Source organism: Pleurodeles waltl, chromosome 5, assembly GCF_031143425.1.
Source record: "Pleurodeles waltl isolate 20211129_DDA chromosome 5, aPleWal1.hap1.20221129, whole genome shotgun sequence".
Lineage (NCBI taxonomy): Eukaryota > Metazoa > Chordata > Amphibia > Caudata > Salamandridae > Pleurodeles > Pleurodeles waltl.
The window spans coordinates 581,496,998-581,641,176 of NC_090444.1; positions in this window are offsets into that span (position 1 = coordinate 581,496,998).

Sequence of the window (144,179 nt, forward strand, 5' to 3'; positions counted from 1 at the left end):
GGATACTGCCGTATTGCCCCAGGTTTCAGTGTGATTTTCACAGGCTCAGCTCCTTTAATCAGTCCAACATCATGTGGCCCCTTTGTCCACAGATATTCTGGTACTATTGCCAAATCCTTTTCTTTTATTGTACTGTCCTGTGCATGTTTTGTCACTCTCCTGTATTGCAACTGTAGTCTAATGGTGAAATCCATTTCAAATACCACTGTCTTAATTGTTGGACTGTAATCAAACATTTCTTCATCTGATTTATCTCTCAATTTGACCTCTAGGTCTGTAAATACTATTGATTACAAACATTTCCTGTTTCCTTTCAAATGCAGTCAACAATGCATAACTTTGCCTTATTTCAAGGGCCGATATTTCAAATATCATATCAGGTTTTTCTATAGGATCCACAGGCCTGTCTGGTCTGAACAATAGTTCTTTTGGTATCTGCACTGTCTTCCTCAGCAGCACTGGTGTATGTGCTATCAAAGCATATATGCCACGTAAAAAGTCCTACGTGTCAATAGGAATTGCTGTGACCTGTTGTCACTTATCATGAGCTATGAGTGACAACTTCCTACCTGGTGTGATACCGGATGTGTGACATACCACTGACCCATCTTCCAAAAAGGAGATGGTCATATTCAACTTCTCTGAAGTTCACATGTTAGGTCTCCTCCGAGAAGGTTGACCGGTGCATCTGGAGAATTTAACAATGTACTTTAATTTGTGTGTCTCCTACAGTCATGCTTACTGATTCAGCAAAAGGAACCATCCTGACAGCCTCAGAGAGCCCCTGTGTGTCCGCTGACTTGTGGGAAAAAGGTAGTGTTCCTTCCTTTATAAACCATTTGGTGGCCCAAGGGCTGATTAGAAAACTATAGGGTTAACCTTCTATGGCTACCATCACAGTGGGTTACCAATAGTATTGGACACATAGTGGTTGTCTGTGTGCTCCCTCATTGAGTATAATTGTTGGTCAGTGTCCCTCTGGACATTTGGGGTTGTGCATAAAAGGGACTGCCACCTTGTAATATTACTCTTACCATCTGGACCTGTGTTGGTCCATCTGTGGTATTTCTGCCAACCTGGGATACACTTTGTAGTATTGACCCCTGTTGGGTGGTCCCTGAACTTAAGGGACCTGCAGGGTCCCTATGTTACTTGTTGTTGGGATGCTCATTGCATCTGTTGCAGCCTCATCTGCCTCATGGGGATGATTCATCCGTGCTCGCTTATTATTCTTGTTTGTTCTATATTCCCTTTCAAAATTACCAATATTGACACAATAATAACACTACCACCCTACCCTATATCCTCATTGTCTTCTTCACTGCTCTGGCCCTTGGCCTCCAGAAAACAAACCTTGTCCCATGTTACTTGGTGGCTGCCCTACTGATGCCTGCACCTGCATTGGCATTGCAAAAGTAATTAAAAAAACCTTGTCCTTTTCCCATGTTACTTGGTGGCTGCCCTCCTGATGCCTGCACCTGTACTCGCATTGCAAAAGTAATTTGTGGTGATGTCCAAGTGCCCCTTCTGTACTTGATTTTTACGTTTCTTTTGCACCAACTTAGCTATGGCCCTCTCTGCCTGCTCTGTTCTCTCCTTATCCTTTTATTGTTTCTGCTTGAAATAATGTATAAGATGGGCTTGTATTTCTGGCCATGGTTTATCCTCTATTCCCACTACTCCATCCAAGCATGCTTGTGTACCTATGGGCTGGCACCATTTCAATACAGTATAAAATAAAATTGCATTCCCTCCCATGTTTTCCCAGTTACATCCTACTTCCTGTATCCATTGTTCTTAAATTCTGGTAATGAATTCTGCAGTATCCTCAGCTGATTTTATGCTCCCTCCCATAAGGGCACCAATGTCTGGTCTCACTGGGTAGGTCTGTTGGAGTACATCCCAGACACATTGATGGACACTGTTAAAATTTGACATGTCAAACTGTGTATTTATCAATGTTATTTGTGGGAACTCTGCTCTGGTAAAAATAGTGTTTACTTCATCTCCCACTAGAAAACTTAGCAAGCTTGTAACACCATTCAAGGCGAGGGTCACTCCAGCAGTGTGTTTTTCAAAGGACCCTATCCATTTTCCCACTCTCTCTGACAGCGGGAGTGATGCCCTCTTTAAATTCTCTTTATCCATCTGTGGCCATGGTACGTATTGGAGTACTTGCCCACACTTGAAAATTAGGGATAACTGTGGTATTGGTTGAGGGTTTACTGGTCTTCTGCCTTACCTCGGATCTGGTCTATTACTTCAAACCACTTCATTTGGTTTCTCTATAGCGTACTGCTCCCAGACCGTGAGGCATTCTTGTATATTGGTGTAATTCCAGTCTGTGTTACTCTGTCTTTGCTGTATACAATCTTCAGCAGTTGCTAGGTCAAAGGGTTGAAATGGCCTTTGTTGAGGCCATGGCTTTTTTCTCTCTTTTTCACTCCTCCCTGCCAATGTATCCGAGAAGATTTGGCAGTAGTAACTACTGTTCTTTTGTTCTATTATCTCTATGGATATTGTAACAGGGTCGCGCAAACCCTTTGTGTAGGTACAAACATGGGGCCGACACCTCTGTACCGTGGGGGCACTTTTGAAATCGAAATAGGCTGGTCTCTCCTCGTGAACCCGGACACGAAAGGAGAAGAAGCGGAGGAACAAGAGGGGAGAAAGCAGACGGGAGAGGAGGACGACTTGAGGACGGGAACGCCGAGGAAGCCGAACATTGGAGAAGGAGACACATGCGACAGAGGAGGGCCGAGCAAGCCAAACAACACGACGGAAGAGACACCCTGCACAAGGGGAAACGAGAGAACCGGGCACGTCCCTGGAGGGACATGGCTCATGCAGGTACGTGCCTGCATACAAAATCCTAAAGAATACTTGTGGAGGTGGGGAGGAGGGGAGTAAAGACTGAGGGAGGGGGAGGGAGAGGAGTAAAACAAAGCAAGAAGGGAAGAGGTTACCGTTTTTTTAACCATTAGACAACATCATTTCTGAGCCCCACATTGTCACTTGTGTAAAGTAATAAATCACCACAATTTGAACAAAAGCAATATCACCAGAGGTGAATACTGTCCTCATGGTGCCAAGAAGAGACTCTACTTTCCTTCTCTGCACAGGTTCCTTTTTCCTTGGTCTTTCTTTTCCCCTTTTCCCCCCACGTCTTTAAAAACAAATAACAAAATATAAGAAAATGGAGTCCACTTACCTTTTCTTTCGGATCTGTTCTTTGTTCTTGTGACCCCGGCTGGTGGTGGAGGAAGTTATCGCTGAGGAAATCCCGGAGACAACATCTAGAAGCTGAAAAGGCAAGGATAACATCAGAAACAAAACCATGGACAAGAACAGAAACAAAATAAACCAACAACAAAAAGTAACAAACAAGGACAGTGAACCACGAAACAGGTTAATTAAAATTGACCTTTGCATACAAGACTCAAATAAATAATAACATCCACATATAATAAATGGTGGTCGAGTCCCTTCTTTATCCTTCTTGAGATAATACGAAGAGATAATAACCCAGTACAGGTGTTAAATGTAACCTCCTCCTGTCTGAGGTGTCTCTCGCTGCCATTAGTAACTCCTGCGTAGGACACGGGTGGAAACCATATGGTCTCTGGTTAGTTTCCTGTTCATCTGCACCCATGTTAGGCCTTTCTTTCTACTGCCCTTCTTCCTCTGCCCGATACATCTTGTAACTCAGTCGGAGTATATTGTATTGTAGGGCGTCTATATCCTTGTCCCTTCCTTCTTCTTCTCTTTTCCATTCCTCAGCTGTCTCTCTCAGAGACTCTGCAGAAGTACCTCCCAGCCTGTTGAAAAATGGGTTATTGGTAAGGGCAGGTAAGTACCTACACTTAGCAATAGGCCTCTAGCCTCTACTTAGGTCCAGTCAGGTCTTGGTAAATTAAACCTAGCTCAACCCTTGGTAGCTTGGCAACAAGCGACAAGGCTTAATTTAAGAGACAAAGCGTAAAGCATTCAAATATCACAAAACAGTAATTAAATACAACACAGGAAACAGTTTAAAAATTCAAAATCAATTTATTAAAATTAGAAATATTTATAGCTTTAAAATGGCACTAAAACTAATAAAATCGGATAAGGGGAACCGGAGACATGAATTTTAAAAGAATTATTGTTTTCTAGCTCATAGAAACAAAAAGCGCCAATCTGGTCATCTGGTCGCACCTCGACTGGGGCAAAGTCAAAGTTAAAGGCTGACCGCGATGGAGCCTGGCTCGGCTGCAGCCCGCGGGAGGCCTCGGTCAAAAGTTTGCCTTAGGACTTAGTTGTTTTTCTGGAGATTTTCTTCAGCGGGACAACCCTGCCAGTACAATCCAACCTCCTGGAACTCTTCCTCGAATATGCATCGCGGGAGCCGTCGGTGGAGATTTTTACTTTCGGAGTTAGCCGTTTTTTCGAGGTGAAAAACCTTCGACTGTGAATCGTGATCCAAAGTCCTTGGAGCCCTCTTCAGATATGCTGGGAGGTCCCGGTCAACTTCCTACGTTCAGACTTAGTGACTTTTGTGGAGATTTTCTTCACCGGGACGAACCTGCAAGTCAGGCTGGGTCGCGGTTGAGGCAAGCCAGCTAGAGTTGCCACGGCGGGTCGGTCCCTCTGTGGAGCTTTTTTCCAAAAGTTCTCCAAACTTCTCAAAACTTCTGGATCTTCTTCCAGATGTTCTTTTACAGTTCATTTGAAGTCCACAATTCAGCCCAGGGTTCCAGAAGCTCTGGGATGCTCCTTGAGGGTGTGGACTCCAACTCCCAGATTGCACCTGGCACAAACTCCTTTTTGGCCACTGGACAGTGGTCAGCTGGTTGGTTTCTCCAGGAGTTGGTGCAGGGGACTCTGGTTAGCAAGTTTTCACCTGTAGCAAACAGGGAGTCCCTCCTTGAACCAGTTGAAGCCAGGCAAAGTCCTTCTTGTGGTGAAGCCCAAGTGAGCAGCTGGTGTAGTCCTCCAGAGTGCAGTGTCCAGGTGAAGGCCAGGGGTCCAACAGGACAGTCCTTCTTCTCCTGTAGTTCTTCCTTGTTGGAATCTGATAAGGATCTGAGGCATGGGTGCAGGTTTTCCAGTTTTATCCTTGCTCCTGGGTGAAAAGCAGGGGGGTCCTGGTTCTCCAATCAAGGGCTGGGTCATTCCCCCTGTGATGACCACTTCCTAGGAGGTGTGGCAAAAATCAATCCCAGGGAGCAACATTCCTCAAAAATCCATCATGGCTGAAAGTGATTTTTGGATGTTACATCTGGCTGAGTCCACCCACTGGTGTCACTAAAAATCCTAAACACACCCCTCTCCTGCCCCCCCTAATCTAATTAAGGGGGCACCTAACTGGCTGGGTCTGCAGGATGTGTGGGTGTTGCTGGGTTGCTTCAAATGTCTGTCTTTGCCTTTGAAGACCAGTTTGGCAGCCCTCCCCCTTCCTGCTTCCCCATCTGCTGAGGGGAGATCTCCTCCCCAAGGCACATCTCTTCGTGTTGAGCCAGGTCACTTCACACCTCATCAAGGCAGCCTGGCCAGACTGCCAGAGGCTGGCCAATCAGAGCAAAGCAGCAAAAACACTGCAGGGATGACTTTGGCAACTTTTCATGTAAAGTTTAAATCTCTTTACCTGAACAAGTTATATTAAATCCCACAACTGGAAGTTGTGGGATTTATTATAACAATTAATATGGTTCCAAACTTGTAGTACCAGTTACATAAGGGGATTTTAAAAATTAAAATAAAGTCTCCCCATTCTAGCCTATGGAGGCCATTCACTACAATGAGGGAAAAAATAATTTGGCTGTTTTACCTCACCAGGACTTATAAAACTATTTTTTAAATGTCCCTGCTTATAGTTACATGGCACCCAACCCTAGGGGTAGATAGGGGTGACTTATATGTAAAAATAAGGTAGTTTAAGACTTTGGAACTACTTTTAATTCCAAAGTTGAATTTGCATGTAACTTTAATTTAAAAGCAGCCAGCAAGGCAGGCCTGCCTTTAAAAAGACACTGGACACCTCAGCAGTGCACCTATGGGGGCCCTACCTATGCTGGGGTCCCTAAACCTCCATGCCATACCATATACTAGGGACTTATAGGTAGGTTCATTTTGTCAATTATAATTAGCCAAATTTGCATATCCACTTTACAGAGAGCACTGGCCCTGGGACTGGTAAGCAGTACCCAAGGCACAGCCAAGAGTCAGTAACCACCAGTATCTATCCAAAAAGTTTGGGGGTGATCAGGGCAAAAAGGAGGACTTTCCTACACAGCCTAAGAACAACATATCCCATAGTCAATCGACCTTACAGGGGGGGGACTTTTAGATCGTTCTGCCTGTCTCACGGCATGCTGCAATTCATTTATGAGACTCTCTCTTCGGTCTGGTTCATGCCCTGCCCGAGGAGTTATAGGGGTGGTGTCCAAAGTTGCCTTGGTTCCCCCTGTTTCTTCTTTAAGTGTAACTCTAACGGGATCCTGGTACTCTATGGCTGGCAGAATGGGATAAAGACTGTAATGTGGGGGCTCCCCCTGAAGGCTTCTCTGGGGCTGTGTTATTGTCTCTTCAGTGCTGTTTGTTTCACATTTGTTTTTGTATCACAGAATAGCCACAATAATAACAGGATGTCTTCCCTTTTCTGTCTTTTTTTCCTTTTATACTTAGAGCAAATGTAAGGTAATGTATGTTCAGCTATGTCTTCGTCGAACGTCCCATTCTTTGGCCATGGCTGAGCGTGGCCCTTGGGACCTTTGTACCGTGTTTACTGTACTTTTGTATCCTCTTCTTGTCTGAAGGGAATGTTTTTATCATGTGTTCCAGAGGTGTCTCCATGGTCCCTTGAGGATGTACTTCTTATGTGTTGTCGAAATACCCATTGTCTTATGACCGTTTTGTTTATTTGTCTTTTCTACTTATATATTTGTCTTTATGAATATCGCTAACCTATGGCAGTGGTAACCACATGTTGATCTCATGCAGTGCTGCTTGACTTCACATATATTGTTGTGAGACCAAATCAGTGAATATCAGCCATACTTATTGCTAGTCTGTGTTACACTTTTTACATGGTTATATCTGGGGAGGGTGCATTAATGGGAGGTCTAAGTGGATTGGTTCCTGATGCAATACATGAATGTAAATAACAATTTGAGGTGCTCTGGGATATGGTCTCCAGTTCATGTTTTGAACCCCTGAATTATGAATGTCTGAGATAAATGCTTTAAAGAGGGCCTCTAATATGATGAGTGACTCTGCAAATTTTTCAAACTAAGGAGGTTTACGTGGACACAGGGTTTCTCCATGGGCCGATTGAAATATTCATTTTAATTCAATTTCCTGTTTCCTGCCACAGTGAATCATCAGTCACACTCATGGAGAATGGTTAATAATCTTTAGACTTGTCTTGGGATATTTTATTTTGATTCCCTGTGTTTTTATCTGAGATAATGCTTTCCCACTTTGAGGAAACTTTAGTGGTTTCTATTAGAATATCAAAAATATTGCAAAGATCATGCACCCTTTCTTTCTCGCTTACATCAGACTGTATGACAACTAGAGGGGACCCCTGCCACTACTCTATATTTTGCCCCTTATGATTATGAAATACTGTACTCTTTATGTCCCCCTTCTCATTGATGGATGGATATCTAGTTGCAACTACTGCACTTTTTGCGTTTGCAACCAAGGGTCTGACTGTGCTCAGGGCAAATTCAATTGACACCAACCATCCGGTTGTTCCCTTACCTAAATGTCAGACTCTCCAACTGATGCCTTAGCCTTAGTCCCTCTTCCTTAAAAACCCCTTCCAGATATCATAAATCTGGGGATTTGGGAGCTGGGTGTCTGACGTATTCAGAGTAAGGTCTGCCGGCACCGATCAAGTGACTGTCTCTTTACCACATCAGACGTCACACCTGTAACCCTCACTACTTCTACTCTAGCTCTCCAGATCTAAGCAGTATATATACTGGCCACTTCTTGAAGGAATGTCCCTTCCAGGAGCTGTCCCCTGGGTTAATACTATTGTCTGTTATTCCCTACTTCTATTTCAAAGGGGATTCACAATATCTAGTCTTCAGGTCTAACCGAAAAATCACCACATTTTATTCCACGAAGAATAAGATTGCATCCTGAAAAAAACCTATAAATCAAGAATGCATTTCCTCATTCCTCCATACTATGATTGCCAAAGAATAATGCAATTAGAATTTTAAGGTACAAAGTCAGACCTCTTCTCACTCTTTTGATGGCAACCTCTAGAAACCTGCCTGCCTGTTCCCATAAATGCAGACTTTAGTTTTAAAGCACGGTGTCTGCTGACCTGATTTCTTCACAGTACTCTATCCTCTATTCATCCTGGGCAAGCGGTGTTCCTTTCGGCAGAAGTCTGGGAATGGAACCCAAACTTCTGGCTGGCTGAGTCAAATGCTGTTGAAGAAATAAAGAAGCAACAAAGTTGGCAGTACAGTATAGGTTTTTATCAGATATCGCTGGAGGTCAGAACAGCTATGAAGAACTGAAACTGAACTCAGACTGCAACATAACAGGTAATGTCTTATATAGTTTTAAACCCACAATGGGTTTGTTATTCATCGCATATTATTAAATCAGGTATTTGCTCAAGCACATCATTATCTCTTAGAATTTCAGCAAGCAGCAATAGTTTCTGTAAAACCCTCTAACCACACTTTTCAGAATGTGACTGAATTCACATGTTAGTGTTACATTTTTTATATACTCTGAACCAGTGTCCTTCACGGTCTCATGCTTTGAAGCATATTGGTACATCCCTCCTTGTGTATCTAATGTTCTGCAAAGCCTAACCACATGCTTATCATATTCCCTTGTGTCTCCTTTCATCTACATTTTTTCCCAGACATGTGTTGTTGCACTGTGTGCCTGTGGTGCGTGCTGTGACCTTCCATTTCTGCTGCATTTGTTAATTATATTTCTCTATCTACTAGAACTCGTGTCTAACTTTCCTCCAGGCTCCCACTCTATTCTGTCTCTCTATCTGTGAATCATAAACAACTTGGGCTTGTGTTTTTTCTTCACCACATACATTTATATGATTCTTTCTACTTATGTTTGCATTAGCACAAGTTTGCCTTCTCTCTTTTCTACATTCACTATAAGATCACCGAGGAAATTAAACGGAGTAGCAGCAATAACATACGTATAATTGCAGAGGTTCACAAATTATATGACCAATAAGACTCCCAGATTGCCAGTAACTCCCCAACAAGCCAAGAGCTTTTTAGGCAGCATGAAACATGAAGAGGCTAGGAAGTTTCACCTCCCTGCAGCAAAAGAGCAACATGCTGAGGAACGCTGCCTAGGGGCTCAATTGCCTGATCTCAGCCAGCCCACACCAGTTCCAACACAGAATGCAAGGAGGCTATATCCAGTTTTTCATCAAGGAGAACACAAAGAGCTGATCACCAGAAATGAGGAGAAGCAGGCATATATTACAGATTCAAAGGTGGAAATCACAAGCAATGATTGAAGCCCAATGTACATCAAAAGAGGTATCTTCAATCAATTAAACACAGGGGCTCAAGTGAATTTTCACCAGAGGTACCGGTTGCTCCAGTGAGTGAAATTACTAAACATGTGGGCCTTAATGAGCCACCGTTACAGGTGGCAATAGAAACTCTGACCTCCAAAACCTAAACCAAGTAGGCAATGTCTGTACCATCCAGAGGGAGTAATGATTCAACTTACTTCTGAGTTTGGTGCCCAAATTTTGGATTCAAGCGAACGCTCAATAAAGCAATTGCAGGTGGCTTTGCTAAATTAAGATGATGGGTGTCTAACCCTGTCCCTCCACTGCTTGAAGGTTCTCCGCCTCATATTATAAGTAAATTCAATCTGCCCCCATGAGCCACACCATAATTAGGCATAAGCTTTTAGACAAACAAAAATACTATGGTATCCTCAATACAAAATAAGGGACTATGTCAATGTGCTAAATCACGCTAACACCCTCAGGCTGCTGGCTGATATTCCTCAGTTAGCAGACATCAAATCTGGAGATATAGCAGCCATACAGTGTATTTCACCCTGAAGTCCGCAACAAACCGAGTTCACCTTGATGACTTTTTCCACGCATGAACATGCCAAGCTGGTTTACGAGTACAAAACTATCTGTAGGAATTGGAGCATAAAAATCAGCTGGTATTTTGGGAATACATATCCTCCATCATTTTGCAAAACATATTTCCTCTTGGAAGGGAAGTTCAAAACCGGCCTCCATCCTGTGCTGTGGGGTCATCTGCAGCAACACTCTCCCGCCCCCAAAATGATATCATACCCTGTTTGCAAAAAGTAGTGTTTGGGAATAGGGCAGTAAAATTAAGTTAACGAATTCTGAACGGATCAGGCTTGCAGCCATATTTTCTACAATTTCTCAGGGTGATTGAATCATGTCATCAGCTCCCCAGTAACAAGAATTAAAGAATTTGACAATCTGTTCGTGAAATGTGGGTGGTTTGAGCAGTACAATTATTAATTATGATTTTATTACATATGTGCATCAATTCTATATCATGAATGTTTCACCAAATTTAGTTACAAACTTCAGTGCCACTTACAGGGTATATCGAATGTACTTGCATGCCTACAAAAGTTATGTAGCTTGGTCACTGTAGAGAAAGCCTTTTGATTTATATCATCTCTAGTCTAAAGTTACAGGCCTCGTCCTTCACCGTTACAGAGCATGGTTTTGTTGCAGTACTTCTGGAAGGTTGGAAGGGGGGAGGGAATCTAACCTTGACCCTTTTGAATATTTACCCAAATCCATGCCCAATAGAAAAAAGATTGGAAGTTGAAAAGTTATGCAAAATTATTATGGATCTGAAAGTGGTACATATTAATGCGGACATGTTGCAAACTGGTGACTTCAGCCTCAATCTGTTTTTCCTTCATGAATAAGAGATTAATTTATATAGGACAGGCCTTTAGATGTTCATTCCAAAGCATGCCCCCCTCCCAAAAGAACAGAGCCTGATCTCTTAGGAATAAGCTAGTGGATTTCTGCAGTTCACTAGACCATATGTTTCGAAACGGGCAATTCTCTGGTGACATCTGCCAGCATGGACGATAATAATGACCGCATTGCATACCTAGAATATACCATAGCAAATGTCTCCTTATTTAATCAGATTGAACAGATCAGTATCAATCAGACTCCAGAGAGCAACCATTTGCCTCAGGGCATTTCTTTGGCAGCACATACACAAGTTCCAATTGCATCAAAAACTATCCTATTCGATGGATATACAGTGAATGTAAAAATATTAAGATGGGATGAAAAAATTGCTGAAGATACTCTTAATAGATGTCTAAGCTTCATTTTTTAAAATATAGGTCTTAAAGATACTGTAAGTAGTTGGAAAGATTTAATAAAGTATATTATAGTGATATTCCATAGAAAGTATTTCACCCAAGGCTATGCTTTCGAGGCTCTGACAACACAGTGGCTCCTACATGAAGTGAGGTGCTCTAAGAAAAATTTAAACAGGCTCATGCAACAGTTCCAAGACAATCCTTTCTGTAAGGTTCTTAAAGCAGAAGTGATCCACCAGAGAAGTACATTGAGAAAGGTGCTCTGGGTGTGTAGAAAAGCAATTCATGATGATTTCTGGTTTAGGTCATTCACGCCAGGAAAAGTAAGGATGTAACAAATGTCTGGTAGATAGGAAAAGCAATGGAGTTTGGGCCGCAAGGAGCTAATAATTTAAACATCAACCAGCTGAACTGGGTGAGTTATCTAACAACTAATTTTTCTAACTCAGGATGTTCTGCTCATACTCCAATCTGCTGCCCAAATAGCATCCATCACACAGATGTTTCCAGGCATCATCTAGGGGTGCGGTATGCCGTGATGCACACTGTTTCACAAAATGGAAAATCAACAAGTACAACTTGTAGCAGATCTTTCAGCATTCAGAAACAGCCTGGGAAAGATCTGTTTGGTAACCCTGATAGAGCGTTCCGTCCTAATAAATTACCTGTATCTGGACGCTCTTGGGTCGATGAATCTTTTGACCAAGTGGGGCTCTCTTCACCCGAGAGTAATCAATTTAATCAAATCAATAATCAATAACGAACATAAGCAATGCCCTGATCAACATAACACTTCACAATTAATCCAGAAAACATTTCGGCGAACCATGACCTTTCGGCCATGAATAACCACACCAGTTTATTCAAAATTAATGAATTTATTTCCCTATATTAACAAAGCTAGCACGATATAAATGTGTCTCAACACCAAATGATATATGTAAATGAACATTAATAGCTGTCCATAACGGCGAAAAGATGCAATCTATGCAGCATTTGAATAACAATGCATTCGATGATAGCAACGCAAACCACTAAAATGATAATCTGTAATAGGCTAATTGCATACGTTAGTCAGCATAACAAGGTCTCAAATTGCATTGTGCAACAAATGAATCCTCATCTAACATCAAATTAGCATCTGCATGTGGGACTTCATGCAAAAAAACAATTTAGCAACATTAATTTGGAAAAACTCCTAACTAGGGCTCATATCAAAAATCAGCAGTTGGTTACCTAAAAAGAAAACACAATGCAATTGTACATTTTATCCTTTCATATTTACCAAATTCAATCAGCATTCAAAGAAGTCTTCATCTCACAGGTACCGGTTGATCAGCATGGGACGGGGGTAAAGGGGCAGGGTGGACGGGGCAATTGCCTCACAGCGGCAAGATAAAAGGACAAAACTACTTTTTATGCAAAGGGACGAATCAAAGTTAAAGTCTCTAGGGTGAGAATTTCGTAAAGTCTCTTTCTTTCGATTAGAGAAAGCATCAAAGTCTCATTCAAAATGGCGTCGAACATCAATTGGCATCGTAGAAGATGGCAAAATGACGAGGTCGGCAAGATGGGCCATAATGTCTGCAATGTCTAATGTCCTCAATGGGTGCAATGGGTAATGGCCGCTTTCTTCTTGTGCACCAGGTTTAAATAATCAACAGTTCAAATCCAGTAGGGTCTTCCATTGGAGGGTTCATAGGTTGGCTTCAAATTGTCCAATCAAAAACAACAATTTACAAGCTTCTACCTAGGCCTACATTATCCTTGGAGTCGGGAACGTAAGTTGCAACATATTTTACCAATTAATTCACTTTCAGAGCTTCCATTGTCTGCACCTGCAGATTGACCTTGGAGCAAAGAAGAAGATGCCAGGCTGGCACGAAACCTTAAAGATAAGCATGTGGACCGATCTCACTGGAAAAGTACAGCTTCAAGCAAGAATACACGTTTTATTAGCACATTAGAAAAATACGAGCATCTAAACCGTGAGACAAGGCAACTAGGCCGAAGCCTCCACTAAAGTTATGCTAAGTTAAAACATTTCAAACAAGCAAATCATGGCACACATTTACGGTTATGTCAGATTAGTACAATTCTAATACATCACGTTATATAAAGCACGCTTATAAATGTTGGCGAACTACTCTGAGGGCACATTTGTCCCCGTACAATCTTTATTAGTTCGGTTAAAGTCACACTTGATTATTGCAGCACTACGTTTTATGCGCTAATAAATGTAAAACCTTTGTTTCTGCGTCATCAATCCCTCCTCTGATGACTATTTGTCATCACACAAAACCATTCCCACAAATTTTATTCCATTAAAATTCTGTCAGTTCTCTTTGCCTTTTAGTTCCCCTTGTTCTTGCCTTGTATTCTTCTGCCATTCTTTCATTATTTTCTCTTCCTTCCTTCTTTTAATTTTTTTCCATGATCATTAGTATTCCCCTCTTTATTCCCCAAATCCCAAAGATGCAAATTAGTACTATTAGTATTCCCTGTATTATTTTTTGTAATATTCCATTCCAAATGCCACCAAGCCAATTTCCCACTGAAGCAACTCCCTTTCCAACCTTCTCCCAAACTCCTGGTTCTTTCAATTCCTTCAAGTCTGCACTCTCTTTTGTTAGATTTGCAAGCATTGTTTTAATCTTCACACTGTTGTCTGGTATATACGTGCAACAGTGACGCGCACCAAGCATTTTGCAAACGCCGCCATCCTTTGCTAAAAGAATGTCTAGGGCAAGCCTGTTTTGAAGAGTCATAGCTCTTTCCGCTGCAAGTTCAGCATCCATCAGGATTATAGCACCTGAAAACGTTGTCAACATGTTATCCACTATAGTAGACAACTTTCTTATTTTGATGGAATTCAACACAACTCCCAATGACGGAATTATGGCTCCAAATATATCTCCTACCACAGCAGCTGCGGTCTCTCTTTTCTGGATATGATGAGATACAGACGTCTTTGGAATCACCGATAGGTCATCCAGTTGATAAACCTTTGGGAACACTATACCCAAATAACATCTCCCCCACCATCCCTTTGGAAGACGATAATAGGCATTATGCCCACAAATGTAATATACACCAGGTATGACAGGGTCAAGTCCGTTCAGCATGAATGTCCATTTGGCCTTAAAGATAAACGTATGTTTACATTCACTCGCTCCCACGAAAATGTTATCATAATAAGACTCACCACGATATATACAAAATTTCCCTACATGCCAAGCGTCTAAAGCTATTTTTCCTTGTGTTTTTATTGCGGCAAAAGCATAATTATCTACTGAAGTCCTCTTACTTAGCTCTTTTTCTAATTTCGCATTCATTTGTGCCCTTCTATCATCTGTGCGATCTAAAAAGCTTATTTCTACTGCAGAGAGCGAGCAGGTAAGGTTTTCCCTATGAGCGTGAGCTGTTTCAAAAGGTTGCATTGGCTCGAAAAATTCCCTCATTATTTTAGCATCCCAATCTTTAGCAATCTGGCTTAGTTGCGTTATTATAGGAACATATGCAAAGGTAACATCATAATTTGAATAAAAATACTGTGGGCCATATTTATACTCCGTTTGCGCCGAAATTGCGTCGTTTTTTTTGACGCAATTTCGACGCAAAACTAACGCCAACTAACGCCATATTTATACTATGGCGTTAGAGGCGAATAGCGCCAAAGTTCCCGGAATGTGCGTCATTTTTTAGCGTGAACCCCTTCCTTGCGTTAATGATATGCAAGGGAGGCGTTCCCGTCTAAAAAATGACTCCCAGGCCTTTACGTGGTATTTATACTCCCGGGCAAAAGAGACGCCCGGGAGTTGGCGTGGCTAAAAACGGTGCATTTGCGCCACTTTTTAACGCCTGCTCAGGGCAGGCGTTAAGGGGCCTGTGGGCTCAAAATGAGCCCACAGGTGCCCTCCCATGCCCCCAGGGACCCCCCCTGCCACCCTTGCCCACCCCAGGAGGACCCCCAAGGATGGAGGGACCCACCCCAGGGACATTCAGGTAAGTTCAGGTAAGTATAATTTTTTTTTTTTTATATATTTTTTTGGTGGCATAGGGGGGCCTGATTTGTGCCCCCCTACATGCCACTATGCCCAATGACCATGCCCAGGGGACAGAAGTCCCCTGGGCATGGCCATTGGGCAAGGGGGCATGACTCCTATCTTTACAATGATAGGAGTCATGTTGATGGGGGATGGGCGTCGAAAATAAATGGCGCAAGTCGGGTTAAGACGATTTTTTCGACGTAACCTGACTTGCCCCATTTTAAGACGCCCATGCGCCATTTTCCCCCTACGCCGGCGCTGTCTGGTCTACGTGGTTTTTTCCCACGCAAACCAGGCAGCGCCGGTCTGATTGCGCCGTCTAACGCCATTCCATAAATACGGCGCCCGCATGGCGCTTCAGAATGGCGTTAGACGGCGCAAAACTTTTTGACGCTAAACTGCGTTAGCGCAGTTTAGCGTCAAAAAGTATAAATATGGGCCTGTATGTTAGTTTGATCATAAAATCTAGAAGTTACTAAACTACATGTAATCCCATATGTAAGAGGCATGTGGTGATAAGTCACCCCTTCCGTTACCGATGTCGGTATCTGTGTACACACATAACAATCTTTCGCATCCATAGTCTCAACATATTCTGTTAGTAGGCGATAGAAAACATTATACGAAAGTTCCTTCTTATCGTGCAAGTGTCTCTCATCTAATTCTAGACTTTTCAATGCGGTTAGTTCAGTGACAGTAACAGGAGCAGAAGTAGAAGCATCAATTTTCTCATTCTCACCCTTACCACACGTTGCAAGCACTATTGCCATTATTATTAGTACACATGCAGTTATCAAGCCTATACACGCATATTTACAATATTTCACTCTACTGTTTTGTGTAGCGTACTTAGTCATGATCTGTATAGAATCAGAGAGCTAGAAGCACTTATAAAAGAAACGATTTAGCAAATTGTTACAAAGCTGAACGAGCGCAATGTTCACACAGTTTTCTTCAGGAGCCCAGTCACTTATCGGTTAGCAGCATTTGTCTCAATTCGGCAATAACTCAGTCTTTTATCAGTTAGCAACGTTGTCTCAAATCGGGTTTAAGAGTCAATCAGGTTATCAAAGTCTTATCAAGTTAGCAAACGTCTCATCCGGTTTAGCAATGTCTCAGCTGGTTGTATCACGTTAGATTATAGCAAGCAATGTCATTTATCACCTTTTCAATCAATAGTGTCCATAAAACTTTTCTTTTCTATTGGTATCTCTTCTTCTTCGTTCTCGAGGCTAAGAGATACAAATTCGTCGGTCCAATCGTCATTGACTACATATGCCCATTCTGGACCGGAATATCTCCTGTTTGGTATCCTTTTCCTTTTCAATTTTGCATCTCTCTTTGATTCTGTCTCACTGGTACTTTCCTCTTTGGCCAAGTCTTTTCCTTCACTCGATGTTGGTACCACGACAGACACTTCCTTTTTTTTCTCTTTCACTCTTGGCCCTTCACTGTCGTTCAACGTTTCTCTAGTCCTTACTTTTACTGGTGATATACTTGGTCTTCTCTTTGCACTGTGTCCACTTGATGGACCTGCGATCTCTTCTGAAGAAGTTTGAACAGTTTCGTTCTGTTCTGCCTTGTCCCCTCCTTCTGGGGAGTCGATCAGGTTTTCCTTTTCTTTTTCTGTACCGTCTGCTTCTGGGAAAGCCCTCCTCTGATCAGGCTCTCCTGCTTCTTCACCTCTTTCAAGCCCTTTGTCACCGTTACTTTCTTCAGGCTCTTTGTCACTTTCAGCTGCTTCGTCGCTGTCTGAGGATCCTCCTTGGCCTTCCCCAAGTGAATCGGTTGCTTCGTCCTCAGAGAATATTTCTCCCTCCTCTATTTCTGCCTGTTCGCTTCTAGTTCTGTTTTGCTCTGCCTCAGCGCTCGGCACTTTGTTATCAGGTACTGGTAGTTTCAGCGCTTCAACTTCCTCATCTGTGGGACACAACACTTTCTTTGTATGACTGGCGTGGATCCAGTTGGGAACTCCCGCACACTTCACAGCGGTAGTGGTCGTCGGGATCACTTGGAAAGGGCCTTTCCATCGGGGTTCCAGACACGACTTCCTCACGTGCTTCTTTATCACGACCCAGTCACCTGCTTTCAGTGTGTGTCCTGGACCTTGGATCGGTGGCAAGGTGGTTGCTTCCACCTGGTGAGAGAAAGAGCGAACCACGTCAGCCAGACCCTTGCAGTAGTCTAACACCATATCATCTGTAATATTCAAAAGCGCGTTTGCGGGAACTGCAGGAAGTCTCATGGCCCTGCCCATGAGAATTTTGTGCGGGGACAATCCAGTCTCTGTCAGGGGTGTTTCTCATTGACATTAACACCAAAGGCAATGCGTCAGGCCATTTCAAATTTGTCGATGCACATATTTTCGCCATTCTTGATTTCAGTGTACCATTCATTTGTTCCACCAGTCCTGAGGCTTCAGGGCGATAGCTACAATGCAGTTTTTGCTCAATGTTCAGCGCTGCGCAAAGTAACTTTATCACCTCGTTATTGAAGTGACTTCCCCTATCTGACTCTAAAGAGATCGGGAATCCGAAACGTGGTATCAACTCCCTCAACAATAGTTTTGCAACTGTAAGGCTGTCATTTCTACGTGTGGGGTATGCTTCAATCCAGTGACTAAAAATGCACACAATCACCAACACATACTTCAGACCTCCATGCACAGGCATCTCAATAAAGTCCATCTGCATTCTGCTGAACGGGCCACCCGCCCTGCCAATGTGGCTCACGTTCACAACCGTTCCCTTTCCTGGGTTCATCTGCTGACAAATGACACAACGATGGCAAACTGCTTCTGCAACTTGACGGAATCTGGGGTTAAACCAATCAGTTTTGAACAATCTTATCATGGCATCTCTCCCTAGGTGAGCCTGTCCATGATAGAACCGCGCTAGCTGCGATAAGAGACTATTTGGTAAAACAAATTTTCCTTCATTTGAAACCCATAACTCATCTGGTCTCCTTGTACATTGTGACTTAATCCAGGAAACTCTTTCATCCTCCCTGACGCTATTCTGTAATGCTTTTAGCTCATCCATTGTATCCACGACCTTCAAGGCAAATGCTTCAGCTGGTTCGAGCTCTGGCTCACTTATCAAATTCCATTCATCCCTGAGCAATATACAGTTCAAGGCACAAAATCTTGCGACTTGATCCGCATATGCATTTCCCAGGGAAACATAGTCCTGTCCTTTTGTATGAGCACTACACTTTACCACTGCAATTTCAGCTGGCATCTGAATGGCGTGTAACAATTCCCTTATTCTCTCCCCGTTTTTCACTGGGGACCCTGAAGAGGTCAGGAAACCTCTCTGTGACCATAGTTGCCCAAAGTCATGCACAATTCCAAACCCGTACTGACTGTCAGTGTAAATGGTAACCTTCATCAATGTAGACAGTTGGCATGCTCTTGTAAGGGCTACAAGCTCTGCTACTTGTGCGGAATAGACTCCTTGAAGCCAGGACGCTTCCAAGACACCTGTTACAGTACATACAGCATATCCTGCTTTCAAAATTCCCAACCCATCTCTTAGACATGAACCATCAACAAAAATAATATGGTCATTTTCATCAAGCTTAGTATCCCTAATATCAGGTCGGGGTTTTGTGCAAAATTCAGTCACCTGAAGGCAGTCGTGCTCGACGTCTTCAGCGTTCTCAATTTCAGCATTTTCACTGGGAAGCAAGGTTGCTGGATTCAACGTAGTGCACCTTTTCAGCTGCACATTCGGTGAGCCCAGAATTATTGTTTCATACCTTGTGAGTCTTGCTCCAGTCATGTGTTGCGTTCGGGAGCGGGTCAAAAGTATCTCAACTGAGTGAGGGACCATGACTGTTAATGGGTGTCCCATCACTATTCCTTCACTCTGAGTGAGGCTGATACCAACTGCTGCTACGGCGCGCAAACACCCTGGCAGTGCTGCTGCAACCGGATCCAAAGTAGCTGAAAAATACGCTACTGGTCTGTTTATGCCACCATGGGCTTGGGTCAAGACAGACAAGGAACACGCATCACGTTCATGACAAAACAATGTGAAAGGCTTTGTATAATCAGGCATACCTAAAGCTGGAGCCCTGCACATGCATTCTTTCAATTCAATAAAAGCGCCCATCTCATCTCCTTTCAGCTCAATTTCATCCAATGCATCCTTCTGGGTCAGTTTCAGTAAAGGCTTTGCTAGAGTTGAGAAGTTGGGAATCCATTGGCGACAGTAGCTCACCATCCCCAAAAACTTCCTCACCTCCCTCCTCGTCTTTGGTGGACTCATTTGAAGTACACTTGTTATTCCTTCCTTCATTATTCTCCGTGACCCTTTCTCTATTTGATGACCCAAATATTTCACTTTCTTCTGACAGAACTGCAACTTTGAAGGAGACACCTTGTGTCCATTCCTTCCCAAATGGTTCAATAGGGCAATGGTGTCGGCTGTGCAGTCACTTTCTGTCTTAGATGCAATCAGTAAGTCATCAATGTACTGTACTAGGGTTGACTCGAATGGCAATTCTAACGCTTCCAAGTCTTTCTTTAGAATCTGATTGAAAATTGACGGTGACTCCGAAAACCCTTGAGGAATTCGACACCAACTGTAAACTCTGTCTAAGAATTTGAAACAAAAGAGAAATTGTCTGTCCTCATGAAGAGGCACCGAAAAGAATGCTTGTGACAAGTCGATGACTGAGAACCACTCGGCATCGCAAGGGACTTGAAACATTATCACAGCTGGATTCGGTACTACAGGGCAGCATTTAATTATGATGTCATTTATTTTCCTCAAGTCCTGCACAATTCGGACCTTTCCACTCGGCTTTATTAGTCCCATGATTGGTGAATTACATGGACTGCTTAACACTTCTTTCAGTACTCCCTGTTTTACAAACTCGTCAATGAGTTGGGCGACTTTCATGAGGGTGTCTTGTGCCATATGATAATGTGGGGTCTGGGGAAAGGTTACATTGGGTTTTATGGTCACTTTCACTGGTTCCACTCCTTTCACCAATCCCACCTCTTTTCCTGTCATATCCCACACTTCCTTTCCGACTGTTTCCCGTAATTCAGCTGGAATATCTGCTTCAGTTATCATCGGAAAAAGGGTAATCAGAGGATATTCTTCATCGACAGTTTCCATCTCATCCCCTTCTACACTGTCCCCTTCTTCCCCATCACTGCTCGTCTGAATTCTAATTCCATCGTTCGAACACATAATCGAACATCCCAATTTGCACAATAGGTCTCTCCCTAACAGTGATATCGGGCTTGAGTCACATACCACAAAATTATGTGACCCTTGATAGTTACCAATTCTGACTTGTACTGGATCTGTGATTGGGTTCGTCAGGTGCCTGTTTGCTACTCCCACTACTTGAACTGTTCTCCCTGAGAGTGGCAAATTTGGTACTTCAATGCTCCTAACAGTTGAGCGTGTGGCTCCTGTGTCAACCAAGAATGAAACACAATGACCCATAACTCTTCCCTCCACATACGGACCCTTTTGATCAACTTCCAAGGATGCTGCAAGCACACAATTTCCCTCCTCATCTGAACTTTCACTCTCCCATGCATTGTTTATTCCATTCTCACTGTGTAATGGGAACTGTTGTACTGTGCCATTTGTATTCATCACCTGACCCGAGACCTGTGGAGGAACCATCACTTGCTGCTGACTCATTGGTGCCAAAGGTATTTGCATTTGCTGATTAGGTACCATGGGAAACTGCTGTTGCATTGGCTGCATTTGCGTCATCTGCATACGGGGCATCTGCATCTGCTGCGGCTGCATGGGCTGTAATCCTTGCAGCTGATTTATGGTCTGGAAATTTGGGTTTGGACCTCTCATTTTCGGTCCCCTCATTGTCTGGAATGCATTGACATCATTTTTTTGCTGACCAACACCTGCACCTCCCTGCATCACCATCGGGCACTCGCGTTTCCAATGCCCGACGATTCCGCACACGTGACACAGCATCACCCTTTTCATGGCCTGCACACCATTCGGAATCGCAACAGTGTTCAAATCCGGACCATTACTCCCAAAGCCTCCTCTGCCTCTGCCTCTCGCCTGTGGCTGAAACACCATGTTTCCCTGCGGCTGCGGCATCTGCTGTTGGAACCCTTGCAACCCTTGCAAACCTGTCTGAGCTGCTTTAAGTTGCATCACCATCACTTTCTCTTTCAACCTTTTCTGTTTCACTTCAATTTCGTCGCTACAGTATTTCGCATAATTCAACACCTCATCAATCGGTTTCGACTGCCAACAAATCAAATGCGTCTTTATCATCTGACTTATCTCTGGTCTCAGCCCTTCCACAAATCTAAACACAAAATGGAGCATGTCCTTCGCCTCTATTGTTTCCGTGCCACTGTAGTTCTTGAACGCCTTCAACAACCTCTCATAGTAACCATGAATCGACTCTTTAGCCTCTTGGGCAGTCCGATCAATCTTCTGCCAATCCACATTTTTCGCGGCAACCTTCGTCTTCAAGTGCTCAATCACCTTATAGTACAAGCTCATTACCATAGGTGATGGTGCACCCGTATCCCTGTCTCTCTCTGGTTCACTTGTCGGCCAACCTACAGCCCTTTTGCAGTCTTCCCACAAATCTGCCGGAACCACAATCTCAAAGAGGGTGTTCAGGTCTTCCCAAAGACATTTTGCAAGCTTCACAAACCTATCAGTCTGTTGATACCATTCAATCGGTTTCTCTCTCAGTTTGGGAAAATCAACCTTAAAAGACTGAATGTCGCTCCTGTGCCACGGTACATGTATTAATTTTCCCCCTGCTGTCTCCCTCATTGGTAACATAGTTATTGCATCACTACTCTGTGGTCTTTTCTCCTTGTGCTCTGGGACACTGTCTTTCTTCTTTTCCTTTTTCCTTGCCCATCTGCTCTCCCATTTGTCTAAGCACCTCCACACTTGTGCACTCTGCAGCAATTCTCTAAGGTGCGTTTTCATGCCTGCTGACCTCATGTGTTCAAAGTCTGTGGTCCCGAAATCCAATCTATAGCTCCTGCTCAAGTGTTTTGTCTTGTCTGTCTCAACCCCGTTTTTGTCAGCTATTTCTTGCAACCTTCTATGTACCTTGTTCACTTCTCTCGTAATCCTGGGACATAGATACCTCAGCTCTTCTTCCGAGTAGGACTCTAACCTATTCAAACCCATAGTCCCTTCCACCAATTCTTCTGCTTCCATGTTCAACCTGACCTTATTCAGATAGTCTTCTCCCTTCCCACTGGCTGAGCTTTGTGTGGAATTCAGACTGTTGAACCACTGCGTCAGCTGTTGCGCATTCAACCCCATCAGTGTAGCATTCACATCGACTGCCTTTGATGGTTGCGGCAACTTTTCAGTGTTCGATGATAGCGGTATCATCAGTGGGGGACTCGACCTCACCACTGTTGACTGAGCACATATGGGACTAAACTCCATCAAGGACCCAGATCCAGTTGGCAGAGCCGCTATCGGAGTTGTCTCTGGAGTGTTTTCTATGCACCTCCTTTCCGTCCCACTCTGCACCATTGATCCTTGACCGCTCATACCTGAGTTAGGCTGAATGTACAAAGGTACCGGTGGACCTACAGTAATGGGTAGGGATATCGCATCTGGGTTCTGTCCATTCCCCAGGTTCTGAGGCATGTTCATTCCCACACTATGGGTCATCATTGCCGGCATGCCCGTCTGACTCCCCGTCATCTGAGCATGTGCGGTTCCCCCCTGCATCTGCTTTTGAGACATCAAAAGCTGGGTTGATTCAGCTTGTGCCAATGTTGGGTTGCGACCATTCTGTACTCCCATTACGGTTGGATCTAGAATCATTCCCGTACTGTTGTCACTGCTGTAGTACCTTGGGACCTGCGGCTGATAATTTTCTGCTGTTTTCAACATAGGCACATCTGGATATATTCTCCTAACCTGCGGTATCTGCGGGGTAAACAGTAAACTCGGGTCCTTAGATCCCGATGGCGTTTCTGAATTCGGAGTTTCATTATTCTGTACCGGTGTCGGAGGGGCAGAACTGGTACTTGGACCTTGTTCACTCTCTGCATAAGGTGGTGGACGGTCGTTCAGCAATTGCATGATGAACTCCTCATCCTCTGACTCGTCTTCTCTCCTTAACTTTTTCTCGTCCTCTCTATCTTTGGAACACCTCCTGTTTGTCTTACAGGTAGCTTTCTTGCCTGTCGCCTCTTCTTCCTTAGCAATTGCGGGAAACAATTTTATCCCCTGCAATATATCTGACCTCCACACCTTCTGTGCATTATCCCACCTAGCGTCCGCTAGTGTCTTTTCTACCTTTCTTATCCTGGTCTCGAACTTCTTTTGCTGTTGCTGTCTAGCCATTAGTTCCCAAATCGCTAGAGCCTCAAACTATGCTGGCCTTGGAGGTACCTTCATGTCGTACATCGCGAATCTCAAATTCTCTAGGATCCTTACATTGAATGTCCCATGGATCGGGAACGCTACGCTCCCATGTCTCTCTGTCAGCTTGTGCCATTGCTTTAGCCAAAGGCACGGAGCTACCCCCCTTTCCTCCATTACAATGTAAGCTGGTATACCTTCGGGTGGCGTCTCCTCTCCTACGCTCGCTTTAATGTAAGACTCCCCCTTCATCGCACTCTTTAATGCTTTAAAAAATTTCATTTTCTCATCTTTTATTTCACAAAGTTTGTAATCAATAAGTGACTTTAATTCCCGGAATACTCTTCGCTTGCCTTTCCCCTTCCAATCGAGCCCCACGGACTGCGTCCAATCCGTGCGCGGCCCTTCTCTGCAACCAACCTATCCCAGCGCGGCTCCTAGTGACGTCACACTCACACACACTGCGGCTGACAAAGCCTCGCGGCTTGTCCTCCTTCACTCAGCTCCTCTCGTAACAACTTCTGGCATGTATCGCGAGCAACCAAATAATAATAAAACAGATCTGTCGGTTTACTACAGGAAGGGTAACACAATCGCTTCAGGACCTTAGGGATTTTTCACTAGCCTCGGCAGTTATTCCATCTTTCTCGGTCCCCACTTTCGCAAGCAAATCCTGACCCGCAGACTCTGCTCTCAACTTGTCAATGATCTATCCTAGTGCACTTAGAATTTGTCAAAGCCCGAAGTCGAAATTTTCTTTCACTCCCTTAACACACGTACCGACTCGTTGACCACGCCCGGTCAACCTATTAAACCGACCAGACCACAACATAAAACAAGTGTCTCATACACTTTTCAACATACTCCGGAGTCTCTTGACCTCGCAGGGCCCGTCTCAACATCAACAACCACGTGGACATTTTTCTGCACAAAGCGCCACATGCACATGAAGTTCGACGACTTCCCTACCCTCACACTCGGAGTCGCACCTCCGCTATTCTGTAAAATCCTCGCAACCTTTTCAAACAATCTGCGGCAATAAGCTGTGCAAGCGCAAAACCCTGACTTCACTCATACCGTCACTAGTACCGCCAACGCCGATTTCACACCTCCATTCTCTCCATTCGCAAGCTCCGAGATCCCGGGAAAGTCGCGGGGGACTTAGGGCATCATCATTCTCTCAATCTGTTTTACCCAAGAAAAATCTAATTCAACACCATATACCTCTCGAGTGGGGTCTCAAAGAGCGCAACCGTTACCTCTGAAGCGGGGTCCCAAAGGGCGCAACCATTACCTCTCGAGTGGGGTCCCAAAGGGCGAAACCGTTACCTCTCGAGTGGGGTCCCAAAGGGCGAAACCATTACCTCTCGAGTGGGGTCCCAAAGGGCGAAACCGTCCTCTGCTACCATCTACTGATAGAGCGTTCCGTCCTAATAAATTACCTGTACCGGACGCTCTTGGGTCGATGAATCTTTTGACCAAGTGGGGCTCTCTTCACCCGAGAGTAATCAATTTAATCAAATCAATAATCAATAACGAACATAAGCAATGCCCTGATCAACATAACACTTCACAATTAATCCAGAAAACATTTCGGCGAACCATGACCTTTCGGCCATGAATAACCACACCAGTTTATTCAAAATTAATGAATTTATTTCCCTATATTAACAAAGCTAGCACGATATAAATGTGTCTCAACACCAAATGATATATGTAAATGAACATTAATAGCTGTCCATAACGGCGAAAAGATGCAATCTATGCAGCATTTGAATAACAATGCATTCGATGATAGCAATGCAAACCACTAAAATGATAATCTGTAATAGGCTAATTGCATACGTTAGTCAGCATAACAAGGTCTCAAATTGCATCGTGCAACAAATGAATCCTCATCTAACATCAAATTAGCATCTGCATGTGGGACTTCATGCAAAAAAACAATTTAGCAACATTAATGTGGAAAAACTCCTAACTAGGGCTCATATAAAAAATCAGCAGTTGGTTACCTAAAAAGAAAACACAATGCAATTGTACATTTTATCCTTTCATATTTACCAAATTCAATCAGCATTCAAAGAAGTCTTCGTCTCACAGGTACCGGTTGATCAGCATGGGACGGGGGTAAAGGGGCAGGGTGGACGGGGCAATTGCCTCACAGCGGCAAGATAAAAGGACAAAACTACTTTTTATGCAAAGGGACGAATCAAAGTTAAAGTCTCTAGGGTGAGAATTTCTTAAAGTCTCTTTCTCTCGATTAGAGAAAGCATCAAAGTCTCATTCAAAATGGCGTCGAACATCAATTGGCATCGTAGAAGATGGCAAAATGACGAGGTCAGCAAGATGGGCCATAATGTCTGCAATGTCTAATGTCCTCAATGGGTGCAATGGGTAATGGCCGCTTTCTTCTTGTGCACCAGGTTTAAATAATCAACAGTTCAAATCCAGTAGGGGCTTCCATTGGAGGGTTCATAGGTTGGCTTCAAATTATCCAATCAAAAACAACAATTTACAAGCTTCTACCTAGGCCTACATTATCCTTGGAGTCGGGAACGTAAGTTGCAACATATTTTACCAATTAATTCACTTTCAGAGCTTCCATTGTCTGCACCTGCAGATTGACCTTGGAGCAAAGAAGAAGATGCCAGGCTGGCACGAAACCTTAAAGATAAGCATGTGAACCGATCTCACTGGAAAAGTACAGCTTCAAGCAAGAATACACGTTTTATTAGCACATTAGAAAAATACGAGAATCTAAACCCTGAGACAAGGCAACTAGGCCGAAGCCTCCACTAAAGTTATGCTAAGTTAAAACATTTCAAACAAGCAAATCATGGCACACGTTTACGGTTATGTCAGATTAGTACAATTCTAATACATCACGTTATATAAAGCACGCTTATAAATGTTGACGAACTACTCTGAGGGCACATTTGTCCCCGTACAATCTTTATTAGTTCGGTTAAAGTCACACTTTATTATTGCAGCACTACGTTTTATGCGCTAATAAATGTAAAACCTTTGTTTCTGCGTCATCAACCCCAATCAACATCCTGCCTCTCTGATTACACCCCTGCTGATAGTAGAAAAATAATCAATAGCTCACAGTCTAACTGTGTACTGGGTCCAAATGGGCTACTGCAGGCTGTGTTTAAAAGGGTCTCTAATATGTGGGCAAATAGGATCTTATTCCAGTATAGTTCCATCCTACAGATGGAAGTTCTGCCTGAGACTTGGCGGGGCTCCATAATCCATTCAATACACAAATGAGGGTACCTCAGAAAGCCCAATAACGATTGACCCAATTGACATCAAGGGTAAATACTTTGCAGTACAACTGCTAAAAACCTTGGAGTTTTTATTAATTATTCTCCTGAATCAGACTGGCTTTCAACAAAAGCAGGGCTGCCTTTCAAATCGGATGGCCATCTCTATGCTAATACAATGTAGCACACAAGCACTCAATGCTGTGTGCATGTTTTGTAGATTTTAAGGCAGCCTTTGATCAGGTCTCAAGGAAGTTTCTCTGGGAAAAATTACAACCCTTGGCGAAAAAGAATAGAACGTCTATAATCAGATAGTTGGCTACTCATAAAAGTTGGTGATGGCAAAGTCCTTTCAAGGTATTTCAAGACTGTCAAAGTTTTAAAACAAGGCTGTGTGTAGGCTCTGCTGTTCAATCTGTTTATTTCTGATTTAACTGGATTGCTCAATAGAGTTAATTCCCACTCCGATATTGGGGGAAAAAAACATATCCGACCTTCTTCATGCAGGTGACCGGGTGATGTTGAGCTGAATGAGAGTAGGCTTGCAGAGACTGTTAACCACCCTCTCAGAATGCCTGGGGTTGAATAAGTTGGAAGTGATTCTAGAAAAAATTAAAAGAATCTTCTTTAGAAAAAGAGTGAATAAGCAGGGTTCATGGCAGATGAGTGACGCTGATAGTGAGAAAGTCATAGAATATACATATCTGGGGGTCTGCTTAGACTGTAGAGGGCTTTACTGGAAACAAAAAGCTGTCTTCAGAAACAAGGCCAATGCCTTTTAGGCGGCTTTTTTAGCTGCAAAGGTGTGGGGCACTCATATCCACCCCATCCTGCAGGTTATGCAGGCAACATAACTCCTTACTCTATTTTGTGAAAGTGAGATCATGCTGGGATCTGACAGAAACCTTGTAGATGCCTTGATAATAAGAGCCTATAAATTAATTTTCCAGTTACCAAAATCTACTTGGCCAACTCAAGTGTGCCTACAATTGGGTCTTCTTAAGCAATCGATGGCCAAGAAATCCGCGGTCTCACGCCTGGATGGTGCTACCATCTTATAATTCACCAAAAAGGCTTATCAATTTGGAATTGAACTGTTCATGGCAGACTAAGAGCTGCTTAATGGCCTTCCATAATGGGGCCTTACCAACACTGGATTATTAACTAAAGTGGCAAAATCGACCACCTGACACTCTGTTCAGGCTACGCCGGTAGGCAGTGAAAAGAGTTGATCATGTAATTTGCCTATGCACCTTGCTAGTAAAAGTGCTCAGGCAGGTTCTATGGTCAGAGTTTAACTCCTTGAAAGTTTGAACATGTAGGCAGGCTATTATTGTTGCACTGAACTCTCAAAATATCAGATTAAATGTTAAATTAGTAAAATGAATTTATTTATGTCCATGCCTAACCTGTTCTGTGCTGAGGATGGCGGTTTGAAGCCATCCTCAGTCATGGTGCTCATGTGTCACGGACACCTCTGAGCTGTCCTACCACATGAGGCAAGAAATTCCCATACCCATTACCACATCTGCTCCCAGGGGGAGGTGAGGGCAGAAAGCCCACTAGACACCAGAGATTACCTTTTTATTGTAGGGGTGGGGGATGCCCAGTACTTTTTTTATAATTTTAGGCGTGGGGCCATGTCCCCACCCCCTGAAAAAAGAGAAACAGTGTTTTTGTCACCCCGGGGGGCAGATGGGGACATTTACCCCCATCTGCCGTATGGGGAATAAAACGCCCACTAGATAGAACAGATTACATTTTTTTATTGTAGGGATGGGGGCCACCCAGTTTGGGCATGGCCATGCCCCCACCTTATAAACATGGGAACAGAGTCTATCTGCCCTCTCAGGGGCAGAAATCCCACTAGATACCACAGATTTATTTTTTAATTGTAGGGGTGGGGGCTGCCCGTCTTTGGCATGGCCCCCCAAAAAAGGGAAACATTCTTACTGACTTCTTTGGGGGGGCAGATGTGGGCCATTAGACTCATCTGCCTCCCTTGGGGGCAGAAAGAAGACTATATATGAGGGATTACTTTTTTTAATTGTAGGGGTGGGGCTGTTCAGCATAAGCATAGGCATGGGCATGCCCCCACCCCCTGAAAAATGGGGAATCAGTGTTTCTGACTCTCTTGGGGGCAGTTGGGAGCCCCAGCCCCATACAAACTGGGAAAAGAGTGTTTCTAACCCCCAAGGGGCAGATGGGGTAATTACTTCTGATCTGTCCTGCAATGGAGGTAGAGATCCTGCTGTATGGCAGCAGTTAACATTTTCAATAAAATAGTGGTGTGGGTCTTTCCCAGCCTAACATCACCCTCATCACCCCTAAAATCTCAACAGTCTTTTTGCTGCACTGCGAACTAAAGCATCTCATCCCAATTGGCAAGCAAGATGAAATTTGATTCTTTTGGGAGTTGTGTTTACAAATGGACCAGGAGAGTTAAGCTAACCCCCAGTATTATCCCATTTGCAATGGTGAAAAGCTGCACTTGTTTGGCTTGGTAGACTGCCAACTGGATAAACCTACCAGACCCAGACAGTTCTGAAAATTAGACATTTGGGGAGTCCAGTCTGGTGTGTTTTGCATAGATCCCACACCATTTTCTTGCACACAATGCTCTGCAAACCTCAAACATTTATATAAAACACATATTTTCCTCACATTTCTTTGATGGAAATCTCTGGAATCTGCAGGAATTCACAAAACTCCTACCACCCAGCATTGCCCCTCTTCTGCCAATAAACATGCTGCAACACTTGTGTGCATGGGCCTAGTGACAGTGACAGGAACAGATCCAACTGAGGTCATTTGAAGTCCCGATGCATGGGCTCCCATTTTCCTTGGTTTGATTAATTCCTGGCACTTGCACTTGGCCCACCTTTACAAGTGGTGCAGCATTGTTATTATCAGAAGGTGAGCAATGATGGGTGGTAGGGATTTTGTGGATTCTTATGGATTCTAAGAGTCTTATTTAGAGGTGAATAGTAACAGGGTATCTGATGAAAATCAGCAAATCCCCTGTCTACTTATCTTTCACCCCAACTTGTTGAGGGGTGGCAAACCACTGTTTCCACCATCAGAAATGCATCCATCGTCATATCCACGGTCGTAAATGGTGGCAAATGTATGGCTAAACATTCTACTATTAACTAGTAAAATAATGGAAGGAGTGCAAATGCATAGTACAATGGGCTAGGAACAAAGGAAGCAAACATCAAGTTTTTAGGGTTCACCAAATATCCAATTAATTACTGATGAATGTATGCATGTATGCATATATGTTGTATGTATGTGTGTGTGTCTATATGTTTGTTTGTATGTGGTATTTGTATATCACTAACCTGGCCAAAGAGAGCAGAGCACTGTACGTGATCAAATAAAAACACAGAGTCAGTAAGTAAGAAGGGAGAAAGCTGGGTTGTAGATGGTTAATTTGTTGTGAAATAGTGTTTTAAAGAGGTGACATTTCAACGCTTTCCTAAACTGGAGCAGCGTTGGAAGAGTCCTGATGAATATTGGGATAGTGTTCCCAATCGTGGGTGCATAGATGGAAAAGGCCTGATGTCTTAATAGATTATTGCAATGTTCCAGTCTCTTGACTAACCACATGAATATTCTCAACAACAAAAAATCTAGCAATCGTTAGTAAAGCTATAGGCCATGCCTTTTTTATTGAACTGAACATATAGGTGCATAATTTATTTTTTTACTGAAAGACTGCTAGGTGCAGTTGCAGTATTTTTTCAAGCACAATATTGTTTCAAAAGCGTTTATCATTTTTTTAGCATGCTAATTACAAAATTGATTTTACATTTAAGAAACCTTTGCAGTCATTCCTCGATGTTGTTAGTTGGTGTGAATTTTAGCAAATCTGCCCGTTATCTCAGTGTGGAATAAAAAACTGTGTCCATAAAATCAAGTCAGACATACTTTATTCAGTTAATTAAAACCATAAAAGCACACACATATAAGCAAGAATACAATATCATACACCATTCTAAAAAGATTTCCAATAAAACAATAACATTATATTAGAATTACATTATAAATAATGATGATGAACACCCCTGTCACAGACCCAAATCATAGACAATTTACATTAGCCCAATACTTAAACAGTCTTCTCTTTCTAATTCTGAGGGCAAATACCAGGAAGCTTGCAGCATTAAAACACACTAGGGGACTCACCAGCATCTGGAGGTAAATTAGGGCCAGTCTTACTTGCAAAAACATATTCCTTTTAACAATAGCAATGTAAAATGTTGTCAAAAGGAACAATAAGGATCACAGAACATCTCAAAATGCATGGTGTCTTGCGGAGAAAAACTATCACAGGTACAGGGGCCCACCTCATCCACTTTATTCTGCCCCTAAAGTACTACAAATAACCAATGCAAAAGGGTGAACCTGAACATTGTCAAAAGAAAATGATGATGAGGTACTGTAACCAATACTAAGTTGAGCTCTACTGAAGGCCAAGATTTTAATAAAACACAGGCCTGCACTAATGGTTTGGATAGCATCTCTTGCTTCTCTATCAGAGATAGAGAAACAATTAGACTTGACCCAGTTCAGATCTTTCCTTGCAATCATTTTTGGAGACACACACAACTTAGGACCCAACATTTCTGCTAAGAAATTTATGTAACTAAGCCAGGGGGTGCTCTTTCACCCTCCCCAAAGACAGATAATCTTTTATAATTGTCGTGTTCAAATCCTGTTCCTATTTGAGCTAGGTCCTGATCCATCTTAACAATGGTGAAAGAGCCAACAGTTCAGAAATATACCCCAACCCCAGCTCTTAATGGACTATATGGGAGGATACAGATTATGGTACAGTTAACAGCCTTCTCAAACAATTATTTTCCACTATTTGTAAGTCCATAGCATCCTTAAATCCCTGAATATCACGCCTGTAACTGGTGATGCATTTAGTTTGATAAACTTTCAAAAAGCATGTGCAATTTTGCCCCCCAATCTTTTAGCAAATTCAAACATCGTAACTATAGCTCTTGATATTGTTTCTCTTGACCTTCCTTAGCGGAACCCACAAGCCCTTATCATCAAAAAGGACCCCAAAATAAAAGAAGATACACACCCTGAATATTTCTATACAATCCCCAAAGCATTTCCTCTGATATTTCTTCCTAGCACCCTTAAACATTGTATGAGATTTTGAAAAGTTAGTACCCATGTCCAACAAATGTAAACAATCTATGAACGGGATAAGCAGATACTGAAGCCCTACTGTCATTCTGAGTATCAGCAGTGAATTGTCTACATATAGGAGTGCAGGAATTAGCTTTGTACCAACCTGAGGGATGTCTTTACATGCTGTGCTTAAGTTTAGGCCTAGAATATTGATGTATAAAGTAAATAAAAGTGGAGCTAATACTTAGCCTTGTCTTACTCCCCTATGCACATTTAAAGGTGAGGATAAGTTCCAGGTCTGATTGTATCTCACAGCTGCAGAGCGGTCCATTTGGAGTTCATGTAAAAAATTACAATGTTATGATCCATTGTCAAATTAATAAGCAGGTGCCAGAGTTTAGATCTGTTCACATGATCAAAAGAGATATTAAATCCATAAAGGCTAGGAATAACGTGACCCTCTTGGCTATTGTATAGTTCCCAATAATCAACTGTAAATTACGGCACTGGTCTAGTGTGCCCTTTCTCCTGGACTACACCCATATTGCAAGTTAGAAATTATGTTGTTTTGCTCCAGCCAATCGAGCAATCTGGAAAGGATCACTCTCCCCATGACCTTGACTACTGAGTCAATGTGGGAGATTGACCTGTAACTTCATGAGTTCGATGTTTCCCTTTTCTTAAAGATTGGGATAGTAATGGACCTAGAGGTTGGAAGGCCTGTTCTACAATCAGCATTTAGGAAATGTGTTAAAATTTTAGCCCAAGTCAAGAATTCGACTTGTATAAATCAGAGTGGTCCACATCAGGGCCAGGTTCTTTGTCCTTCAACATAATTAAAATGGCCTCTGTTACTTCTTCCTCAGTAAACACCAAAAGGGTCATCTCTAGAAAGTGCTGGGTCTCGATTTGAAGAGTTCATTGATGGGCTTCCATTGATACTGTAAAATGAGTTACCCATATGTCAGATGTTATGGTGCAGTCTACTGTGCTCTTAATAGCCCCATATGGAAAGGCCGGTTGACATTCTCCCAATATTTGGCACTGGTATTTTAATCATTTATCTGAAGTACATTACCCCATGCTTTCTATTTAATTTCTTCTTTGCTTGCTACCAGGGCTTGCTTGCATATTTTCCTTCTCATAATGATTTCATCCTTATCCTGAGAATTGTGCTTTAAAACACTTAGCAGATTTTGGTAAGCATCCTAGCACTTGTGGTCAAACCGCCTCTCACCTTTAGGTGTGGATCTACCCACTGGTCTCATAAGGTTATTTCCAACCTGTTGACATATCCTATTAAAAGAGGTCAGAAGGTTTTCTTCATTGAGGGCGCCTGTGAAAAACAAACTAATATCTTGCCCACAGTTGATACAGAGATTATTTAAAACAGAGTCAAGGGGAACCTTTCTCCATTTCAATCTACGGACCTGGTCTTATTGCGAAATATCAATTTTCCTGGGGAAAACTATTGGACAAACTGCTTCCCTCACACCCCATCAAAGGACAAAATTAGAGGGGTAGGGTCGCTAAACTGATTTCATTTGACTTCAAAATGTCGAACAAACTGGACCAAGGCCAACGTAAAATTGTAATCGATTACAGAATTGAAACATCAGCCAATAAATATCAGAATAACTTATCCTCCATACCATCACTAATTGTTGCAATAATTTCCTCAAGCAGGCCCCCATAAGGAGTATGCTTAAGTGGGCACTATTGCGATTTCCTGCACAAGGATCATCAAATATATGGCACACCATTTGACATAAATGAATGTTAAAATCACCCAAAATGATAACCGAATAAGGAAAGTTCTGTTTTTCACCAAATGACTCAAGAAAGGATTTTAAACATAAAAATTATCAGTGGAATTTACCCGCACAAAAGAATTATAAAAATGTACTATAAATAAACTCTTCACATTCTTAAAATCTCACTGGACCATCAACAAGTTGCTAGATCCTGTTTCTTGGTTCTGCGAGGTTTAAGTAATTTTAAGTGAGGGTAAAGTAGGTAAACCTACAGAACACTTCCCAGGTGTGAAGGTAGGGTGGCCGCAAAATAAAAAGTAAACCTATCCACATAAAAATAATTATCTGTATCCTAGGTTTCTTGTAAGCCCACTATGTGCTGGTCTAATAGGGCGTTGAGCCACCTCTCACTCTCTCTTTTGCTACTGAGACCTGCATATTCCAACTGACCACATTTAACTGAGGATCTAGTCTAGTTACTGTCTCCGCCAGGAGGGAAAACCTGTCATACTCCCTGCTGTTCCCTGCCTGCAGGGCTTTTAGGCACAGGGCTCAGCCAATCATTAATATTTAAGTGGCTCAAAAGCGGCAATCTATTAGTGGACTGAATGTGGGATACCTGTTCCCCTTTTACCAGTTCTAGGTCCCCCCTTAGTGGGATCCTAACATTCAGAGGGTGACAGGAGCTCACGGGTGGATAGAAAAAGCCCAGCTGCAACACTCTAATTCTCGTAAAGAGAGCTCTAGTACTGGACCTATGTTGTAACAGCCATCCTGCATTATCAGGTTGATCAAAATTAAGAACAATACATTCCCTCTCTTCTGTTTTCTCCCTCATTCCTACCCATCCCACTCGTCTGACCATAATAATATGTGAAATGCATAATGCCCGTCCTCCAATAGGACGGGCATTAAGTTTGAGCATAGTTTCCACAAATCCCACTCTCAGTGGTGCACACCCACTGAAACTGCTACAAGAGGTGTGGAGCTGCAATCTAATGCTATTACCCAAAGACTCTTTCTGCTTGGAAGGGGGTGGATCAGGGGCCTCTATATACCCCTGTTGTTATGAGATGGCACAGCCCTGTGGGGAAGAAAGTTCTGGGAGAGAGGAGGCACTGCCCCATTCCTCCTTGAAAGTTGAACTAACATGCATTCAAATGAGCACCAGAAGCTTCTGTGGCAGCTTCACCTTCAGACCTTGAGTAAGCGATCCAACGATGCTTGAATATGACACCCCAATGAGGTTACAAATGTAGGATCAAGTACATTAGTTTTAAGTAAGGGCCCCACTTCAAAAGTTGAGTTGTTCTCCTTATTGGTGGCCAGGGTCATCTCACCAGATTTAGGCCTTGACCTACAGGCCTTCATCTTCCTTTTTTAGCAGGTGAAGCTTGGTGAGAGGATAGGGATGAAACAGTAAGATTGGCCTCAGCTCTGATGGGCCTTGTTGAAGCGGTGTAGGAAAAACCCACTGTTGGCATGGTCACCCCCCACTTTTTGCCTAGTGTTGATGCCAGCTTTGATTAGCAGTGTGCTGAGCCCTGCTAACCAGGCCCCAGCACCAGTGTTCATTCCCCTTAAACTGTACCTTTGTTTCCACAATTGACACAGCCCTGGCACACAGTTAAGTCCCTTGTAAAAGGTACCCCAGGTACCAAGGGCCCTGTGGCCAGGGAAGGTCCCTAAGGGCTGCAGCATGTATTATGCCACCCTCAGGGACCCCTCACTCAGTATATACACACTGCTTTCCAGCTTGTGTGTGCTAGTGGGGAGAAAAGACCAAGTTGACAGGGCACTCCCCTCAGAGTGCCATGCCCTCAAACCACTGCCTGTTGCATAGGTAAGTCACCCCTTTAGCAGGCCTCAGAGCCCTAAGGCAGGGTGCACTATACCACAGGTGAGGGCATAGCTGCATGAGCACTATGTGGTCTGGAGGTTTGTCATTACGAACTCCACAGCACTATAATGGCTACACTGAATACTGGGAAGTTTGGTATCAAACTTCTCAGCACAATAAACCCACACTGATGCCAGTGTGGGATTTATTGAAAAATGCACACAGAGGGCATCTTAGAGATGCCCCCTGTATGTTAGCCCAACTGCTAGTGCAAGGTTGACCGGTCTGTGCCAGCCTGCCACTTCCAGACGAGTTTCTGACCACATGGGGTGACTGCCTTTGTGCACTCTGTGGTCAGAATCAAAGTCTGTCATGGGTGGAGGTGCTTCACACCTCCCCCTGCAGGAACTGTAACACCTGGCAGTGAGGCTCAAGCCTAGTGTTATAGTGCCCCAGGACACTCCAGCTAGTGGAGATGCCCGCCCCCTGGACAAGCCCCCACTTTTGGTGGCAAGTCCGGAGGGATAATGAGAAAAACAAAGAGGAGTCACCCTTCCAGCCAGGTCTACCCCTAACGTGACCAGAGCCGAAGTGACCCCCTCCTTGAGAAATCCTTTATCTTGCTTTGGAGGATTAGGACCAATAGGGATACGTATGTGCCCCTTCCAGAGGGAGAAGGCACAAGATGGGTATAGCAACCCTCAGGGACAGTAGCCGTGGCTACTTCCTTCTGACCCTAAAACATCCCTAAATTTAGTATTTAGGGGCGACCCTGAACCCAGCTCTTCAGATTCCTGATGACCGCAAGAAAGAAGAAGGACTGCTGAGTTGAAAACCCCCCAGAGAAGAGAAGGAAACAAGAACTGATGCGGCCTCAGCCCTACCGACCCGTCCCCTGCTTAAAAAAGCTGCAAGAAAAGAAGCAACGCATTCTGCAGGATGAGCGACCCCTGAAAAGCCTCCAGGGGACTTCCTGCATCACCGAGGACCAAGAAACTCCCATGGACAGTGGACCTGTCCCAGAAGAAAACCAAGAAACCAACTTTAAAGGGACTCTCGCCTCACTCCAGAAGCATGAGTCCAACTACTCTGCACCCGACGCCCCCGGCCCATGTCCAGAGAAACCAACTATCCTGAGAGGACCCCCAGGTGACTCCCACAACATGACCATTCTGGGCTGACCTCTTGGCACCCCAATGACGATGCCTGCAGAGGGAATCCCGAGGACCCCCCGACCGCGACTGCAAGGGCCTAAGATATCTGACACCTGGAGAATCACTGCACCCGTAGCCCCCAGGCCCGTGAGAAACCAACCACCATTGCAGCAATGACCAGCAGGCAGCCCTCACCCTTGCCCAGTTGGTGGGTTGCCTGAGTGGTATAGGAAGGTACCATCTTGCCTGGCATGTTACCCCCATTTTTACTTGTATGTATGTTTGTTTTTGCCTCTGTCACTGGGATCCTGCTAGCCAGGACCCCAGTGCTCATAAAGTGTGCCCTGTATGCGTTCCCTTTGTGGTGCCTAACTGTATTACTGAGGCTCTGCTAACCAGAACCTCAGTGTTTATGTTCTCTCTGCTTTTAAAATTGTCACTGCAGGCTAGTGACTAATTTTACCAATTCTGATTGGCACACTGGAACACCCATATAATTCCCTAGTATATGGTACCTAGGTATCCAGGGTATTGTGGTTCCAGGAGATCCCTATGGGCTGCAGCATTTGTTTTGCCACCCATAGGGAGCTCAGACAATGCTTACACAGGACTGCCACTGCAGCCTCAGTGAAATAACGTCCACATTATTTCACAGGCGTTTTACACTGCACTTAAGTAACTTATAAGTCACCTATATGTCTAACCTTCACTTAGTAAAGATTAGGTGCAAAGTTACTTAGTGTGAGGGCACCTAGGCCCTAGCCAAGGTACCCCCACATTATTTAGGGCAAGTTCCCTGAACTTTGTCAGTGCGGGGACTCCATTACACGCGTGTACTACATATAGGTCAATACCTATATGTAGCGTCACAATTGTAACTACGAACATGGCCATGTAACATGTCAAGGATCATGGAATTGTCCCCCCAATACCATTCCGGTATTGGGGGGACAATTCCATGCATCCCTGGGGCTCCAGCATAGCCAAACTAGCTCTCTGGGGCTATCTCAGAATCTACCGCTGCTGCCAACCCTCATACAGGTTTCTGCCCCCCCCCCGAGGCCTGGGCAGCCCTGTCCCAGGAAGACAGAACAAAGGATTTCCTCTGAGAGAGGGTGTTACACCCTCTTCCTTTGGAAATAGGTGTTAAGGGCCTGAGAGGAGTATCCTCTCCTGGCCTCTGGAAATGCTTTGAAGGGCACAGATGGTGCCCTCCTTGCCTAAGCCAGTCTACACTGGTTCAGGGATTCCCCCAGCCCTGCTCTGGCGTGAAACTGGACAAAGGAAAGGGGAGTGACCACTCCCCTGACCAGCACCTCCCAGGGGGTGGTGCCCAGAGCTCCTCAAATGTGTCCCAGACCTCTACCATCTTGGATGCAGAGGTGTGAGGACACAATGGACACCTCTGATTGGCCAGTGCCAGCAGGTGAAGTCAGAGAACCCTCCTGATAGGTGCTTACCTTTCTCTGTAGCCATTCCTCCTCTGAGGGCTATTTAGGGTCTCTCCTGTGGGTTTCTCACCAGATAACGAATGCAAGAGCTCACCAGAGTTCCTCTGCACTTCCTCTCTTCGACTTCTGCCAAGAATTGACCGTTGACTGCTCCAGGACGCTTGCAAAACCGCAACAAAGTAGCAAACAGACTATGTAGCGCCTCATCCTGCCGGCTTTCTTGACTGTTTCCTGGTGGTGCATGCTCTGAGGGCTATCTGCCTTCACCCTGCACTGGAAGCCAAGAAGAAATTTCCAGTGGGTCGACGGAATCTTCCCCCTGCCAACGCAGGCACCAAACATCTGCATCACTGGTCCTCTGGGTCCTCTCTCATCTTGACTAGAATGGTCCCTGGAACACAGGAGCTGCATCCAAGTGCCCCCGACAGTCCAGTGGCCCTTCTGTCCAAATTTAGTGGAGGTAAGTCCTTGCCTCCCCACGCCAGACAGTAATCCTGTGTACTGCGTGAACCGCAGCTGGTAGGGCTTCTTCGCACTTTTGCAAGACTTCCTTTGTGCACAGCCTAGCCCAGGTCCCCAGTATTCCATCCTGCATTGCTCAACTCGCTGAGTAGGACTCCGACTTTGTGGGACTCCCTTTTGTTGTGCTGAGACGACTGCTGTGCTCAGATCTTCTGAATGCCTGTTCAGGTACTTCTGCGGGTTTTGCCTGCTTCTGCATGGGCTCTCTGTGTTTCAGAGCGCCCTCTCTGTCTCTTCCTCCAAGGGGCAACCTCCTGGTCCTTCCTAGGCCCTGGAGGCACCCAAAACCTTCAATCGCAACTCTTGTAGGTAGCAAGGCTTGTTTGTGGTCTTTCTGCATGGAAATAACTCTGCATCCTCCAACACGCTGTTGGACATCGTCTGACCAAAGGAGAAGTTCCTGGCACCTTCTGTTGTTGCAGAATCTTTGGCTTCTTGCACCCAGAGGCAGCCCTTTTGCACCTTCATCCGGTGTTTAGTGGGCTCCTGCCCCACTGGACACTTGCGTGACTCTTGGACTTGGTCCCCTTCCTTTGCAGGTCCCAAGGTCCAGGAATCTGTCTTCAGTGCTTTGCAGTCAGTTGTTGCCTTTGCAGAATCCCCTATCTCGACTTTACTGTCTTTCTGGGGTAGTAGGGTAACTTTACTCCTACTTTTCACTGTCTTGTGGTGGGGTATCTTGGACACCCATGGTGTTTTTTTACCCTCCCAGTGACCCTCTACACACTACACTAGGCCTGGGATCCATTCATGGTTTGCAATCCACTTTTGGAGTATATGGTTTGTGTTGCCCCAGGCCTATTGTCTCCTATTGCATTCTATTGTGTTCTACGGTATTTGCTAACTGATTACTTACCTGATTTTGGTCTGTGTGTATATTTTGTGTAATTTACTTACCTCCTAAGAGAGTACATCCTCTGAGATACTATTGGCATATTGTCACTAAAATAAAGTACCTTTATTTTTAGTAACTCTGAGGATTGTGTTTCTTATGATATAGTGCTAAGTGATATAAGTGGTATAGTAGGAGCTTTGCATGTCTTCTAGTTCAGCCTAAGCTGCTCTGCTATAGCTACCTCTATCAGGCTAAGCTGCTAGAACACCTCTAACCTACTAATAAGGGATAACTGGACCTGGCACAAGGTGTAAGTACCACAAGGTACCCACTATAAGCCAGGCCAGCCTCCTACAAGTGGCCTCCCTGTGCCCTGCCTGCAGCACCTTAGTTACCCCGGGGTCCCTCCAGAGAGTTATATTGAGAATCCAACACCCTGTTGGCACACTGCACCAGGCCACCCGGTGCTGCTGAGAGTGTGTTTTCTGTACCTACCTGGGGCCTCTACAGTACTCCTCCAAATCCCACTGGTCTGCCCTCCGACAACGCGGGTACTTACCTGCAAGCAGACTGGAACCGGAGTACCCCGTCTCCATAGGCACCCATGTTATTTTGGCTCCTGTTTGACCTCTGCACCTGACCGGCCCTGTGTTGCTGGTTCTGGATGCTTGGGGTTGCCTTGAACCCCCAATGATGGGCTACCTATGCTTCAGAGACTGAACCCGTTAGTGTGGTACTTACCTCAGAAACTATACTTTACTTACCTCCTCCAGGAACTGTTAAAAATTGCAGTGTGTCCACTTTTAAAATAGCTTTTTGCCATTTTAAAGAAAACTGTGTGCAATATGGAATCTGTTCAAAGTCCTAAGTATTACTATTCAAAGTACCTGTTATTTGATGTACTTATCTGCTAAATGAATCTTGTGGTTCTGGAAATAAATTAACTAAATAATATTTTTCTACATAAAAACATATTGGCCTGGAATTAAGTCGCTGAGTGTGTGTTTTCACTTATTGCTTGTGTGTGTACAACAAATGCTTAACACTACCCTCTGATAAGCCGAACTGCTTGACCACACTACCACAAATAGAGCATTAGTATTATCTATTATTGCCTCTGCCAAGCCTCTTGGAGAACCCCTGGACTCTGTGCACATTATATCCAACTTTGACATAATATATACACAGCCAGCTTCCTACAAGCGGCCTCAATATTCAAAGGGTCTGCTTGCTCTGTAGGCTGGGATACTTAAGCTGCTTCTGTCCCAAATGCAGAGTATCCCCTTTTTCCCATATAAGGCCTTGTGAGGCTTTGTCCAGCTCTAGACCTATCTTTTTCTCTGCACTTTGAATCTCTTCAGTAAAGATCCGCACTGCCGAAGTAAGACAATAAATCATAGATGCAATCTTTTGTGAGACCTTAGGGTCCTCTGAGTCAATGTAACAGGTTGATTTTAACTTACACATAGTTGATCCCAGTGGGATAAGTAGACGTGCTATATAGCACTGAAAGCATCTGGAAGTGCTGGAAGTTCCAAAAGCTGTCTCCTGGGGCCCTGTGCAGGCTGGGATACGTAATCCCCATGAAGAATGGTGCCGGTGGTCCCACGCAGAAGGATGAAGAGATGCGCTACATTGCGCTGAAAGCAGCTGCAGGAACTTTCAAGGGTCGTCTTCTGGGTTCCTGTGCCAGCTGAAGCATAGTGTAGGTAGCCCCACAGAGCGGGAGGAAGTCACACAGTATATAGCACTGAAAACAGCTGCAGTTACAGGCAGTTCCAAGAGCCACATCCTGGGGCCGGGTGCAGGCAGGGAATTGGAGTATCCACAAAGCATGGTGCAAGTGGTCCCACGCAGCAGGATGAAGAGGTGTGCTATCTAGCACTGAAAGCTCCTGCAGGAAGTTCCAAGGGCCTGCCTCCTGGAGCCCTGTGCAGGCTTAAACTCGTAGTCCCCATGAAGAATGGTGCAGGTGTGCTAACACAACGAGATGAAGAGAAGCGCTATATAGTTCTAAAAGTGGCTGCTGATGCAGGAAGTCCCAAGGGCCTCCTCCTGGGGCCCTGTGTGGGTTGGGGTTCATAGACCCCATGAAGAATGGTGCAGGTGATCCTGTATGAATATTTGTTGCATGCTAAAAAGAAAAAAAAACTTTTGAAAGTTTGCAGGCCATGCCTTTCAGTTTCTTAAACCTTGATGATGAAATTATTTTTAATTAAACAGAATAGCCAGTAAATGATGTATCAAAATTTGATTCGTTTTTTTTTTCACTTGCATCAGGAATTGGAACTTAATAAAAGAAAAATATTAATAGACTTCAATGAACCACAGGTATAAAGGATTAGGCCAGTGGTCTTTAAACTTTTTAGTGCTGCCCCTTGCAATATAGTAATTTTAATGGGGCGCCTCAGAATGACTAATATATATATTTTACAATTACTATGCTAACTTGACAGCTCTAAACATTTTAATAGCTCAACCATTGCAGTTATGCTCCATTACATTATCTCTTTTTAAAATGTAATCAAATGCATTATTACCAACATGCTTTAAGCTGCCTACTCTTCCTAAAGTGTAAAGTTATCCATAGACTGACTCTTTATAAGAAATGGGGCAATGGACTATGAGGGTTATTTGATGTCCCCCCACTCCCTTGACTCCTACTCCCAGCCAGGACAGGAGTAGGAGAAGATGATACTGATGCTCCAAATGTGGCGGAGAGATCGTCAAAAGGTAGAAGTTCTCCATCCCTATAATAGTCTCTGATACAAGTCAGCCCCTATGTAGCTCATTCAGAGAGGCTCATCAGTGCAGCCTCTGGGTCATCTGTTCTAAGCCCCACAAGGAGATATTAAGGGAAGATGGTCTAACATTGCACGTGCACTAAAGGAAGAATTGCCAGCAATGTTGGACAACTTGTAGCTCTCTAGGGCTTTTCCACAGTGGGTGCTCAGGATGCAGGAGTGTTTGGTACAAGATGTGGAGGACGGTTTCCATGCATGGGTGAATCCACTGAGTGAGCCACTGGAGTTGAGCAGGTAAATATTTGGCTTCAAAGTCCAGGGCTCCCAGTCCCCCTTCCTCAGTCAACCACTGCAGTTAGTCAATGCCACACAAACGTCACCAGCCTCCCACTGCAAATCGGTCAACAATGAGTCCAGGTCCCGGAAAACCCACTGGGGAACAAGGAGAAGCAGTTTGGAGAAAAAGTACAGCACTCAAGGTAGTCCCACCATCTTTGCTACTGCAACTCTCCCCATCACTGACAAAGACAGGATCGTCCAGATATCTACGTTGGTACGAAGTTCTCTGAGGGCTGCCATCCAAGAGATCATGAGGGTTGGTGTATATCCTAACTCCCAAGTACTTCACACAAGTCCCTTCCCACATGAGTATGGAGGTCTTGTGGCAGAGGAGGGGCCACAGAGCTGTTTCCTGGTGGGGGGATGGTCAATCCAGTCCCAGAGCAGGGTAGGGGCAGTGAAAAAGTGTACATCGTCATCCTGGGTCACTCGTAGTCGAGTGGGAAACAGCATAGCAAAGGGAATCTTTAAGTCTCTGAAGGCACTTTCTAGCTTCAAGGAAAGAGGCCCGTTGTTTCTGGACCCCTCTGGAGAATTTCTGAAAGATCATGATCCTCTGACTTTCCACTTTGGTAGGACCCCTCTGACGAGCCTGGTCTAGGTTGAACGCTTGGATGAGGATCTTCAACTGAGTCCTCCACAATTTGTCTGAGCACCTGATCTCATTTTTGAGGTTACTTCCTTTTGATTATTTGTATTTTACCTTACTATACCCAACTGAAAGCACTATTTTCTAGAAAATGCAGCCACATCCCTGCATTTTAGCTTCGAGATCACCTTCTATAACATCTATGAGAAAATCATGAGAGAAAATAGTATATTTTCAAACATAGCTTATCAAATCCCAGCAGAGAGTCAGCATTTTTCAAAGGGTAAAATCACCCTACAGCATAACACAATTCCTAAACTTAGTAGGTTTTGTGATTTCTTAGTAGGTATCACCAACAAATAATTTACTATGTGACTATAATCAGTTATCATCCTTTATATTTTCTCCTTTTTAAGACCCTCAGGGTCTGGGATCCACTAAGATGCATTTCTATGCTAACTATGGGGGTTATTCTAACTTTGGAGGAGTGTTAATCCGTCCCAAAAGTGACGGTAAAGTGACGGATATACCACCAGCCGTATTACGAGTTCCATAGGATATAATGGACTCGTAATACGGCTGGTGGTAAATCCGTCACTTTTCCGTCACTTTTGGGACGGATTAACACCTCCTCCAAAGTTAGAATAACCCCCTATGTCTCCTGAGTCCCATAAGACTGCCACAACAAATTAACCATTTTTTTGCCAGTTAATCAAATGGATGTCGATTTGGGAGCCCCCCCCCCCTCCATATGAACTCACTGATTTATCACAGTCATAACAGATTACCCTAATAAATCTAAAGTAGATGTTTCATATTGTCAGTTATGTTAATTTTACATGGGAGGCAATATGATCTATATTTCAATTCTTAGCTTGATTTGCCATTTACATACCGCAACTCTTGATATGCTAATAGTCAATTTCATCATTGCTGTTTCAATAAGAACCTCTGCGAGTGTGATTTTGGCTGAGGCATACAATCAATTCAATAATACCTCATGCTTTATAACTATAGCCGTGTAATATTTCAATAAAGTTAAAAAGAGATTTTTGAGAAATTGAAACAATAGTGGGTAAGGGTATTCTGGAGTTAGTGGAGTATACGCTTCAAACATAGGTAACCCCATGCTCCCAAAATGAATTTCATTACCAAAAGTGCACAAGAATAGAACAAACCCCCCAGGACAGAGCAGCAATTTCAGTCAAACAAAGTATACTTACATTAACCATTTCTTATTGCCCTTTGTACAGACTCTCCCATCATACATAAGAGGTACTAATGATTTTATGGGCAGGGTAGCAACAATACTCTGGGAACCCAAGTACATCTTAAGTACTTTGAATGTTACATTCATATAGCATGATTGCAATTAAAAAGCCAGTAAACATTTTTTGAGGCCACACAATATACAATAGTTCAGAAACACAATAATGCTACCACAAATGATGAAATGGTGTCGCACAGAAAACATGTTCTTTTTTGATGACCCTCTATTCCGGCAACTACAAGAGACAGCTATGGTTACCTGCTTCACCTCCAGTCCAGCTTTGCAAATTTATTCATGGGCTGGAGGGGGAAGCAGGTGGTCTGGATTGACAGCATGAGGTCCTACACCAAGACCATTGTTCTATGATTAAGGTTCATCGATTACCTTTTTCAGAATGTGAATTGGGTCTGAGGATAAAGCAATAAACGTTATTGAGAGACTGAACAACAATAATATGAATATGAAGTTAATCATCAGTACCAGTAGGAAAGAAATAGAATTGCTTGATGTCAAACTTATGGTTAACAAGGGTACTATCAAATTAGTTACATAAAGCAATCGGCTGGTAATAGTACATTACATTACAGTAGCTTCCACCCTACTCCCCTGAAATAAAGCATCCAGCATGGGGAATGTTTGAGGGCAAGAAAAATCTGTAGTAAACCCAATCTATACTACAAACAGAAGTAGTCAATAATCTCCAGGTTTGAAGCACCAGGCTAGAAAACAACTATTGTGAGAAAAACTGATAAAAACAGATTCACAAGTTAGGTAGGCACATGTTACTTTTTGGCAATCTGGAGAAAGAACAGACTGATACATCCAATAGATTGAGAACCACATATAGTCAGCGACATTGGAAGATTAGGAATATATATTAAACAAGCTTTGGCTTTTATTGCATTGGATTTAGCGACAGACCAAAGTGTTCTTTGAGAGATAACTTGACATCTAGCCATCTTCAAAGGGTAGACTCAAAAACATTGGTTAAAACAATCAAGGGGATTTAAGTAATGCTATAATACAACTCTTGGAATGTGGGAGTGAACACTAAGGAATGTGTCACTCTGATCTAATATTTACCAATAGGAATTAACAAGGTATAAACATGCAGAACTGATTTTGTGTATATAGTACTATGCCTGTGCTGTGAATCGTGTGTGGGATTTACCACTTTCCGATCATACAAATGAATACTGACACATATGCAAGCAATTAGAAATGGTTATGTAACTCACAAAGTAGCTCACCATTTTCAGACCTGTTATCACAGAATTGTCAGTGCTTTAAGATGCTTTGTGATATATCAGATTACAAAGAGAGTAAGAGGTGGCAATTGAGTGCTGCCTTTGAGGGCATTCAACACACGTTACATTATATCCATGCAAACACTGGAACCGGAAGGTCTGAATATCAGTGAAGAGCTACTATCTTTTCTAGAGGAATGATGAATTAAATAATTTCATTTTTAATACATGGTAACAATATTATGTTTTCTGTCTTGAGCACCGTTCCTTATGGATGATTGTACAAATAGTTTTCAATTTCCTTTGTAGGTATCTTTTTCAACTGATGAACAACTCAGGTTCAATGGCATCTTTACCAAGACTAGGAAAAGTATTTGTCACCCATCCATAGATCTCTATTGCCCACCAAGGCTAGATAAGTGTAATTCTTTGTATTAACATATTGGTGCCTTCTCACAATATTTATTGGGGATACAGTTACCCACTAGAGTGTGAGGCAGCAGAAGAGAATGAGTTTCAATGAGTTTGAGGTTACAGTTACTGGATTGAGTCTAGTGGAATGCGTCTAGTAGAATGGTTCTTTCGAATAATTATTAATGGAATAATTACATGGATAGGTGTCAATTAATTTTAATATCCATGTGTATTTATGACCTTTTTTTATTTTCAAGATGCATGCATGAGACGTTGAAGAAATATTTGGTAAATGTATCAATCGTCACTTAAACTGGGTGGTGTGGGTATGTAAAGCACTTTATTATTTTTGTTTTGAATTACATTGATTTGTAAAAAGCAAGTATGATATCCATGGAAATGTTTGTATGCATTTTCTAAGTTCACGTAAAAGTCTTCATTCTGTGTACAAAATGGTGATCACAAAGTATGCAGACTTGGTTGTGATCAAGGCCTCCCTGCCGAAGTGTGGACTTTGTTTGTATAGCATTGGATTGATGGCTATGGAATAAAACTTCACTCATATTCTTGCAGAAATTGGTTGTCGTTCTATAGACAGTGATGGAATCCCTTTGATTATATCTAAGAGGGTTGGTGATTACCACCGGAGGACTGGCACTGCAAGATGTCCAAGGCTTTATTCCCACACGTTGAACTATGGTTGTGTATGTGTGTGTGTTGCAAATGACAATTCTATCACTATAAAACTAACAAAGAAAGGAGGAGTGATATTAGTCCTTTCTAAAGAAGTCAGTCTAGAAAAAAATAATGTCACTCCTCTCTGATTAAAAGTGTTATGGAAGTGTTGCAGAGAAAACCAAATCAGTATTACACATGAGATTTATGACCATGGTAACAGGAGTTTAAACCTCAGTTTGGATCACAAGACATCAAGCTACCTACTTTGTGGAAAGAATCCCAAGGTACCCTATTTTTACTAATTGCCAAAGATTCACAATTGTTGTCAGTTACCCTCTGGAAAACCCATTGTTAATGGAATCAACTCAATTTTGGATTTGCTGTCACAGTTCTCTGACTTTATTTTTTTTGCCTAATCATTGAACATATGCCATCATAACAGAAGGGCACTCAGGATGTACTTGTGCCACTGGAGAATGTATCCTTTGATTGCACCACAGAAATACTCTTAGGCCTCAATGTAGAGGCCTTATATAACAGTATATTACAGACTGACCCTCTTTAAGGAAGAGATCCTAAGGAACAGTAATTGGGAGCTTACGGCACCTATAGGTCTCATCATGAAGTGAGGTACCACATCCTATTCATTCGGATTGGTGATAACGATAGTGCTACAGAATTGTATGAAAGGATTAATAAGTTAAATCCTCATCTCTGTTTTAGAAGCACTATTGGAGAATAATGTCTCTTCTTGCTGGATCTCCTTATTCCAAACAAAGATAACTCATGACAGCAGTCTACATGAAGGCCACTCTGATTATACTGCTCTATTATGAGTCATCAGTCGATACCCTTGAGCTTTGTGACTAGTTCTGAGATTGACACATAATTGCTCCCGGACCAACAGGTATGAAAATCAAGCCATACCACTGACTCAGAAATTCCAAGAAAGAAATATCCTATAATAATCATCCAACGTGCCAAGAAAGAGGCATGCAACAACAACAGTGAGGCTCTCTTGGAAACCGCACAAAAAAACATGATAATGACAATTAACTGTATGTTGCCCTTTTTCCATATTAATAAAGAAAACAATTATTATTGCCATATACTGAATATTGGTACACATGCATACAACTGATACCTATTTGGTTTTACAAAAGGACTGACTTTATGAGATATGTTAATTCATGCCAGTCTAAAGAGAAGGGATGATAAACAACAATGCAGAATTAGAGCCTTTCAACAATAGTAAGCCATCACCTGTGCGGTTTATGCAATGTATGCTGCATAAAGGAAAAACATTGAAACCAGACCTGGGGTTAAACTCCCCTAGGTCACTCAAAAAACAAGCAGAACTCAAATATTAACTGAAATGATTCTTTCATTTCAAAAGTAGGATGCAAAACTCTGGTGCTCAGTATCATAGATAAGAAAGAAGAAAGTGAACACCAGAAAATCAAAACTCAGAAATGCTCAGAAATAATGAATCATTGTGCAGCCAATATGTTTTAAAGGAAAAGTACAGTAATAAACACAAAACTAAATGCTATACAGAAAGTTGCATACATTTACAAGATTTCGAGTGGAGTTGCAATGAGAAACCCCTAATAAAGAGGCCTTCAAACCACTCCTAAAAGGTCCCTGGTGAATTGCACTGTGAAACTCATGTACTCCAAAGAAATATCACAGTGTGAACTAACCTGGCATATCTAATATTTTACAGTTATCTGTGTGATATGAGGCGACCAATTGTGCACCACAGATTCTAATCCTAACAAAACCCCACCATGGACTATTGCAACACATAAAACTTTACATGATCTGCTAGGTTAGGCGTTATCAGGTCATTCACAATGCAAAATGTAAGGCTAATGGCTGTAGCAAGCTCTTAGTTCTTTTACTAGATCACATAAGAAAAGTGACACCTGCACTGTGAAGTTGGACCTAAAATGAAGGAGATACCTTGCATTGCCATGTTTTCCCTTTGACACCACATTTAGGAATTCAAAAAGTAAAACAATTTGCTTTGACGTGAACATCAACGTGTGGTCTCCACATAGAGAGATGCCTCAATAAATTAAGCATCCTAAAAGTATACATTGATATAAACATAAAAGGCCTGATTTAGATCTTGGCAAATAAAATACTCCGTCACAAACATGACAGCAATCCCGTTTGCCGTATTACGATCTCCATAGGATATAATGGGATTATAGTATAGCAGATGTGAATGGCTGTCCCCCTTCGCCAAGACCGGAGTCATGCCCAAAGTCTTCACCTCGAAACACCTAGGGCCAGATGTAGGTAGGTATCAAATTGCGACTTGCAATTTGCAAGTCATAGCGACTCGCAAATTGCAACTCGCAATAAGAGATGCAGAAAGGTGTCTCAGATACCTTCTGCGACTCGCTATGGGATCGCAAAATGAGGTGGGTCGCAGTTTGCGACCCCATAGCGAGTCTAGGCACTCACAGGGATGGTGGCCTGCTGGAGACAGCAGACCACCATGTCCGTGACTGCTTTTCTAATAAAGCCGTTTTTTTTTCTTTTTGCAGCCCGTTTTCCTTAAAGGAAAACGAGCTGCAAAAAGAAAAAATACTGAAACCATTTAGTTTTGGTTTTTTCAGAGTAGGCGTGCCTGCTCTGAAAAAATATTTATTTGGGCATTCACAAAGGGGAAGGGGTCCCATGGGGACCCCTTCCCTTTTGCGAATGAGTTACCATCCACTTCAAGTGGATGGTAACTGCGAGTTGGTTTGAGACCGCATTCGCAGTCCCAAAGCAACTCTGCATGGCGATGCGGTCGCAAATAGGAAGGGAACACCCCTTCCTATTTGAGAGTCGCAGCCACAAATTGCGAGTCGGTACCGACTCGCAATTTGCGGTTGTGCATCGTGTTTGGCCTTTTGCGCCTCGCAAACTGCGTTTTTCACAGTTTGTGAGGCGCAAAAGGCTTGCTACATCTGGCCCTTAGTATCTATTTTGGCCAGACCTAAAAAGTGACCTCTGTAGTAAGGCCCCTTCCTATTACATTTGTCAGAGAGTTCACAATGTAAAGTCCCTGACTACTGTATTTCTCACATAAACCAAATTGTATATCCTCTTCTTATGGTGTTCACCATTGTGTTTACAAGATAAATTATCTTCCTATTGAATTCGGCAGAGCTCATAATTCAAATGCTTGATATTGTTGTTGTCAGAGAGTTATCAGCCTAAAGCCCCTTCAGATTGTATTTGTCAGTATTATCAAAAGAAGATTCACTGAAAAAATTACTGGTTTCCATTAGTGTAGGAAGAAGAAGAAGAAAAAAAGAGAGATGCACCCTTTTAACAATGGCCATTAACGTATAGTACCTTTTGCAAATATTTCCCTTTTGGGATTTTTATTCTGTCATGAATTAATCAGTCCCTTTATCGCAGGATAGTGTGGCATTGATCTAAAATATCGATGGCGTAAATAAGGAAAATCTGCTTCGTGCAATTACATTCATTGGTTCTTTTTTCAGCTAAAATAGTGATTGCAAACTATCCGTTTTTCATCATTTTCATCTTTAGCAGGCTGTTTAGAGGGGCAATCCCTCCCAAAAGTGCATGCACTCGAAATTCCGCCCATAATCTCTTCCTCCCAAAAGGCTATCAATTTTAGAAATAAGGTGTTGTGGCAAAAATCCTCTATTACGTTTTGAAAAACGGAGCCATCCTGCACCGTTCATTTCTGCCTATTCAAGCTCTATATTTTTCCTTTAATAAGCTTGGCAAACATATGAGTGTTTTGGTGTTATTCCATCTTTCTCCTTTCCGTTTTCAATGGCAATGAGAGCTGTGCCCCTTTGACCTGCCAAAATAGGATGGTCAAATGATCAATTACCAGAATATGATGAAGGTAAGATTATATAGGTAACTATAGATACACTTTTCTTTACTCTACATCTGCACGCCCTGAGATATATATAGTTAAGGTGTATCTGGAGTTAAGTATAAAAAACCTATACATATGTATAGATGCTGAGCTACACATTATTATGGAAGTAGATGTTATGGCCACAATATTTTATCAGGTCGCTATTTCAATGCCGATCATCTGGTTATAGACCCTGTGAGGAGAGTACCTAATGGCTCTCCCTGGTAAGAGGTCATTACCATCTGCATAACTAGAGTCCTCTGCCTTTATCACGTGTGTGTCTGTTTGTGTTTGAAGCATGTGGTTTACTTTGCTTGCGATAGACATAGTAATGACTGCTAGGACCAATTCAACCTCTGTGTGCTGCAAGCTAATGTGTCTTCCTTGGGAAACATGGCTGTGTCCAGGGAGAATATTCCAGCTACTACATACTTCTTCCTACTTCCCTACCTCGAAATATGTTCTACATGGTGGGCGAGGGAGACTGATAGTCCGTTTCTTTGTTAAATGTATCATCCCCATACCCAAGTGAAACCCAGCTGTATATGTTGGTTCCTTTGTTATTGTTGCTCTCCCAAATGGAGGAAGTAGAGGGTGACATTTCTCTGACCTGCAATCCTCAAACAAGCAGGTCTGTCTTCTGAAACTTCTCAGAACCTGGGATAACTGAACAGCGGCATATTTGACCTTTGACATAAAGAAGCCCTTTGGTTGATTAGTTTACCCCAGGGTCATCATGGGAAGATAAATACTGTGCCCCTTGTGTCAGTATGCCAGTAGTGGTAAATTATCTTGGTTATCTCGATATCAAAAAGGAGAGGCCTTCACTGGTTAACAACAAACTAGGCTCTCACAGAGAGACTCGAGCCTTCCTAGCAAAGAGCAGCTTGCCCATTCCTAATACATACATGATAATGTACTGTATCTGTCTTTTAATTGCAGGGATCTAGAAGCTAATGCTAAGAAGTGGAGACTCATTGGAAAGGGTGACAATAGAAATAATGTTACCTCTTTTCATATATGTGGTTAATTCCTTTTTTACAGTTAATGTAATATTTGCTGCCTTTGTTTGTATATATTCTGAATTGATTTGGTTTCTAATAAATTTCTGCAATACGACCAGTCTGGTAGACTTGTCTGAGTGTTTACTACAGAAAAAATATTGAGGGGGAACCAAGAAAATACCTGTTGTCTCTGGTTGGTAATATCTGTTCCTAACATGAATGCTTTCCTGGTAAATATGAGAGAGGTTCAAGGCATACCTATCTGTTTTCCCTGCTGAGTACAGTAAACTGGTATTCTTACAATGTCAATGGACAAATGGAAATGTACCATGTTTTACCAGGAATAGCTTGGAACACAAGAGAATATATCCAAATAAAAACCCTAAACTTTGGTGTACAGCTTCAGTCTCAGCAGTTGGTACTGTTCGACATCTGTTGCACTGACTAACAAAATAAACCAGCTTAGCCTAAAACCAGTTTGTGAATTCAGTTAAATTGGACTGGGCTCTAAGTGGGCACTGGTGATAGAACACAAAGTCACCGTTGACTGCAGTGCCAGATCGTCATGTGTACTAATATCTTTTTTTTAGGGTGGATGATTTTAGGGTCTAAGAATGACTGTGAGACATTGTCAAAAAATACCTTTTTTATATCAATGTTGCTGTTTTTTTATTGCTGCTAATAGGGCCCGATGCATATGCTTTGACACCTAAAATACATTGAAATTAGCTACAATACTAACTGGAATTTTTACCAGACCTAGAAGTCCCAAGTGAGTATCACAAAGTGTACCCAGAGCCTTTTGAATTACATTTCATGCAGCACACATTGTGCCACCACTGTCAGTGCAAAGCATACCTGCAGACCTACCACTGTTGCCAGTTTGTACAGGTCTAAAGCTGTGATTTCGACTGGCCAAATAACCAATTTTGACAGGGCCTAATCCTCCATTTAAATATCAATAGTCACCCCTACTTCGGTCCTAAATGCACATAAAGCAGGTTTATTATATTTAAAAGGAAGACATGTAACAGATTCATGTTAAACATGTCCTTACAGAGAAAATGCCCTAAAATATATTTTCATTCTTATAGGTTTAGCTGTTCCATATGAAAACATTGAGATTCAATATTTAAATTAATGTAATCCCCCCTAAGAACCAGCTGCAAAATTAGTTCTTGGGCTTTTAAAAATATTTACTACTTTCCCAAATCACTGGTAAAGTTGGATTTGTACTAAATATTTTCCAAGAAATACTTTGAAAAAGTCCCACTTTACCTGCCTAAAGACTCTAGAAGCATATTTGCATGAGCTACCAACTGTCACCCAGGAGCTAAATGGCCTCATTGATAAGGTGTGAACGTGCTCCCAGAGCGGGGACAAAGGTGTGGAGAGGTGCTCTGTTCCTCTGTCAGGATGAATATCTGGCCATTGCCCAGGAACTTCATTAACTGCAAAAAAGCCTATCTTGTCTTAGTGCAGATGTAGCCAACATCTAGACCTGCCTGCCTCTTTATCCCTGCTATGTCCCTCTAGTCAGTCATGCACCAATCCCAGTGGGAGAGAACCAGAGGGAGTGCCCCAGAACTGGTTTTCAGTGGCTACAGAGGAGGGGCTACTAATTTCCTTGGCCACTCCAGGTTGACCACTGGAGCTCTGCACAAAGGAGGAAATAGTTTTACCATGTAGGATTTAGGTAATGAGTTTCACTGTAGGATTGTTTGCAATAGATCAAACAGGAGCTGTTGCAGAAGTGGATAGGGTTACCCATGGGAACTTTTTCCTGTTGGTTAGGAATGAGCCAGAACTCCCCCGTACCAACAGGCTAGTGCTAGGCATAAATCTAGCACCCCTGGGCACCTTCTTCAGAACTCTACTGAACCAGTGAAAGACAGAAAAATAACTGCACCTTTGTATAGATGCTAGTATATTTTGTCTTTGTGTTGTAGGTCGTAATTATAATGGTTACACTGAAGTTAAAGGACTAACTGGACATTGAAGTTAAATGGAGGTATATACTGTGTCATAGTGTAGTCTAATATTCTAGTCACCTTTTGTAGAAAGTATCAAAGTAGAAAGTTTCAAAGAAAGTAGCTTTGTTAACCAGTTGGAGTGTTTTATTACTGTGGCTCTGGACCACCACTGGTAAATAACAATACCTAAACAGGATATTAACCAGTGACTGCTCTAGAGCCACAAGAAAACAAAATCACAAATGACCAGCATGAAGTCCCAAGACTACATAGCAAGCTCCTTTATTTTCAGCTGAATTGTAGAGAGTACGTTCACACCCTACAATTGAAAGCTACAAAATACAATGCAAATTGCATGTGCAAGAGATGTAACGGGGCCAAAATGGACAATAGCGACCTGCATTTGACTTTTAACATTTATTAGAGGACCAAAAGAAGTGACAGACAGTTACCAATGGACAGTTACTTAGCTGATATAAATACAAATGAATAGCATAGCAATAGAGAGATCATATAACCAAACTTATCAAAAAAGCTTTTCCCAAGGAGCTTTGGGGTACGAGTTATTTCCCTAATTATGAACAGTACTGAGAGAATCGCATTAGCTGGGTGTGACCGAAGATTTATTCTTTTAGGAGTCTATTTCATGTCAAAATGGTGATGTAATATTTTAGTTTCATCTTGAAAATTTCGTATGGCATCAGTGTTCTGATTGATGGAGGGCTCGAGTTTCTGGAAAGGGAAGGCGGGTCTGAACGTTTCTGAGCATTCACCATCAGAAATTATCAGTTTTCGGGCCTAGTAGTTTGGAGATCCTGCATGCGGAGCTCTGTATTTGATGCACACTGGTTTGAGTTGCCTTCTAACTTCAGTTAGTAGCCATTGAGTCCGCACAAATGTAGAAAAAAGTGAATATAATTCTTCACATGTGTAATGAATCTGGCGTTTACATGAAACTTCCCTTTAGGACTCATCAGATGATGATGCGGATTCTGGAGAGCAGGGAATTGCCTTGATACAGACCATACAGTACTAGCAATTGCATCACCTATTTGAAGCATTCTATAGGGATGAGATGTTTGATTTCTTGTCAGAGCATCATTTAGTATTGGGCCCCCTTAGCTAGAGCATTTACGTGTGACTGGAGGTTGAGATTTATGTCTAGGAAGAAACCTAATGATTTTGTGTAGTTTCTAATCTCCATATTGTGGTCTAGTATGAAAAGAGAGTTTAGCCATTTTTAGTGGGTTTAGTCTATTTTTAGAGCATTTGAGCTAGGTTTATAATGCCTTTTGGAGATGAAATTTTCATAAACAGCATTGTAGCATCAGCACAGAAATGGCATGGATGAGCCTAAGACTTCCTTATTAAAGATGACGAGATTAAGTGACACGATGTATTGACATGTTAAGGAATCAGATATTACTATCTAGTGACCATAATCACTGTTTCCCAGATATAAAGCAAGCCAGCCAGCTTATCAAGCATCTTACAGGCCCATTATTCCTCTTAAAATGTTTAGGTTAAATAGGCAGTATGATTTACTTTTTCAAATGCTGTAGATAGGTTTGGGAGTATTTGAAGGCAAGAGCTGTAAGATCCTAATATGAAAATAGCTCTATTTGTAAGACATCTGTGCTGCTTCCTTCCCTGCACCTGAATTGTCACTCATCTAGTAGGTTGCTGTCAGTGATACATTGTTTGAGCTGTGTTGCCATACTGCTTTCCGATGCTTTTGTTAGAAGAGGAAGTTTGGAAACTAAATAAAAAAGTTATATCCATTCTGTTTGCATCTTTGAACGATGTCTTTTAGAATTTTCAATTTAACAGAATCCGAAAAGTGAGATAAAGGAGAATTTTAGCTGTGGTATTCAGCTTTGTGTTTGGTGATGTTTCTCTAAATTTTGACAATGATGCATATGGTTTTTATACTTTAATGCAGTTTGTCATGTCTGCTGGATGTTTTGTGAGTAATTGCTCAATCTTTTGGCAGCAATTTTACAGGTATCTTTAGAAGTGTTGAAAGAACTTGAGGAGTGTTGAATGGGGTGCTAATTAGGCCCAAGCAGAGTTTATGGAGTAACTCTGCGGAATATGTAAAACACTCCATGAAATCCACCTAACTCTGCACAAGCAGGCAGAGTTCTGCTTGCTGTTCATTTGCACTGATTGGTGGAATTCATGCGCTCTGCATTACAAGCTTGAGCACAATCTGCACCACATGGTCGCCCACTCATGCAGCCATCTTGTTTTTTTCTATTCTGTGCATGGCGCTGGACCAACTTTTAAATCCACTCACTATTTTTGTAATCCTTACTTTTCCCATTTATCCTACCCTGTTTTAAATTTATTTCATGAGTGTGTGAATTTGTGTTTGTATATTATACGTTTTTGCCTCTTTTTCATTTTCTGTGACTTTTTTGTCCCTTTATTAGTTTTCCCCAACTTCTTCTAAGTTAATTTTTTCCTTTCTCATTGTATTTTTTTTTTATTATCACCCCCACTGCCACAGCACAATGTGGGGAACATGCTGGTGCCCCAAATCACACGTCCTACGGGCACCAGCATCACCAATGGGTGCAGACGTGCCATTTTTAGTGAGGAGGAAGTGGCCACACTAGATTTTTATCTGCAGCACCACCTCCCCTTCAAACTGGCAGCAGGGAGTGCCAGCTGTGGAATGGTGCCCCGTTGCATCCATCAACGTACTGGGATTAGGCCACCCAGCAGCAGCTGATGGACTACTGGGCTGACGTTAATGACCAGGAGAGGGACCTGCTCAACCTGCTGGTTAGCCACGTTGCGGGGCTTGGTGAGAACTAGTAATTTATTTTTACCTATTTTGTTTTGTCCTATCCAATAATGCTATTTTTTTTCAAATTGCATGCTGCTCACACTCAGAGGTAAATTAAGTTCACACAGCGTGATGTTACAAATATTATGTGATGAGATTTGAGTGAGCCACGTTCTTGGTGCTGCCTAGTTCTGCTTGTTGCTGTAGGTGTTGTTTGGGCTCATCATGCTGTCCCTCTCCACTAACCTTCATAATACCCTGTGGACTGGTTGTGTAAGACTAAGACACTAGATTAGGTAGTCTACTGTGAAGTTTTCAGAGTTTGCACACACCAGCAAGCTCTTCTACGCTTGTTTGTTGAGTAGGCTTTCTATTTCTTGCTCATGCTCAAATTACGAGAGAGTGGCCAGGGTAATAGTGTTCCCCCCCACCAATGTTGTGTTTTATTATCCTAGTAGTTTTGATGACAGTTCAGCATGGCAATAAAGTAGTATGAGGATCGTCCTGTTGAATTTACTAAATACAGGACAAACCAGACACTTTATTACCAGCCTGCTGAGCTGTGACCACTGGTGCATCTTTCCATAACAATATACCAATGGGTTTTGATCCTCACCTACCTCTTTTGGATCATCCAGATACTCCTCAAGCATTCTCTGAATGGTCATTGTAGGAGGCTGGACTGGCTTGTAGTGAGTACCAAGGGGTACTTACACCTTGCACCAGGCCCAGTTATCCCTTATTAGTGTATAGGGTGTCTAGCAGCTTAGGCTGATAGATAATGGTAGCTTAGCAGAGCAGCTTAGGCTGAGCTAGGAGACGAGTGAAGCTCCTACAGTACCACTAGTGTCATATGCACAATATCATAAGAAAACACAATACACAGATATACTAAAAACAAAGGTACTTTATTTTTATGACAATATGCCAAAAGTATCTCTGTGAGTACCCTCAGTATGAGGATAGCAAATATACACAAGATATATGTACACAATACCAAAAATATGCAGTATAGTATTAGAAAACAGTGCAAACAATGTATAGTTACAATAGGATGCAATGGGATAGGGGCAACACAAACCATATACTCCAAAAGTGGAATGCTAACCACGAATGGACCCCAAACCTATGTGACCTTGTAGAGGGTCACTGGGACTGTAAGAAAACAGTTAGGGTTAGAAAAATAGCCCAACCCAAGACACTGAAAAGTGAGTGCAAAGTGCACTAAAGTTCCCCAAAGAGCACAGAAGTCGTGATAGGGGAATTCGGCAGGAAAGACACAAATCAGCAATGCAACAATGATGGATTTCCAAACGAGGGTACCTGTGGAACAAGGGGACCAAGTCCAAAAGTCACAAGCAAGTCGGAGATGGGCAGATGCCCAGGAAATGCCAGCTGTGGGTGCAAAGAAGCTGCTACTGGACAGTAGAAGCTGAAGATTCTGCAGGAACGACAAGGGCTAGAGACTTCCCCTTTGGAGGATGGATGCCCTATGCTGTGGTGAGATGTGCAGAAGTGTTTTCCTGAAGAAAGACTGCAAACAAGCCTTGCTAGATGCAAGTCATGTTGTTAGGGTTTTTGGATGCTGCTGTGGCCCAGGAGGGACCAGGATATTGCCAATTGCGTCAGGGGACAGAGGGGGTGCCCGGCAAGAGAAGGAGCCCTCTCAAAAGCAGGCAGCACCCACAGAAGTGCCGGAAAAGGCATTACAAAGAGGAGTGAAACAGTGCTCACCCTAAGTCGCACAAAGGAGTCCCACGTTGCCGGAGGACAACTTAGAAAGTCGTGCAATGCAGGTTAGAGTGCCGTGGACCCAGGCTTGGCTGTGCACGAAGGATTTCCGCTGGAAGTGCACAGAGGCCGGAGTAGCTGCAAAAGTTGCGGTTCCGAGCAATGCAGTCTGGCGTGGGGAGGCAAGGACTTACCTCCACCAAACTTGGACTGAATAGTCACTGGACTATGGGAGTCACTTGGACAGAGTTGCTGGATTCAAGGGACCTCGCTCGTCGTGCTGAGAGGAGACCCAGGGTACCGGTGATGCATACCTTTGGTGCCTGCGGTTGCAGGGGGACGATTCCATCGACCCACAGGAGATTTCTTTGGAGCTTCTAGTGCAGAGAGGAGGCAGACTACCCCCACAGCATGCACCACCAGGAAAGCAGTCGAGAAGGCGGCAGGATTAGCGTTACAGAGTTGCAGTAGTCGTCTTTGCTACTTTGTTGCAGTTTTGCAGGCTTCCAGTGCGGTCAGCAGTCGATTCCTTGGCAGAAGGTGAAGAGAGAGATGCAGAGGAACTCTGATGAGCTCTTGCATTCGTTATCTAAGGAATTCCCAAAGACAGAGACCCTAAATAGCCAGAAAAGAGGGTTTGGCTACTTAGGAGACAGGATAGGCTAGCAACACCTGAAGGAGCCTATCAGAAGGAGTCTCTGACGTCACCTGCTGGCACTGGCCACTCAGAGCAGTCCAGTGTGCCAGCAGCACCTCTGTTTCCAAGATGGCAGAGGTCTGGAGCACACTGGAGGAGCTCTGGGAACCTCCCAGGGGAGGTGCAGGTCAGGGGAGTGGTTACTCCCCTTTCCTTTGTCCAGTTTCGCGCCAGAGCAGGGCTGAGGGGTCCCTGAACCGGTGTAGACTGGCTTATGCAGAAATGGGCACCATGTGTGCCCATGAAAGCATTTCCAGAGGCTGGGGGAGGCTACTCCTCCCCAGCCCTAACACCATTTTCCAAAGGGAGAGGGTGTAACACCCTCTCTCTGAGGAAGTCCTTTGTCCTGCTTTCCTGGGCCAAGCCTGGCTGGACCCCAGGAGGGCAGAAACCTGTCTGAGGGGTTGGCAGCAGCAGCAGCTGCAGTGAAACCCCGGGAAAGGCAGTTTGGCAGTACCAGGGTCTGTGCTAGAGACCCGTGGGATCATGGGATTGTGCCAACTATGCCAGGATGGTATAGAGGGGGCAATTCCATGATCATAGACATGTTACATGGCCATATTCGGAGTTACCATTGTGAAGCTACATATAGGTAGTGGCCTATATGTAGTGCACGCGTGTAATGGTGTCCCCGCACTCACAAAGTCCGGGGAATTGGCCCTGAACAATGTGGGGGCACCTTGGCTAGTGCCAGGGTGCCCACACACTAAGTAACTTAGCACCCAACCTTTACCAGGTAAAGGTTAGACATATAGGTGTCTTATAAGTTACTTAAGTGCAGTGTAAAATGGCTGTGAAATAACGTGGACGTTATTTCACTCAGGCTGCAGTGGCAGGCCTGTGTAAGAATTGTCAGAGCTCCCTATGGGTGGTAAAAGAAATGCTGCAGCCCATAGGGATCTCCCGGAACCCCAATACCCTGGGTACCTCAGTACCATATACTAGGGAATTATAAGGGTGTTCCAGTATGCCAATGTAAATTGGTAAAATTGGTCACTAGCCTGTTAGTGACAATTTGAAAGAAATGAGAGAGCATAACCACTGAGGTTCTGATTAGCAGAGCCTCAGTGAGACAGTTAGTCATAACACAGGTAACACATGCAGGGCACACTTATGAGCACTGGGGCCCTGGCTGGCAGGGTCCCAGTGACACATACAACTAAAACAACATACATACAGTGAAATATGGGGGTAACATGCCAGGCAAGATAGTACTTTCCTACAGTCATTGATGCTGTAACTTGCTCAACCTCCTTTGCCTTTGCCTCCGCACTAGACTTAAGGCCTGACACTTGAAACCAAGCCTCTGGAGAGTCTGAGTCTGATTCTTCTGTTGCTGTTGTTGCTGGTGTTCTAGTTGCTGGTATTGGCTGCTGTGTGACAAGACTGCCTTCTCTGGAAGTTAAAGGTGGTACCCCAGAACTTCAGAGTGGGACTCTAAGTCCCAGCTGTTCTTCTTCTAGTTCTCCAGGTTGCTCAACAATCCACGTCTTGTATTTTGAAACATCCCCTTAAGAAAAAGGAATGAGAATACAAAGAATTTTTCTGTAGTGTATACCAAGGAGGGTAGTACAGATGTACTCTTTGGACAAGATAATGTCATTTTGCAAAATTGCATTCAAGTCAAGCAATAGCTTAGACTCTCAACCAAGGCATGAGCATCTGCGTTTTTGTTCACACCTCTAAGTGGGAACCTTTCAGACACCTTATTTAACTGCCCCTTTAGCAGATGCAATGATGGGATAGAGGCCCATAATACTGACCTACTTGCTAATGTCCCACTTGAAGACCTCAAAAGGGAGCAGCATTTGTGTCAGGCACTTGGCTAGACCCCATTTGTCTGCATCCATGGTCATAGCTTTCACAATTGCATCCCCTCCTCTTTGAATGACATAGTCATTCATCTGTCTGTACTACTCAAACAAACATTGTAACATAGAATAGGATGAGTCCCGATGTGTTGGCACTTCCTGTATCAGGGCCTTAACAACTACTTTATTATCACATTGAATAATCCGCAACTGCTTCCGGGTATTTAAAAGAATAGCTGAAGTGAGCACAGATTTCTTAGCAGGTGGTCAGTATGTTGCTGACTATGGCCCTCATTACAACCCTGGCGGTCGGTGATAAAGTGGCGGTAATACCGCCAACAGGCTGGCGGTAATTACCGCCAAATTATGACCATGGCTGAAAGAGCGCAGATAGACAGCCACTTTACCTCACCAACCGACAGGGCGGAAAGAACAGGCACCACGGCGGTAGCAGCCTACAGCCAGGCAGAAGACAATGTTCCGCCCACCGTATTATGACAGCCCAATCCACCACCAGCAGTACCAATGACATCAGAAGCCTGGCGGAAACAGACCTCAGAAGGGAAAGGACTCACCATTCGAGACACAGGGAAGAACCATGCCGCCATGGAGCCCGAGCTGCAAATATTTCCGATGATCTTCTACGTCCTGCTCCACCACAAAAACCAACAACGGCGAAGACGACCACAGTGAGTACAGCCGCCTGGCACACAAGGGGGGGGGGGAAGAGAGTGACACACACATGCAACACCCCCACCCCAACACCATACACACAATGAGATGAAGTAAGAAAACATATATACCCCGTACCCCTCTGGAATAATGCAAGGACAGGACGAATAGATGAAAGTGAGTGTAATAATATAAATACTGTAGAAATACGTACATCCAATCTAAAAGTATATACATATTACCAATTCAAGGGACTCTGTCCAGTCCTCAATGTGCGTGGCCCACAGGGCCTCATGGCAAAGTGCTAGGCCCCACTTATCTCCTACACCAACCGAGAGAGAACACGTCAGGAACCTCAGGGGGTCAGGGAACGGGGGGTGCACCTCAGCCGGCAAATTAAACAACACCACTGGTTCTGGAGGAGGCAACATGCCCTGTGATTGGTCCTGGGGAGTGCAAGGCCACAGTCTCTGAAGTGGGTGACTTACCCACATGCTCTAGAGGGGGCAACATGCCCTGTGCTCTGTCCTGGGGAGTGCAAGGCCACAGTATCTCAAGTAGGTGACTTGCCCACTGGCTCTGGAGGGGGCAACATGCCCATTGCTTCGTCCTGGGGAGTGCAAGGCCACAGTCTCTCAAATGGGTGATTTGCCCACTGGATCTGAAGGGGGCATCGTGCCTTGTGATCTTCATCCTGGAGAGGATGGGGTGAGTGGGTGGCTTACCCACTGGTTCTGGAGGGGGCATCATGCCCTGTGATGCAGATCTTGGGGAATGCAAAGTCACAGTGTCTCAGCTGGGTGCCACACCCACAGGATTTGCAGGGGGCAGGCCGCACAACAGCCCATGGAGGCAGGTCTACAGAATGTCGGCCGGAGGTGACAGCTGTTCAGTGGTGGCAGTGGTGGTGGTGCTGCTGCTGCCGGTAGTGGTGGGGGGAGGCTCCTGCCCATCCTCTGCAGCCTCAGATGGCTGCCCACTGCTGGTGGTGGTGGTGCTGCTGCTGCTGGTGGCAGTTGTGGGGGGAAGCTCCTGCCCATCCCCTGCAGCCTTGGACGGCTGCACAACCATGATTGGTGGTGGGGACTCCGACTGAGTCCCAGCACCAAGCCCCTTGTCCTTTCTACCTGCTGGTGCAGGCCCCTTGCCCTTCCTGTCAGCAGCCAGAGATGGCTACTTGCTCTTCTTCACAGCAGCTGGGGATGGCTCCTCGCCCTTCCTGGCAGCAGCTGGGGATGGCTCCTTGCCCTTCCTGGAAGCAGCTGGGGAGGTCTCCTTGCCCTTCCAGCCAGCACTTGTGGGAGGCACCCTTTCCGTGAGTCAGCCTGGTGCCCTGGATCCTTTATCACCACGAGTTGCTGTGGACCCTACAGGCCTGTGGACTGGGTGGCTGAGGTGCTTACCTGGGTTTTAGACACCCTGGCCAGACGTAAAGGACAGGGGGAAAGGGGAGGGAAGAGGTCAATGGTGGAGACGAAAAACTTCTTAGGGACATTGGGGTGGGGGAGGGAGAAGGTGTGGTTGTGGAAGGTGTCTTTCTGCTTTGTTTGGGTGCAGGTGCATAGGCTGGATGCTGTTGTGAGGTGGATGGCTGTTGGGTGTCTGAGTGCTTGCGTTTGTGTACCTTGGGAGGGGGTGACAGACGCAGTGGGAGAGGACACAGGGGAATGTGCATGGCTGTTGGGGTGGTGTCTGCCAATGAGGTATGTGTTCTGATAGGTGTGCTGGTGATGGTGGTAGTGGATGTGGATGTAGTGCATACAGGTGTGAGTGTAGATGCAACTGGGAGGGAGGTGGTGGGGGAGGAGAACGGGGACACAGTGGAGGCAGTGGATGTTGGTATGTCTCACTCTGGATGGTGTTTGTGTGAGTGCCTGTGGGATGAAGTTTGGTGCTTGTGTTTGCCTGTGACACTCTTGTGTGTTGTCTTTTGTGCATGCTGATCTGCCTGTGTGCTTGGGATAGGTTGAGGGGAATGGGATTGGGTAGAGGAAGTTGGAGGGGGGAGGCTGGAAACAGGGACAATGGCTGCATCAGAGATGAGGCCAGAGCCTGGATTGATCTCTGTTGGGCCGCCAAGTCAGTGTGAATGCCCTCCAGAAACGCATTGGTCTGTTGCATTTGGGCTGCCAGCCCCTGGATGGTATTCACAATGGTTGACTGCCCAACAGAGATGGATTTCTGGAGGTCAATAGCCTCCCCACTCAGGGCAGTAGGGCTAACTGGGGCAGGGCATCAGGTGCCTGGGGTGAAGGAGATGCCCACCCTCCTGGGTGAGCGGGCACAGGCAACTCGATGAGGGGCTGCTGGGAGGGCAGTGCTGGTACGGGTTGGCGGATGTACCTGTAGCTGGGGTGGGCACAGAGGTATCCGCCACCACCAGGGAGCTTCCATCAGAGGAGGTAGCTGTGTCCAAACTGTCCCCTTCTGTCTCTCCTGTGATGCTTCCCTCGCCCTCCGTCCCACTGGTGCCCTCAGCGTCAGTGGACTCTGTCTCCTGGGTCCTGTGGGATGCAGCTCCCTCCATTGCCAGTGCCTCTGCTCCTCCGCCAGATGATGCTAATGCACATAAGGACAGGAGGACAAAACAAAAAGGGGGGGAGAGACAAAGGATACACTTGGTCAATGGCTGCACCAACACCATTGTTGGCGTACACAGCACCCTCAAGCACAGGGAACAGGCCTACTCACTATGCAATGCACTACCAGTAACAATGCTAGTCACCAGGGGAGAAACACATACCACCAACTGCACCATACCTGTGGACCACATAGCCCTGCCCAGTAGTGGATGCCTACAAGCTAGGTAGGAGGAATATCACATCAGAACCCTGGCCAACATGGGACCTACTCTGCAATGTCAGGCATGGTCTAGGGGCACCCACATACACACATCCCCACCCAGATACCATCCCACCAGGCGTAAGTAGTAATGATGGGTACTGTACTCACCCCCTTGTGGCTGCTGTGATGCCCTCAAGCACCCATCTCGCTCCGGATCGACCACCGCCAGAATGCGGGCCATCAGGGGGGTCAGGGTTCGACGGGCACCCCTTCCTCGTTGGGAGGCCATCCCCAGCTGGGCCTCCACCGTCTTCCATGCTCAGCTTCTCAGGTCCTTCCACCATTTCTGACAGTGGGGGCTCCGCCTGCCGTAGACCCCCAGGGTCCGCACATCCTTGGCGACGGCACGCCATATACCCATATGATGGGCGCTTACCTGCAGAGGAGATATACACAGGGAAAGGTATTATTCAGACCGTCCTGTCTGTTACACTCATGGCCCACTATACCCCTTCCTATCCCCATTTGCACAGACATGGCCCAGCACACAAGCTGCACGCCGCCCAGGAGAGATCCATCAACCCCCCCTACACGAGGCCTTCACAAACACCACTCCATGCATTCATGCCCCATTCATCGTGCTCACAGTGTACTCACCTGTTGGTCTGGGGGCCCATGCAGCAGTTGGTACTGGGGTAGGACCCCATCCACCAGTCTCTCCAACTAAGCTGAGGTGAAGGCAGGGGCCCTTTCCCCAGTCACATGCGCCATGATGGGTTCCAGACACAGGTCACAGCAGCACAAGCAGTGTAGGTCCTCTGCTGTTGAAGGTCAGGTAGCAAGTAAGTGAACAAATAGAACAAATAGAAAATGGCGGTGATGTCTGCAGCAGTGCATACCGTCAACGCCGGCGTACATCACCATTGGCCACTGTACCCCATAGGGCCCAGTATTATCCAATGAGGCATTGCACGGCAGTTCCCAACCGCCTCCAGCAACGGCGCACAATGTCAGTGGAATTACCTCACTTCCACCTGTCCCTCCGCACAGGACTGGCGGAAGCCATTTCAGCGGGGGACAGGCCCTGGGTTATAACTGCGTCACAATTCACAATTGTACATCCAGGACAAATGACACTTATACATTTCAAATTTACATCATGCATTGTATTGTTAAGGCTACAATGTTCAGTTTGTGACTGGCTCCTCACTCTTTTGCCCCATAGATTGCTACCGCTGCAGATGAATAGGAGATGGAGACATACCCCTGTGTACAGACCCCTGGTAGACTTGGCAACAATGGAGGACAGGCAGATTATACACACCAACAGACTTGACAGGGCCACAATCATGGAACTGTGTGCCCAACTGGAGCCTGACCTGATATCTGCTATCCGTCACCCCTCTGGGATCCCCCCTCTTGTGCAAGTCCTATCTGTGCTACATTTCTTCGCAACTGGTTCTTTCCAAGTTACAGTGGGCTTGGCAGCAGGAATGTCACAGCTAATGTTCTCAATAGTGCTGAGAAGAGTGCTGGATGCCCTGATTAAACACATGTGCAGCTACATTGTTTTCCCCCAGGTGGAGGATTTGGCCACAGTGAAGGCTGACTTCTAAGCAATGGGAGCAATATCATTGTGGCAATGGATGGCACACATATTGCATTTGTTCCCCCCGGCAAGATAAACAGGTGTTCAGAAATCGAAAGAGTTTTCACTCAATGAATGTCGAGATGATGTGCCTGGTGGAGCAGTACATCTCCCGCGTCAATGCTAAGCATCCTAGGTCAGTGTATGAGGCCTTTATCCTGAGGAATAGCAGCATCCCAAATGTAATGACCCAACTGCAGAGGCACAGGGTGTGGCTAATAGATGAGCCCTGGTTCCCACCCAGTGTATATTGGTGTATGGGTATGGTGTGGGCCATATGGCATAGTGTGTGACTAAATGTTGTCCCACAATATTTGCAGGTGACTCAAGTTACCCCAACCTATCATGGCTGCTGACCCCTGTGAGGAATCCCAGGACAAGGGCAGAGGAATGTTACAATGAGGCACATGGGCGAACAAGAAGGATAATTGAACATACCTTAGGCCTCCTGAAGGGCAGGTTTCATTGCCTCCATCTAACAGGTGAATCCCTGTGCTGCTCACCCAAGTAGGTCTGCCAGACAATCGTGGCATGCTGCATGTTGCATAACCTTGCCTTGCGACGCCATGTGCCTTTTCTGCAAGAGGAGGAGGCTGGAGATTGCCGTGTGGCAGCAGTGGACCCTGTGGACAGTGAAGATGAGGAGGCTGAGGATGAGAATGAGGACAACAGAACTGCAGTGATTTGACAATACTTCCAATGACACACAGGTAAGACAGTGTAACTTAACATTTCATTGTCTTTTTTTTTGTTTCACATTGTCACTGGCAGGCTGTGATTTCCCACTTCTATGCCCACTCACTGTACCCTTTGGCAACTCTTTTTGCAGATGTTGGTGCCCCACTCTCACTTTTGGTGTGTTCACTGCAGCCAACTACAGGTCTATCCTATGTGCACATTACTGTAGAGTTGATTTGCAATGTTTGAACCTTGTTAAACAAATACATACTTAAATCATTTGACATATTCCATACTTTTCAAAGTGTGTTTATTGAAGTGCTATGAAGAAAAGGGGGAAGTGCAATGAGCTGGGGTGATGATGGAGGAAGGTCTAGGGTATTGTTCTAGTCTATTTGTAGCACAGATGCATTGTCCAAGGGAATATAGGAAAGAGAGTAATGGCAGTTCAAGGCGGACAGTGTGACAGGGTGGAACACAAGGGTGACAATCAGGAGAGTCTCATTTCCTGGCGGGGGTCTTGGCAATAGTCTCTGGCTTCTGCCTGGATCACAGGGGACGTTTGCAGGGTGGTTTTCCTTCTGCAGGGGGAGGGGTGCTGGTGGCCTGTGAGTCCTGTGGCAAGGCCTCCTGTCCACTAGAGGCAGCAGAGGTGGAGGGCAGTTCAGTAGTCTGGCTAATGGCAGGGGCCACTGTTGTATGTTTGCCATGTCTGCCAGCATCCCTGTAATGAAGACCAGAGTGATGTTAATGGCATTCAAGTCCTCCCTGATCCACAGGTACTGTCCCTCCTGCAGCTGCCTGTTCTCCTGCTCATTGTCCAGGAACTGGCCCAGCGTATCCTAGGAATGTTGGTATGCTCCCAGGATCTCAGTGAGTGCCTCCTGGAGACTTGGTTCCCTGGGCCTGTCCTCTCCCTGGTGCACAGCGCTCCTCCCAGTTTCCCTGTTGTCCTGTGCCTCTGTCCCTTGAACCGGGTGGCCACTGCCACTGACCCCAGGTCCCTAATTTTCTGTGGTGCGAGGTGTGCCCTTGTTCCCTGTAGTTTTTGACACACTGCTTATTGACGTGTCCTGGGGACAGAGGCATGGGTACGCTGGGTGGGTGCTGTGGTGGTGTTCCCTGAGGGGTGAGGCTGTGTGGTAGTGTGTGACTGTGCCTGGGTAACCAACTGTCCAGAGGTTCCTGATGGGCCAGGTTGGTCATCCAGATCCAGGTGACCAGAGTTGCTGTCATCACTGTGGGGGGACTGGAAATTGCTGGCACCTCTTCTCCACTGATATTGGCTGGGATACCTGTGGGGATGTAAATGCAGTGTTTTTGTTTCTGTGTGTGACATATTGTACATGGGTGGGTTGCCCTCTTTGGTTTTATTTGCCCTTGCAGATTTCACTTGTGTGAGTTGGTATGTGGTGGGCTAGCTGATTCTCTCTAGTGTGCATGCTTTTGTGATAGGTGTCAATGCAGGTCTGTGAGTGGTGCCCATGCATTGGTATGGCACGCAGGGCTTGGCATTGGGATGAGTGATATGTGATGGTGGGAAGTGGAGGAGTGATGGGAGTGAGGGTGACGGTGGGGAATGTGATAGCATGCAGGTAGTGGGGTGATAGTGGTAAAGAGTTGACTTACTAAAGTCCAGTCCTCCTCCTGCTCCTGCCATGCCCTCAGGGTGCATGATTGCCAAGACTTGCTCCTCCCATGTTGTTAGTTGTGGAGGAGGTGGGGGTCCACCGCCAGTCATTTGTACAGCGAGTTGGTGTCTTGCTGCTATGCAGCATACCTTCCCCCGTAGGTCATTCCACCTCTTCCTGATATCATCCCTTGTTCTGGGGTGCTGTCCCACGGCGTTGACCCTGTCCATGATCCTCCTCCATAGCTCCATCTTCCTAGTAATGGACATATGCTGCACCTGTGCTCCAAATAGCTGTGGCTCTACCCTGATGATTTCCACCACCATGACCCTTAGCTCCTCCTCGTAGAATCTGGGGTGTTCTTGTGGTGCCATCTGTGTTGTGTGAGTAGTGTGGGTGAGGGTGTGTAGGGTGATGTGTTGGGGTGTGTGTTGTGAGGTGCGTGGGTGGTGTATTGGTGATGATGGTGTGTGGCTCTGGTCTTGTCTGTGGTCATGGTGTCTGTCTCGTGCCAATGAATTGTAGTCATAAACGGTTGTGGGTACTGTGGGTGTGTGTTTTGTAGTGGTGTGGGTGTGGTGTGTGTATGAATGTCAGGTGTGTGTTATTCAAATTGACCAATATTGTGTTTTGTTTGAGTGTTTGTATTTTGAGTGCGGCGGTATGTACCGCCAATGGTTTACCGCCATTGAATGTCTGCGTTGGTGATTCATGGGTCATAATATGATGGGAGTTGTTCTGGTGGCGTAATGGTGTGGGTTTTGATACCGCCAGTTTATCACTGATCTTTGGTGTGGCGGAATTGTGTATGTGGCTGAATAGTGATGGATTGCTGTGTGTGTGTCATAATATGGTGAATGGATATCCGCTGCCGCCGCGGTATGTTGGCGGCAGTCAGCGTGACGGTAAGTAGTATTTACTGCCATTGTCATAATGAGGGCCTATGTCCTCTTTCTTGAGAAACTCTTGAAACAACCAGGTTGATGCAGTGTGCAAAACATAGGACCCTGAAATAGCCACCATCTGACATTGCCTTTACTATGTTGCTGACATTGTCTGTTGCAACAAATGCAATTCGAAGACCTCTGGGACACAGCCATTCACATGCTACTGTTCCATGCTACCGAATGCTTTTAAAACTTTCTTCAGGGCCGAGACCTGTAAATAGTTTTCACTTCACCCCACAAAAAGATCCAGTGTGCTGTGATGCAAATGTAATCAGTCACCTGACAGCTAGTCCACATGTCTTATGCAGGTGGATAGTGTGGACAACACTTTGCTGCAAAGCTTGCCCAAACAATTGCAGCACATCGCAATGCAGGGCTGGAACAGCAACACTGGCAAAATAGGTCTGACTTAGAACCTTCAATTTCGGGCAGATGGCTGCCACAAATTCTAAAAATCCTTCTCCTTACAAAAAAAGGGAGGGGGTCCAGCGCTAACATTTTGCCAGCTTCCCGTTGTACAAACATGCCATTGGGTGGTTGCAGTCGTAGGGCCCCTCCTGCCTCAACATGCCCATAGTATTAGCCTGGATTTTCTTCTTTTCTGGGTCCACTGATGCAGGGGACTTTCGAGAAGTAGGTGGTGGTAGACTCAATGTGCATCATGTTGAAGTCACTGCCTGCCGTGGTGATCTGACTCTGAGGCTTCCTGTGCCATTGTGAGGTCGCTGACGTGGGTGATTCTGGTGCACTATTGGGGACAGCGCTGCTTTGCGTGAGAATGTCACCCTCTTCTTCCTCACCTTACACCGTGATTTGACCAGTTGTAGCTGCTCTTTCCTGGCTTGGCTCTCCTGACCTTCACCACCTCAACCACGTTCAGCAATTTTTTAAGGTGCTCATCCCACAAGATTGCAAGGTATTTTTTTTATGTGGGTCATCTGGCCTCCTGTACCATAATGTAAACCAGGCTTACCTTTACAAACACTTGTGTGGCAAATGGAGCATATTGCAGTGTTCTCCTCCTCCTTGCTAATTGTAAAAAAGTCCCAAACGGGGGAGAAGTATTTTCTTACTGGCCACTACCAATGCCTGAAGAAGAACTGGAGGTAGGTGGGTGTGTTGATTGCATCTCTGCAGTGTACCCCTTTACTGAGGTACAAGATGGTGCAGGCCTCTGCTGGGGCCTTACAAATTTGGGAGCTGGCAGTGGTACGTATGCCACATCCCTCGGAGCAGGTTGGATAGTAATGTCTGAGTCATCTGTGCTAGCTTCCACAATGACTGACTTACCATTGTCATCCTCCTCATCACCCCCTTCCATGATTCTAAGGCTTTCTGGAACTTTCACTTTCTCTAGATTCTCATGGTGTCTCTCGGACTCTGCTGGCATCCACTCCATGTCCCTATCATCATCATCAGGAGCAGTGACTGGAGAAGATGGTGAAATAGTACCCTTCCTTTTACTTGCTGGTGATCTGGGAGCCATTGATTCTAAAAGCGGAGGTTCCCACTCGGCAGGAAGCACACCGCTCAGTTCTGTTTCAACTTCTGAAAGATCTACTATTGTGGGCTGCGGCGCTGTCCACTTTGCTCTGTTTCCTGAAACAATAGGGTACCACTTTGTGAAAGGGACAACTCAAATTCAGCATCTCTGCTCATCGGCGTGACCATGATTGCAGTTGTTGCCTTACTGACAGGCATGGTCTTGGGCTTAGGATGGGGTGGTGCTGTTGATATGGAATTGCTGCTCTCAGGTTGCTCTGCGGGGGCTGTTGGGGCAGGCACACATTTCCTGAAAAAGTTTGTGGTAGGCACGCCACTGGTGGAACGGTCAATGCAAAATTAGTGTGGTTGGTTACTTATGTAATAAATACCAATTTAATCACACATTTTAAAGTCAAACACATCCCTACACCATAAAATGTCCTTTCAAATCAGGCAGAACAACATGCAGATATTGCTCTTTGCTTTATCTCCATCTGTTTTACAGGAGACACCTGTGGTAGTCAGAGAGATGCATGGGTAAATGGAATAATCCTTAAAAAACCTATAACGGCAAGGTGGTCCAGGAGAAAAGTAATAATCGTTAAAAATGAATTATGTTGCTGATGTGTCTGCAGTGCATTGTAACCAGGGTGTCCAGGAAGAAATGGAATTATTATACAGTTATATAAACCGAATGCTGTAGCGTGGCTGTGTGCCTATATTGGATGGATGGATGGATGGCTGGCTGGCTGGCTGGCTGGATGGATGGTTGGATGAATGCAAAATGCAGCATTAAATACATTGAAAGAATAAAAAAAGTACAAAATTAGAAAAATTTAGGACAATAATTAAAAATTGAAAAACAAAAATATTTTTAAAGAGAATTAAGAAATTACATTCAGAAAATAAAAAAAATAAAAAATGAAATAAAAACATGAAAATGAAAAAATAAAATAAAAATGTAAAATATAAAATTAAATTAAACACATGACCAATGACCAATAGTTGCCAATGTTTGTATGGGAGGACAAGAGAACAAGAAGAAAGAAACCTACTATGAGAAAAAAACAAATGATGAGCAACATAAAAAATGCAAAAAATGAAGACAATAATATAAGTAATTGCTCTGAGAAAGCATTAAAAACGAAACCAAAAATGATGCAGTGAAATCTTTTTAATTTCTCTGCACTTTTTGGGGGGGCAGATCACCCCCCTTGCATACATTATTCCTGGCGCAGGCATAATGAGGCACAAGGGGTTACAAAGTGGGGCAATGCAAGCATTGTCCCACTTTGTAAATATGGCGCAGCAGAAAAGCAACTTTATCACCGCCTTAGCATAAAAAAAAACTATGCTATGGTGGTGTTAGGGGCACTTAAATATGCCCAAAGTCTTTAAATCCAAAGATATATCCAGGAGACAAAGAGAGTGATCCTTCTACCTCGAAATCCAAGTGAATAGAGATCAGGAGATGGACAAAGCAGTGAGAGGAGCCTGCTGGACAGGAACAGGACGTTGGAGTCTCCAGGGAACTTACTTCTTGTTTGCAAAAAAAAGGCTTCTTACACTCATAAACAACTTGAAGGCTCCATTAGAAAAGAAAATCTATTAAAAAACCACTTTTTGACTAGATTTAGATGCATCTAGATCACAAAATCTACTTGAGGTGCGTTTTCGCTCATGAGCAGCACTGTTTATGCCACTGTCACAGCCAAAAGCTCAAGAGTATCATGATGCTCATGTCCGAGTGCCAAAATCAAATCCCGCACACAAAAACAAACACTGCTCCACGCTGTTTGGTGGAATTTGTGAACACCACGTTACTCAGTGTAGCACGAAGTTTCTGAATTCTGAAAACTCTGCCAGCAGAGCATACTTTTGCAAACGGGCCTAGTGCTAATTTGACAAAGAAAATGGGTCAAGAAACTTTTAAGGAATACAACAAGATCCTAAATCAGAATGATTTGATTTTAAATGTACATAGGAAATCAGCAAAACTAAAGTAACCTTCTTTGACACAGAAATCTTAGTTGAAGATGATAAAATAAAGATTATACTGCATAGTATTCTAACGTCCACCATCCACCATCTCCTACTAGCTCGATCAAGAGAACATTCACAAAAACAATCCTTACAAGGAATTCTTAAGCATAACAAGGTACTACTCCAAAGAGAAAGAATTACAGAAATGGATAGAAGATACAACTGGGAGATTTGTACAAGAGGATACTCTCAGAGGATTGTCAAGGAAAGTGCTTCAAGGGTCTTAGCATGCAAGAGGTGCCATTTTTGATGGCAAGGAAAGAACCACAAACTGAAACGACAGACAAAATAGATAAAATGAAATAGAATGATAATGAGCTACCTTAAAGAAGCCTATAAATCAAACAAATAATGAGGAAGGACTGGAATATCCTAAAAGGCAATCCAACTATAAATAAAGTATTAGATTAGTGGTCAACAATAACCTTTAATATGGCCAGGAGCATCAGAGATAAAATTGCACACAGTCATTTTAAAAAAAGATGAAGGTTGGTGGGGAGAGGAAAAGAGTTTTACAAATGTGAGCACTGCAAAGTCTGTCATGTTGCAGAACACATGAAAGAGTATACGTTTATAGATGGCAGAACATGTACTATCAATAAAAGAATAATGTGTAAGAGCAAACGTGTTATGTATGTACTTGTATGCCCTTGCAATTTGGACTATGTTGGAAGCACGACATGCAAGGTTAGCCAAACAATAATGAAGCACATAAATTCAATGATAAGCAAGAAATGCTGTTACCCAGTGGCCCTGCACTTTGAAATCACAGATGGGAGTGACTGGTCACAACTAAAGTTCGAAGGAGTAGAGCCATTTGACAAATATGAAAGATACATTTTGAATTTTCCTACTAAGCCAACAATATTACTCAATCTATATTTTCCAACACCTTGCCTCTCATATTGTAGAATAGTTATCCAATTGTTTTATTTCACTGAGAACACTTTGTTTCTATTTGGCAATTTAAGAGAATATGGTGGTCATTTTGACATCAGCGATAAAAACCGCCTGCCGCTGTCGTGACAGCTGCCAAAATACCACCACCACGGCTACCATCTGTCCGCCATATTATGAGCACTGCTGGATTTCCACCACAAGAAGGGTGGAAATCCAGCAGTGTTTAGGGTGGTGGACTGTGGTAAGATGGTGCTGCTACCACCAGCACCGCCACACCAGTAGAATGCCACCAGCCATACTATGACAAGTAATACGGCCTGGCGGTGTTCTGCTGGCGGGGCTCTGCTGGCACTAGCACACCTCCTTGTTCAATGTAATTCAGACATCCGACAGGGGAGGGAGGTGGGAGGGTGTTGGGTGTTGTGTGTGTCTGAATGTGAGTATGAATGTGTGAGTGAGTGTGAGAATGCGTCTGTGTGTGTTGTGTTGTTTGCATGGTTGTATGCGTGTGAGTGCCTGCGTGTAAGAATGGTGAAGTGACTGCGTGTCTGCATATGAGTGTGATTGAGTGTAAGAATGTGTGCAAGCATGTCTGGAAGTATGCGTGTATGAATGCGTGTATGCCAGTTTGAGTGATTGGGTGTATGTGTGGTGCATGTCTGTGGGTGGGTGTGTGTATGGGGGTGTAATGATCAGAGAGGGTGGGAGGGTGTGTGATGATCAGAGGGGGTGGGGATGTGTGTGTGTTTGGATCGGGGATGGGGGTGTATTTGAATGTCGAAGGTTAGTGTGTGTATGGGGTTGGGAGGCTTTGGATGGAGGGGGTGTCAGGTATGTGTTGGTATTGGGGGAGCCACCTAGTGGTGACACGGAAGGAATTCCCTGACACCGGTAGGGCCTACCGCCATGGTTTTCGTGGCGTTGCTAACGCTACGAAAACCATGGTGGTAGGCTGGCTCATCATGCCACTGGTGGTACAGTGCTGGCCGCCGGGCTGGAGATTGACTTCTTCGGCCCACGGCTGATACTGCCATTGCGGTATGAGTGGAGAAGTGGAGGGTTGGCTACAGCCAAGCCGACATTCTCATAATGTGGAGGTATATACCACCAGCCTGTTGGCAGTACTACCGCCACATTCACACTCACCGCCGGGGTCATAATGACCCCCCTATGTGTCTTAAGATGCCTAAAGCATGATTGTGGGTGATAATAAGGGGAACAGTAGAGCACTTAAACAATATAGTCATAGTACTATGGTAACCGTGAACAAAACCTAGAATGGTTCACAGATTGATGCTGGTGGTCGACAAATACATTTATTTGGAATTACACTCTTGTGAGTGTATCTTTGAAAGACTTTCAATGGTCTTGGTTTGAGGAGCATCTTCCAGAAATAGAATGTATTAATATTAGGGGTAGGTGAAAAATTCCGCTCCACCGGCAGAGTTGGCAGAGTTATGCCCACTCCGCGTCCAGTGCGGAGTTCTGATATAACAACACAATCCACTGCGTAGTGGTGTTTTTTCTCATGTGCAGCTCACCAACAAAACGTTGACAAGAGCGAAGGAGAGAGGATTTGCACCCCCTAGTGTGAATTTCAAGCTCTAGAATTCCTCACAGTGAGATTTCTCAATGCAGGTGATAGCAGCATGTTGTGACCGTTTGCATTGAGAAAGCTGCTGCTCGTGTAGGAAATCTATTTGAGTGGAAGAAGGAAGCAATGCCCTCTGGCAGGTCATGTGGTGCAGTTGGTGCTGATTTTACAGTGCAGAACAATCTCCCGGCATTAGAATTGGTGCCAGCAGGGTGACATGCCTGAATTCCAACTGTTCGCAGAACTCTTCTGAATCTAGCAGAGTTTTTATGTAACCTTGCAGAATTCTGCAGAGTGACACTTCCCATGTTTCACCCACAGCTAATTAATATCTTAGAGAGTCTTGTGATCAATACCGCACCATCAAACTATATTTATTCATTAGTTCATTCATTCATTCATTAGCTTTATTTCGGTAAATATAAATACCATAAAAGCGCATCACACAAAAAAGGAACGGCAAGCTACATGATAAACAATTTAAGTCATAAAAGATTGAAAAGGAGAAAAAAAAAGAAAAGAGAAATATTTACACATAAGCAGTTCCCTCATGGAAAATCGCACCTTATAGTTATGTAAAAACGCATTATAGGTAAAAGAATAAGATACAAGCCTGGCAAACCATATCAGATAAAAAGGACATTTCTATTTAAAAAATATCTAAGAAAAATAAAAACAGCAGGTAGGGAATGCATCTGAACCAATAAAAGTGATATGTGCATGCAATGATAAATCCATCAATTGTTGTTTACCACATTCATTGTTAAATTTCCCTCTGCTTTTTTAAGCGTGTTCAGTCTGATACGCCAGATTGAGTCTAAATATTTTGACAAACAACAAACCACTAAAACCGATGAATCAGATTTAAAAATTCTCAAAGCTAGCAAGCAGTTTTTAAAACCCTTACTTCTGCACAGAGGAATAATCCAACTGGCTCTTTGTTTGGAGTATGCGGGGCATTGGAAGAGAATATGAGTTACTGATTCTTCTCTGGCACAGCCCATCGGACACATCTTAGAAGAACAACTAAAATTAGACCATTTATAAGTGAGGGAACGCAAAGGAAGAGAGCCCACCCTGAATCTAATGTATAATGAACGAGCAAACGGGGAAGATACTATATCCATATATTGTGCAAATTCATAATGACATTTAAAATATAAAAAGTTTCCCGTCATGGATGATGACGAGACAGCGGACAATTGGGAAAGTTGAACGTGGAGCCAGAAAGCATCCTTTAGAGTCTGGGTTGCGTTCTTAGGGATAGATAATGGTTCCTTCCAATAGGACCCCAAACCAAGAAGCAAGAGGGTCCTTTCTACATATGCACACCACTTGATTTTGGAGCTAGTGTTGTTGGCCATCAAGTTAGCTAGCGCACATCTATAATGGACAAGAGAATCTGATGACCATAGGCGAATCCAGTACAACAGGGGCTTGAGTGCAACGATCTGGCTGATAGAAGGGAGATTTAGGTCCATGCGTATTGGGAGCAGTGGGGTACTGGAAGGAACTCTTAGCAATGACCTTAAGAAAGAGTTCTCCACTTTTATAAAATCATCCAGGCAACAGTGGCCCCACAGTTCAGCTCCATAGATTGCTCCCCCTCTTGCTTGTAGTTTATAAATTTCTACTGCGGGCGTCATGGCAAAGCTAGGAGATCTAGCTGCAAATCTTGCAATGCCACTCGCTCGCTGTTGCAATCGTAAAGTTGCCTTCTGGATGTGGCGCTGCCACTTGTGCGAGTCTTCTAGTTTCAGGCCTAAATAATCAAAATCGATGACTCTTTCCAGCGCGGCACCCTCTAAATAGATAGGTCGTCTCATTCTGCCTTTCCTATCGCCAAACACCATGCACTTGGTTTTTAATCGGTTGATTTCGAGCCCATAATCATTGCAATAGTCAATGAATCTTGAAAGCAGGGTTGAAAGGCCTGTGGCTGTTTGAGAAACCAGCAGGGTGTCATCGGCAAAAAGAAGGCAGGGGATCTTCTGCCCTCCTATTTTAGGCGAGTCGTTAGAGCACTCCATAAGATAAGGGATGCATGCGTTTATGAAGAGAAGGAATAAGGTAGGGGCAAGAACACAACCTTGTCTTACACCTCGGGCAGTAAGGAATTTTTCTGTTAATTCACCTTGTGGGCCCCATCTAATTCTACCATAGTTGCCAGTGTAAAGATCCCTGATAATATTTAAAATAGAGCACGGGACTCCTATTTTAGACAGAACTTCCCACAGTTTGTGGCGGGGTACTAGATCAAAGGCCGATTTTAGATCTACAAATGCTACATATAGGTGGCCTAAGTCAACATCGACAACTTTCCATTTAATAGAAGTAAAACAAAATATCTGATCTAATGTGCTAGTTTTTTCTCTGAAGCCCGCTTGTAGATGATTTAAGATTTGATTTTCAACTAGCCACTTGTTCAGCCTGCTCAACAACTGATAACAGAAATTTTTTTTAAGGTTGTCGAGGAGGCTGATGGGTCTATAATTACCCGGGTTGTTCCTCTCTCCTTTCTTATGGATGGGCACTATAATCGCCTCTTTCCATGAGTCAGGATAAATTCTGCTAGTCAAGATGGCATTAGAAAGTCTGTTAATATATGGGCCCCAGGTGTTCTGGTCCACTTTAAACATATCAGAGGGGATCCCGTCCATCCCAGGGGCTTTTGCTGCTTTCTGAGCTGCAATGGCCGACACAGTTTCGTTCAGTGTAAAAGGGGGCAAGAAAGCCATAGACTCGTCAAAAGTTGTTGGCTCCTCCGAAATTATGTCAGAAATATGACTTGCCGACAATGGTCCATACAATTCCTTAAAGTAGGAGAGCCAGATGTCAGGAGAAATATAAGACTCCAGGTGAGATGCGCGGTTCTGATCACCACAGGAAACTAGGAGCCAGAACCGTTTTGAATCATGGACGGTAGCTGCCTCAAGTAAATTGCTCCATAGCCCCTCTTCGTACTCGAATTTACTTTTGTTGCAAGTGGAAGCATAATGACGTCTAGCAGTGATGATGCCTGATCTGTCTTTGGTCTTTAGCGCGATGGCCAAAGTATTTTTGGCCTCCCTACACCTCTTGTTGAACCATTTAGTATGTGGTCGAATACAGGAAATAGTCAGTGGCCTTGGACGTTTAGTAAACAGCTCTTTCAAAGTAGAAAAAAGGTCCAAATGAAGAGGCAATATTTCTAATGGAGCCAGAATAAAGTTGGTATCAAATAACTGGTGAGAAGAGGTTAGGGCACGCAATTTTCCTTGAAGCTTATTTGATTGCACAAAGGAGTCCCACCTTACTGTACGCCTATTACTGGACAGCTCCATAGCAGTAGAGGAGACAGGGGGAAGTGCGACCCCTACTAGGAGAGAACTCTTGTATGTGATCTGGAGGGGAGCATGATCACTAGTATGGGGAAGACCCACCTCTAAGTCTAGAATATGGTGCCATAGTCTTAAGTCAAAGAGGATATAATCCAATTTGTTACTATATGAGCCCCTGAAGAAGGTTGGTCTGGCCGGAATGTCCGCTGGAAAGCGGCCATTACCCAAACGAAGGCCATGGGATATCATGAGGTCCACTATCTGTGAGGCCCTAACGCTTGGTTTATATGAATTTTGCTGGGTAGAATGAAAAGTCACAGGAGGAGGGATATTCCATACACTATCTTCAGACTGCATGACCTCTATGTGATCTGCATTAAGTTCAAGTAGAACGTTAAAGTCACCATTAGTTACATAGTGTACTTTTAGATAGGATTGGGTTTGCATAGGAAATTGATGTTTTAGTTTGCTAATAACTTTGGTGCCGCAGAAAAATGGCTGAATGGAATTACACTACATTTGGCAAAAAGCTAATGGGGATATTTACAAGCTCCTTGTGCCACATTAGCGTTAGTCTTTTTACATTAATGTGGTGGTTGGTAGGTGTGTCCGACACACCACATTTAGGAAGTGCTGCAATGATTGCATTGTGCCACTTTGTAACCCCTTGCGCCACCTTATGACTGCACCAGGCATATGGTATGCAAGGTGAGCATTCTGGCACTGGGAGGTCCAAAAAAATGGCGAAGTGAAATTTAGATTTCACTGCACCATTTTTTGCATCATTTTTAATGCCTGCTAAGAACAGGTGTTAAAACGCTGCATTTATGATGTCCAATGGGCCTCCCTGTGCTTTGCTGCACTAGCATCAAAGGGGGTTATTCTAACTTTGGAGGAGTGTTAATCCGTCCCAAAAGTGACGGTAAAGTGACGGATATACCACCAGCCGTATTACGAGTTCCATAGGATATAATGGACTCGTAATACGGCTGGTGGTAAATCCGTCACTTTTCCGTCACTTTTGGGACGGATTAACACCTCCTCCAAAGTTAGAATAACCCCCAAAGTTTTTGATGTTAGTGTAGCAGAGTTCCACAATAGCACCAAATGGTTTGATGCTATTGTGCTAACGACCGCTAATGTGTGCCGTATTGGAAATACAGCGCAACCATGATGTTGTTAGGTGCTGGTCGGGGGGCAAGAGAAAGGTGGCACATCATCTATGATGCACCAATTTCTTGTAAAGTCTTAACCTAGAAAGTGTGCTTGTTTTGATTTGGTGTACATCCGTTCAGTAGTTTTTAAGAAATTAAGGTTCAAACAGCAGTTATATATAGACACAGGATGTTATTGCGGGTCCAGCAGATCAAACAGAGTGACGGTGGGATGGAATAACCCCATCTGCCAAAACTCTAACTCTGATTTGCTGACTCACAGCAACAAAGATGTTTGGCAAACATATTAGGACTAGAGGACCCAGTCCATGTGTCCTGAAAAAGAAATGTAAAAAAACATATACTGCAGGAAAGGGTTATCCTGAAGCCCTAGGCTTTGTTTGGGGTCCCGCTAATGGTATATTTTTTTTAAAGAGCACTGTGGTACCATAATGGTACTACAATAGTTCCACAGCAGCGCTGTAAAATTTAAAAACCAAAAGGGTGCCCTTCTCATTTTGATGCCACCTGGGTTGGGACAGGGCACGTTGGGCCAACGCTTTAAAAAAAAAAAGGGGGAGGGCATGCAGTGCATGCAGTCCTCCTCCTCAAGGCACTTAGCTGTCCCAGGGGCCTCTTTCACCAGAGCCTGCATGAGTACTTACTCTTTTTGAGGTGGGGTGGGCATCCATCCATCTATCTATCTATCTATCTATCTGTCTATCTATCTATCTATCTATCTATGCACATCTCTAATATGTACTTATAGTCAGGACCATGGTTCCATAGAGAAAGCATTTTTTGATTTGCCTTTATCTTTGACATTGTTTAACGACTCTTCACAATTTGTTTTTTAAAAGTGTTTCGCTGATTCCTCTAATGCACAGAAAGTTTCAGGGTTACCTGACAAGTGGGAACTGAGAAAAATGGGGGTAAAAAAGTCAGTTTCCCATGTAAATTCACATAGGAGTTTGGTCTGCAGATTATGCTTTTACTTATTTGGTGTAAATCTGATCAGTAGTTACTGAGAAATTGAAGGAATCCAAACTTGTCAGTGTCTGAGTGGGACTGTGAATGGGTGCATGAAGGTCAGAATGGGTTTGTGAGTAGTTGTATGAGTATCTGAGTAGGACTGTGAGTGGGTGTGCGACGGTCTTAGTGGGTATGTGAGTGGGTGCGTCAGTGTCTGAGTGGATCTGTGAGTGGGTGCGTCAGTGTCTGAGTAGGTCTGTGAGTGGGTGTGTGACAGTCTGAGTGGGTATGTGAGTGGGTGCGTCAGTGTCTGAGTAGATCTGTGAGTGGGTGCGTCAGTGTCTGAATGGGTTTGCGACTGGGTGCAGGAGGGTATGATTGGGGTGGTGAGTGGGTGCATGAGTGTCTGAGTGGGTATGTGAGTGGGTGTATGAGTCTCTGAGTGCATGTATTAGTTAGTGAAGTACTGTATGAATGAGTCTGTGAATTTGTAAAATATTTTTACGCTTATTTGGGATTAATATCGATTAATCTCAATTAATCAGAAATATTGCGCATAGTGAAGAAAAATCATTTTAAACCCGTATTTTGACCATAAAACACTCCTACATCACACTCATGGGCTCAGGGTACGTCCACCCTGACCCCTTCTGCTACTTTTCATTTTGTTTTTCAGCCCTAAGGACCATGTTCCGAAACCTTCAGGTTCGGCCTGTCAATTACAGTGCTTACATTTACATGCGCTTTTGCAAAAATTAACTAATATTCACAAATTTTTTGCAACCACAGATATGCACATTTATTTTCCCTTTAATATCTCAAAAACTAACGAACGGATTTACACCAAACACCCAAAAGAACAATCTGCATACCGACAGCTAGCTTCAAATTCCGTGTGATTCCGTCCAGTGGTTCGGGATGTAGGCTCTATGGGAATTAACATGGGAAATACAACTTTTTTGAACCTCCCCTTTTCCTCGGCTCCCGCTTCTTGTTGGATCACCCCAAAACTCTCAGTGTACAACAAGATTTACCAGTGCACTTACTTTGGAAAATTTTGTGAAGATTCGTCAAACGGTGCCAAAGATATAGGCAAGTCAAAAACACTTTTAGTGTTTTTTAGTGTTTTCACTTTTTAGTTTATCACTTGTGGTAGACTGTAATCACAGTTTTTTCTCTGTGGCTCCGTTTGGTAATGTCACTTGATGATTTTAGACACTCACGCGGTACTGGTGAAGGACTTGGCCACGATTTTAGTGCCAGGTATTAATTTTCCATAATCATGTATAACTACAGATTATGACCAAGCTCATTATTATGTTTCTTACAGCCCTGAGGAAGTCAATGAGATTAATTTCTTGGAGACGAAACACGTGTTGGCTGTTGAATGTTGTTGCGATGACCACATATAGAATCTTTCTAATGTGATGAACATGTATGAAAACCTCACACAAGAATAAAGACACTGAACTTTAACTCTGTTTGGATTATATATTAATTCTCCGAAGACCAAGAACCTAACTGCACAGACTCTTATCTTATTTCATACGAGTGCCCTGGCTTTTTTAATCAGTTTGGTTTTTCCTATTGGAGAAACATTGGAGGTGCTTGGAGGACACTCCGTTCGGGAATACCGTATTTACTATCTATTGTTAAAGAAATGTTTTGGTGATATTTTTTTAGCGCCTATCCCTATAATTTTCCCCCTTTTCTTCACAACTTTTGGCCATCCGGAGGGGCCACTTAGAAAAGGAGCTTCTTTGCAGATTTAAAGATGATGTCTGGGGGTCTCCTTGGGCTGTCGAGGTCACAAGGGGTGGGGGACCCATGGAGCACAGCTGGTTAACCATTCAGACTGCAGGGTGGCAGAATGCAAGTTGAGTTGGAGATCCAGGAGCTGTACGCAATAGAGGGCTTTGGAGCTGGAGGTGAGTCTCTTTGAGGGCTGTTTACAGGACAATGGGGGCACTCTGGTGGGAGGTCCAGGGTGTTCTCGAACTCCCTTGACTGGGGCTTCCTCCTGGTCCTTTCTCAGCTCTGAGGGAGCTGATTTTCTGGTTGTCTGATGTCAGCTGACCAGTACCCAGGGTAACTCGGCCACTGGAGGGCGCAGTGCCACCAAACTTGGCACACTTGTAGTTCACTTCCAGGTTGTTGTTGGTGTGTCGTCAGGTCTGGTAACAACGTCCGGTTGTGGAGATATCGGCCAGCCATTGAAGTGACCCTCAATGGCTTGTTGGTTCTTGCTTGGTTTTTGAGTGGTAACGCTACTTAGAAGGGAGATCTGGGGTGATTCTTAAATCCAGGAGGTCCCCTGGGTTTCTTGGGGTCAATCCAGTGCACAGCATAGATTTTTGGGTCCTGGGTGCAACAAGCAGGGTTTTGTGCATTTTCTTGTGCAGCAGGCCCACAGTTCTCTTGCTTTGGATCTTCTTTGGTGCTGGTCTTCTTTGTCTTTTCAAATCCGATTTCTTGTTCTAGGGGAGCCCACTAAATATTGAATTTAGTGGGCATTTTAGGGGGAACCTGGTAGTGGCCAATGGGACACTTACCCTTGGGTGGCCTCACCTACTACAGTGACCACTTCCTGTGGGAAGGGTCACTACCCTTAACCTAATAGGCTATTTTCCTGCCATTCAACATGGAGGAAAATCTAATGGAGGGTTCACTTCACCTGCAAGCTCCTAGGAATGGTGCATGCTCAGTGAGGCCACTCCTCCTACCCTTTATGTGGTTTACTGCCTTTGGCCCCATCCAAAAGTGGGGGTCTGCAGCAGGCCTAGGGATTGAGTTTCAAGGGTGGTAGCCTTTTAAAGCTCACTGCCAGGGCAGTGAACATTCCTGAGGGAAGGGTTGTTAGCTCCTTCATCCAGGAAGGGCATTGTTTTACAAACCAGAGAGACAGGGCTCTCCTCCAAGTTTGTATATTGTCTGTCTGGATGTGGCAGGCTTGCTGGAACCAGTCAGCGACCATGCCTGGATAGTTTGTTTTTGCAGGGAGCACCTCTAAGGTGACCCTGGGTAAATTTTAAAATAAATCCAGTACTGGTACCAGTTTGGATCTATCATTCTGAGTTGTTAGATACCAAACAATCCAGGGTTCAGAGTAGCCATTATGTAGCTGGGAAACTTGTATTGATCTGTGTCCAGCTCATATATTAAAATGGGTGCTCTGTTCAATCACTATGTCCCAAGTTTGGCAAGGACACGGTGGGGGCATGTTGCTCATGAAATTAAGCACGCTCATGTAGTATGGTGCACCCTGCGTTAGGGCTGGAAGGCCTGCTAGAGGGGTGACTTACCCATAACATATGCAGTGTAGGGTGGACAGGGCGCACAGGGAGTGTGCCATGTCGAGCTCGTATTTTAGGCTTGACCTGGACACTCAGCCTGCAATGGCAGTGCTGGGTGCATCTGGATGCATGGCCCTAGAGGGTGGCACAATCAGTTCTGCTGCCCTCAGTGGCCTACCCATAGTACCCCATGCCCTGGGCACCTAAGTACATTTTACTAGGGACTTACAGTGGTAGCTAAAGGTGTATCCAATTACTTTTACAATGTTCTAGGGAAAGAACATTGGCACTGGGAACCTGGTTAGAAGGATCCCAATGCACTCCAGTTCAGGTTGCATTCAGATACCAGGCAAAATGTAGGGGTACTGCAACAAGGTGCCAGTTTCTCACAACAGTGACTACTATTTACAGTACCCACTTCTCCACTCATATTTAACTTTAATTGTCTATATAGATTCAGTGAGTGTCATGGATTTGACAAAGATCACAGGTGTATGTATTGTTTTTTTGAACTGGCATTCACTATTTTGGCTTCTCTCAACAGTTGTGTAGATACTAAACACTGCAGTGCTATACGCTCACTGTTGCATATCATACTTGATTTCAACATCTACGTGAGTTGTATCTGTGGTGGCAGCAGCAATGGGTGATTTTCTCCTGAGTTATTTTGTACTTACTGTCAGGCCTCTAATGTCATGCTAACTTATAGAGCGGCATGGATGATGTTATCAGTGATGTTATCACTGATGCCATCAATGATGTAATTTGAGATATCATCGGTGATGTCATAAATTATGTCATAGAACATGTCATGAGTGAAGTCACAGGTCAGGTCATAAGCAGTGCTTTGCTGGGATCCAAGTTATAGTTAATGCTACTAACTATAACTGCTGAATTTCTGTGTTTCTTTTTCGTTCAGAATGGTAACATTGTCACTGAGAAATACACCAAACTATAACGTTACTTTTACCTTTGTTTGTTTTAGTGAATTTTTAAGGTTCTTTTAAAGGAAAACAGATATTTTTATTAAATCTAACTATAACATTACTTTAACCTTTGTTTTTTCAGTTAATGTTTAGGGTTTTAGAGGTTTTTTTTAAAGTCAATTAATTATTTTGTGAGTGTATGTAAGACCGAATGACTGTATAATATATGCTACATTGTCACCAGCAATATTTTTCTTATGTGTCAATTCTCATGTGAGAGGATCACAAGAAGCTTGCGGGAGACTCACAAGCTCATAAAGTGCTAAATTTGATTGTCACCTAGTCTATATGGTTCATTATTATGTTTTCAGTTACTATTTAATGCTAATCTTTAAAAGAGTAGTGAGTAAAAGATGGCTGGGTATTTTTTGTTAAAGTAATGGCTCTCACAAGATGCTCCTGGGAGCTGGATACACAATCTTCTGCATGGACTCTGAGAGGGCTGTACTTTCTGTTTGGCTCTCCCGACCCACTCGCAGGATCGTCCATTTAGAATTAAGTTAATTACAGTGTTTTACTGTCATTAGCAACAAAATAGAACACTAGATCTGTTGTTTATGGTATCAAAATTAATTGTGTACTGTCCATTAGAAAATAGAAAGTAAATACGTTTTTACCGACTTGAGATCCCCATGAGTCACTCGCAAGAGGCCCAGGAGAGGAAGCACACCAATTGGTTAATATGGGTGTCTTTATTTAGAAGAAGAAGATTACACCCTTTTTGCTTTATTTTACTAATGGACTTTGGTGAACGTAGACAGATTTGGCTTGCTCTCCATTCCTGTCTGGCTTTGAACAGAAAGAAGTCTTCATCTTAATCAGATGAACAGCCAGAGGCTTCGGCACCAGCTCAGCCACCTCAGCCATTTAAAGAATCCTTGGTGGGGCAATTTTTTTAATTGAGGGCAGGTGTCATGAAGGTTTCTGCAAAGTACATCATCTGTAAACTTTGCACCAAAGAGTTTAGCTGGGAGAACAAAAAGAAATAATATAGCATGAGTACCACAAGGATGTGGAGACACCTGAGGTCTATGCATCTGCAAAGGCTTGTACAGTCAGTGTTGGCCCATGTTGCAGAGTTATGCAACTCTACAGGGACTTCAGCATCATTTGCTCCAGGAAATACTGTGCCTGCATAGACTGTAAGTGCGCAGACCTGATGTATATACATCTGCAAAGGCTTGTACAGTCAGTGCTGGCTCATGTTGCAGAGCTAGGCAACTCTACAGGGACTTCAGCATCATTTGCTCCAGGAAATACTGTGCCTGCATAGATTGTAAGTGCACAGGCAGACAATAAGCTCCCTTTGTTTTAATAAAGCTGTCTTTCACTGCTTGTGCAAGCAGATCATTTTTTGATCAGAGTCAAGCAGGTCTGCACAGGACAAGCTTGTTCAAGAGCACACGTGCCCCCTAGGCAGTAGGTGCTTTTTTGTTTTTAGATCAATGTTTTTGTAAGCTTTTTCTCCTTTTTGTTTATATGGAAATGTTGTTGGTATTTGTTTAGCACCTCTTAGCACAACAAAATGTATGTTTTTGTTGTACTGTTTTAAAACAAACATAAATAAAAAATAAAATATTATTTAAAAAAATCGAAAACACATAAATAATGTTATAGTTGTTGAAAACTGTTAAGAAAGATAGCTCTTTTTAGAGCTAACCTTTACTTTTATGATCTATGTCGTTTGTAATATTTTCCCTTTTTTTACTTTCTTAAAAAAATCTCATAAGACTCTCCTGAGAGCCAGAGAAGGCCACCATAATTGGGTGCTCTCAAAAGCCTCTTGTGATCGTTCATGAGAGCCAGGGAGGCAATCCCCTGTGCTCAGTCCAAGGGGCCAGTTTCTTGGTTGTTACTTGGTTGACCACATAACAACAGTGAAAATTAACTTTAATGTTTGTCTGCCTGTTTATATCTACATACATATTTCTAAATATTGCTTCTTCCTCAAATTTGGTTGTAGAAGAATAGGATAGGAATTTGCATGTTTCCAGGGTAATCTCTGCTTAAGTGTAAGAGAAACATCATCCCATTTAGTCCAGCCAGATGAATTTTTAAGGTAGATTGTGGTGACAAGAGTTTATTGAGTATCCACGATGCAAACCATAGGCACAGTAGTGTATGTTTTCTTATGGATTGATATCTGACCAGCTTTAAAGTTGGTGATACCAATATTGATTTTGATACCAACAGCTCTGCATCGTTGTAGAAAGAGAATGAGATATTTTGAACTGTCTTAAACCCAATGTAGACAACAACCAAGTAACAAGCTTCCTTGCTCATTATTTCTGTCCAGTACTGCAGTACATCATACAAACAAAAGATGGAACATGTATGGTATGCTTTGCCTAAAGGAGGGATCCTCAGAATACAATCCACTGAATCTATACTCTGATGCAGGAACCTGGAGTGAATGTTCATCCTGAGGACCACTTTGTCCTGTAGAAAACAACTTCAGAAAACATTGTGTTTCTAAACTCTTTGCCCACACACTTACTTGTTCTCATGTTTGCTTTATTTAGTGTAATTCTAAATCATTACTCATTATATCTCTGGAATGTAGAGGGTTAATGCTGTAATATTCAAAAATTTCTTCTGCTTCACCTAAATCAATGTTTTGAAACTGAGCAGAAGTTTATAAGGAATTTTCCATCCTATGACAGGTAACATGTTCATCTAAATCAATATATATGTAAAATACATTTTCTAGTTTTAAGACATTATAAAACTCTCTTAAACCTATGAATGCAGAGAAGTTCCTGCCAAATCTGTTTGTCTAGGAAGGTACTCCATTCACAAGAATCACTAGTGTTTCTTCTTCTTCTCAATCTACCCCAATACTGTCAATAATCTCCTTCATATTCAAAGGTAAGTGCACAGCTTTACCTTTCAAACCTTTTCGCAGATCAAAAGGGGGTATTTTGATTTTCAGATCCATCCTAACAATGGCTTGTAATGGATGTACTGTTCGAATGAGAATAGTCTCATACACATTCAGGTTTTGAAGCTGGGGAGGAATTTGAAAAACATCTGTTTTATTTTGAATACCTCTAGCTGGCATTTTATTGTCATCCAGTTTGTCAAAGCAATATTTACAGACAATCTAGTTTACGCATAGGTCAAAATTATCTTCATCAATCAAAGAAAGAACAATTTTACTTGATCACAGTCTTCTGTTTTTCGCAAATATCAATGTTTTTGACTTTTTTGACTTGTGATTTGTTTTGAGTTCACTTGCAACACCTTGCCAGGGATTTCTGCAGTTGTTCTTGCAACTATATACATTTTCTTTTTAACATTATCTAACACTGTGCCAGTATTAGAATTGTCATTGTTGTTCTAAAAAAACATCTCAGGCTCTTTACTTGGCCTTTGAGGCCCAAAGTATTGCATCTGATTGACAATGACGTATATAACAGAACTGAACTCAAAATGATTTGCTCTTAATAGCATACTGTAGGAAGCTGGCTCTCTATATGGTGCACTAAAAAGAAGTGCACCATGCAGACTCCAATAAATCCTCAATTGGGTATATGTATGTTTCAAAGCTAAAAACTTCATAATCAGTAATTTTTCCAACATAAATACTTTTCAGATTCAAAAATTAACACAGTGCCTTTCTCAGAGTTCTTCAATGTAAACCTATGGAGGAAAACAATGTTCGGCAAACACAGGATTAAAAATGACTTACGGCGCCAATCTCAGAGAGTTAAGGTAAGTACTGGGCAATGATCAGAACCACACCAGCAGGTCACTCCAGGTAGCACAGGGGCATCGTAGTGCAGGGGTGTGGTAAGGCGTCGGGTGCCCAATGATTTTCAATAGGAGTTGGTCCTAAGGACAAACAGACTGCAGACTCTGGCTAGGAAGCCAGTCAGGGACAACAAGCAGGCAGGTTATAGATTTGGGGGTGCTCGTGGACGAGGGTGCACCTTTGATCCTTTTCTCCTGGGCCCAGGGGTGATGGATGCAGGGGTTTCCTTAAGCATTGGGTTTCTTCATCCGGGAGTACTCATGGTCAGGGTGTCCTGGTTGCTGAGGCTGCAGGCATTGTCGAGGAGTTCAGCAGGGGGGACCCAGGATAGACTCAACCTCAGAGGAGCCAGGGATGTCTTTGGCACTGGTGACCCACCTCAGATGGGGTCAGGGGCTACAGGTGCAGTGGCTGCTGGAGGTGTTGGGCTCTCTATCACCACAAGCCCACAGAAGAGGAGGCCTGAGCGCAGAGGCTGATGGCAACTTGGGAATGTACAAGGTGGTAAAACCTGAGTGGACTCAGACTCTGGACAGATGGGAAACCTTTCTGGCACCATTGGCTGGCTTCACCTTGGGTTGTGGAGGTCGGGTGCAGTGGTCACTTTAGATGTTGGGTCTTTACAGTTATAAAAGCTGCAGAATCCTTTCTTGAGACTTTGTTGCAGAGCAGATCCACTGCTCATGGGAGTCTGACTCTTTGTGGAAGGCAGGCAGTCCTCCTGGGTTTCTTAGAGGCTCAGCTGCAGCATGAGTAATCCTTTTAGGCAGAGTCTGTTGAGGCTAGCAGGCAGGCCACTGGGGCTGGTACCAAATCAGCTGTTTCTTCTTTTCCTCTTCTGAAGGTGTGACTCTTCTTTGTCCTTTGCTTCTTAGGTCATCAGAATCTGAGTTCTAGGGTTTAGGGATACCACCTAAATTCCCAATTTAGGGGTGTTACAGGACTTGCCAGGTGGTAGCCAATGGGCTGCTCACCTTAAGGGTGACTACCCCCTTCTATGACCACTTCTGCTGGGAAGTGGGCATAACCCTAACCCTAGTGGCATATTTCCTTCCAAGCAAGATGGAGGAATTTCAAATGTGGTGCCCACGTCAGCTCTTCAATCTTAGGAGTGGGACGGCCATGAAGTGGGCACACTCCCTAATCTGGGTAATTTTCCCACCACTTCTGCCACCAAAAGTGGGGTCAGGACAGGGGGGTTGGTCAACTCCACCATTCTGGAGAGACCTTGGTCAAATTATAAAGGCGGCTAGGCCTATAAAGCGTCACGCCCTAATGTCCATCCTGCCTTGATGAGGTATTAACACCCCCGCCCAGTGCAGGCTTTTGCCTCTGGCCCTCGAGAGTGCTTCCTCTCACCTTGGGGGGCCAGAAACATGTCTAAGGTAGCTGAAATTGTCAGGACAGTCAGTCAACACACTAGTAGCTGGTAGGTTTTCAGGGAACCACTGCTAAGGTGCCCTCTGGGTGCAGTTATAAATAAATCCCTCACTGGAATCAGTGAGGGTTTATTATACTGAGATGTTTGATCTCAAACATCCCTATATTCGGCGAAGCCATCATGGTGCTGGGAAACTTGTAGTGACCAGTGTCCAGTACATTCATTTAAAATGACTTCCCCTTTCACTTACTATGCCTGATAATCAACAAAGACATAGGAGGTATATTATAATGCACTCTGTCTTAGGGCTGTAAGGCCCGCTAGAGGGGTGACTTACATATATTGCATGCAGTGTTCAGGGGACAGGGCACACAGGCTGTGTTCCATGTCATGTTTTCACTTTTGTCTGCACCAAGACACGCAGCCTGCAATGGTACCTTGTCATGTGCTTGGTGAGAGATCCATTATGGTGGCACAATTTGTGCTGCAGCCCTTAGAGACCCTCTTTCGTACACTAGGCCCTAGGTACCATGGGTACCATTTACTAGGCACTTACAGTGGTTGCTAAAGATTTTGCCAGTTGGCAAAAATGACTGTGCAGTTTTGGGGGAATGAGATCTGGCTCAGAGGACTTGGTTATCAGAAACCCAGTACTCTTTCAGTCTATATTATTCCAGAAACCAAGCAAAAAGTGGGGGTTGACCAGGTCAAAAGAGGTACTTTCCAACATGACCCCCTCCCAACGAAAGAGGACGAAACTTACCCTTCTCAGGAGAGTCTTCCTCTTCCAAGAAGAAGAACCTGAAAAGGCCATCTGCATTGTCATGGTCAGTTCCATGTCTGTGTTCCACTCTAAAGACCATTCCCTGTAGTGAGAGGGACCAACTTAACAGTTTGGGGGTTTCACCTTCCATTTGCATTAGCCACCAAAGAGGCCTGCGGTCAGTTTAAACTAGGAAGTGAGAACCAATCAAGTGTGATCTCAACTTCTTCAGGGACCAAACCACAGCAAAGGCTTCCCTCTCAATAGTACTCCAATGCTGCTCTCTAAAGAATAACTTTCTGCTAATGAAAGCAACACTTTGGTCATGGCCATCATCATTGATTTGGGACAGTACAGCTCCTATCTCAAGTTCAGGGGCGTCTGTCTGCACTATGAATTGCTTTGTGTAATCTGGAGCTTTTAGAATAGATGCTGAGCACATTACTTCTTTCATGGTGTTAAAGCCCTTTTGACAGCTTGTTGTCCAGTTTACTTTCTTTGGCATTTTCTTGGAGGTCACCTCTCAGAAAGGAGCTACAATGGTGCCATATCCTTTCATAAACCTCCTCTAGTACCTAGTCAAGCCAAGGAATGAGCCAATGTAGCCCAATTATACAACTTGACCCTGCCCTATGTGGCACTTGTCTGCCTAGATAGTGAGTCCTGCCGTTCTCAGAGGCACAAGGAAGTAGATCACGTTCACAGTAGATTACGTGATCGTGCCAGATAGAGCTAAAGACAATAATATCATCTAGATATGCTGCTCTAAATTCTTCTAACCCATTCAGGACTTTGCTCTCCAACATTTGGAAGGTGGTAGGGGCATTCCTTAGTCCAAAGGGCATAAGAGTGAACTGATGCTGCCCATCAGGAGTGGAAAATGCAGATTTTTCTTTTGCCCCAGGGATCAGAACTATCTGCCAGTACCCTGATGTGAGATCAAACGTACTGCGATATTTGCCTGTCCCTAACCTGTCAATTAACTCATCAATCCTAGGAATGTGGTAAGTATTGGTTTTTGGCATGGCATTGAGACCCCTGTAGTCTACACAAAACCTAATTTCTTTCTTTCCACCCTGGGAATGAGGCTTGGGAACTAAAACCACTGGGCTGGCTCAGGGGCTTTCAGAGTGCTCAATGACTCCCAGTACCAACATCTTGCTAACCGCAGCCTTGATGCTCTCTTTGACATGATCAGACTGCCGGTAAATTTTATTTTTGACAAGTAAGCTCTCTCCAATGTCCACGTCATGTGTGCACCAAGCAGTCTGACCAGGGATCAAGGAGAAGAGCTCAGCATACTGATGTAAGACTTGCTTGAAGTCAATTTGTTGTTGGCCTAACAGGATTTCTGAAAAGACCACTCCTTCTACTAAACCATCTTTTGGGGAGCTTTTTCCATGTACTCTGCCATTCTGGAACTAAGACCAAGCACATCGTTCACAATGTCTTACTTAGGCTCTCTCAGAGGTCTGTCCCATCCCTCCTTCACAAGACCAAGTGGTCCCCTTATAGGATGCCCAAACAGAGGCTCAAAGGGGGAAAAACCTACTCTCTTCTGTGGCATTCTCTGTAAGCAAAAAGCAGGCATAGCAGTAAGACATCACATCTCCCACTGAGTTTTTCAGGGAGTCCAACCAACCATATATTTCAATGTCCTGCAGAATCTCTCAACAAGGTCATTAGTTTGTGGGTGATATGGGGTAGTGAACCTATAGGTCACACCACACTAAGTCCACATGTGTTTAGGTAGCCAGACATGAAGTTTGTACCTCTGTCTGACACCACCTCATGTTGAAATCCCACTCTGGTGAATATACCAATGAGGGCCCTAGCTACTGCAAGGCCAGTAGTAATCCTCAGGGGAATTGCTTCAGGATACCTGGTTGCATGATCCACTATAACCAATATAAATCTCTTCCCTGTTATTGTTGGAGGGTCAAGAGGGCCAACAAAGTCAATCCCTACCCTTTTAAAGGGAACCCCAACCAGTGGAAGTAGAATTAAGTCGGCCTTTTTAGTGGCCACCTGCCTTACCACTGGCTTGACAGGTAGCACAGGAGTTACAAACAATATTCACCTCTGGAACATACCTGGCCAGTAAAAGTGATTCACCAACCTACTCCATGTTTTATCCTGGCTAAGATGCTCAGCTAGGGGGATACCATGGGCCAAAGCGAGGAGAAGCTCTCTAAACTTCTGAAGCACTACTACTCTCCTCACGCAGAGTGGGTTGGGGTCTCTGGCCTCAGTGATTAGGAGTCTCTCCTACAAATAGGTCCTGTGGGACCTGATATCTCCCTTTTGCTGATCAGCAGCTTGCTGTCGCAGGCCTTCAAGAATAGGAAAGGTCCTCTGTCCCTGTCACAGGTCCTCCCTAGAGGGTCCCCCTGGTCCTAAGAGCTCTGTTGTGTAAGGCTTTAGCTCCTGAGGCTCTGTTCCCTCTGGGACTGGCAGGTCTTTTCCCTGAAGAGGGGGACCTGATCTGGTGTCTGATTGGAGGCTGTCTGCCCAGACTTTTAGACTTTCCTCTTGGTAGGTTGGACCATTATTCCAGACTCCAACTCCAGTTTTTCAGCCTGGGTCTTCCTCTGTGCTCTTGGTTTTACACAAGCCCATTCAGGGATACCCAGCATAGCTGCATTGGTCTTTTTTTCAACCTCAGCCCATGCTAAGGAATCCAGATAATTTCCTAGCAAACATTGTACAGGTATTGCAGGAGATACCACCACCTTCTTCTAGCCAGTAACCTCTCCCCATTCTGAGGCTACCATCGCCATGGGATGTATCTTAGCCTGATTATCTGCATTGAGGACTGTGTATGTGTCACCAGTCAAATACTGATATGAGGACACCAGTTTCTCAATCACCATGGTGACACCAGTGTCTCTCAGTGCTTCGACCCTAATCCCATTAAAATGTGTCTGTTGTCTGTATCATTCCAGGCTCATGGGCCAGACAGCTAGGGCAGCTACATCTACATCACCCTCTGAGATAAAAGTTGCCTCAGTAGGCTCACTGACATGGTCAGGTCGTACCTGGAATCTCATGTGAAGACTTACCACTGCATGTACTGCAGATGCACTAGAGACATTCTTTTTGCGTGGACAAGTCTGGTCTCTCCAGTTGGGTGTCCAAGAGTCTTGCAATCATGACACCAAGCCCTTTGGAATCCTAGTTTTTCCCTTTGTACCCACCCTTGGATTGTGAAGAGTCTTGTCGCCCACCCTCCTGTGCAGGTTTTTGGGGACCTTTGGAAGACTCTTTATTTTTATCCTTGGACTGGTTACCTTCTTTCCTTTGTGAGGGGCTCTTTCTTGTGGTCCCCCTCACCAGTGGAAGCTTTGGTCTCACTTGTTTTGACACAGTGGTCTGCCTCCTTCTCCAACTCTAGAGTAGTACCAAATACTGGTGTAACTTCTCCTGCAAACAATTACTCAACAGATGCTCTTTCATCAGTAAATTGCAAAGCCCTTCATAATCATTAACATTGTTACCTTTTAACCAGCCACCTGGTGTCTTCACTGAGAAGTCCTCAAAATCTACCCAGGACTGACTCAGGGTTTTTTGAGTCTCCCTGAATTTGATTCTGAACTCCTCATGAGTGAGCCAAAATCCCTCAATCAGGGTATCCTTCATGAGGTCATAGGACCTTGCATCTACCTCAGTCAGTGTCAGGAGTCTATCCCTGTACTTCCCTGGGAACAGATCCCAAAGGAGAAAGCCACAAGTGTTTTGTCAGTATCTCTGGGCACAAGCCCTCTCAATGACCTTGGCTTTGTGATATCATCACCATCCTCATATTTGGAGACATAGCTTGGGGATTTTACAGTCAAAGTGCCCTACTCTGTCCCTAGGTTGCTGCCACCATTCATGGGTATTAAACCCATTTCTGCTCTTTCTCTTTTTGTAGGCAGTATCCTATACACTGGGGCAATTTTGCGAGCCAAACTTTCTAGAAGAATCTTTTTCTCAAAGAGTTCTTCACTGGACCTTGGGTAACGTGAGCTATGTTTGTGGGATGCAGGTTCCACTCTTTCAAATGATGGAGGCTCCAGATCCTCCTCTTCACTTGAGCTGTCCTGATCTACAGGGTCAGTGGCTCCATCAGTAGAATGGGCCTGCTCATTTTGTTCCAACAGCTCCTGGAACTTTAGAGAGGTAGGGTTTAAGCCTATTTTAATGTTGTACCCTTTACACAGAGCTCTTAAATGTTTGTGAAAAAGCTGACTGTAAGAGGTAAGGTTGAGCTCCTAAGCCACACACTCTGTGGTACTCATTTTTGTTCTATAGTTGGGATCTTTTGGAACTGGTGAAACAATCCTAACGCAGTTTTACAGTCCTAACTAAAGTAAGCTTTTAAGATTTTTAAACTGTTAAGCTACATGGACCTAACCAGGGCCCCAACAGTTATTTTTAAGATTTTAGAATAAAAATAATCAATTCAAAAATGCAATTAAATTTTGGGATTTACTCATGTAGTCACTTATTGACCCAGTGGTAGTAGCAAGCGCAAAGTTGCAGACTCCACCGATTTTCCACCAATATAGGAGGCTGGGTCTCTATGGTGCACCAAAAAGCAGTACACCATGCAGAGCGGTGAGTAGATCCCTAATTGGTTTGCAGAGGGAAAAGTAGATAGGACTAATTCTCTATTTTGTGGTAGTGTGGGCGGGCAGTTAGGTTTATTGGAGGTTAGTGCTAAGTATTTTTTGTACTCATAGAAGCAAGAAATGAGACAAACACTCAAAGTAATTCCGAGACCAAGTTAGAAAAATAACACTTCTTTTTATGTATGTTTCAAACCCAAGAAATTTGTAATCAGATAAGTACTATTTCAAGCATAAATTCTTTTCAGATTCAAAATTCAACACTGTGACATTCTCAGATTCTTCAAGTTATCCTATGGAGGAAAACAATGTTCAGCATAACTGGGTTAACAACGACTTATGAGGCCAATCTCAGAGAGTTAAGGGAAGTACTGGGTACTGATCAGAACCATACCAGCAGGTCACTCTGGGCAGCACTGGGACGGCTGGAAGCAGGAGTGCCAATGAAGTCCCCTGGCTCCTCTGAGCTTGAGTCCTCCATGGGTCCCCTCCTTCTGGAATCCCTGATGACGCCTGCACCCTCAACACGCAGGACTCCCTAACGCATGTGCTCCCGATTAAGAAACCCGATGCCTAAGGACACCCCTGCAGCCGTCACCGGTGGGCCCTGGAAAGAGGGACCAAAGATGCAACTATGTCCCCAAGCACCCTAAGTCTACAATATACCAGCTTGTTGTCTCCGATTGACTTCTTCGCCAGAGCCTGCAGCCTGTTTGTCCCAAGGACCAACTCCCATCAAAAACCATTGAGCACCCAATACCTTACTGCACCCCTGTACCCAGCTGCACCAAAGTTACCCAGAGTGACCTGCTGGTGTGGTTCTGATCAGTTCCCAGTACTTACCTTAATTCTCTGAGATTGGCCTCATAAGTCATTGTTAAACCTGTGTTTGCTGAACATAGTTTTCATCTGTAGGTTTACATTGAAGAACTCTGAGAATTGCAATGTGTTGATTTTTGAATCTGAAAAGCATTTGTACTTGAAAAAGTACTTAGCTGATTACGAAGTTCTTGGGTCTGAAACATATATAAAAAGAAGTGCTAAATTTCTAATTTGGTCTCAGATTTATTGGGGGTGAGTCTCATTTATTGATTCTGTGAGTATAACAAATGCTTAGCACAACTCTCTGATGAGCCTAACTGCTCGTCCACACTACCACAATATAGAGCAACAGTCGTATCTACTTTTGCCTCTGCAAACCAAATGGGGATCTACTGGACTCTCTGCAGGGTGTACTTTTTTTAGTGCACCATATAGAGAGCCAGCTTCCTACACATATTATTTCGTTTTTGAAGCTGAAGAACTGGACTTTTATCAAAATACAACCTTCTCACTTGATTACACATTTTAGTGTGCTACATAAACAGCATTCGGATATGGTGGAAAGTATTGTCACAGATCTGGTATGATAAGCAAGTCAATTAATGTCCTTGAAGGTTTGCAAGTGTCCTTACTTGACAAGGATCAAGGCTTTAATGCAGTTTTATTTTTTGGTTTACAGTTCCTTTTCTGTATTTGTTTAAGAGCAGCCTATGTTTCTCAACAGATTGTTGTCTTATATTGCATATCTTTCTACATTTCCACTCACAAACTGGATTTTGAGGATATTAGCCTAATACTTATTAAGTTACTTATTCTTCTGTATTTCTAGGCACACATTTTTTGTTTTTCAGTTAATGCCATATTTATCAATTGCAAATACTTAATGATTTTCTTGTACATAAGGCTCTCATTAAAAAAATGACTCAGTCCTGGAAGCATGTTTAACTTCAAACGTTTGCTTTACTCACTTGGACATTTTGGCGACACATTTTCTTCAGTGAATTAATCAGTTTATCTAAACATCTAATTGTCTTCAAAACGAGAATAAATAACTGTCTTTTTAATACAAAAGCCTTATCAAAAAGAAATGTAAGAAAATTTTTCTGGTTTTGCAAAGCTCTTTTGCTTTTTTACTACTTCATGCTTCTCATAATATTGCATACTACTCTTCTACGAAAGAACTTCTGATGAATTTCTTTAAATCTATTTTTCGTAAATCTGTCTGGTTGGGCTATTTTTGTGGCATTCTCTTTTTTTAAACAATATTATGATTTTTTGTTAGATGTAGACATATGTTGCTTTCTGCTCACACGTTTAAGAGAAAGTGTACATTATGTTATTATTTAAAAAAAGAATGGGTACTCATACTTCATTTGTATTTTCTTTTACCATCATTCTTTTTCTCTGACTGTGTTTGATGTTTCAAGACTTCTTTGAAGAATTGTTGATTCATCTTCTTTTCCTTCTGTTATTTTGTTGCCATTTTCAAATGTTTGGAAGCCCTACAGAGAATATAAGATACATTTAACATTTATTTCTGCTGCTTACAAATGTACTACCAATGCAACAGTGAGTGTAGAAGAATTGAAAGAAAACCTAGGTTCTATATTTTTACATGTTAACATACTATACGCTTTCCAAGATATAGTTTCATCAAACATCGATTCTATATCATACTACCCTGTAACAGCAGTCTCCCTAAGTGACAGCTCAACAGAGTGTAACTGCTTTTGTGTGGAAAGACTTTCAGAGTTAGAAACTTTTATACCACACAACTTTATAAACTGCAAGGAGCCTACTAATACATTTTACTACTTCATGCTTCTCATAATATTGCATACTACTCTTCTACGAAAGAGCTTCTGATGAATTTCTTTAAATCTATTGTTTGTAAATCTGTCTGGTTGGGCTATTTTTGTGGCATTCTACTTTTTAAACAATATTATGATTTTTTGTTAGATGTAGACATATGTTGCATTCTGCTCACATCTTTAAGAGAAAGTGTATATGATGTTCTTATTTAAAAAAGATTGGGTACTCTTACTTCATTTGTATTTTCTTTTAACATCATTCTTTTTCTCTGACTGTGTTTGATGTTTCAAGACCTCTTTGAAGAACTGTTGACTTATCTTCTTTTCCTTCTGTTATTTTGTTGGCATTTTCAAATGTTTGGAAGCCCTACAGAGAATATAAGATACATTTAACATTTATTTCTGCTGCTTACAAACGTACTACCAATTCAACAGTGAGTATAGAAGAGTTAAAAGAAAACCTAGGTTCTATATTTTTACATGTTAACATACTATTCGCTTTCCAAGATATAGTTTCATCAAACATCGATTCTATCTCATACTACCCTGCAACAGCAGTCTCCCTAGGTGACAACTCAACACAGTTTAACTGCTTTTGTGTGGAAGGACTTTCTGACTTAAAACCTTTTATACCACACAACTTTATAAACTGCAAGGAGCCTCCTAATATCTTTTTAAACACAGAAAAGGGTACATGTAAAAGGCCACAGACAAACACTACCCCTGTGCTACTACATTTTGCCAGAGGGGAGACCAGGGATGATAAAGTTTAATATAAAATCAAAGGTTTGTAATATAGTTCTATACAGAGTATTTAGGTCACTGATATCAGAACACTCCCTCTCTACTTATAGGAGTGCATATGTTAGAGGTAGGATGAAAAAGAGTTTAGCAAATAAGTCACATGTGCACAAAGTTGTCTTTTCTAAAAGGACATGATGTATGAATGGGTTTACAGATAGCAAGGTATCTACTCATACCTCAGAAGAGAGTATAGGGTTTAGTGTAGAATGTTTTAGACAAGCACTAGGTCCTCTGCTACTAGACTTAAACAGGCTACACTTTGCTTGTTCTTCTCATTCATGAAGCAGTAACTTATTGTTACATATCACATCTATAACAGCATACCGTGACTCCTGAAAGCCCTGTACAGGTTAAACAGTCAGTGTGAAGGCCTTTAGTAATAAACTCAAATGTCTGAACAGATGTTTGTCTGAGTGAATATAGAGTTTAGTTCAGTATAGTAAGATTGCCTTCTGTAATGATTCATTTGGGCAAAATAGGTAGTCTCTGTAGAAGTATTGAGAGATGAAGCAGGCCTTGTGCACTATATTTCCGCATGCTATACATTCTGCATGGCATAGTTTCATTAAACATTAATCCTATCTCTACTACCCTGTAACAGCAGTCTGTCTAAGTGACAGCTCAACAGAGACCAACTACTTTGTGTAGAAAACCTTTGAGTGCTGGAAAATCTTGCATTACATGGTTTTATATACAGCAATGTGTCTACTAATATCTTCAAACAGAGTAAAAGGTGTGTGTAAAAGTCCTCTAACAAACACTAGATCCTATGCTACTACATTTTACCAGAGGGGAGATGAGAGATAACTAAGTTTAATTTAAAATGAGCGCATTGTGGTACAGTTGCATAGAGAGTGATTGACTCACTTCTATGAACACAGTCTCTCTGTACTAATAGGTCTATTGGAGGTTATAGATTATGTGTAAGCTGATTTAGTGACTGATGTACCCCTTCGGGAAGGTGTCTATTCTGACAGAATATGATGTATGAATGGGTTTACAGACAGCAAGATATCTACTGACATGTTGGAAGAGAGGAAAGGGTTAGTGTAAAAGGGTTTACACAAATACTAGGCCCTCTCCTATCAGATTTCTGTTTCATGAATAAGTATCTCCCTGCTATAAAAGCTCTTACAGAGTGATTGCTTCATATTTGTAACGGCACACCATTTCTCCAGACAGCCTTCCTAAGGTTAAACAGTGGGTGCGAAGTTCATTAGTAATAGAAGCATGTGTCTCAACAGATGTTATCACATAGTGAAGAGAGTGCTTGGTTCAGTTCACAAACAGCTATCTTTTTGTTAACACCCCTAAAGAGGAGAATGATGTTTGTAAAAGGATCTATGCAAACACTTGGCCTTCCATTATCACACCTTTAATGACAACATTATCTCATACCAGTAAAACACTTCAATAACTAAATGACCTCCATACTAATATTGCAGCACATTAAATACTACAAGCACAACTCTGCTCTATAATTTAAACAGTATCAGTGAAACACTTTTCTAAAAGAAACAGCCTCTCTACTAAGACCTCTCCATATGTTAACAGCTGGGAGTAAAATACTTGTTGTCACGAAACCCATCTCTTTGGTTTTTTTTTTCAGTGAAAGATATGTATAATTGCTTATGGAAACATAATCCTACATGATTACAGCACTCAACACAACACAATTTAACAGTGTACAGATTAAATACAATGCAATTTCATAAAACCTTCTCTGTACCACATACAACACTCTGCATGATGACTGCTTCTGTTTAATGTCTACAAACAGTTTAATAAGCAATCCAATCCTTATCCAAATACATTTTCTGTGAGTAAGCTGCATCTATGATTCAATTTAGTTAGTGCACACTCTCTTCTGCAAAAACACTCAGTATATGTTTAATTGTGTTCAGGATAGCCGCTGTTCAAAAATATATATAGTAAGTTGAACATTTAGAATATACATCAACCATCCTGTAGAAACATCTAGATCTTGAACCAAAACTGCCTCCATAGCCACCAATGAACTCAACAATATCTTAAAAATACATTCAGCTAATATTCAATAGCAAGCACTTTCAATTTCTAATTAGCATTTTAAATATCCAAAGTTTACTAGTACAGGCATAATAAACAAATATGCTAAAACATGTTTTTAAATATATTTTATTCCAATATTATTTTAATATTTAGTCAGAGGCTTCATAATTCAATTACAGTATATTTTTACTTACCTGAAAATAAAGCTGTGTCTTGAAGGCAGCTGAATACACCAATCAATTTTAATCAAAAATCAAATTCCCTCTGATGAACACGCAGCAAAGAGATTACATTTGCTTCATCTCCAAAGTGCCAAGGGCAATCTCAGGTGTCTGAGGTTTTGCAACACATGTAAGTATATGAACCCTCAAGCCTTCTAGCCAATCACATCAAAACTGTCTTTAAATTTTGAAGAGGGAAATTCAACTATTGGTTGACCCTAATTTAACTTGTCTTGGATTATTCACAGATGAACTGTACCTGTACTACTTTTATCATAATCCCCTGTAATAGATTCTGTAACCTTTTATTTTTGCTTTATAATTCATCTTGATTACCTGTGTGTTACTTATATTTCTTTCTGCTTGTTTTAACCAGTTAATGGAATCGATACTATGGTAATACACATTGTTTTCTCCTCCTCTACAGTCTGACTCGCGAGACTCTCGCTCGATAGAAAGGACCTTATGACACGGTCACACAATCAAGTTCAATGTGATTCCTGGGAGAGTCTTACATGATTGCACAAGGACCCACTTATCAATCTTCACCAGCAGAAGCTTGCCAGTGACTCTCAAGAGAGTCTTATGGGATTGTTTCAAAATCAGCCAATTTGAGAACCCATACTGTTTAATCACAACCTAACCTTCTTTTATAACTGCCAAACACCCACCAATTACTTTTAGAATTTTGCCACCCTTCAATTTTATCTCTCCTTATATAGCTCCACATTGCTCCAGAAGCTCACTCTTCTACTGAGCTCTCCTCCTGTGACTGAGATCACCATACATCACCATGGTTCGCCTTTGGGACACATCTTCATCCTTTGGGCTAGAGAACATGTCATTAATTGTGGTATTGAAAAAAATCTTGGATTTCCAAACTTAGACATAACTTGGATTGGCCATAGAGGTATGAAGTGGCATCAATTGTTACCTTTGGTTGATAGCATTTTGGATTGTGAGCAGTCAGGCCTGATGATAGTGCACTGTGGTGGAAATGACATAGACACAATTACAAGTGTTGAGCTTGAAATCCAAATGAAGGAGACCTTTTCACAAATTATGTCTCTCTTGCCTCAAACTGCCTTTACATATTCTAATATATGTCAAAGGCAGAAATGGCAACAGTCATAAAAGGTTTTGTCTTAAGATTGAGAACTCCCAAAAGCTTCTTAATAAAACTGTTTCTGCATTTCTTTGTGACCTCGGCATGGGCTCTATATATCATGACGACATCCAGTTTGATACGCCAGATTTCTATAATCAAGAGGGAGTGCACTTCACTGCAGAAGAGAACAGGATCTTCCTCATTAACCAATATAAATAAGAGAAAGAGGGCCCCTTTCTTAAAGGGGCTGGGGTACAAACATCTACAGAAGAAAAAAATAAATTCCCCTCAAGCAAAACGTCTTCACACTCTTACTCAGTCACAAACTCAAGACAAGTCGTATACTACAAAAGTAAATTTTCATACAGTACCACAACAATATAAGGCTCACAACTCTAGTATAAAAACATAAAAAAACATTTACTTGGTAATTATTCAGAATTAGTATCACTTAACAAAATACATCATAAAACTTTGTTTTAAACCCACCCTATTAAAAACCATCATATACACAAAAAAAACACAATCCCCCTTTTTCTTTTTTCATATGAATAAGGCCAACCTCAACAGGAGACAAAACACAACTAAATGTATGTTACCTGTCACTGATAAGTCTAATTGTTCCACTTGTCATTGGAAGAAATATTTTCTATCTACAGCAACATGCTACAAAACAAATTCAGTGTAATTATTACTTCAACACATTTTGGTGGTATTCGATGATAGCCACGACCTTTTTCAGGAAACAACAGAATAATTATCACTGGCACAATATAAGTTTTCCAGGACTCGGTTTATCCTGTTCCAACCCTGGGTACTCTGCTTTAACTCAATTCATGCAATCATTAATCATCCCCTCCATTCATATGTGGACTTTCTTGCATATCTTTATGTACCTGCATCCCTTCAATTTGCATTTATTGCCATCAAGGAAGCAGGCGTTCTTCTCTTTTGAAAACTATTCAAAGGATTAATCAAACCAGCACTGGTGGCATCGGTTTTCTAGGTATAAGATACAGCAAATGGTTTCCGCCAGAATAATGCTGTTTCAAAGAAAGAAAGGTTTCCTAGTAGATGTGGATGTTTGTTGAAACGATTACTTAAGCGGCACACACCACGATTGCCATTTAAGTGAACCTTTGAATGGTTTTCAAAAGAGAAGAATGACTGCTTCCTTGATGGCTATAGATGCAAATGGAAGGGGTATGAGTACATAAATATACGCAAGAAAGTCCACAAATGAAGGGAGGGGAGAATTATTCTGTTGTGTCCTGAAGAAGGTAGTGACTATCATCGGATACTACTGAAACATGTTGACGTACCAATTACACTGAATATCTTTTATAGCCTGTTGTTGTAGATAGAAAAAGGTTTTTTCCAATAACCTATGTAAAATTAGACTTATCAGTGATGAGTAACCTATATTTTGTTCTGTTTTGTCTCCTGGTGAGGTTGGTCTTCTTCGTATAAAAAAAAGAAAAGAGGGGGTATTGAATGGTATATAAATGTTTTTTAATGGAGTGGGTTTAAAGCAAAGTTTTATGATGTATTATGTTAAGTGATATCAATTATGAATAATTAACAAAGAAATGTTTTTTATTTTTGAGGTGCTGTATAATATGTCACTTTTTTAGTATATGATTTGTCTTGAGTATGTGACTGAGTGAGACTGTGGAGAAATTGTGCTTGAGAGGAACTCGTCTTTTTCTTCCTTATTAACATCAAGGAATGCATCCAGTTCTATGTCTAACTGATCATTACACACTGTACACACAAAGGTTCTTGTCAGAGTCACCCTATTGCAACATAATGTGGTTATTTCATGGTGTAAATTACTTTTTTGGGATACTGACACAAGACTTTTGCGAGAGAGGGAGCACATGAATGCCTGCCTCCACCTATGTATTTGTCTAACTCTTGAGTATCGTGAGGTCCTAAACAGTAACCTATATCTCACCTTTCCATGGAAGGGTGGATATACTAGGGTTTGCAAACACACAAACCTCTCCATTGAAACTGTCTTGAGACAGATTTTCTTTACTCCATACCTTTTTCTTTTACCATCCTGCGAAATTCACAAAAACTACTGAACAGATTTACACCAAATCACAAAAAGCACAGTCTGCAGGACAAGATCCATCTTCCTGTTGGATTTGGTGTAATTCCAATCAGCAGTTTCTGCTAAAACCTGTCTTGAACAAATCCATGGAGATTTTACATTTTAGGAGCCCCTTTTTTCTCACTCCCCATTTGCCAGATCAGCCCGAAACTCTCCTGGAAGGAGCTGAGGTGGGTGAATTTTTTCGGGATAATTCCATGAATGTTCATCAAGCGGCGCCGAAGTTATTAGTAAACCAAAAATGCTATATATTACAGCAGAGTGGTGGTAGTCACTCTGTAGTTATAGTTAGGGTAGCAAGAGACAGGAATTCTTTTGTTATTTGACAATTAATAACTTTACATCCATTTGATAAATTTCCATGAAACCTTGCAGGCCTATTCCTTTTTCTACATTGGTGGATGATGCGAAGTTCTGTGGTGATTGGTTAAAGGGGTGCAAAGATAAAAGGGGGGTCCCAAAATGCATTTGGCACCAACACATTTTTCAGAGCCTTTGTACTCACATGTAGCTGCCAAACCCCCAGTTGGATTTGCTTAACATTTGGCAGGATTGTACATTATGGTGTGCAGGTGAACCATTTGTGGACTACAGGTAAGTGGGGTAAGTATTTTTAAGTTATAAGGCATTTAACCATAGTGATATCTGTTGTTGCAGTATTTTCATTGAAGTTTGCTGTATTTTCACAAAACTACTGCTGTACATAGTGGTTACAAGGCATTGTGTGTTTGGCTAATGGCTTCCTTGACAAAAAGAGAAGGCAGCTATGTTGTTCTCAGTACACTGTGGCTGTGTTTGTGATACACACTTATATATGGGTAAAGTATTAGGATTTATATTTTTCTCCCCCTATTACTACTTTATTATAGTGGGAATAGGTAGGTAAAAACATATATATCTTTAAAAGAATGTAAAGAATGTAAACTTGCAAAGAAGGTCTATGGTAATACAAAAAAGTAAAAAAACAAAACACACTGTACTACACATTACAAATATAGTATTCTACTGTTTATTTCCAATGTCTTACATATTTAATTCTTCACAAAAAAGTATATGGAGTACTGCTGCTTTAGTTAAATATTGCATTACTTACAAAGTTTTTAAAAAGACATGGTTCTTCATACAGTAATATAGAAAAATATAAATAAGCTACTCTTGCTATTACCACTTTAAAGTGGTAATAGGTAGGGAACAAAAACAAAGCCTACTGTTTACCTATATCTAAGGCCCTAACCCAGAAATCAGTGAAATGCAGAACAAGGTGTAAGTGAGCTGAAAATGACATGGCTGCTTTTTACATTTTGTAACAACAGCCATTAACCAATCAGATACTGCCTTCTCATTGGCATGTGCAGAAGTATCCCGCGAAGTTACTGCAGTACACTGCAGCACCATATATAGCTGGGTACTTTAACACTTAAAACTTGAACATTACTTACACTATTTACACATACTACAAAAAATGTACATTTACACCTTAATCTATATTTCTATCACATTACATTTAAATCTGTTCATCCACTTTCACACCACATGTGTTTCAAGTACCAAACTCCAATCTACGCCGCTCCACTTTGTGCCACTCCACTCTATGCCACACCACAAAACGATTACACTCTAAATCACTCCACTGTATGCTGCTCCACTCTATGCTATTCCACTGTACACCACTCCACTCTACCCCTCTCTACTATCTGCCAGTACCTTCTACACCACTTCCCTGTATGCTATTACACTCTTCACCACTCAGTTCTGTGTGATTCCTTTCTATGACACCCCCCTGCATGCCTCTCCACCCTGTGCTACTGCACTCTATGCTATTCCACCGTAAACAATTCCACCCTACAACACTACACTCTTCTATATTCCACTTTATGCCACGCCACTGTAAGCCACTCCAGTATTTTCTATTCCACTATATACCACTCCTATCTACACCACTCCACTTTACACCACTCCACTATATGCCACTCAACTGTACAACAATCCACTGTATGCTACTCGACTGTATGACACTCCACTCTATCCCACGTCACTCTACACCATGGGTACTCGCAAACATTTTCCCAGGGGCCAAAACGTTTGGTCTGTGACGTGCCTGGGGGCCGCATTGATGCCAGGGCAGTGGCGGTCGGGTGGGGTGGCTGGGGGGATTGGTGGCAAGGTAGGTGTAGGAAAAGCAAATTATATACATCTAGTGGCTGAAATAAACAATGGGAAACCAGAAAACCTGGAACTAATCCCGGTTTACCCACTTTTCCAAATTGTGTGATCCTAGGCAATTGTTTAGTCTCACTTTTCCTCCTTTTTCTGCATTGTCACATTTAAGATGACCTCGAAATACATGATTCATGGTGTGCGCTGCACAAAACCTGCTTCTATGTTTGATTTATTAAAGTGTAATGTTGTTCATGTATGACAGGAACCCAGGCCACCCATAAAGCGCACATAACAAGTGACTTGTCTCTTTAATTTACTATTGGTGGTGTTCTCAGGGTAAGGGATAATTAATATTTCCAAATTTATGTTTTCAAATTCATGTTTGAAAACTGTCACTTTTAAATGGATACATCTCAATGCACTGATAAAATAAATTGTACTTAGGTGAAAAGGTTCTGCATGTTAACTAAATACACTTTATTTTTATTTTGAAGAGGCTGTCTTAGTTTTACACGTGTTGCAAGATGTCTTTAAAAATGAAGGCGTTTCTGAAGTTAAGTGCAGGAGTCCCTAGTTACTTCCTTTCTTTAAGAACAATTGAGCTTGAAATAAATGATTGTGCGTGTATTTCATAGTTTTATTGTTAGTGCAGAGTTGAGCAAACAGCTGCCCAGTGCTCCTGTTGCTCAAAGGGCCGCATGTAAAGGTCAGAGGGGCCGCATGAGGCCCGCGGGCCGTACTTTGAGTATCCATGCTCTACACTGTTCCACTATATGAAATTTCAATCCACGTGACCTCACTGTAGGCCGCACCACTCAACATTATTCCACTGTACACTGCTCCACTGTTTGCTACTTCACTGTATGTCACCCCACACTATGGCACTCTGCTCTATGATATTACATTGTACACCATTCCACGGTATGCCCAGTCTTCCCACTACACTCCACCCTGCTCCACTCTTCAACATTCCACCTTAGGGTATTCCAATCTACACCACTCCACTGTACTCCGCTTCACTCCATGCCACTCCACTCTATGCTATTCCCCTCTGTGCCACTCCACTCTGAGCCACTCCACTCTACACCACTCCAATGTATGCCACCCCACTCTAAGCCACTCCACTCTATCCCATTCCAGTGTATGCTATGCACTGCGCGAAAAGCCAATGTACAAAACTCCACTCTACACCACTTCACTCTACGCTAGTCCATTGTATGCCACTACACCCTACTTCACTCCACTCTATGCCAGTCCTCTCTACACCACTCCACTCTGTGTGACTCCACTCTAAGCCACTTCACTGTACACTAATACACTCTAAGCCACTCGATTCTACGACACTCCATGCTGCACCACTCTACTCTACACCACTCTATGCAATTCCACTGTGTGCAAGCCCACTTTAGAATAATGCTTTGTTGCATTAATTCTATGTTCATATTAAATATATAAAATCATTTTACATTAATTTTTATAAAAAAATATTTTACCATAATCAACGTTAATCATTTTCCCCACACTTTTTCATAGGGAGATCTCTTTCACTGTGGAAAAGGTCTACCCCTCCATGTGAATTGCTATGAGCAATGACTTTGCATATGTAACTCTTGGTGTAGGAAACTCCACAATATAAAGTCTGCAACTAGAAATTACTTTACACTCGGAAATGGTGACTACCAAAAAAATGTAAAGTTACTACATGACGCGATGCTATTCATCATCTAGAACACAGTACTGCATGCTATAATCTGCTTGGAGTTCATGAGAGTGAGAATTACTCTCTTTACGGTGACATTTTTCTCTTATAGGCATACCCTTTAAGAATGAGTCAATGTTACACTCGTCTTCAAGCCTTACAAAAAAGCATTTCGGTTGGCAGGTTTGCTAAGGGATTACCTTCTGCGGGCCTACTAAACTACTGAATTGTGTCATGGCGAAAATATGGTTAAATAAAGAATTTAATGAGGCGGTCTGAGGTAAATGCTTTAAAATAAAATTAAATAAATGGTTCTCCACAGAACCTATTAGAAAGCAAAAGGGCAGGGCAATCAGGGATTTGCCTGATTTAGTAATGCTTAAAAATCGTCCTCTACGCCAAAAAGCTTCAGGAAGCGAGAACCCTAACATTTATTGATGTTTTGAAGTATTTCCTCGCCATTATAGTGCTCGCAGAGATTGATGGCCATACCAATTAAAATGAAAGAATGTTCCCAGACTGTAATTCTCATAAGGAGACTGTTACATTTCACTGTGCTGTGTAAATCCATAAAATGTACGTGGACAAATTGTCAAGGACACTTTGCAATTACGTTTCTCCTTGGAAAATATGTAAATATATAGAACGACAGTTGGGTTTTCGTAATTTATAGGGTGGCATTTTTTCATTCATTTTTTAGTTGAGGTTTATTAACTGCATATTTATGCAAAAATTAAATGCAATGAAATGACGTGTAATTGGTGTTTGTAATATTCAACTGAATCTAATGTTTGCCAATTATGAATGTTAATGCATTGTCTGCACCTAATTCCTATCCAGTTCTAGATTCCACAAAAAACGATTGTCCCAAAACAGAGCGGATGCGAAAAAATGATATAAACGGTTGATGGCTTATTAGAAACAGAAAATGAGTTTTCAGCAAACACGAGGGCTGCTGTGTCCGTGTAATCCACAAAATATTCAAATTTGTGTTGTTACAAGATCGTGACTATTAAGGTGCTTCCCTCTTGCAGACCTGTTTTTCAGCTGGAAGCAATGCTACTCCCTCAGCAGCCCCTGGGGACCTTTTTAACGATGGCCTTCGTGTTATAAAGTATATGCCAATGGCTGCATAATAGTTCAACAACAGGCTGCAATCCCATTAGGAGAACATGTATGAGATGCGTCACTTGGTAATCATGACACAATTTAAACTCGCATTATTTCCTTTTTCTTAGTGTTTTGCCATTTATTGCTCTCGATTGCGAATTTAGAGCTCGAAATCGAATTCAACTTCGTAAATGACTAGCAATTACAGTATGATTTACATATCTTATTGAGAATCACAACTCCGGGGTTATGTATGGCATGCGCTCATCCGAATCCCAGACCTATTATTTAGAGAGACAGACATTTTCTCGTGTTAACGAGCTCTAATCGATTCCATTATCTTTTCGAGCATCCTGCACAAAACCATTCACCACTGAGTCCAAATGAGTGATTGCCACATCATATTTCTCTTTCCCGCTCCATTTTTTGCCAGTCTTATTCCATAATCACGAATGCATATGGAGCTACTAACGCTCCAGCTGTCAAATCTGTTTATCCAAAGCTTCCTCCCATTCCTTAACTTTTAATCGCTTTACTGTGGTAATTACGCATTTACATATCATCTCTAACATCATATTTGTGTCCCACTGCGGAAACGAACATAATCAGTATATTTTCTCTGATTCACGAAATATTAAAGATGGAATGGATTCATTAATGTAAACTATAATACGTGGGAGCCTGCAGTCCCTGTGTGAATGTTCGTCGCTGATTCCTTCTTCAGAGCTATGTTGTGACGTTTCTAATTACCTGTAACAAAGAATTGTCCTAGTTGCTGAACTGAATTATACTATATTTACAATTGATGCAAATACAGCATTAGGGTTGTGGTCAGATAAATTGGTTGGAGTGGTGACTCTTTCTTTCTTTCTTTCTTGATTTATTTTTATGTTGAAAGTTTGGATAAGTATGAATATGACCAGTGGCTACCTTATTAGCAACTCACTAGCTGTTTACAAGGAACATGGGTGACCATGCGTAGTATTGCTTGGATTGCATACCAGTAATCTTCATTGCTCCGATTCCTCCTTCCTCGTCCCATTTCGAACGAATGGAGTGAAGTGCCCTCTTCACTCCTCACAACTCTTTTAGAAAAATACCTCTTCCCTTTTTATGAAAGGGAAGAAGGGCAAGGAGCATATAGCCCCTCCTCTCCCCCAGAACCATCTATATATCACCATGCACCAGAACACCGGCTGATGAAAGAACAGGGAGGGACATACGGGAAGGGACGAGAAAGGAAGAATTGGAGTACTGAAGTTTACAGGTAAGTAATTTGAGCATTACCTCCTCATCGCCCTTCCTCCTCCCATTCCGAACGAATGGAGGAATGCCCAAGCAAGACCCCTTTCAGCAGCCCCACAAAAGAACCAAAAGGGACACAATAAGTGCAGAGCAAAGTTTAATGAGGCACACAAAAAAAAGTTGACCCTGGAACACCGCAGATCACCAGCCAGTGATCTGAACAGTCCAACCACAAGAAGCTGATATAGGAGGAGGAGGAAGCAGCTGCGACCAAGACCTGGGAACCAAAGGACAATTCAGATTCCTGAGCAACGTGTAACCTGTAATGGGTAATGAAAGTGAAAAGAGAGTACCAGGTGGCAGCTTTACAAATATCCCGGAGAGGAACACCAGACCACTCAGCCCAGGAAGCAGCCATCCCACGTGTGGAATGGGCCTTGACCCCACCTGGAACCTTCTGGACCAAGGCCTGGTAGGCTGAAAAGATAACAGTCTTAGGGCCAGATTTATACCTTTTCAGCACTGCATTTGTGTCATTTTTTGATGCAAAAGTGGCGCAAACGTACAAAATATAATTGAATTTTGTAAGTTTGCGCCTCTTTTGCGTAAAAAAATGATGCAAATGCGGCACTAAAAAGGTATAAATCAGGCCCTTAATCCAATGGGACAGGATGGAAGAAGAAGGCCTACCACCCTTCCTAAATGGCCCAAAGCTGACAAAAAGGTGGTCAGAGAGACAGAACTTAGAAGACCTAGATAAATAGGTCTTCAATGCACGGACAACATCCAAAAGGGAAAAGGAAGAGTCAGAGACCAAAGCCTCCAGAGGCAGGACATGGAGAACAATATCCTGCTCATGATGAAAGGAATAATTCACCTTAGGGCGTAAATTAGGATCCAAGGAAAGGACGACCCAGTCCTCAAAAATACACAGGTATGGAGGGTGACAAATCAAATTATTAAGCTCACCCAAACACCTGGCAGTGGTACTGGCAACTAGAAAAAAACATATCAAAGTCTGGAACTGAAGGAAAGCTGACTCCAAAGGCTCAAGCAGTGGGGACTTCAAATGGGAAAGCACTACAGTAAGAACCCAGGGGGGAAAGGGGTACCAAATGGGTGGACAAAGAAGGCCGAGATCCTGGAATAATTTAAAGGGTACGTTCAAAAAGAAGACAAATGATCACAGGGAGCCCGAAAAGTCTTAATAGAGCATAACTGGAGCTTCAGAGTAGACACAGAGAGACCCCTATCAAAACCCTCCTGAAGAAACTCAGAAATCGCAGAGGAAGGAGGCAGAGACAGGAGATAAAGAGTGGGTCCTGTACCAAGCAACAAAGGAACCACAATGATGCACATAAAACTTGTTAGTGGTTTCCCGCCGAGACGACTGGAGGAAACGGGAAGCCTGCAAAGAAAGACCCTGCTCATAAGGCCTTCCCTCTCAACCTCCAGACCGTGAGGCGCTAACACGCCAGAGACCACAGAGGAAGAAGAGGGACAAACAGAGGGGAAGACGTCAGAGGAAGACACCATTCCGGCCCCACTGCCAGGAGATGGAGAAGAGGGAACCAAGGTCTCCGAGGCCAAAAAGAAAGAACTACAACCACGTACGCCACCTTCTGAGCAGGTGAGACAGCAACTGCTGGATCAGGGAAATCAGGGGAAAGGCATAAAGAAGACCCAGAGGCCAAGGTCTGGATAGGGCATTGGTCCCCACAGCACCCTTAGTCAGGAATCTGGTGAAGAAGAGGGGAAACTTGACACTCAAGAGATTAGCAAAGAGATCCACTGAAGGAACACCCCACTGATGGCAAATCTGGGAAAACATTGAAGGAGCCAGAACGAACTCCAGGGAGGATGGGAACACCTGACTCAGGAGATTCACCTGATGATTCAGCAAACCCCAAATGTGAACTGCCTGCAACCCTAGGGGATGGGACTCTGCTCAGGACACAATGCAGCGGGCAAGGAGATTGAGGGAAAAGGACCTGGTGCTGAACTGGTGATTGATGTAGGACATCGCCACTCGGTTGTCCACTCTGACCACCACCAAGTGACCCAGAAGAGGGGAAGCAAACCTGAAGGGCATGCCAGACTCCTGAAGCTCCCTTCAGTTGGAGGATATTGAAGCCTCCACCACGGACCGGAGAACTTGGGCATTGAGGTCCCCCAAGACTGACCCCCCAGCCCAGGCTGCTGGTATCGGTAGTGAGGACCACAGGTGTCAGAGACTGAAGAGGAAGCCCATGGGCCAGGGAAGGAGGATGCAATCCCCAGAGGAGATCCTGTTGAATTTGAGCGGAAAAAAGAATAAGAGTCACAAAGTTGCCACTGGCCGGAGTCCAGTGAAGTAGGATATGATGAACCACATGGCCCAAGTGGAGACACGCCCACAGGATGACATCCAAAATTGCTGCCTGAAAGAAAGAAGAAAGTCCAAGTAGCACCACAACATGCAACAACAGGGACAACCAAGACAATGGCAAGGAAGGGTAGAAACATTGGAAATCAAGCCCCATCTTACCATCAGACCCTAAAGATGCAGCTACTCTCTCGCAGAAGTGGTCCAGACCTGCAGGAGGCAGAGAAGAGACTGATGGAGCTGGGCACCCCTGGAGGCAGGAAGGGACACCATCCCCAGCTCCGTATCGAAAAAGGCATCAATATATTCCAGTTGCTGAGAGGGAGGCAGGTGAGATTGGAGGAATGGACCAGGAACCCGAAACCCTCCAAAAGGGACACTGTGGAGACCGTGTCTGCGAAGGACCTGTCCAGAGGGGGCACATGAATCAGAAGATCGTTGAGATATGGGTGGACCAAGACACCCCGGGAATGCAGGAGACCAACCACTGGGGCCAGAACCTTGATGAAAATCCTGGGAAGGACTTGAGCCCAAAGGGAAGCACATGGAACTGCCAATGTTTGGAGCTCACCACAAACCTCAGGAACTTCTGAGAAGTGGGAGCCAACGGAATCTGTAGATAGGTTTCTTGAAGATCAATCTTCATCAGGAAATCACCAGGAGAGACCAACAAAATCACCTGATGCAAAGTGGACTTCTGAAAATGCAAGGTCAGGTTAGAAAGCCACCTCTTCCCTTTGTCCTGGAAGGAATCAACCCTCCAGCCACTGAGATGGAGATGACGTCAAGCAGAAACAGAACCAGCAGTGGCCATCGCAGAAGCCTGAAGAGAGTGAAAAGCAATATCTGAGAGAAGCTTTGCCTGAACCTCCATACAGGACAGTAAATCAGAGAAGTCCTCACCTCTCTGATTAGCAGTGGAAAGCGACTGAAAATCCTTAATAAGGGACTGGAAAGTATAGACCCCATAGATCTTAGAACACAAAGAAAGACTAAGACCAGCATGAGATCTCTTGAGAGCAACCTCAACCTTCTTATCAACAGGATCAGTCAAAGTCACTTCTTTTGGAAAGCAAAGAAGGCTTAAGCGTAAGGTTAGAAATTAAAGGCTCAAAGCGAGAACTTTAGGAACACAAGTCTCCCATTGGGACAAAGGGTAAAAGCGACCCATAAAGCAAGGAACAAAGACTCTATCCGGATCCCTCCATTCACAATGCAACAAGGACTGAAAAGCAGGGATAACAGGAAGCTTGAGGAACAAATGACGCTGAAACTGTCGGAACCAATCAACACTAGTAGAATGCTGCACCAAATCCACAGGGAGCTGGAAATTGGAGGACAAATAAGAGATCACTGGTTCCAAATCCTCCTTCAAAATATATTTCCCTTTAGTAGAGGCACCAGCTAGAAATCCCAGATCATCCTCATCATAATCAGGAGACAACCAGGAGGACACTGATGAAGGGGAAAAAACTGACCAGGCAAAACCAGAATAAGAAGCATGAGAAACAGGGGAAGACTGCTCATGCCATGAATTAAAGGCATCTGACAGCTGACAAACCATGTCCTCGTGCCGATCATCAGGAACTGGCGGACTTTGATGGCAAATCCCACCAATATGCACCCCTTTAGGAGGCAGGGCAGGAGAAAGATGGCGACTGTTCCCAGCGTGCTTCCCCATGGTGGTCGTGTATAGCAATAGAAACAAGCATTTGCAGTGCAATGAGTCTCGCATTTGCTCAAGTTAGAGCTATTAGCGTTGTAAACTCCTAACTGGACTTTTCTTGCCACATAAATTGAAAATGAAAAGTAATAGTTTCACATAAGCGAGCTGATTTAAAGCGCCACAGCATCAGCGTGAAGCAGCACACAAAACTGAAAAAAGTTAGCTCGCAGTCAAAAGTGTCAACAAAAGTGAAATTAGCCATGAAACAGGGGTGATGTCCCAGGCGGTAACTAAAACGCCCCTAGGAGGGACAAACGTAAAGCATTTACCGATGAAAATAAAGGACTTTTCAAGGTCAAGCCCATGAACGAGTGATAGTGATGGGTGTGCGCTTGGCGTAGTTAAAAGCCCAGATACATACCAACAAGTCAGAAAAGCAGCGCTTGGGCGCTGCTATGCTCAACCTAAAAAATTAAAAGTGGGGATAAAAGAGGCGCTTGAAGGGTCAGGAGACTGCTGACATCACAGGAAAAAATGAATGGGGCAAGGAGCTGAAAATAAAGATACTACAAAGCTGCAGTGACACTAGAGAGGGATAATAATTAGTAGAAAAAAAGTAGAAACACAGAGAAGACCAATAACTGTAGAAATTAAGAAAAGTATTGCAGCATAATTTCCCCTAGTACAATAAACAAATAAAATAAACATTTAAAGGAATAGCTGAATTATAAATAAGTTCTACTACTTTGGAACACATTTTCTCGGGCTAACCCTAGACTCAGATGCCCCCCTCCTTTTAGGATGCCGATTTGCATATACTTATTTGAAAGTATCACTGAAAGTTTCTGAGACTGGTATTTTCAAGATAACTTTTTCCCACAGTCTTGTCCCTCAGGTTCAAAATGGCCAGGAGAGTATTTATTAACTTAATGGCTATCAAGGCATCTCATCTCTGATAGCAACAAAATACATTGAATACATGTTTTCCCATCTCTTGATGTTTAGCTGCTCAATTTACTCTCTGGAATACAATTTTCTCCCTGAATAGACACACGCCTTCTTTGGCTAAAGTACACAGGAAACTGTTTGCAGGAGTGGCCTAGAACACAGTTGCAGGGCTCATCCCATTAAGGAAAAAAGTGGGCCACATTCAAGAAGGAAAAACCTTATTTCATCCAGACTCTGCTCTAAAACTGGTTAAATTCTTAAATTTTCTCTGAACTGATTTATTCTATCATGTTTGTCCATTCAGGAAAGCTTGCGATGAAGCCTCAGCAAAGGAACACAACGTCTAAGTGAATGCAGTGCAACACCATTTTGTTCAACCTTGTGCTGATCTCAAGCCAGCTTTATGAAAAACCTCACTGGTGTCCGGACACTCAGAACCTCCTTATGGGGGAACCTTTCAAGTGGACATTGAATATCATGATAGAGCTTTGGCTACCCACCTGTAAACAGCCCTAACCTAAATCAGGCATCCAAGATGCATCTTACTGTGTGGGTGGCCCAGTTAATTATAAATGCTATACTTCTCTGCTGCAGGGAGATTAGGAGTAGATTCTAGCAGACGATGGGTATGAACTATATCAGCAAGAGCAGTGAAGTGGGCTCCAGGAATCTTTGCAGAGAAGCAGTGGCAGCTCACCAACAGGGGCATTTGATTGACTTAAGGTATTGAACTACTACTTATTTTATTCAGTAGTGTTCATGAAAACAGATATGTAAAGAACTGGACTACTGGTTGAAGGGGATGAGAAATCACTCCAAAGAATATTCACAATCTTTGTCAGGGTGGCCCACAAAAGTCACTGAATAAACCTGTGATTAACTCGCTGGTAGGGTGGCACAAAAGCAGTCAGGCTTAAATTAGTGGCAATGTGTAAAGTATTCAAACAGCAATAAAGTTAAAAAACAAAACAAAATAAAAATCCCAAACTAGATTAGAAACATACAGGTAACTTTGAATAAATGAAATGACACCAAAATGACAATAATCCAATCAGTAGAGATATAGTTATTAGTTTTTAAAGTTTTTGGTACATGAGGTGAACTCTGGGGGAGGAGATCCAGGTCCACCGCCAGTCTTCAGCATGACAATTTGGTGTCATGATGTCATGGAAAGCACCTTCCCCCGTAGGATGTTCTACCTTTTCCTGATGTCCTCCCTTGTGCGTGGATGGTTGCCCACTGAGTTGACCCGGTTGACAATTCTGTCCTATAATTCCATTTTCCTGGGAATGGATGTTTGCTGTACCTGTGCTCCAAACAGTTGTGGCTCTACCATTATGATTTAATGGACCACGACCCTCAACTCATCATCTGTGAAACGTGGGTGCTTTTGATTGGACATGGAGGATGTGTTGTGGATGAGGGTGGGTGTTGTGTGTGTAGGGTGCAGTGTAGGGTGCTTGGTGGGGCGGGGTGTTTGGTTGTGTGTGCTTGCTGGTTGTGGTGTTTGTGTGCAGTAGTGATATGTGTATAGTGTTGATCGTGCAGTTGTGTGTTGTGTGCTGAGTGTGAAGTGTTTGTGTGCCTATGGTGAATATGTGCTAAATTATAAGTATGTAGGTCCTCACTGTTGCTGTATGTGGTTTTTGTCACAAAGGATTGTGGGTTGTGTAGGAGTGTGTTATATAGTGTAGTGAGTAGGTGTGTCTGCTATGTGTATATGTGTGTCAGATGTGGGTTATTCAAACTGTCAAATATGGTGTTTTATTCTATCTGATGTGAGTTTTTGGGCACAGTGGTTGGGAAGGCCAATGGGTTTCTGCCATGGAAGAACCACTGTGCTGATTTGTGGTTCATAATGTGGTGGGTGGAAGTTTGTCGGGCTGGTGGTGCTGGTGGTGGAGTCGCCTCTTTCCTGCCCTCCAGTGTCCTGGTGGTGTCAGATTTGTGGCTGTTTTTGGCAGCCTTCAGTGTTTGACTCGTAAACAATGGTCGGATTACCGCACACATGGTGGTCTTTCGACGGCCACCACCATGGCGGTCTTGCAAAAAGACCGGCAAAATCATAATGATGCCCTAAGTTTACCCGTGTCAGCATAACTGAATTAAAGTTTAAAGTTTTTAGCAATGAACACAAATTTTATAGTTGATATCACACCAAGTTATAGGTAAATTTAAAACTGTTTGTGGTTAGAGGAACCCCGTAAACCTAATAGACACAGTCAGGCTTATTATTCCCTGGAGAAGAAAAATAAATATAAACTTTCTTCAAATTCAACACAAGGTCCTCAATCCTATTAAAAGGTTTTAAATTAGTAAATACGCATTGATTATTTTGTTTGCCTATAACATAGCTACAAACAGGCTATTAGATATATCCTTTAATAGCTCCCACAATATCTGTAGTGTAATTGAGATTATTTTACGTCATATTGTTTAAATGACGTGATATGTGAATAAAATAAACTAAGATAAATAGATTTCTGGATCCAAATGACCATCCCCAACTCAATTTAAGAGACCAGCAACCTGGATGATTTCTACATTCCAAAACTAAATAAGGCTTTAGGGAGTATAATTTTTCCAGGGATTATAATCTTTCCAAGAATAATAAGGAACATATATGTTTATTTAAAATTTGTAATTATTTTTATTTTTGTTACCAAAAAACAATATGATCACTTGATTTCATGCATCCATTTTACACAATCTCTAATACAGTTCCATGTTACAACAGACATAATCCAAACGTTGTCAAAAATGCAACAAACGTAGTCCCATATCCAACACATGTTTTGCAAGTTGTCTCTTCCCCAGGGCTCTTATGGGAAGGTTAACATATGAAGAGAATTTCGACCTCACATTTACAACATAAAGCCAATGTTCATTCAATCTGAAACACCTACTTCTACTGTATATTCACTCAAAGTAATTCGTCACCCATTTGTTTCTCCAATAGCACCTTATTTTCAAAAGATCAGAAAGTGGTAAATCAAGTCGGAATCCGCAATTCACCAAAGCTTCACTTTCATATTTAACATTTTCTCACAAGTAGGGGTGGACATAACTCATGTAATTTCTGTGTCGTTTAATAATGCCGAATTACCTACAAATTCCACTAGATTATGCAGAATTACTTGAAAGGAGTAATTCTACATTTAGTGCTTTTTAGATGCAGAGATGGATTTTGCATTAAGAAATAGCACTAAGCAGCCGCTCGGTAAATGAACTCTTTAGGAAGGATTCTCCTCCAACTTTACTCCAGGAATTTAGGTCTATTTTCTTAACGCAACATGCACCATTATGGCCAAAATGGACACAAGGATGCATTTTGCACTAAGAAAATACAGGGAACCAGAAAACTAAATGAAGAGAAGCCACTGGCTATTTTTGTTGTTTCAGTGCTAATCCCCCCAAGTTACTCTTAATTGCTCAAGCAGGTGTAGTCAAGTAATTATCATTAATTCTGCATGAATGAATAATTAAACATTACCAAAATTGCTCCAAGTGCTACAGCATAATTAAAATTACTCCCAGACCTAAGCCATTCAAGCAGGAGAGCTCTTTCAGAGAACCAAAAGGGCGTTGAAGTGCTTTGTCACATAAGTTGGAACTTTTGGAAGTTTGAATTTGTGCTTCTATCTCCTGTAATACCTTTATAGAATTTACCTACAAAATCTAGGTGTTTCATGATACAGAAGAACTAGAAGTTTGTTTTTTTTAGGTAGACAGACACAAATATAATAGTGTATCATGTGTGACAGACCAGGCAAAACCCTTGTTTATTCAATACTTTGGCAACTCTTATGTACAATTATATACAACCTATGTTACTATACTGTCCCAATATCTTTTCAAATAGAACTGCCACTGGTGGAAACACTGTTTAGTGATCACCTTTATGTCCAACTGCCACTGGATGAGATCATGTTTGTAATCAATGGTTTGGAGAGCAATAAGGCTCCAGAGTTAGACACCCACATCACAGATTTGTATATGGAGTAAAAAAAGAGAGCTGAGCATCATACAAAAAACTGTGCCTTGTAAATGCATAATCCTTTCAGCTGTGGCAATTGTTCTTGATGCCAAAAAGGTGTTTGATTCTTTGGAGTTGGATTTTATGTTTGAAGGGCTGCATGGATGTGAGGTGGTGACGTTTTTTGGAAAATCAAATGATTGCTATCAGAATAGTTTTTATTCTGCGAATAATTAACATCATTACAATAGTATGATAATTCTCAAAACATCACCAGAAAAACTAGTTAAAATATTAGTCCATAAAGTTAAAAGCTTCCTTATTTAAAATATAAACACATATTTTAAAAAGACTCTGCAACAGACAACCTACCTTCAATTTTAAATATATGTAAAAGATTAGCCTACTAGTAGGAATCAATTTACAATGTGGTTAAAGTGAAATGCATGGCTTCTGCGCCATAAATTTTAGGCAGCCCTTCAATGAGGGTTCATTAAAGTGACGTGCATCAAATACTAAATACAAAAAAACACGACCTTTCTGTAGATCAATAAGGGAATGCTGGTTGCAGTCATATTATCGGTCATCTGGCTGGTTGTGGGTGTTTCAAATGTCCCATGCTGGTTGTTGGCAGAAAAGAAATTGCAACTTCAAGAAATGTCCGAAAATGAGTAGAAAACTGTTTCGATTTACCTTTCAAGCACTATTGTTCTGCATTGTTGCACGTCTGATTATTTAATGTTCAAAGTATGGGTTGCATTAATAATCTCCTAAACAGGATTAAGGGTTCACAGATGCAGAGAATTTGGGGCAAGGATTCCACTCTTCTAGCAAATAGACTGCATTGCCTGTTGTCACCATGTTCCTTCTGGGCATAACAGTGTGCTTTTAGGGGTAGAAACCCAAATCTTTGGTTCATCAGGTTATTTTTCCATTTATTTACCCGGAGGTTGGAAAGGGTAGGTTGGAGGAGCACCTGATACGCATAGCATGGCTGCCCAGTTACGATGTTCCCTTCAGTGACTGCACATCCTGCTCCATGGATATTAGTTTTGCTTGTTATTGTTTTAATAGTAGCTTGGATATCTGGCCCGCTGGGAGGTTGCTTGACCAAAAGTCTTGTACCTCTTAGTCAGCCAAAGAGGTAATCAGATATCAATGCCATCTGGACTGTATGGAGTTTTTTACCATCCATATGGTATGTTTTAGGGTGTCAGTCAGTGTTTGCTTGGCTGTTAAGAGTTAGGCTAATCATTTTGTGTTCAATATCAGATGTTGCTAAGCTAATATGCATTCTAAGCAAATGTGAGCGTGTGTTGTGCATTCTAGTAGGGCAAAATCCTTCTATAACAAGTGATTTGTACCCTCTGATATATTTTGCTGCCAGTGTGAGTGCTATCATACTGTTGTCTGAACCTTAGATACCAAACATTGCTGTCCACTCCCAGTCCTCCTTTTTACACTTGCTGTGTAACCTCTGATTTGGGTTGTCCAGGAACATCACAAACAGCATGGTCTGTACATTAGTGGCCGGGTGGTTCATCTCTGATAACATCACTATTCCAATGACTTAATGCTGAGTATCCAAAACCCAGACTACATCTGACCCAGGGGTTCCTGAAGTGATTACAGTTGGGAATTTCACTGGCCTCCATATTATTGCTTGCAAAATCCAGATATTTCCTCTTCCTGTAATGGTTGACAAAACTAAGTACCAATTCCTACTGAAGTGGAGGCCTGCTTGGACTAAATATCTCCTAATTCAGATCAATGAGATATTAGGAGGATGTTAAGGGAGAATTATTCAAATCTGTGGATAGACTTGCATCTTAAATGGATAGATAGGCTAATCTGCCCATAGTAACAAAACAATAGATTGAAATCATCAGGATGATGGACGTGTCAAAATGTCTTTATATCACACATTCCTAAAGTGAGTACTTTGATTGTTGAGCAGCCAAGCATGCACATTGCAATACATGTAAAACATCTTCTGTAATAGTAGCCATAAATGTCTGCATTTTGCAATTTTTGGACTGATGGTAATGCACTCCTGGGCCAGTGGTGCAGATACTGACAATCCCTACAGATCCTGCTTTGTCTGAGGTGCTAATGTTCTGAAATTGTGTGAGCAATTTCCGGCAATATTTGCTTTCTGCTTGCAAATGTTTGATACCTAAAATGAAATGACTTCCATTATCATGACCCCTTCCTCACAGTTTCTTGCAAAATGTTGTTGGTGTCCCTAAATCTCTTGGAAAATTTGTGGCCTTATTGATTGAAAGGTGGGGTTGGCTATCAACGTGCTTTGTGGCCAGTCTCCTCTTCTTGAAGATTTGCTGTTATGTAATATACTGTAATGGTATGGCTGATGTGTCTTCAATCATGGTGCACTCAGTGGTTCAGCTGCATGATTTGTGAGACCCTTGTGGACATTATCTATTTACCAAGGTGAACTTCAACATTTGCTGGTTTCAAATTAGTAATCCGATGGTTTGGCTGTTTTACAATGATATGCCATGTCATCCACATTTATCTATTTTTGGCCCCTAAAGTGACAATAGCATCAGTCACCCACGAGCTACGCAGTTATACCTGGGCTCTACTGACGCACATTAGGAAACTCACTAAGAAAATCATAACATTAGAATCAGAAACATTTGAATTAATTTTATTTATTTCTAAGTACTCTGAATGGAATCTGCTTATTTATGCCCACTCTGCATTTACAGAGATGAAGTACAGATGTGCAAATCATTCCTGGACCTACATTGAGTGTGACTAAGGAAGGATGAAGTACACTCCATTTTTAATACATTGCCAGTTGTATTCCTGAGAAAATACAGAAAACGAATAAATCATAAGACGTATTCATTTTCAAACATTTTCTCCACATGTGTCTAGTCAACAAACAGACTGGACCTGGAACCTGATTAATATTCAGGCCCATATTTATACTTTTTGACGCTAAACTGCGCTAACGCAGTTTAGCGTCAAAAAAATTAGCGCCGTCTAACGCCATTCTGAAGCGCCATGCGGGCGCCGTATTTATAGAATGGCGTTAGCCGGCGTTAGCCGACCGGCGCTGCCTGGTGTGCGTGGAAAAAAAACACGTACACCAGGCAGCGCCGGCGTAGGGGAAAATGGCGTATGGGCGTCTCAAAATGGGGCAAGTCAGGTTGAGTCCAAAAAATCGCCTTAACCTGATTTGCGCCATTTTTTTACGACGCCCATCCCCCATTAACATGACTCCTGTCTTAGCAAAGACAGGAGTCATGCCCCCTTGCCCAATGGCCATGCCCAGGGGACTTCTGTCCCCTGGGCATGGTCATTGGGCATAGTGGCATGTAGGGGGGCACAAATCAGGCCCCCCTATGCCACAAAAAAATATATAAAAAATACTTACCTGAACTTACCTTAATGTCCCTGGGGTGGGTCCCTCCATCCTTGGGTGTCCTCCTGGGGTGGGCAAGGGTGGCAGGGGGTGTCCCTGGGGGCAGGGGAGGGCACCTCTGGGCTCATTCTGAGCCCACAGGTCCCTTAACGCCTGCCCTGACCCAGGCGTTAAATTCAGGCGCAAATGCGGGGTTTTTTGCCCCGCCCACTCCTGGGCGTCATTTTTGCCCGGGACTATAAATACCACGCACATGCCTGGGAGTCATTTTTTTAGAGGGGAACGCCTACCTTGCATCTCATTAACGCAAGGAACGTGTTCACGCAAAAAAATGACGCTAACTCCATGGACTTTGGCGCTAGACGCGTCTAACGCCAAAGTATAAATATGGAGTTTGTTTTGCGTCGAAATTGCGGCAAAAAAAACGACGCAATTTCGGCGCAAACGGAGTATAAATATGCCCCTCAGTTTTTAGCATAAAATTAATTACTCTTTTATTGCTTCATGAAAGTCTTAATCTAAGCACCCACTGTTGCATAAACTGAGTCTCTGGCTCAGCTCTACAATGTTAGCTTTCCCACCCACGGGTGACATGAGTGTACAATGCACCAACGCTTGAATGTGAAAGACATGTTTTTATAGCCCCATAGAACTGTATCCAATACATAGTTGAAGTGGCACCAATGATTTTAGGGTACTGACAGTCCCTGAACAGGGATCCAGGGACACCGTGATCAAACACTCCTTTTTTGTTCTCTCCAATCACATAAAATGTGCTAAGAAAAAGGCAATTTAAAAAGCAAGTTTATTTCAACAGGTGAACCCTGTTGTTTAACACATACATTAATCACACAGAATATGATTGAAATAGCACAAATTAACATTGTTATTAACAAGAATAAAATTTACATTTCTAACATGGTTAAAATGTCATCTACACCCTAAGACCTACTTCTATGTGCTCTGCTAGCAGAGCAAAGAAAGTAGAATAACTTGCATTAAGATTTTCTTGAGGAGGATGAGTGCACTGCGTACCTTCCAGTTTTTCCTGTGAAAGACAAACGTGTTCAGCATCAGTATCAAGTCCTGCCAGGATCAGGCATGATATCATCTTTAAGTAGAATAGGTTGGGGCTGCATCTCTGGCAGGCAGGATGGTCTTCTGGTCTGGCAGTATCTTGCTCGCAATAATCTAGGGAGAAGGACCTCTCCTGACAGGTGGTCAAGAGGCAGTTCTTTAATATTGTATCTTATCTAAGAATGAATTTCCAATATCACCTTAGGAATGTTTGATCTACTCCTGCCAGGCTCAGGCACAATATCAGCTTTCAGTAGACAGGGTGACATGGTGGCTTAATCTCTGCCAGGCAGGATTATCTGATATAACCAACGAGTGACAAGATGCTAGTCTAACATATAAAGTAAAAGTATGACAATTCAGATAGCACTGTTTTGGCTATTGTTCTTTGTTTGACTTTAAAATTGAGATAACAAGGCACTTCCTCTAGGCTGATGTTGCATATTGTGTTTTGTTGTTGTCTATATCATAATGACTTGGCACTTTCATGGTTCTTAGAAAACTAAAGAAAGACAACATTTGCATCAATAGAAGACATGATGCTTTTGCAAAATTATAGCAAATTGAGTTTTGGCCCACTCAAATGGAGTTGGGCCTTATGTCTTTATGTCATCACTGTAAATTACAGCATGTCATTCTTAATCGCATGTGACATTAGGCAAATTAAATCACGCACTGGATCTCAAATGCACATGTTTTGTGGTTCACTATCACTTTTTCAAGACTGCCAGATAGAGATTCAATTAAAGCAGAAAGATGGAATTTAGAAACATGACTGAATGATCAATAAGCTAACATTGCCCATGATAAGGCAGTGGTCATAACAAATGCACATGTTACTGGTGTAGTCCACCAAAAGCCAAACACTATTGTTAAGAATTTTTGACTAAGAGTGGGTGTTGAGTCCACCCCTGGCTCAAGATGCTATGGCTTTGTTGTAAATTTCATTTCCCTTCTCCTGATTCAATGGCTGTCCTCCCTACTCATGTGCATTGGTCCCACCTATGGAGCATTTCAGACTCACTGGTTCCTAATTAAACAACATGTGTACTTCCACTGCTGATATGAGGACTTTACATTGGAGAGCAGGAGAGGCTATATCATCCCTCTTTCTTCTTTTTTCCCTTCTCTCTCCACTTTTCACACTCTTGTTTTTTTATTTACAATCTAGGTACCCCTCCAAGCACCACTTTGTTGTGTCCATACAATAAAGCAGAAGGCTGCTACCTTTAATGCTTTCTTTAAACAACACAAAATGGCTGCTTACATGCGTGCCTGTATGTTCATGCACTGGGGCCATTTTAAAATGCGTTTTAAGAGATAGCATACCAAGACAGCCACTTCATATAGCAGCGTCAATCCCCTGACAAAAAATTTAAAACATGTAGGATCACTCCCATGTATCATAAGTAAGAACTATTGGCTTTACCAATGTTTGTTAATTTCTTGCTACTGGTCATTCTGCAGTATTCTTCTTTTAAAGGCGTTACTAGAGAAATCCACGCACTACTGATTGTTTTTCTAGTGTTTGCTTTTGTTTACTAGCTGTTGTTTCTTGCAACCGCAGTGATATAAAATGTTAAACACAAATACAGATATGGAGCAATAGAACTCGTTTTAATAACGTTCGTTTAAATTGATGTTGTTAAAAATGCTGTTGCAATACAAATAATATCATATGTTTAATATACGCAGGCACGAACAGCATTAATACATAGATCTTTCCTATGGAACAATGTGCGTATACATTTTATAAATACGACAGCATAAAACGAAGCAATTCTTTGCAAATTTTCCACTGAGGCAAAATGTTTCGTTTAGTTTAAATTGACTTGTAAACGCATCACCTTTAGTAAAGAAAATGAAGTCCTTTGTTTCAGAAGAAACTGTTCTTTCCACCTTCACATAGTAACAGGTTTTACTGTTAATGGGGATCTAACCCTCTGGTATGTGGTGTTGCAATCCATTCGTAATTACTTTCCATGTTGAAAGGCAATTAAATGGCAACTGTTACTATATGCAGCGGAAGATCAAAGCCATCTTCACACCTGCCGACTTGTAAAACTCAATCCCTTGTTTTGGCATTCCTAAATTTATTAGCTGCTTCCTCGAGAGAGTGCTATCCTTTAGCAACTCCAAAATGGCTAAGTGGGGCCTATCTAAAAGCAAGAATAACTTGGCGTTTAGATGAAACCTCTATTTTTAACCCATCGAGCTGTGTAGCCCTCGTGAAACACCATCACACAAAAGAAAATATGTGCCTGATATTTTATAGATGGAGAATCTGTGTTGATTTCGAGTTTTGGTTGCTTGGTGCTGTCTTTCAAGTAGTGAGCAATTACGGCCGAATATACTAATGTTTTTAGTGGTTGCAAACCCTTTGATTTGCTAAATCACAGAGATTGCAACTGGTAGAAAGTTTTTTATGTACTGAGCTCATTTTAGGTGTCATAAAGATGCCCATGTTGGGCATAATGGTGCATGTTGCGTTAAGAAAATAGACCTAAATTCCTGGAGTAAAGTTGGAGGAGAATCCTTCCTCAAGAGTACATTTACTTGAGCTCATTTTAGGGGTCATAAAGATTTACTGATTCCTAAAATTGGGTTAGAAATATTTTGAATCGCGGAATGAAATGGGCGTGTTTTGAGTGCTTCTAAATTGTGATTTGATACTGTATGTACCGATGGTTTGCAACTGTAATACTGGTTGAAAACCACCAATAAATTACAGACTCCCAAATTGGGAAGGTAACTCACTAACAAAGGGAAGGCGGGTCTTCTTTTGTCCCCCTCCCTTTTGCAAATTGGGATGGCAATTTCAGGGGCAATAGTCAGTTATCCAGAGGACCACAGCCAACTGTCATGGAACTTCTTTGAAAGAGAAACCTATTTTTTAAATCAGTCTTCGAGGAAGTCAGACTGTTATAAGAAAAAGGTATTCACTTTTTAAATGGAAAGACAGGTACGGTGGTCTGCTGTCTTTTGGAGGCCTCTATTCCGGTCTTTGCAGACAATCCATTGTTTGCTTGATTATCTTAACTGCTAAGGTCTGTATGACGAGTGCCTTTTGCCTAATAGGGGGGAATCAGTAACTCCAGTAGCAGAGTTACTGGTATTGTGATACCCAGAGAGGCCCTTGAAAAGTGAGGAGTTACGGTACCTAAAAAAGGTAATTTCATCGAAAATTCCACATGCTAGTCAATATCACTCCAGGTTGTCAGCTAGCGACTCTACTTGCTTTTAACTGGTGGAGTCTCTGACTGGAAGACACAAGGGGTCATGTTAGGCATAGGGTGCACTGTTCAACTACAAATTCACTGTTTTCAATGCACCCAGCCTCCATTTAAAAGGCAGACAGAAACCCTGCTGTAGATGGGTGCAGTAAATGACTGTTCCCACCTGGAAGGGAATACCTGGGGCGGACTCTTTGACCCCTGTACCAATGTCACAAAGTGCCCTCCCCTGAAACAAGTCTCCTGTCCAGCTTGCTACAGTCGGCCACCCTCTCACTGCTTTACTCTTGGTGCCCGGTTTTTGCCTCTTTATGCTTTTCTTGCCTATCTGCCTCTTTCTGCTCTTTTGCCTCCTTCTGCTCATGCTTGTCTCTCTGCCTCTTTTACCTTTTTATCTCTTTCTGCTCTTTTTTGCCTATTTGTCTCTTTCTGCTCATGCGTGCCTCTCTGCCTATCTTGCCTTTTTGCCTCTTTCTGCTCTTTTTTCTATTTGCCTCTTTCTGCTCTTTTGCCTCCTTCTGGTCATGCTTGCCTCTTTGCCTCTGTTGCCTTTTTTCCTCTTTCTTCACTTTTGCCTCTTTCTGATATTTCTTCCACTGTTCTGATTTTGCCTCTCACTGCCTTGCTTCCCACCTGCTTCTGACCCACTTCTCACCCTTTTCCTCCTCCTGTCACCCTGCACCCCTCGCTCCCACCAGGACCAGCTTCTTGGAAGCCGCAGCCAAAGGCAAGCCTGTCTGTGTCTGTTCATGCCTGGACCATGCCCAGCACCAGGAACTCTGGCCCTGTCACCTCCCACCTCTACACCACAGACGAACCCGGGGCCATGGACCCTGGGTGCTGCAACAGCAACTGCTGTGCCTCTTCACCCCAAAAACAACCAAAAGACCCTTCACCTGCTCCCTCTGCCGCTTCTCCAGAAACACAGCCCCCCCTAGTCCACACAGGAACCCATGCCACAACATCATAGAAGACCACAAACTACCTGGAGCCGCTCCAGTGCATCCTGCTCAACATCCAATCCCTGTGTAAACACACCACAGAAATCTGGGACACTATCACTTAATTCTCTGTGACGTAGCCTTCATCACTGAACCTGGCTAAACCCCTCCTTGAACCCCGAAATAGCCACCGATACACTGATGGCTACAAGATGATACACAGAGACCGCACCAACAAATATGGAGAAGGCATCCCCATCATCTTCAAGGAAGCCATCTGATGCTTTGCCATTGACGACAACCCACCACCTCTCTTGGAACACCTCAACTTCTAACTACAAATAAATGCCAAGATAATGTAAGAGGCACCCTCGTATACAGACCCAGGGGACCATGACCTGCCTTTTGCAATGCCATCCCCAAACTCTTCGCCCCTCTAGCGGTTAACTTCAACCACTGCATCCTGCTTGTAACCTCACCTTCCATGTCATTGATCCCCAGCGACGCCAACTCCATCATCCCATGGAGACCATGAGCAACATAGGCCTCGCCCAACTGGTCACCAAAGCCATGCACAAAGCCGGACACACACTCAACTCTATCATTACCTCCAGCAACAGAGACAAATTGTCCCAAGTTACAGACCTCCCCTGGTCTGATCACATCATAGTTCACTTTACCATCTCTGACACACAGCACACCACCACCAGGCACACCACCACCAGGTACCAAAGCCCTCCCACCACAGTTGAAACCATGGATCACTAAATGAACAAACAGAGTTGCCCCGATGAAGCCAGAGAGAACCAACAAAACTTCAAGACAAGCCAGCAGGTATACCCCATAGCTCAGAACCAACAAGAGTAGCTGCTACCAACTTGAGAAAAGACGGTGATCCACCAAGAACCTTTCCAACAGAACTGCCTACAAAGCAGCACTTAGCGATTACTACCAGCAAATTAAGGTAGCCAAGAGAGCTGCCATCACAGCCTGCATTGACACAGCAGCCAACCGCACAAAAGAACTATTCAAAGTAGTCAAAGAAGACTCCAACCCAGCAGCTACAGAGAACAGATTCCACCCTCCCAAGAACTCTGCAACACACACTCAGACTACTTTCACAGCAAGATTGCCACTATCTACAACAACTTTGACCCCCAACCCACAGTCCTCAACCTCCGCAGCCTCAACCAACCAGCACACAACAACCAAATGATCATCACCTGGACGCCACTCACCATACAACCCACCTTGGGCATCATCTCATCCAACCACTGTGGAGCACCCTCTGACTCATGTTCCCACCACTTTTTCAACCTCAGAATGAATCACATCACCATGGAACTCACCAGCATCCTCAACACCTCCATCACAATGACAGTCTTGCCTGACAAATGTAAACAGATGGAACAAATGGAAATCTTCCTATAGAAACCATTCGCCTACCCCAGAAAACTAAACAATTATCAACCAATCCCCCTGCTTCCCTACGCTGACAAAGTATTCAAGAAGGCCATCAATCAACAGGTCACCCCAATACTTGTAACAAAACAACCTGCCTGACATACCCCATTGAGGATTCTGAGCCAAACACAGCACTGAAACCGCACTCATGGCAAATATAGACAACATCAGAGCACTACTCGATCATGGGGACACCATTGCCCTGATCCTCCTTTATCTCTCAGCAGCATTTGATATGCTCTCTCACCTAATCCTTAATCAACAAACTCCACAACATCAGCATACAAGAGAACATGCTTAAATGGATGGCCTCCTTCCTGCCAAGGCATACCTGGAGCAACCAGCTGCCTCCCTCCACCTCTGAACTCAGGAACATGATATGTGACATACTCCAAGACTGTACAGAAGGCTGCAGCCAGAATCCCAGACCTTCCCAGTTGGGCCCACACACGCTTACAAGGCCATACACAATCAACGATTGGCCTACATCAACCTACCAGACACCTGCACTCCTCATAAGTAGCTGAGGCACACACACCCCGAATCTGTCTCAGCTGTAGCAGTGGTTGTTCCCTCTCCTACATTGCCGCCAAGGCATGGAAGGATCTGCCCCTCCAACTCCGAACAGCTCCCTCTCTTGTGGATGCCAAAAAAACTCAAGACCTGGCTTTACGAAGGAGACCTTACACCCCAGCACCCAGATACCCCTCGGGGTGATAATGCTGCATTCTACAAATACTGATTGAATGATAAATTGATTAATTTACTCTGATTGTGTACCACCTCTCTGTGGTTCACAGTCAGTGCACTTCTCGACAATGTCATTACCTCAGCAAACACTTTTGTTATGTGGCATGGGCGAAAAGGCAAAAAATCCCCCATGCACACCCCCATGCAAATGAGGGCACATTCACTTGGGAATGCACACACGCACAATTAGTGCCAGTGTGATCTATATTCCAAGTGCCTGTGGTTCCTACTGCAATGCCATATTACCCTGGGCCAAAAAAAGCTGATGGAAATATAAGTTGTGCTACCATGACTCTATTATTCACAAGGCCCCTGATGTGTAGAATAACATCAGAACTAGTGATTGTAATGGGGTTGGTATCTCCATTTTCTAGCCCCATAGTGATTACAAAGCAACTAGAGGTCCTAATACACTGATACGTATTGCATTCAATACTATAATACAAAGGAGTTTCCAATAAATCCTAAATGGCTGCATACTTTTCATTGCAGGTAATTCGCATAGACAGAATCAAATGTATTTCAAATGTCTAGTGGAAACATTAGCTTGTGACAGAAATTGCTGTCAAACTTTCAACAACTAAAATACTGACTTTACATTGATATACTGTAAAGTGGACAAAAATACCAAAATTACTTTGGTAATTATATGTATTTACATGTAATAATAGTATTCTACTTAAAAAATATTGTGTACAAATGTAATATATTTTATAACTATATAATATAAAATATGTCGGTATTAATCTATTAACTGTTTAATACCCCTGTTATAAATGGGGTCTTTGGTTGGCAGTCAGGTTATCCCCTGTCCAAGCAAGGACCCTCACTCTAGTCAGGGTAAGTCACACACAGTCCAAATTATCCTGTGCCCACTCTCGGGTAGCTTGGCACTGAGCAGTCAGGCTTAACTTAGAAGGCCATGTGTAAAGTATGTGTGCAATAAATCATTCAATACCACCATATAGCACCACAAAAATATACCACATAGGGGGTCATTCTGACTCCCGCCGGCCGCGGAAACCGCGGTGCCGGCGGGAGCCGGCAGAATACCGCTGCGCGGTCAGAAGACCGCCGCGGTTATTCTGTGTTTCCCGCTGGACTGGCGGGCGACCGCCAGAAGGCCGCCCGCCAGCCCAGCGGGAAACCCCTTCCCACGAGGAAGCCGTCTCCGAATGGAGCCGGCGGAGTGGGAAGGGTGCGACGGGTGCAGTAGCACCTGTCGCGATTTTCAGTGTCTGCAAGGCAGACACTGAAAATCTTTTAGGGGCCCTCTTACGGGGGCCCCTGCAGTGCCCATGCCATTGGCATGGGCACTGCAGGGGCCCCCAGGGGCCCCATGACACCCCTCACCGCCATCCTGTTCCTGGCGGTCGGAACCGCCAGGAACAGGATGGCGGTGAGGGGGTCGGAATCCCCATGGCGGCGCAGCAAGCTGCGCCGCCATGGAGGATTCCTCAGGGCAGCGGAAAACCGGCGGGAGACCGCCGGTTTTCCGTTTCTGACCGCGGCCATACCGCCGCGGTCAGAATGCCCTTGGGAGCACCGCCAGCCTGTCCATGACCGCCAGGGTCAGAATGACCGCCATAGTGTTTAGAAAAATATATAATATTTATCTGGGTAAATGCAGGTCAGTAATAAGTAAATGTAGTGAAATCACTGAAAAGTGATGTAAAGTGTCTTAAGTCTTTTAAAAGCAAACAAAGTCTCTTTCAAGCACAAAGTACCCAGTTCATGTGAAAAATCCCCATAAAGAACTGTAGAGGAGGAGATGTGTGGAAGCAAAGGGGTGTGTGTTGATTTCTCGGGCCGCATACGGCGATGCATCGTTTAGTTTTCACGCAGGGACGGCTGCGCATTGATTTCTGGTGCTCGGTCATGCATCCTCTTCGGGTTGCGGGGTTTTCAGACGCCCCGGGGATGGTCCGTGGATTTCCTGCACTGGCAGGACAAAGTCACAGGAGCTGCGTCGCTCCGGTGGGCGTTGTGTCGAATATTCTACCGCACGGCAAGCGCTGCGTTGATTCCTCTTTGGAAGTTGGGCTGCATCGTTCCAGCTTGGCTGTGCGTCAATCCAGTGGGCCGTGCATCACATTTCCGGTCGCTACGCTGGCACTGCATTGATCTTCTCGTTGCGAAGTTGGGCTGCATCATTCCGGTTCGGCATGCAGTGAGATTTTCACTGTGTGCAGTCTGTAAGTCGTTTCTGGCAGGCTGTGCGTCGAATTTCGACGCACAAGGAGTCGTTCTTGAAGAGATGAAGTCTTTTTGGTCCTGAGACTTCAGGGAACAGGAGGTAAGCTCTATCCAAGCCCTTGGAGAGGACTTCTTCACCACAGCCAGAGAGCAGCAAGGCAGCAGGGCAACAGCAGGGCAGCAGTCCTTCACAGAAAGCAGTCAGGTGAGTCCTTTGGGCAGCTAGGCAGTTCTTCTTGGCAGGATGCAGGTTCTGGTTACAAGTTTCTTCTCCAGGAAGTGTCTGAGTTGGTAGGGGCAGAGGCCCTGTTCAAATACCCAAATGTGCCTTTGAAGTGGGGGAAACTTCAAAGAGTGGCTTAGAAGTGCACCAGGTCCTCTTTCAGTTCAGTCCTGTCTGCCAAGGTCCCAGTAGCAGCAGTGGCAGTCCTTTGTGTGAGAGCAGGCCCTCCACCCTCCCAGCACAGGAAGACCCATTCAAAATGCAGATGTATGCAAGTGAGGCTGAGTGCCCTGTGTTTGGGGTGTGTCTGAGTGAATGCACAAGGAGCTGTCAACTAAACCTAGCCAGACGTGGATTGTAAGGCACAGATAGATTTAAGTGTAGAGAAATCCCACTTTCTAAAAGTGGCATTTCTAAAATAGTAATATTAAATCCAACTTCACTAGTCAGCAGGATTTTGTATCACTATTTTGGCCATACTAAATATGACCTTCCTACTCCTTTCAGATCAGCAGCTATCACTCAAACAGTGTATGAGGGCACCCCAATGTTAGCCTATGAAGGGAGCAGGCCTCACAGTAGTGTAAAAACAAATTTAGGAGTTTTACACTACCAGGACATGTGAACTACCATAGGTACATTTCCTGCCTTTTGCGTACACAGCACCCTATCCTATGGGTTACCTAGGGCATGCCTTAGAGGTGTCTTATATGTAGAAAAAGGGGAATTTTAGGCTTGGCAAGTACTTTTAAATGCCAAGTTGAATTGGCAGTGAAACTGCACACACAGGCCTTGCAATGGCAGGCCTGAGACAAGGTTAAGGGGCTACTTAAGTGGGTGGCACAATCAGTGCTGCAGGCCAACTAGTAGCATTTAAGCTACAGGCCCTGGGCACATATAATGCACTCTACTAGGGACTTGTAAGTAAATTAAATAGTCCAATTGGGTAAGATCTAATGTTACCATGTTTAGAGGGAGAGAGCATATGCACTTTAGCACTAGATAGCAGTGGTAAAGTCCGCAGAGTATAAAAATCTGCAAAACTGTATCTAAAAAGTGGAGGGAGGCAGGCAAAAAGTTAGGGGTGACCACCCTAAGGCTGTCAGGTCTAACAACCCCTATTCTTAAAAATGTATTTAACTTTAAAGTAATGTTAACACACGATATAAACAATGAATGTATTACAACCAGAACAATGGTGTATATATTTAGTATAAACAATCCTAATGTAAAATCATAAATAAAAATATGTATTATATAATCATTCTGAATAAAAGTCCTAATATTTTATATGACATAAATAATACAATACAAACGTGCATTAATGATACATTTTGAAAGATTAAACACATATTATATAGTCATTAAGCATTAAAATAAATTAAAATACATAGGAAAACTATTTTTAAATTCTTAAACATGTCACAAAAATAGTAAATAGTTTAAATAAAACAATTAGAGAAAACAAAATAGTGTAAAAGATAATTAAAAGAAAGGAAATAACCTATCATTTCAAATGAAATACCTTCAAAATATCTTATACAAATCAATGTCATTTCAATGGCATTAAAGAAATTCAAAGATACTACTTATACTACAAAACCTGGGAAAACATACATATTGAGGGAAGTTATATGTACTATTCAGACGTCATTCTAACAAACATTGGGGAAAATGAATACATGTGGGGGTTAGATATACTCTTCTAACTCCCGTCCCACAAACACTGAGTAAAGTGTACACTTTATGCAAAGAAAAGTATGCATAGTAGTGGTATAAAGGGGGGCACATCCTAATGATTATGAGAGTACAATTAATGATAGATCATGTTGATGGTTGTCTAAAGTTGAGTAAAACACTGTGCTAAGCGGCAAGGTATGCTCCACTACCCAAAAGCATAGTATAGTGTTCCTGAGAAACATTATGCAAATATTTTTCAAAGATACCACAGCACTCAGAAATAGTTTGCAATCAACACGTCATCCAAATGAGTTTGGTTGTAGTAGGTTGCTTTTATTTGTAGATGTGGACATCATAGTAATAAGATGAGTGTCGTTTGACAATCACAGCCAATCCGTGGTCCGTCACAACAGGTGACATTTTCAAGGCTGCAAGATAAGAAGAAATATGATTGCCAAACCTTATAAGCAGATGTTTAGGATGATAGCATGGAGATCCAAGTGTTAAATCTGATGGTTGGGTATGTGTCCATCCAAACCAGGGGGCAGGTGGTGAAGCACCCCTACATCCAAATAGAAGGAGACAAATGGTTGTGAAGCATGCAAGAAATTTAGTGATAGAGCAGTAATACCAGTGATGAGTGTGCAGGCAAAAACCCAAGGTTGTATGTGCCCACCGCATAAACAGTGCAATTAGAACCAATCTAGAATGGGCTTAGGCTGCCCAGGCCAATAAAAACCCATAAAGGGTGGTGGTGACTCATTGTGGGGGATCGGAGCATTGTTGAAAAACAGCAAAACAAAGAATCAAGAAAACCATAGTAGAACGCCATACTTAACTGGGTATGAGAGGCCTAACCTGGAAAAATCTAAACAGAGTGTGTTTAAAACAGAAGTGGTGGTCAGTGGCGGACAAACAGCATATACGTGAGGGCTATGTATATTGAACACCCCAACCTCTATATATCAAAATGTAACATAAGTTGGATATGAGGTCAGTCACATGTTCATGCAACAGGGTAACAGGTAATCCCTGATGTAACAGACCATTGTAAGTCTAGAACCTAGGGGGAAGAACAAAAGTGAAGAGGTCAGGCAAGAGGAAAATAATATTATCATGCCCACAAAAAACCTGTTGTAAACTAATTGTGCGCCATGGTCAGTTTGCAAAGAGTAATAGTATGCTAATGGTAGAAAAGCAATAGTGAACATAGCCAGTGAGTCAGGCATGATGACTTGTAAGAAACAACAGTAAACATGGCTGATGAGTAAGGCGTACTAACTGGTAAAACCCAAAGGAAGCATGGCCAGTGAAGGTCTAATTGGCAAAACAGCTAAACTGTGGAAGAAACCATGACATTATAGAGTGATGCTATGCCAAAAGTTAAGAAGCAATAGTAAGGCGTGCTTACTAGTAAGAAACAACAGTAAGCAAGCCCACTGAGAAAGGCGTACTCTCAAAGACCAAAGTAAGCATGTTCAATTCGTGGTCTATGGGGCAAAACAGTTAATCAGTGTTAGAGAACAAAAAATCATTGCATCTAGGTCCTTTGCATCAGCCAGCATTAACCATGTAAAGAAACTAAAGACATGGACCCTCATCATGACATTGGCGGTAAATCCCACTTACCGCCATGCCGACCACCGCCAACATAGTGCTGCCATGGCGGATTACCGATACCCATATTATGACACACACGTAGCAATCCGTCACTATACAGACACACACACAAGTCCACCAGCCCAAAGGTCAGTGATAAACTGGCGGTACCAAAACCCACACCGTTACGCCAACAGAACTACTCCCACAGCATTATGACCCACGAATCACCGCGGCGGACATTCAACTACGGTAAACCATTGGTGGTACATACAGCCGTGCTCAAAATACACAGTCAAACAAAACAGCACCACATTGGACAATTCAAACTACACACACCTGACACACATACACACACCACACCACTAAAAAACACAAACCCACACTACCCATAACCCCTTACGACTAAAAAATATTGCCAACTGAGAGAGACAGCCCAAGAGCACCCACAGAACCAGAGCCACAAAACACCATCCTCCATACACCCACCACGTACCTTACAGCGCACACCCCAACACATCACCCCACACACCCTCACACACACCACTCACACTACACCCACGGCACCACAAAGACACCCCAGCTTCTCAGAGGAGGAGCTAAGGGTCATGGTGGAGGAAATCATCCGGGTAGAGTCACAGGTATTCGGATCACAGATGCAGCAGACATCCATTGCTAGGAAGATGGAGCTATGGTGCAGAATTGTAGACATGGTCAACGCCGCGGGACAGCACCCAAGAACAAGGGATGACATCAGGAAGAGGTGGAACGACCTACAGGGGAACGTGTATTCCATGGTAGCAAGTCACCAGATAGCAGTACAGAGGACTGGCGGTAGACCTCCACCTCCTCCCCCACAACTAACAACATGGAAGGAGCAAGTCTTGGCAATCATGCATCCTGAGGGCCTGGCAGGAGTAGCAGGAGGACTAGACTCTGGTAAGTCAAATCTTTACTACTATCACCCTCATACCTGCATCCCATCACATACCCCCACCCACACCCTCACCTTTACTCCCATCACTCCACCACCTCCCACACACCCCAGCATCACAACCCACCCCTCCCAAAACCAAGGCCTGCATGTAACACCAATGCACGGAGCCCCATCACAGTCCTGCATGGACACACATCAATAAAGCATGCACACTTCAGACAATCACCTAGCCCACCAACTCACTACTTACACAAGGCCAAGCTGCCAGGGCAATAACAACCATAAAGGGCAATACACCCATGCACAAGGTGGCACCCACAGAAACAATAACACTGCATTTACATCCCCACAGGTCCTGCAGCCAACATCATCAGAGAGGAAGTGCCAGCAACATCCAGTCCCCCCCAGAAGAGGCCCACACTGATGACAGGAGCTCTGGATGCCTGGATCTGGATGATCAACCTGGCCCCTCAGGGACCTCCGGGCAGTCGGTTACCCAGGCACAGTCCCATACCACCACAGAGCCTATCCCCTCAGGAAACACCAGCACAGTACCCACCTAGCGGGTCCATACCACTGTCCTCAGGACACGTCAATCAGCAGTGTGTCCACCCTACAGGGACCCCAGGACACCCCACAAATACAGGACGATCAGGGACCTGGGGTCAGTGGCAGTGGGCACATGGTTCAGGAGACAGAGGCACAGGACCGCCGGGAAGCTGGGAGGACTGCTGTGCGACAGGTGGAGGACTGGCCCAGGGAACCAACTCTCCAGGAGGCCCTCACCAACATCCTGGGAGCATACCACCATTTCCAGGAGACGAAGGGCAGATACTGTACAAGTTGCAGGAGACCAAGCAGCTGCAGGAGGGCAGTACCTGGAGATCATGGTGGATCTGAGGGACATCCACACCACCCTGGTCACCATTGCAGGGATGCTGGCAGACATGGCCAACACCATGAGGGAGGCAGTGGCACACCAATGGGCCCCTGACACTAGACACACCGATGAACAGCCCTCCACCTCCGCTGCTGCTAGTGGACAGGAGGCCCCGCCACAGGAACAACAGGCCACCAGCCCCCCTCCCCTGCAGAAGAAGAACCACCCTGAAAACGGTCCCTGCGATTTAGGCAGAAGCCAGAGAACATTGCCAAGACCCCCACCAGGAAATAAGGCTCTCATGAATGTCACCCATGTGTCCCACTCTGTCACCCTGTCCACCTTGAACTACCATTGCTCCACTTCCTATGCCCCCTTGGACAATGCACCTGTGATACAAATAGACTGAACACTAACCTGGACTTTCCTCCATCAGCAACCCAGCCCATTGCAATACCCCCTCCACTTATAAGCATCTAAATAAACACCCTTGGAAAAAATACAAGTACAGAGTCTGTCAATTGATTGAACTATGTCTACATATACCAAGCTTTGAACATTGTAATTCAACTGTACAGTAATGTATACATAGGTATGACCTGTAGTTGGCTGCAGTCAACACACCAGGAGCCAGAGTGGGGCACAGGCATCTGAAAATAGAGATGCCAAAGGGTACAGTAAGTGGCCACAGTAGTGAGAAAATCAGCTTTCCATGTACAATGTCCAACACAAAATTGTCAATGGAAAGTGAACTTACAGTGTCTTACCTGTGTGTCACTGGAACTACTGTGGTCTTCTTGATGTTCTGTTGTCCTCATCCTCATCCTCTGCCTCCTCTTTGTCACTGTCCACAGGGTCCACTGCTGCCACACGCCCATCTCCAGCCTCATCCTCCTGCAGAAACGGCACCTGGTGTCTCAAGGCAAGGTTATGCAACATACAGCATGCCACGATGATCTGGCAGACCTTCTTGGGTGAGTAGCACAGGGAACCACCTGTTAGATGGAGGCAATGAAACCTGGCCTTCAGGAGGACAAATGTCCTCTTGATTATTCTTCTTGTTCACCCATGTACCTCCTTGTAACATTCCTCTGCCCTTGTCCTGGGATTCCTCACAGGGGTCAGTAGCCATGAGAGGTTGGGGTAACCAGAGTCACCTGCAAATATCGAGGGATACCTGTTACCCAAACACTAACCCTTAGGGCCAACACCATACCCATACACCAACATATACTGGGTGGGACCCATGGGATCACCTTTTAGCCACACCCGGTGCCTCTGGAGTTGAGTCATAACATATGGAATGCTGCTATTCATCAGGATAAAGGCAGCATGCACAGACCCAGGATACTTTGCATTGACATGCGAGATGTACTGGTCCGCCAGGCACACTATCTGCCCATTCATCGAGTGAAAGCTCTTTCGATTTCTGAACACGTGCTCATTTCTCTGGGGGGGACAAATGCAATATGTGTACCACCAATAGCCCCAGTAATGTTGGGGATATGTCCCATTGCATAGAAGTCAGCTTTCACCGTGGCCAGATTCTCAACCTGGAGGAAAACAATGTAGATGCGCATGTGTTTTATCAGGGCAGACAACACTCTGGTCAGCACTATTGAGAACATTCCTGCTGCCAAGCCCACTGTCACTTGGAAAGAACCAGTTGCCAAAAAATGGAGCACAGTTAGGACTTGCACAAGAGGGAGGATCCCAGTAGGGTGATGGATAGCAGATATCAGGCCTGGCTCCAATTGGGCACACAGCTCTGTGATTGTGACCCTGTCAAGTTGGTAGGTGAAGAGAATGTGCCTGTCCTCCATTGTTGCCAAGTCTACCAGGGGTCTGTACCCGGGGGGATGTCTCCATCTCCTGTTCATCTGCAGCGGTTGTAATCTAGAGGGCAAAACGGGGAGCAGCTGGTCAGTAGTCCACATTTCCAAACTGTAAACTGCATTGCATGTTGTGACTGAAACATTATGTTGTTGAATAGGTTCAAATGGTGCCTATGTGTACTGTGACACAGTTAGGTGCAATGGCCTGCCCCCCCCTGAAATGGCATCCACCTGTCCTGTGTGGATGGATATGTGGAAATGAGGTAATGCCGCTGACGCTGTGTGCCATTGCAGGAGGCGGTCGAGTACCCACCGTGCAACTCCTCATTGGTTGTCATTCGGCCCCATGGGTTACAGTGGCCAATAGTGATGTACGCCGGCACCGCCGTCGACGTGACCACCATTTTCTATCTGTTCTCTCACCTGCTACCTGACCTTCAAGAGGAGAGGACCTACACTTTCGTGACCTGTGTCTGGAACCGACCATGGCTCAAGTCACTGGTGAAAGGGCCCCCGCCTTCACCGCTGCGGAATTAGAGAGACTGGTGAATGGGGTCCTACCCCAATACCGAATGCTGTATGGGCCTCCAGACCAACAAGTGAGTACACTGTGAGCAGGATGCATGGGTCGTGAATGAATTGGAGTGCTGTGTGTGAGGGCCTCGTGTAAGGGGCGGGTGGTGGAAGGGTCCTGGGCACCATGCTGTATGTATGGTGGGCAATGTCTGTGCATTAGGGGATGTGAGGATTATGGTGGGCCATGAGTGTAACAGGCCGGACGGTATGGCTGATACCTTGTTCTACGTTTATTTGTCTGCAGGTCAGCGCCCATCAGAAAAAGGGTAGATGGCGTGCCTTCGCCAAGGACATGTGGACCCTGGGGGTCTACGGCAGGTGGAGCACCCTCTGTCGCAAACGGTGGAAGGACCTGAGGTGCTGGGCACGGAAGAAGGCAGAGGCCCAGCTGGGAATGGCCTCCCAACAGGGAAGGGGTGCCTATCGAACCCTGACCCCCCTGATTGCCCACTTACTGGTGGTGGCCTTTCCAGAGCTGGATGGGCACTTGAGGGCATCACACCAGCCACAAGGGGGTGAGTACAGTTTCCACATATTCTACTTGCGCGTGGTGGGGTGGTCTCTGGATGGGGGATGTGGGCCTGTGGGTGCTCCTAGGCCAGGCCGGCAATTGCAGAGTAGGTCTCATGTTGGGCAGGAGCTGATGAACACCACCTCCTACAAAGCTAGTAGGCATCCACTACTGGTCAGGGGTCTGTGAGTGTCAGGTATGCTGCTATTGGCGTTAGGTATTCCTGTGCTTGGGCTGGTGACTAGCATTGTGACTGGTACTGCATTGCATAGTGCGTGGGCCTGTTCCCTGTATAAGGGTGTTGTGTATGCCAATGGTGATGTTGGTGCAGCCATTGATCAAGTGTACCCTTTGTCTCTCCCCCCTTTTTGTTTTGTTACCCTGTCCTTCTGTGCATTAGCATCATCTGGCAGAGGAGCAGAGGCACTGGCGACAGGGGGAACTGCATCCCACATGGCCCATGAGGCCGAATCCACCGAAGGTGAGGGTACCAGTGGGACTGAGGGCAAGTGGAGCACCATGGCGGAGACAGGAGGGGACAGTTCGGACAGTGATACCTCCTCCGATGGAAGCTCCTTGGTGGTGGTGGGCACCTCTGTGCCCACCACAAGTACAGGTACAGCCAAGTACAGCCAAGTACAGCCAAGTACAGGTACAGCCACCACCCCCGTACCAACACTGCTCTCCCAGCATCCCCTCAGCGTGTTTCCTGTCCCCTCTCACCCAGGAGGGTGGGCATCTCCTTCACCCAGGCACCTCGGGCCCTGCCCCAGTTAGCCCTGCTGCCCTGAGTGAGGAGGCTATTGACCTCCTGCGATCCATCTCTGTTGGGCAGTCAACCATTGTGAATGCCATCCAGGGGCTGGCAGCCCAAATGCAACAGTCCAATGCATTTCAGGAGAGCATTCACACTGGCTTGGCAGCCCAACAGAGATCAATCCAGGCTCTGGCCTCCTCTCTGATGGCAGCCATTGTCCCTGTTTCTACCCTCCCCCCTCCAACTTCCTCTGCCCAGTCCCATTCCCCTCAACCCCAACCTATCCCAAGCACACAGGCAGACCAGCATGCACCCAAGACAACACACAGGAGTGTCTCAGGCAAACACAAGCACCACACATCATCCCACAGGCACTCACACAAACACCATTCAGATGCAGACACACCAGCATCCACTGCCTCCAATGTGTCCCCTTCTCCTCCTCGTCCACAACCCTCCCAGGAGCGTCTCCACTCACACCTGCATGCACTACATCTTCATTCACTACTGCCATCACCATCACGCCTATCATGCCTATCACAACACACCCCTCACTGGCAGGCACCACCCCCACATCCATGCACACGTCCCATGAGTCCTCTCCCACTGTGTCTGTGCCCCCTCCTCCCAAAGTACACAAATGCAAGCACTCCGACACCCAATAGCCATCCACCTCAAAACAGCATCCAGCCCATGCACCTGCACCCAAACACAGCAGACTGACACCTCCTACAACCGCTCCCTCTTTCTCCACTCCCAAACCTTCACCCTCTTCCCACCCCAGTGTCCCTAAGAAGCTTTTCCTCTCCGCTGTTGACTTCTTCCCTACCCCTCCCCCCGTCCTTCACATCGGGCCAGGGTGGTCAGAACCCCGGCAAGCACCTCAGCCACCCAGTCCATGGCTACAGTACTGTCTGCAGCTACTGCAGGTGGGAGAGGCTCCAGGGAACCAGCCATACGCACTGCCAGTGTGCCTGCACCAGCTGCCAAAGGGAAGGACACGGAGGCACCACCAGCTGCCAAGGGGAAAGGCAAGGAGGCACCACCAGCTGCCAAGGGGAAGGGCAAGGAGGCACCACCAGCTGCCAAGGGGAAGGGCAAGAAGGCACCACCAGCTGGGACGGGCAAGGGGCCTGCCCCTGCAGGCAGGAACACAGGAGGCCTGGTGCTGGGACTGATTCTGAGCCCCCAACACCAACCATGGTGGTTCAACCATCCAAGGCTGCAGGGGAAGCCTCCCCCACCACTGGCATTCCCGACAACTGCACCTCCACCAGCACCACTGCCTGCAGCACTGGCAGCATCGCCAGCAGCCCCAGTGGGCAGCAGTCCGAGGCTGCAGGGGATGGGCTGCAGCCTCCCCCACCACTGCCAGCACTACCAGAAGCCCCAGTGGGCAGCCGTCCAAGGCTGCAGGGGAAGGGTTGCAGCCTCCCCCCACCACTGCCAGCACCGCCAGCAGCCCCAGTGGGCAGCCGTCTGAGGCTGCAGGGGAAGGGGTGGAGCCTCCCCCTACCACTGATAGCACCGCCAGCAGCCCCAGTGGGCAGCCGTCCGAGGCTGCATGGGATGGGCTGGAGCCTCCCCCCACCACTGCCAACCCCAGCACCAGCCCACCACAGCCACCACTGAGCAGCCGTCACTGCCGGCAGGCAGTGTGTAGTCCTGTCTCCATGGACTGTAGTGCATCCTGGACCCTGCAAATCCTGTGGGTGTGACACCCAGGTGAGAGACTGTGACCTTGCACTCCCCAAGTGCTGCATCACAGGGCACAAGGCCCCCTCCAGACCCCTTGGAAGAAGTCATCCACTCACCCCCTCCTTGCCAGGATGAAGCACACTGGCACAAGGCCCCCTCCAGAACCAGTGGAAGAATCCATCCACTCACCCCCTCCTTGCCAGGATGAAGCACACTGTGCACAAGGCCCCCTCCAGAACCAGTGGAAGAAGCCATTCACCTACCCCCTCCTTGCCAGGATGAAGCACACTGGGCACAAGGGTCCCTCCAGAACCAATGGAAGAAGCCATCCACTTACCACATCCTGGCCAGGATGAAGCACACTGGGCACAAGGCCCCCTCCAGAACCAGTGGAAGAAGCCATTCACTCACCCCCTCCTTTCCAAGATGAAGCACACTGTGCACAAAGCCCCCTCCAGAACCAGTGGGCAGGTCACCCACTTGAGAGACTGTGGCTTTGCACTCCCCAGGATCAAGCAGTGGGCAGACCACCCACTTGAGAGACTGTGGCTTTGCACTCCCCAGGATCAAGCAGTGGGCAGACCTCCCACTAGAGAGACTGTGGCTTTGCTCTCCCGAGAACAGAGTGATGGGCATGCTGCCTTGTGTGCTAGGCGGCAGTGTTGCAATGAGGGCCATGGTCTCCAAAGTCTCACCCATACTAATGGGCAGAACTAAAAGCACATGCGGTAAGAAAAAACGTAGATCTATGCAGTAAATACAACAGAATAGAAGAGAGAAGAATATCTGTAACACT